The following is a 143,744-nucleotide window of genomic DNA, read 5'->3' on the forward strand; positions in this document are numbered from 1 at the left end:
ACAGAGATTAGGAAGAACTTCTTTAGCCAGAGGGAACTTGCTGCCGCATACAGCAGTGTAAGCTAGATCACTGGGAGTACTTAAACAAGAAATAGACAAATATCTCATCAAGGGATATGGGGAAAAGGCTGGAAATGGGAACTAGTGCAGAGTAGCTTAGTGTAGATTTATGGAACAGACTCGATGGGCCTAGTGGCCTGCTTCTATTCCTTGGTCTTGTGATCTTGTGATTAGAGATTAACATGTTGTGTTCTTGTGAGATAGAATCAGGTGGTGTGGAAAGAGGTCCTTCAACCTAACTTGCCCATGCCAACCGGAATGTCCCACATGCACTATACTTCAGTTGAGAGGGAACAGGAGGAAGGTACCTGCAGCACTGCCACCACCTCCCCCCCGCCCCCCCCGTCCAGCACCACCACCCCACCTTCTCCCGTAAAGGTGGCCAGATGTTCAGTTTTAGGACAGTCATTGATTTGTCCTCCATTTGGAGGTGTCGGCCCTCCATGAATTAAATGGCAGAAAGGGCACTTACCGGTTTAATGTGGGTCTGTAGGCTGTGCCACTGGCGAGTGCCATCTTACACAGGCACACTGAGGGGGAAGGGTGACGGCAGGGCACAAAGGTTCATGGCACACAGGTTTACCCACACTCCGCACTAAGAGGCGGAGGAACTCGGTGGGGCAGAGGAACACAGCGGGGTGGCGGAACACAGTGGGGTGGCGGAACACAGCGGGGTGGCGGAATACAGTGGGGCAGAGGAACACAGCAGGAGGAACTCGGTGGGGTGGCAGAACTCGGCGGGGTGGTGGAACATGGCGGGGTGGGGGAACACGGCGGGGGTGGGGGAACGTGGCGGGGTGGGGGAACATGGCAGGGTGGAGGAATTCGGCGGGGAACTCAGCGGGGTGGCGGAACACAGTGGGGTGGCGGAACACAGTGGACTGGAGGAACACAGCAGGAGGAACTCAGCGGGGTGGCAGAACTCAGCGGGGTGGAGGAACACAGTGGGGCGGTGGAACACAGAGGGGTGGAGGAACACGGTGGGGTGGAGGACCATGGCGGGGTGGAGGAACACAGCAGGGCGGGGGAACATGACCGGGCGGAGAAACACGGTGGGCGGAGGAACACAGTGGGAGGAATTCAGGTTGGTGGAGGAACTCAGTGGGGTGGAGAAAGTAGAATGATTGACATTTCCTGCCGGAGCCCTTCTCCAAGACTGAGAGTGTGGAGAAGAGATAGTGGAATGAGGACAGGGGGTAGGGGTTGTTCTGGACTCTTGGGTGATTAGTGAACTGGAGGAGGTGAAGGGTGACAGACAGCGGGAGTTGTTTGGAGGTGCCAGACAAGAGAGAGAGAGAGAGAGAGAGAGAGAGAGAGAGTTATAGGCAATAGAAACAAAGATTCAGGGGGAGGAATTGGGATGGAGGTAGTAGATGATCAATAGAGACAAGAGTTTGTGAATGAGCATGAACAGAAGTTGGAAGGAAGGGTGCAACGCACATGTATACCCTCCAGCAGCACATGTATGAACCTCCTCCAGCAGTGCACATGTACACCCTCCAGGAGCACACATATGAACTTCCTCCAGGAGCACACGTACGAACCTCCACCGGGAACACATGTGTACACCCTCCAGGAGCACACGTATGAACCTCCTCCAGCAGCACGCATGTACGCCCTCCAGCAGCACACGTATGAACTTCCTCCTCCAGCAGCACACATGTGTACTTCCTCCTCCAGCATACGTGCACACCTTCCATCAGCACACGGGTACACCCTCCAGCAGTGCACATGTGAACTTCCTCAGCAGCAGATGTGTGTACACCCTTCAGCAGCACGTGAACTTCTTTCAAGAGCATGCACGATCATCCCCCAGAAGCACACACGCGATCATCCTCCAGCAGCACTAGCGTGATCATCCCCCAGCAGCACACACATGATCGTCCCCCAGCAGACTTCAGATTTATTGTCAGAGTACATACGTACATGACATCACATCCAACCTTGAGATTCATTTTCCTGTGGGTGAGGCAGAATAACCACTTGTTGGCAAAGTGTCCTCTATTTTTTAGCTGTTAGTGTGCACCAAAATCCAACATTGTGCACATTTTCTTCCTGACAAAGGTATGTGCGCACTGAATGCGTGTGAACTTGAAATTGTTTTAAGATAATTTTGGCACAGCCCATTTCTCATGGCTAATAAAACCAGTAATGTCATGTTTTAATATAACACAAGCCTGAATGCATTCTACCAAATTACATATTTAGTTTAGATTTTATTCTATAATTTGAACTGCTTTATTCAGTTTGTTCTTCCATTAATTAAAACATCAATGGGTAAATCTTATTTTTAAGGGTTGCAATGTCTAAATAAATTAGTTACAGTAATACCATCAGTTCACAGATTATTATTGTTAAAGTTGCGGGAAATGGTTAAATCAAAACTCATTCAATTGCAAAGCTAGTGGACAAACTATCCAGATGCTTAATGTGAAAATCTTCACACATAGCCTGGTTTATGTAGGTTTACGAAATATTTGTTCAAGTGAATCAGTGCGGACTCGAAGGGCCGATATGGCCTGTTTCCGCGCTGTAAACTGTAAACTGTTATATGGCATAAAATTGCACAGAATAAACGGCATATTTAAGTCACTCAGTTATTTTTTTTCTCTCTCCGGTACTTACCTATTCTTTTTAAACTCTATCAAGACTAATAGAACGCCCGTCCAACTGATAGCTTTTGATTCTCATTAGCATATCCAAATGGCATTCACCCAAATGGTTTCTCAGTTGATTCCTTAAGCTAACACCTCACTCACTGCCCGCACTAGGCACGGGAAAGGTTCCCCCCAACGTCCATCAACTTTGACAACGGCTCTGTATACGCTAATCTTTGTGAGGTTTTTCAGTTGGTTGTTTTTCCAGACTCTTTTGTGTAGTCTTCCAAAGGCGCTATTTGCCTTGGCGAGTCTGTTGTCTATTTCATTGTCGATCCTTGCATCTGATGAAATGGTGCAGCCGAGATAGGTAAACTGGTTGACCGTTTTGAGTTTTGTGTGCCCGATGGAGATGTGGGGGGGCTGGTAGTCATGGTGGGGAGCTGGCTGATGGAGGACCTCAGTTTTCTTCAGGCTGACTTCCAGGCCAAACATTTTAGCAGTTTCCGCAAAACAGGACGTCAAGCGCTGAAAAGCTGGCTCTGAATGGGCAACCCACACTCCTGTTCGGCTCCGAATCATGGGTCCTTTACCGGCATCACCTACGGCTCCTAGAATGCTTCCACCAGCGTTGTCTCCGCTCCATCCTCAACATTCATTGGAGCGACTTCATCTCCAACATCGAAGTACTCGAGCTGGCAGAGGTCGACAGCATCGAATCCATGCTGTTGAAGATCCAACTGTGCTGGGTAGGTTACGTCTCCAGAATGGAGGACCATCGCCTTCCCAAGATCGTGTTATATGGCAAGCTCTCCACTGGCCACCGAGACAGAGGTGCACCAAAGAAGAGATACAAGGACTGCCTAAAGAAAGCTCTTGGTGCCTGCCACATTGACCACCGCCAGTGGGCTGATCTCGCCTCAAACCGTGCATCTTGGCGCCTCACAGTTCGGCGGGCAGCAACCTCCTTTGAAGAAGACCGCAGAGCCCACCTCACTGTCAAAAGAGAAAGGAGGAAAAACCCAACACCCAACCCCAACCCACCAATTTTCCCTTGCAACCGCTGCAACCGTGTCTGCCTGTCCCGCATCGAACTTGTCAGCCACAAACGAGCCTGCAGCTGATGTGGACATTGCCCCTCCATAAATCTTCGTCCGCGAAGCCAAGCCAAAGAAAGAGAAGAAAGATCAACTTTGCAAGATCCCAAAACTCTTCTTGTTGAAGTGCAGAGTTTGGATTTAATTTTGTTCTTGCACAAAAAAATTTGAAACCATTAAACTGTTCAACCACTGCAGTATTTTCATCTCGAAAATCTTGATATTTTAGACACAAGGCGTTGACTTTGTTTGTCGCCAAATATCAAGTCACAATCTGTAATTGCAGAGAAATTAAAGGCTGACCAATTCTTGTGCCTTGTCTGCAGGAAACGTTTCTTCGCATCGAGCACTAAGGCGATTTATAAAAGTTGGCAGCAAACTTGTTTCTACTGTGACATTTTCGGCTGACAAGACGTTAACGCTGCCCCTCCACGAAACACTGTCCCCCAGATACTGCTCGCTTATCTCATTAATTTTGCCTCGTGCAAAATGAAGTGAATCTGTTGGTGTCGGGCTGGCCTTTTGCAGAGTCTTGCATCATTTTAAACTGTAAAGCTGCTGTCCATGCAATGTTTATCACTTTCTTGTGACAGGGTGCAGCCACAGCGTCATTTCACTTATGTGAAAGTATGTGATGAGAGCCTCATCATTTAAAAAAAATTATTGCCTTCAATGCAAAGTGTCTAGAAAACCACCTGAATTCACTGTGTGGGTCTGATAGCAAGAGCTTCACTTTCAGAGGAAATTTCTTTAAATTTGTATCTTTTAACTGTAGATCGAGAAAACACTGTGCAGATCATTCTCATCAAAGTTCCAATGTCTCTCATCAACTTTGCTTTTTTCCATGTATCACAAATGCCCGGATCTTCATGGGCAGTCTTGGAGCAACACCATTAACTCTGCCCAACGTTACTGACGCAACATCAGATAAAAACATCTCCATTTTAGGGGATCAAGTTTTTTTATCTTCATAAAACTGCTTCATTTCTGAAGTAATAGCAGTAAACACTCATTCTGCCAAAAGATCTTTTACACACAAGACAATCTTTAGATCTTAACTTGAAGTACAGAATTAGACATTTGTTCACAGAGATGTCTGTGGTTTCATCAAATGTTAATGTATGAAAATCTGCTGATTCTTCTTCTTCCAACATGTCTTTCTGAACAATATAGTTGATCATCTCCAGAAATTCGAATACGTAGCGGACACCCGACTGCAAAGTATGGAGGGAACAGCCCTCGTCCAACAAGTTGAAGCCGAAGACTGGTTTATTGCACTGGCACCTCTGCTTATAGTCTCTCCCCGCCACCGACAACAGGAGTGGGGAGTACAGGGGACATAGAGACAGGGAGATTGTGGAGTAGGGGGAGCACACGAACCAGGAGAGTGGGGAGTACGGGGAACACATAGACAGGGAGAGTGGGGAGTAGGGGGAACACACGGTCGGGGAGAGTGGGGAGTGCAGGGAACACATGGACGGGGAGAGTGGGGAGTAGGGGGAACACATGGATGAGGAGAGTGGGGAGTGCGGGGAACACATGGACAGGGAGAGTGGGGAGTGCGGGGAACACATGGACGAGGAGATTGTGGAGTAGGGGGAACACACGGACCAGGAGAGTGGGGAGTACGGGGAACACATAGACAGGGAGAGTGGGGAGTAGGGGGAACACACGGTCGGGGAGAGTGGGGAGTGCAGGGAACACATGGACGGGGAGAGTGGGGAGTAGGGGGAACACATGGATGAGGAGAGTGGGGAGTGCGGGGAACACATGGACAGGGAGAGTGGGGAGTGCGGGGAACACATGGACGAGGAGAATGGGGAGTAGGGGGAGCACACGAACCAGGAGAGTGGGGAGTACGGGGAACACATAGACAGGGAGAGTGGGGAGTAGGGGGAACACACGGTCGGGGAGAGTGGGGAGTGCAGGGAACACATGGACGGGGAGAGTGGGGAGTAGGGGGAACACATGGATGAGGAGAGTGGGGAGTGCGGGGAACACATGGACAGGGAGAGTGGGGAGTGCGGGGAACACATGGACGAGGAGATTGTGGAGTAGGGGGAACACACGGACCAGGAGAGTGGGGAGTACGGGGAACACATAGACAGGGAGAGTGGGGAGTAGGGGGAACACACGGTCGGGGAGAGTGGGGAGTGCAGGGAACACATGGACGGGGAGAGTGGGGAGTAGGGGGAACACATGGATGAGGAGAGTGGGGAGTGCGGGGAACACATGGACAGGGAGAGTGGGGAGTGCGGGGAACACATGGACGAGGAGAATGGGGAGTAGGGGGAGCAAGCGGATATGGAGAGTGGGAGAACACACACTTGGAGAGAGTGGGGAGAGGGGAGTCACGTGATGGAGTAGTGGCCGGACGGTGAACTCCAGCCCTCTCCAGAAAAGTCGGAAAAAACAAAGGAAAACACAAAGGCACAAAAATAAAAATTAAAGAAAAGTGAGTATAAAGGTGGAAAGAAGATGGCGACGAAAAAAGAAAAATCGAAATCAACGGTAAGAAGAGAGGAAGAGAAGACAACGGAAGAAGAAGGAGAAGGCCTTACCTGTTCGAAGAGGCCCGCGGTGGAGAGAGAAACCCGCTCCCTCAGGTCGGTAGAAAGTGGACTACAAAAATGGCTCGCTGAGCTGAGTAAAAGTGCGCAACCGCGCATGCAAAAAAACACACCGACGGGAGGGGTGACCAGCTGGGGAGTCGATCTCCACAGCCGGCAACGTCAGCTGCAGAACACCTGCAGCAAGAGGAGAACATAGAAGACAACGAAAACAAGAAAGAAGAGAAGAAAAGGGCAACAAAGAAACAACAGATGGCCAACCCAGAGGAAGAAGAAGAGGAAGAGTACAGTGAAATAGAAGAAGAAGGAAAAGGCAAGACAAAGGATATACTTTCTCTTATTAAAGAATACATGGAGTCATTTAAAGAATGGCAAGCGCAAGAATTTAATGATTTAAGAAGAAGAATAAACAATACAGAAGAGAAAATGAATAAAATAGATATGACTTTAACAGAAATGGGAAAGAGAATGGACAAGATAGAAGAGCGGGAAGCAGCAGTAGAAATGGAGGTAGAGGACTTAAAAAAGAAATTAGAGAAACCTAATAAAAAAGTTATAGAGACACAAGAACTGTTAGCTCAGAAAATAGATATAATGGAAAATTATAACAGAAGAAATAACATAAAGATAGTGGGCCTTAAAGAAGATGAAGAAGGCAAGAATATGAGAGAGTTTATGAAAGATTGGATCCCCAGGATCCTAGGATGTCCAGAACTACAGCAAGAAATGGAAATAGAAAGGGCACATAGAGCATTGGCCTTTAAACCACAACCACAACAAAAGCCAAGATCTATTTTAGTAAAATTCCTAAGATATACTACAAGAGAAAAGGTACTGGAGAAGACAATGGAAAAAGTAAGAGAGGGCAACAAGCCACTGGAGTACAAAGGGCAAAAAATCTTCATTTATCCAGATATAAGTTTTGAACTCCTGAAGAAGAGAAAGGAGTTCAATACAGCAAAGGCGATTTTATGGAAGAAAGGGTATAAATTTATACTAAAGCATCCAGCGGTATTGAAAATATTTATTCCAGGACAACAAAACAGACTATTCTCGGATCCAGAGGAAGCACGAAAATTTGCAGAACAATTACAAAATAGACTGAGGGATGAAGACGTGTAACGAGAGTACAAAAGACTGAGAATTAAAAAGACACATAAGTTTTGAACTCCTGAAGAAGAGAAAGGAGTTCAATACATCGAAAACGATCTTATGGAAAAAAAAACTATTCTCGGATCCAGAGGAAGTAAGGAAATTTGCAGAACAACTACAAAACAACCAGAGAGATGAAGATATGTAATAAGAGTAAAAATGACCACGATTTATATGTATGTGGGTAAAGAGGTATATGTGTGTATATGTATAATGTGCATACATGAATGTATCCGTATTTAGAGGAAAATATAGATAGTATAGACAAGAATTAATAAAGGAAGGAATCGGAATAGAGGGAATAAGGAGGGAACTAAAAGAGTGACCTTTGTTACATATGAAAAGTGAAATCTTTTTTGGGGGGGCTGGGTGGGGAGGCGTTGCGGTCTCTGCAAAATCAGCTGACGGTTGCGAGTGAATTCGCAAATCCAAATGGAGAGGGGAGATGTGGTTGTCCGACAAGGGATAAAGGACAACTCAGGAGGGGAAGGGGAGATTGGGGCTAAAGAAGTTTTAAATAGGAGAATAAGGAAAATGTTTGATGTTTTAGGAATGTTGTCTTATAAAGGGTTTAAAACAAGAAAACAGAAATGGATAAGGAGGAAAGGTAATGATGGAGAAACGGAAAGGGAAGATAAACAAAGTATAAAATGGCTACGTTGAACTATATGACTTTAAATATTAATGGAATACATAACCAAATTAAAAGGAAGAAACTGCTAAATTTACTGAAAAAAGAAAAAATTGATATAGCATTTGTGCAAGAAACACACTTAACTGAATTGGAGCACAAGAAATTAAAGAGAGATTGGGTAGGACACGTAACAGCAGCATCGTATAATTCAAAAGCAAGAGGAGTAGCTATATTAATTAGTAAAAATGTGCCATTTAAAATAGAAGAGGAAATAATAGATCCAGCAGGGAGATATGTAATGATAAAATGTCAGATATATTCGGAGTTTTGGAATCTACTCAATGTATATTCACCTAACGAAGAAGATCAAAAGTTTATGCAAGATATCTTTTTGAAGGTAGCAGATACTCAAGGGAACATATTAATAGGAGGGGATTTCAACCTGAATTTGGATTCAAATATGGACAAAACTGGGAAAAAAATGAACAGAAAGAACAAAGTAACCAAATTTATATTTAAATCAATGGAAGAAATGCAACTTTTGGATATATGGAGGAAACAACACCCAAAAGAAAAGGAATATTCATACTACTTGGCTAGACATAAAACATACTCAAGAATAGACCTATTTTTGTTATCAGCTAGTATGCAAGACAGAGTAAGAAAAACAGAATATAAAGCTAGAATACTATCGGACCATTCACCCTTAATATTGACAGTAAAGTTAGAGGACATCCCTCCAAGAATGTATAGATGGAGATTAAACCCCATGTTACTTAAAAGGCAGGATTTTAGAGAATTTATTGAAAAACAAATAAAAATGTATTTTGAAATAAATACGGAATCAGTGGAAGATAAGTTTATACTATGGGATGCAATGAAAGCATTCATTAGAGGGCAAATAATAAGTTATGTAACCAAGATGAAGAAGGACTATAATCAGGAAACAGAGCAGTTGGAAAGGGAAATAGTAAATATAGAAAAAAAATTAGCAATGAAGAAAGATACAACTAAAAGAAGAGAATTGGCGGATAAAAAAATAAAATATGAAACACTACAAACATATAAGGTGGAGAAGAACATAATGAAGACAAAACAGAAATATTATGAACTAGGTGAAAAAACGCACAAAATCCTAGCATGGCAGCTTAAGACAGAACAAGCTAAGAAAATGGTATTGGCATCAATGAAAAAAGACAAACAAATTACATATAATCCAAAAGAAATTAAGGAAAACTTTAGAGAATTCTATGAACAATTATACTGAACTGAAAACGAAGGGAAAGAAGGGAAAATAGATGAATTTCTGACTAAAATTGAACTACCAAAACTACAAATAGAGGAACAAAATAAATTAACAGAGCCATTTGGAATAGTAGAAATACAAGAGATAATAAAAAAATTACCAAATAATAAGACACCAGGAGAGGATGGATTCCCAATAGAATTCTACAAAACATTTAAAGACTTATTAATTCCGCCCCTCCTGGAAGTAATCAACCAGATTGATAAAACACAAAGCTTACCAGATTCATGTAAAACAGCAATAATTACAGTAATACTAAAGCAAGGGAAAGATCCACTCTCACCAGCGTCATATAGACCAATATCTTTACTTAACACAGATTATAAGATAATAGCTAAACTATTAGCAAACAGATTAGCAGAGTATGTACCGAAAATGGTAAATTTAGACCAAACTGGATTTATCAAAAAAAGACGCACAACAGACAATATTTGTAAATTTATTAACTTAATTCATGCAGTAGAAGGGAATAAAGCACCTACAGTAGCAGTTGCTTTAGACGCAGAGAAGGCCTTTGACAGAGTAGAATGGAATTATTTGTTCAAAGTATTGCAAAAATTCAGTTTACCGGAGAAGTATATTAATTGGATTAAAGCATTATATAAGGGACCGTTAGCGAAAGTGACAGTAAATGGACATGTATCAAAGCAATTTAACTTAAGCAGGTCAACACGGCAGGGATGCCCTCTATCACCTTTATTGTTTGCGTTAGCTATAGAACCACTAGCAGAATTGATAAGAACAGATAATAATATAAAAGGAATAAAAATAAAAGACAAGGAATATAAAATCAGTTTATTTGCGGATGATGTCATAGTGTACTTAACAGAACCAGAACTATCAATAAAAGAATTATATAAGAAATTGAAGGAATATGGAGAAGTGTCGGGTTACAAGATAAACGTAAATAAAAGTGAAGCAATGCCTATGAATAATGCGGATTTCTCAAAATTTAAGAAGGAATCACCATTTGGATGGCAAATGCAAGCAATAAGATACCTAGGTGTACAAATAAACAAAAATCTCGGCCAACTATATAAACTCAATTATTATCCACTAATGAAAAAATTACAGGATGATTTAGAGCATTGGAAAGATTTACCACTAACACTAATAGGAAGGATAAACTGTATTAAAATGAACATTTTTCCAAGGATATTATACTTATTTCAGGCATTGCCAATACAACTGACAGAGAAATTCTTCAAGGAGTTAAAGAAAATAATAAGGAAATTTTTATGGAGAGGGGGGAAACTGAGGATAGCACTAGATAAATTAACAGAATGGTATAAACAAGGAGGCTTACAACTGCCAAACTTTAAAAATTATTATAGAGCCGCACAATTAAGATACCTATCAGATTTTTATCAAACAAGGGAAAAGCCAGATTGGACGAGATTAGAATTAGATAAAATAGGGGAATGATACCTGAACACATATTATATAAATGGGATGAAAAATTGGTACAACATAGAAGTTCTCCAGTATTACATCATCTCCTCAATATTTGGAAGAAGATTCATGTAGAAAGAAATAAAACAAATTATCAATTACCAAAACTAATATTGATGCAAAACAAGTTACTCCCTTTTACAATAGATAACCTTTCCTTTAGAGAATGGGAAAAAAAAGTGATTAAAAGAATAGAAAATTGTTTTTCAGGAAATAGATTCTTATCCTTTGAACAAATGAAAGATAAGTACAATATAACTCAAGATACAGCGCTGGCATATTACCAATTGAGATCCTACTTGAAGGATAAATTAGGAAGCAGTTTGAGTTTGCCAGAGGGAAGTAACCTTGAAAATGTGATTACAGATACAATGATAATCAAAAGATTTATATCAAATATGTATATTAAACTGCAAGAAAAGGAGAATGAGGAAACAAATGGTAAAACTAAACAAAAATGGGAACAAGATTTAAATATAAAGATAAAAAAGGAAACATGCAAGAAGTTATGATCCGGAACGATGAGAAATACAATAAATATGAGGTTACGTATGATACAATATAACTGGATACACAGGCTATACATTACACCTCAAAAGTTAAATAAATGGGATCCAACAGTATCTGATAGATGTTTTCGATGTAAAAAAGAAATGGGAACAACAATTCATGCAATCTGGACATGTGAGAAAGTAAAAAAATTTTGGGAAGATCTAAATCAGATATTAAATAAAATAACAGAAAACAATATACCAAAGAATCCAGAGATCTTCCTCCTAAGTAACATAAAAAACAAAGAATTTGGAATTGATTTGGAGGATGCACAAAAAAGATTTGTTAAGATACCTCTAGCCGTAGCAAAAAAATGTATTATGTCAACCTGGAAATTGGAAGATAATTTGAAAATACAACAATGGTATATAGAAATGAATAAATGTATTCCATTAGAAAAAATAACATATAGTTTAAGAAATAATATTGAAATATTCGAACAAATATGGGAGCCTTACATTAAATACAATAGCGAAAACCTACCGGGGACAATCATTACCTAAGTTAATGGAAGGAAAAGGAAATGAAAAGAATGGACTCAGTAGAATTTCTGGTGTATTTTTATTGAATGACAACATTGTCTGACTGGTTTAATGTATCCTAGATTGTATACCTTAAATGGACGGGGGGGGGAGGTAGGGAGGGTGGGTTGGGAGGAGGGAGGGGGGGGAGAAAATGGCACTGTATATGTGTGAAAAGGAAAAAGTGTGTACCATGGTTAATGTGATTTATGGTGTGAAAAATAAAAAATTTAAAAAAAAGAGAGAGAGTGGGGAAAGCAGAGTCATCTGGGAAGTATTTACATTTAAGAATCGTCACCTTTATTTATCGTTCATGCCCTGCTCGCACGGTAAAAAGAGATAGTCTTTCTCCAGGACCACGGAGCACATTTACATGCATATAAGTTAAAATAAAAGCTAAGCACATTAAAATATTATGACATATGTCCTTGGTACCCTGTCCACATATGCTCTGGGAGTTCAGGAGTCTGATGGCTTGAGGGAAAAAATACTTGCCCAAACTGGACATAAGGGCCCAAGTGCTGCAGTACCTCCTACCAGATGGCAGAAGGGAGAACAATTTATGTGAGGGGTGTGTGGACTCTTTAACAATGTTTATTGCGTTTCACCTGCTTTGAGTGTTGTTGACATCCTTTATAGTAGGAGGAGAGCCCCCAGTGATCTTTTCCACTGACTGCAGGGTCTTGCGGTCTGAAGAGGTACAGTGTTTCCTTGAGAGGCCAAATGGCCCACTTTCATACTGTATGACAGTTTGATGTCACCCTGGGCCATCCTCAATCGAACCAGTTTCTCCAGGACCTCTCAAACAACATTATTTCCCCATCTGTGCTGTGAATTGGAGTGAAACTATGTGACTGAGGACCATGTTGGCAACAAGCCTTATTCTGAGGCTTTCTGACAGGGCTCGGCTTGAAACCCTGGGCTTGTCACTTCTGGTCTGGCTACACCTGAGGCCTTGGCACCTGGTTTTGACAACATGGCCCAAGGCTTGGGTTTGACCTCAATTGCCTGGCGGTTAATACTAGGCCACAAAGCCTGAGCCTGGAGTTGAGATTTAAGCTACAGAACAGACCCTGGAGTTTAGGGTGAGGCCACAAAGCCTGGGCCTGTTCAAGTGAAGACAAGAAATCCTAGGCTTTCGACTCTGATTCATCAACCAGCTTGAATTGAAGTCAGTGGATAATCATGACACGCAGACTCGTCTCAATAGAATTTATTGCACAGAGAGAATTCACAGAGAATTGCGAGCAGAAAATAAAGGAAATAACAGGCTGCTTATCATTAATTCAACTAGATGAGTTTTACTTCCAGCTTCAAAGATTCAAAGCATTACTGACCCCATCCATGCAAACACAGAGTCCCTTGCCTCTCCTCCTCATATTCCTCTTCCCCATCACTCAGAGCAGCCTCCTTCCATTCCCATGTTAGAGGAATGAAAGCATCTGAAGGCCCCTCCTACATGATATAGGAGGGGCTGAATAACTTCCAGGGATAGGAAGAAGGACAGCGAATCTCCACAGTCCAACGAGATATATTGGGAACTATGGCCTTCACACAGAAAAGGACTGAATGACTCTGGACTTGCGACATCCCTCCCACTACTCCCACCCGCTGCACCCACCCCTGGCTGCCAGCCCCATCACTACACTTTCCCAGGAACCTGGCCTCGCAGAGACTCGTATGTATCAATGTGGTGTTCATTCAGACCCTGTGGGGGAGGGAGAAAGAGAGGGGAGGTTAGAGATACATTGAAAGATGGGGGGGCGGGGGGGGGGCTAAACAGAGTGGGAGAGGGGTTAGAGATCTGAGCAGAGAGACAGGTTTGTGATAAATGAGGGGAATTAGAGAAAAATTGAGGAGAGAGAGGTTCATGATAAATCGGAGAGGAGAGAGAGGATTAGAGATAAACAGAGGGAGGGGGGTCAGAGATAAACAGAGAGGGGAGGGAGAGAGAGAGAGAGAGAAAAACAGAGGGGGGGTTAGAGATAAATTGAAAGGACAGTGAGAGAGATAGAGAGGGGTGGTGGAGAGAGAATGAAAGGGAGAAGGGGATTTAATCAGAGAGGGGCTAGAGATAAACTGAGGAGAGAGGGGGGTTTGTGATGAACTAGAGTGATGGTTAGAGATAAATCAAGAGGGGGTTTAGATAAATAGGGAGGGAGTTAAAGATAAACAAAGGGAGGGAGAGAGAGAGAGAGATGTATATGAGATATGAGATAAAAGTGTATGAGATAAAGGGGTTTGTAATAGATTCAAAGAGAAACAGGGAAAGGGAGTCGGAGATGGAGAAGAAAGTGTGACAAATTGGACGAGAGAGATAAAGAGTGGAAAAGCTCTGAGAGAAAGAAATGGGGAGAGAAAGAAAAAATAGGAACAGAATGACTGAGGAAGTTGAAGGGAGAGAGAGTTTGGGGGTGGGGGGAGAAGGTATGTCATACCGTGTAAATTCCTTCTTCTTTCTATGAGGAAAAGAAAGATTAGAAATAAGTTATTGAACAAGCAAATGTGTCCCATCACACTCGGGGCGTGGGTCAGACAAAAGTCTGCAGATGCTGGGAGGTACTCAGAGGTCGCACAGTGACATCAGTCTGTATATCGTTACCTCCTATGACACTGTGAGACCTGCTGGGTCACTCCAGCACTTCAGCATGAAGCTCCCTGGATACCATCCCATCACCCACTCCCAGGCCGCGATCACTGGACCCCAGCTCTCTGCCTCGGACCCTGTATGTTGTGCACCCTCTGCTGCCTCCCCATCTTCTGGGATTATGTCCATGCCCATGTGTTCCTGGAAAAGGAGCATGTGCTGGGGACTTTTTTTTTCTTCGCCTTCAGGAGGGCACGTGACTCCCTGTGGTGAATATCAACATTGCCAACTTGTGGGAGCTGCCTGGTTTCTTTCTGGAGTTATTACATGTCCGGGGTATGGCCGTCTCCTATTGGTGGGTATCGAGGGGTGAGGAGTGGTCCTAGCATATCCGGAATTACTATTGGATCCAGGGTCTGAATCCTTTCTTGGGAACTGCTCTGACACAACATGAGCTGCCTTGTGGAGATGCCCACTGTTCGGTCTCATGAGGCACCAAGGCATTCATTGTATTGAATGTTCCATCTGGACGCACCCTGGTGGTCCGTTTTACTCCCCTGGAGCTGAAGGAGGTCTCTTTACAAGGGAGTCCTCCTCTGCTACATTGGAGCCCTGGTGTGCAAAATATTGTACCGAACTGGACCATGCAACAGATTTTTTTAAAGTCGGTTTACTGACACCCCAACACCTGCCATTTCTGCGGCCAGGAGGAAACGGTGTCCCATGTATATATGGAGCGGGAGAGTTCGCAGCCTCTATTTGAATACCCTCAAGCTCTGGTTACATTTCAGTCCCCACATTCCTAATGGGGTGGGGGTGGGGGATGTGGGTCACTTGTAGGACCTCCTGGTCTGTTTTCTCCTGGGCCCGACCAAGTTGGCCATTCATGGGTTCCAGGCAGTGGGCAGTCGAGGGTTCAGCCCGGGCTGCCTCCCCATCTTCTGGGGTTATGTCCATGTGTTCCTGGAAAAGGAGCATGCGGTGTCCACGGGTACAACGGGGGATTTCCAGGACTGGTAGGCACCACAGGGTCTCGAGTGTGTTCTGGACGGTGATGACTGTGTTATAATTTGAGCATGAAATGCTGTAATATTGTATTAATGTGATTGATTATAAACCACTTTTGAAAAAGGGAAATTAATAGAGCAAGGGTAATTGTACCCAGCTATCAGCTCTCCACCTCAGGACCCTGCAGAGATACCTGTACACTGAGAACCCTTCACGATGGCATACGCTGGTGGCAATTTTCTTCACCAGGGGCACTGCTTTCAGGAGAACACACGACTCACAGCAGTGAATATCAACAATGCCGCTCTGTGGGTGCTGCCCAGTCTCTTTTGGGAGTGGCACAGTTGATGTAGTGGTTGCCACATTCCCTTTATAGCATCAGCAAATGGGACCATGGTTCCACACTGTCTGCAAGGAGTTTGTACGTCCTCCCCATGTCTGCAACGGTTTTTCCTGGGTGCTCCGGTTTCCTCCCACCATTGGAAACGTACCTGGTGGGGTGGGAGGGGGGGGGGGGTGTTGGTTAATCGGGCAGCACGGACTCATGGGCCAAAATGGCCTGTTACTGTGCTGCATGTCTAAATTAAAAAAAATTATTGAGTTGCTGTGTTTGGGGCATGGTTGCCTCCGGTCGGAGTGCTCCTTCGCCAGCAGAGAGGAGTGTTCTGGCTGTGGGAGAGGCCAGTCCTTATCCCGTCGCTGTGGGTATCAAGGTGTGGGGAGATTTCAGCTGCGCTGGCCCCATCGTTCATTACTCACTGGACCCAGGACCCGAAATCTTTCCCACAAGCTGCCTGTGGAAATGCCCACTTGTGCCATTTTGCAATGCGTCGGCATATTGTCCACTTCCTTGCCCTCACTTTCCATCCACACGCACCGCGGTAGTCTGTTTCCCATCTGGAAATGAGGGAGGTCCCCAGTGGAGGTTTCTTTACAATGGAGTCCTCCACTTTTACTTTGGAGACCCGGGGTGGAAAACATTACACAGAACAGCCTCGAGTGATTGATTCTTAAGTCGGATTATAGACTCCCTGACTGCTTGTCATTTCTGTGTCCGGGAGGAGATAGCGTACCAGGGATATACTGAGTGTGACAGGTTGCAGCCTCTATTTGAAGGAGCTGCTCCACAGGTTCTGGCTATATTTCAGTTCCATGCTCCTGATCTTCAGTCACCCAATAGGGGGGGGGGGGGGGTTTGTGAGGGAGATTTCCTGGTTGGTTTGTTTCTGGGCTGATAGATAGTTAGATTGTGGACAGTTGAGGGTTCAGCCCAGGCTGATGGTCTGCCCCCTTCTGGGGTTACATCCATGTCTGTGTGTCTCAGGAGAAGCTTTAGACATACAGCAAGATCACAGGCCATTTCAGCCCACGAGTCCATGCCGCCCAATTTACACCCCATTAACTCACAGCACCCGGTACGCTTTGAATGGTGGGAGGAAACCAGAGCCCCCAGGGAAAACCCACACAGACACGAGGAGAACGTACAAACTCCTTACAGAGAGTGCAGATTCAAAGCACAGTCCCGATGCCGGCGTTGGGCAAAACGCTACGTCAACCATGCCACTATTGGATGCCACAGGGGTTCTTGTGTGATCTGAGAAGTGATGACTGTTATAATTAGAACCTGTAAATAGTTTGCATCTTGGAGTTCAATACCTGTGTATTAATGTGACCTTGCATAAGTACTGAAAATATCACCCTTTTTAAAGTGAAAATATGGGCATAGGTCAGAGGGAACCTCTCTCTAAATGTCCCATCGCACACTTCCAGGGCATGGGTCAGATCCAGGGAAAACCTCCCACTACATTGTCCCATCACACACTCCCAGGGCTCGGGTCAGACCCAGGGGGAACCTCCCTCTACATCATCCCATCGCACACTCCCAGGGCACAGGGCAAACCCAGGGGAAACCTCCCACTAAATGTCTCATCACACACTCCCAGGACATGGGTCAGACCCAGGGGAACTTCCCTCTACACCGTCCCATCATACAGTTCTGATTTGATTCAACACTTACCTTATTTTTTCCATGAGCTGTTGGTTTTTCATCCTTCAGTTCCTCGTAAATGTCTGCATTTTCTTTCTGCATTTGCTAATTAGGACACACAGACCGATTAAATTATGCACATGGAACAGTCCGTACCCCATCACAGGGGATTAACCCTCTCCCCACCCACACACAGGTCAGTTCGTTCTCCATTGCAGGGGATTAACCCTCTCCCCACCATCATGGGACCATCCATTCCCCATCACAGGGAATTAACCCTCTCCCCAACCACACATGGGTCAGTCTGTTCTCCATTCCAAGGGATTAACCCTCCCCCCACCCTCATGGGACCGTCCATTCCCCATCACAAGGGATTAACCCTCTCCCCAACCACACACGGGTAAGTCTGTTCTCCACTGCAGGGGGATTAACCCTCTCCCCACCCAACCATGGGTCAGTCCCCCATCACAGGGGATTAACCCTCTCCCCACCCTCATCAGACCGTCCATTCCCCGTAGCAGGAGATTAACCCTCTCCCCATCCACACACAGGACAGTTTTTCCCAATGCAGGGGATTAACCCTCTCCCCACCCTAATCGGACCGTCCATTCCCCATCACAGGGGATTAACCCACTCCCCACCCTCATGGGACCATCCATTTCCCATCGCAGGGGATTAACCCTCTCCCCACCCAAACACGGGTCAGTCCATTCCCCATCACAGGGGATTAACCCTCTCCCCACCCTCATGGGACTGTTTATTCCCCATCGCAGGGGATTAACCCACTCCCCACCCACACACGGGTCGGTCCCTTCCCCATCATAGGGGATTAACCCTCTCCCCACCCTCATCGGACCATCCATTCCACATAGCAGGAGATTAACCCTCTCCCCACCCACACACAGGACAGTCTGTCCCCATCACAGGGGATTAACCCTCTCCCCACCCACACTCAGGACAGTCCGTTCCCCATCGCAGGGAATTAACCCTCTCCCAACCCACACACGGGTCAGTCCATTCCCCATTGCAGGGGATTAACCCTCTCCCCACCCACACACGGGTCAGTCCGTTCCCCATCACAGGAGATTAATCCTCTCCCCACCCTCATGGGATCGTCCATTCCCCAGGGGAGGGTATTAACCCTCTCCCCACCCACACAAGGGGCAGTCTGACCCCAGGGGAGAGGATTAACTCTCCCAATCCAAATGTGACAGCCCGTTCTGCACTGGAGGGGGTTAATCCTCTCCCTATAGTGGGAGAGTAGTGTCAGTCTTGAAATGGAGGGGGTTCTGTCTCGCAAGTCCTCCCTGGCTCTCCTGCCTTACCTCATAATTAGAGACATTCGCTGATGGTTTACTCTTCTTCCGCTCTAAGATCTGTGTTGATTCATGAGGAAGGTCGAAGTGAGTCTTTGACATGTACAGAAATTGAATACCCAACTCTTAAAAGCAAGCAAAATGGCAGGAGGGGCCATACTGCGCCTCCAATCGGGCCCCATGCGGCTGATCTGAAACCTCAGCTCCCCTCCCCAGCCACTTCTCTTGGATGCCCTTAATAGTCCCAAACTCAGTGACTTATCCTATCAATCTTTTGACAGAGATTGTAAAACCATGAAAATCTGTAGGCACTGTGGCTAAAGTAAAAACACAATGCTGGAGAAACTCAACTGGTCAAATAATGTCCTTTATATAGCAAAGGTTTTGATAAAGGACTCAAGACGATATAAAGGACACCGTTTGACCTGCTGAGTTTCTCCAGTTTTATGTTTTTTTCCCTCAATAGAGGAGTCCCACAGTTTCTGCAGGCAAGAATCCCAAAGATACCCCTCAGGAGGAAGAGATTTCTCTCATCTTTGCCTTGAACAGCCAACCACCCCCCACCCAACTCTGAGACTAACCCCCTGGTTCTATTTACCCCTCACCCTCAACTTATTGTTTTGAAGAGAACGTTCCATTCTTTTAAAGTGCGTTAGTGAGTTAAAGAAAGGATGTGAGTTAAGAGCAAATGACTCAAGGACCCCTCTCTCCCTGCACGCTGTGTCACTGACTGCATCCCCACTGATATCATTTCACCCTCCCTTGTACTGTCCGTCAGTGACTGCTCTCCCCCAGCACCCCGTGTCATTGCCTGTACTCTTCCTGATATTAACTCCTCACCTTCAGACGACAGTACAGAGCTGTTAACACCGTTCCGTAGACAAAGAGAATGGCATCCAGCACATAACAAATCTCGGGTTCCTGCAGTCCAGCTGCCCAGAGAGAGGAAGAGGTGAATATGGTTCTGGCTCAAAGAAGACAGGAATCGACGAGATATTCCCAGTGTCTCTGGTCCTATCACCCACCCTCCCCATGTTACGCTCTCTTTCTCTCTCTACTCTCTCTCTCTCATTTTCCTTGTCCCCTCTTTCTCTTCTGTCTCCCGTCTTCCCTTGTCTCTTCTCTCTCCTCTCTCCATCCCTTGCTCTGCCTCCCTCTGTCGTTAACACCACTCTCCAGCCAGACAGTATTAACGTCGGCCTCCAGTTTCTGCTAGCCGACTCTCCATTCTCCCTCCCTTCCCTCCCTCTCACTTTGTCCAGCTCTCCGCAGCCTTTCCTCTTCATTCACAAAGCCATCCCTCTTCCCCTCACTTGCCAGTGTGCCCTCCCTCATCCATCTATTCCCTCCTGCCTTTGGGACCTGTGCTCCTCCTCCCCCTCCACCATTTTGTTCAGACACCTGCCAACATTTTTTCATACCTTAACGAAGGGTTCAAGCCCAAAATGTTGATTACATATCATTGCTACATAGAGGACACTGTTTGACCTGCTGAGTTTCTCCAGTAATGTATTTTTACTTTGTGATGGAATTGTGTTATTATTATTCTTTAGTATCATATATATTTCAGAAAAGGCTTTGTGGGTGGACAGTGACAGAGACACTCTTAGAGACACACACAATTACACACAATTTTCAGGGACTCTGCCTCTGGAAAAACAGAGCAATAAAAAAAAGCTGGAACAGTAGTGTTTGCGTGTACACAAAGAGGACTACTGCTTCAATGATCAGTGTACACAAACCTGGCTCTTTGTGGCTTCAGCAGACAATTTGGAACTTTTGGAAGAGGTGAGACTTGAAACAGAAGCAGAAGTGATGATCAAAGCAAGTGATTAAGGACATTTGAAAAGCTGCATTTTAATATTACACCAAGACACATCTGAGGTCAAAATGCAATGAGGTTCTGTGAGGAAAGAACTACTTGTGTTCTCCTTGTCAAGGGAGGAACACAAAATTGTCATGGCTTTGGAAAGGATGGCTACTTTGTGGCTTCTCTTGGTCAAGAGAGAGAGAGAGAGAGAGAGAGAGAGAGCAGTGTTGCAGTGGGATTTTAAATAGCCACTGGTGACTGACTTAATTGTGGGTAAAAGAAAGCAATATCATTCTTATGAATCGTAACCATTGAGATGGTTACTTCTTCAGACTCGTACATGGGAAATCATCGTGGGAAACACAGATACTGAAACCTCAATGCAAGGGGTGGGAATCATTTATATGAAGAAACAATTCTCTGAAAAGAACTCTACCAGAATTCTGGGAGTTTTGAGAAGTCTCGGGCCTCACACCTACTCCACAATTACTTTTGTGCAACAATTTAAAGTCGGAATTTCAACACAAAACGGACTGAACTTTAAAAGTTGATTCTTTTTACACTCATACCCAAACTGTAATGGTTTTGGGACCTGCCCCCTCTCCCCCCACAAACACACTTGTGCACAGTGAGGGTAAGTAAAGAAAGAAAAGAAGAAACGTTTAGAGTTAAGTAAGAAGTGTTATATTTTGAAGATACCATTGTCTTGGTGAATTTCTAATGCTGCTGGACCAAGAGGTAACAACTTCAACCATGGTGTCTACACACTTTCATGATTTTTCTCTCTCATGCCTCTCCCTCTTTTGTCTTTCTCCTCATGTCTCTTTCTTTCCCCCATCCTCCGTGTCTGTCTCTCTCTCTCTACACCTCCCCTTTTCTTTCTGTCTGTTTCTCTCTCCCTCCCTGACTCTCTCATTCTGTCATGCTCTTCTTTCTCCTGCCTTTCTCACTCTGTCTCTCCCTCCCTACTCTATCCTCCCTCTGTCTCTTTCACTTTCTCCTGTCTTTCCCCCCTCCCCGTCTCTCTCCAGAATGTCTCTCAAGCTTCCTCCTCTGTCTCGTTCCTTTGTCCTCCCTCACTTTATTCCTCCTCCCTGTGCCCCCTCTCATGTCTCTCTCACTCCTTTCTGTCCTCGATCTCTCTCCCTCCCCTCTCTCTCCTCATTCTCCTTTCTCTATCTCTCGCTCCTCTTCCTCCCCAGTCTCTCGCTCTTCCATCTCACTCTGTATCGCTTGCTGTCTCTTTCTCCTCTCTTTTCTGCCTTATGCCTCTCTCTCGTCTTTTGCACTTACTCCTCTCGTTCCTCTCTCCTCTTTCTCACTCTTGTTCCTCTCTCCCTCTGGTCTCCCCTTAACCATTTCAGTTAGGCTGGAGAGAAGCTCCTGGGACAAGGAAAGTAGTTCTGGGGATGGCACGATGTGTACTGGCAGACAGAGCTGTGGGCCTTGCCCCCTGAGGAGTGAAACCAGTCTGGCCGGGAAATGGGAAGTTGAGCAGAAAGGTAGAGAAAGAAAGGCTGGAATGTAGTCATGCTGTGCCAAGTGTGTAACCTCAGTGCAGGAGGTGGTGAACAAGGTGATGGAGCTGAGAGAACATAGATGCATGACAACAGCTGTGACTGAAGAGGTCAGGTCTGGATGCTTCCCATTCCCTGTGAGAGGGATACGGTGAGGGGCTGGGAAAAGGAAGACAGGGAACGACTGGCTCATGGAACAATCATGTGTATCCAGGAACAGGCCAATCAGCCCCTCTAGTCGTCTCTGCTGTTTCACGATATCCTACATGATCCAACCATAACCTCAATCCCATCCCACCCATCACCAGTGACCTTTCACCCTCTCCTAACAAAAACCTTGACTTAAAAATATTCAAATTCTCTGCATCCACTGGCCTTTGAGGAAGAGAATTCCAAAAACTCACCACCAAGAGAAACAAGTCCATCTTCATTGGATGTCCCCTTGATGGTAACTTCTCAATTTCACCCCTTCCCTCCTTCTCCTCGATGAAATGCCCTCTCAGGTCTCTTGGCCTCTAATGGGTTTCAACAGTCCTCTCTCCCTTTTCTACAGTGGAACAGACAATCCACCCCCCCCACCCCCCTGCCCCCACCAGTGCTGGGAACAGTTCTGTCCAATACTTCCTTCAAAAAGCTGCCCATTCCGGTTGTAGGGTCAGAGATGTCAGACACATCACCAAATGAGGCCAATGGGATTCCTGTTGACCCAGGGAGGGTCATTCATCCTGCTGAGTCAACGGCAGTCACAGAGCAATCACTAATTTCCCTGTAACATTCTCAACTTCCTGCTAGCCTCCGTAGATTCCATCCCCTCTCACTAAGTGAAGTTAACAATGTCCATTTAACCCACTGAAAGATGGGAGGAAAATGGACAACCTGGGAAAAATTTACTGGGAGAGGATTCAAACTCCACCAGGACATCTGTGTACCAAGAACATTTAATATTCCTGCTTGTTTTGGTCACAGACTGTCAGAGGCCTAACCTTGATGGAAAATAAACCATTGTATTCAAAGTGATAAGCTGAAAATTACGTTATTCGATAGAAGCCTAGGCATGCTAGCTTGCTCGCTTATCTTTCTTACTGTGCTGGGAATAGGTGCTTAGGTAAGCAGTTTTTGGGTAATATAAGCCATGGTCCCGCTGCTGAAGTTTGAGACTCTCCGAGAGGTGGCAACATCTCTCAGCAAGAAGAAGAACTTCTAGAGTCCAGTTAACATCCCGGTCGAGGGAGGTGGAGAAGCTGCTACCGGCGCCCCGACAACCTACTACAAGTGTGTGGTCGTTGCCTCGCTTCGGCAGTTGGGACCAGTCCAGGCATTGATAAGAATAATTGGGAAGGGCTAGCATATTGTAGTGTGAATTCAGCTTTAGATTTAGTAATAAAGACTTGTATAAACTGAACTGCTCTCGGTGTGTGTGTCTATTTTCTTTCGGTAGTTCAAACACTGTGACCAATTTAAAACGAACAAAGTGAGAGGTACAAGTTTACCCAGGACATACCTAGAAGGCTAAAACTTGATGCTAATTTACTTTTTGAACTTCCTAATGAGCTCCGGTCAGAGCCATCATTATGACCCAATTCCAATGACTCACGTGGTTTCGCCTGCACGCGCTACAAGCACGTACTGTTATTTTTGTTGCTGCTGGTGTTTATATGGTCGCTGTTTTTGACATAAATCTGGTGTTTTAGCAACAATATTGTGGTCATTAATATCTGTGAACCGAGATCAATAACTTTTTTGAGAATGTAAAATCAACATAATTTTGATGTAGTTCTTAAACACTTATTTCAAATTCTATTGTTTTCTTACTGAATTTTCACTTTAACCACATGAAACGATGTAAATGTAAATACATTTAGGCTGTGTGTATGATGTTGGAATTTAAAGGTGTAATTTTAATTTTGCTAGCTGTTTATCTCACTCCTATTGTCTTTACATTCAGTGATACACGGGAATTATGATTTATGAGTAGCATTTTAGTACAAAAAAAATTACTGAAGATAAAAGAACATAAGAAATAGGAACAGGAGTCGCCCATCCTGCCCATCGAGCCTGCTCCGCCATTCAATAAGATCATGGCCTATCTGATCATTGACTCAACTCCACCGACCTGCCTTTCCCCCATATCCCTTAATTCTTTTTTTTATGTAAAAATCTAACTGAACCTTAAATATTTAACGAAGTAGCTTCAATCTCCTCTCTGTATGGTCTGGTATGAGAGGAAGCCCATGGTTGGGGGTGGGGGGGCGGGGAAACGTGCTGCTGACACCACGAGTTAAAGCGCTGGGTGACATCAACCCTAGTGATGCCACTGGTTTCCGGTGTCAGGCTGGGGTCTGGCTGAAGAATCCTGGAGCCATGAAGTCATGATTCTACTCACTGACACTGTGCAGCTATCAAAGTAAAAACAAAGGGCCGGAACAAAGGGCACCACAGACCTCCACACAGACACAAATGGAAGGGAGAATTTATGGACAGATTTCTGACCACCACACAAAGTTTGGAAAAGGACGTTGGGAAATTTTAATTTCTGTATTAACTGGGGTGTAAACTGTGATCATAATTCCCAGTTACCTCCAGAAGGTATACAGCAAGCAGGGCAATTCTTGTGGGGTGATGCTGGGCAGGTTGGAGGAAGATCTGTAGGGGAGCATTTTGGTAGTAGTGATCAGAATTCAGGAGATTCAACACAGTTATGGGAAAATACAAAGATAAAAGTAGTAGAGTTCCTGGCTTTACCAGACTGACATGACGCAGCACAAGTGGGCGGCCAGTTTGGCGTATCGGTTACCACATTGCTTTTACAGTGCCAGCGACTGGGACAGGGGGTTGAATTCCGCACTGTCTGTGAGGAGTTTTTATGTTCTCCCGTATCAGTGTGGGGGTTTTCTCCAGTGGGCTCTGGTTTCCTCTCACTGTTCAAAACATACTGGGATGTCAGTTAAATGGGTTTAAATTGGGCAGCACAGACTCATGGTCCGAAATGGCCTGTCACCATGCTGTGTGTGTACATATTTTTAAAAATTGGTTTAAAAGTGGATGGGAGGAGGATCGGTGAAGGGAGGTGGGTCGTGGATAATGGAAAGTGTTTAAGGAGGAGGTTCAAGGGAGTCAAGATAAACACATATCCATAAAAAAACCCATGTCCCGATCCTCCTGAGTGACAGATTAGAAGGTAAAGAAGGTTGGGATTCATTTCTACAGGAATATTATACACTGTAAGAGCAGAGATGCAATGTTGAGGTGCTATAGGCCACTGGCGAGACCTCACTTGAGAACTGTGTACAATTTTGGGCTCCTCATTTGAGAAAAGACATGGTGGCGTTGGACAGAATTTACTAGAATAAAAACAGGATTGAAAGGTTTAGCACATGAGGAACATTTGTCAGCTCTGGGACTGTACTCATTGGAGCACAGAAGGATGGGTGTGGGGGGGGGGGGGGGTGGTTTGAACGCTAAAAGGCCTGGATAGAGTAGATGTGGCAATGTTTTCTCCCCATGGTCGTGGATTCCAGGACAAGAGGGCACAACCTCAGGATAAAAGGGTGTCAATTTAAACTGGAAAAGTGGAAAAAATTCTTTAGCTAGAGGGCCATGAGTCTATGGAAACAACCTATTGTTCTGGATTTTTAGTGGAGAGCATAAACTGTTTATGGTTGGGACTCCATGGTGTATTTAAGCCAAAGATTGACATATACTTGATTAGGCAGGGCATCAAGACTTCTGGGGTGAAAGCCGGAGAGAGGGGGTGAATGGGGAGGGAGGGGGAAAGAGATGGATCAGGACATGGGAAAATGCCAGAGCAGATGATTAGCCCACTTCTGCTCCTCTATCTTTTGATCTTGTGAAGGGAAGGATGTTCAACTTCAACAACACAAGGACTGAGGTACAGTGAGAAATTTTGTTTTGCAGCCACCCCAGTTGGCTCAGGTTTGAATCTGCCCCTGTCTGTAAGTAGTTTGTGTTGTTGCAAACTTGTTTTTTTAGGGAGCATTACTTTGGCGGTTGGCTCAGGGTGCAAAAACACTCTCAGATTTCATAACAACATTTTTCAAGACAGCCTGACACCATGGAGTCCCAACCATAAACAGTTTATGTTCTCCACTAAAAATCCAGAACAATGGATTGTTTACCCAAGGAAAGACATCTGGTGAGAGAGAAGTCATGATTCTGAGTCATTTTTTGAGACTGAAACAGAAATCAGTATCCTCAGCAAGTCATCTAAAGACACTGAAGTGAAGCCTTCGTGGGAAATGGAACTTCTGCTGCTTGTCTTTGCCAGGAAAAAGTGAACCATTGTAATGGCCATTTTGCTCGATCTACATCTGGGTGAAAACACCAGGAGAATTGTTTCATTGGACCATGAGCATTTTGATGGTCATTTCATCTGTCTCTTGCCTTGTGGAAGTCACACATATAATTTCCCCTACACAAGGAAGAGGGGAGTTTTGACAACCATTCGTATGAAAGAACATTTCTCTGGAAGCCACTTGACAAGAATTCATGAGATTTTTGGCAATCCGATCACTCAGTCTCTCACCTCCTTCGTATTTACTTCTGAACATCAACTTAAAAATTCGAGTTTCAAAATGGGAGTTCTAAGACTGAACTTTGGGAATCGACTTTTCAGAATTGTGCCTCACCTCTAATGGTTTGAGTAATCCACACCCATATACATATATAGGCAGATTTGTGCATAATGGGGTTAAGTTTAGATTTAAGTAAGATGTTATATTATTAGTAAATTAAAATATTGTTTTAAAAATAAGATTGCCATGGTGAATTTCTATTCCTGCTGGGCTGACGTCACAGTATGCTCTCCTCACATCTGTATGGACTTCCTCCCACCCTCCAAATCGCTAGGGAGTTAGTCAGTTAATTGGGTGGCACAGGTTTTATGGGGTAGAAGGGTCTTCTACTGTGGTGCATTGTTAAAATTCAACCAGCGCTCAGACCAGTGGGTTTGAAGAGCATAGACTAGCTGGCACAGACAGCTGGCACAGACAGGAAGGGTCAAACTAACTGGCACAGACAGGAAGGGTCAAACAGCTACCTTGATTTAAAAAAATTCTGATTTTTTTTCCCCCTCTCCACCTTTGTTTCACCCCTCAATCCACCTCTCCTTTCAATCTCTCTTCCTCTCTGACCTCCTGGTCTGTCTGCCTCCCTCTCCCCTCCCCCACCTTTCTGGGTGAGAAAAACTGCAAGGTTTATTTTTTGCCTCTCATGTGAAAGCACTCTCATTGTTTGCAACAATTCAGAGTGTGGAAACAGCAGAACCACAAATTGTGTCTGGCTGTTCCTGTCTCTTCCCCCCACCCCCCAACGATGCCTCGACAAGAGGGCCGATCAGGCAAGGACTGGTAGGGCGAGGGAGTTGTCATCCAGTGCGTTTTGCGCCACCTACCCTCACTTTGGGATTGGCAGATAGAAACATAGAAACATAGAAGATAGGAGCAGGAGTAGGTCATTCGACCCTTCGAGTCTGCTCCGCCATTCAACGAAATCATGGCTGATCTTAAAGTTCAGTACCCCGTCCCCACCTTCTCTCTGTAACCTTTAATACCCTTATACTGAAGAAATATATCTAATTCCCTCTTAAATATATTTAATGAACCTGCCTCTACTGCCCTCTGTGGCAATGAATTCCACAGATTCACCACCTTCTGGGTAAAGAAATTCCTCCTCATCTCGGTCCTAAATGGTTTGCCTATTATCCTCAAACCATGGCCCCGGGTTCTGGATTTTCCCATCATGGAAACATCCCATCTGCATCCATTCTGTCCAGTCCTGCCAGAATTTTATATGTCTCTATGAGATCCCCTCTCAACCTTCTAAACTCCAGCGAGTACAATCCCAATTTGCGCAATCTTTCCTCATAAGTCAATAGACAATAGGAGCTGGAGTAGGCCCTTCGGCCCATCGAGCCAGCACCGCCATTTTGCAGATCATGGCTGATCACTACCATCAGTACCCCTTTCCTGCCATTCCAGTATCAGCCTGGTGAATCGCCTCTGCACTCCCTCCATTGCAAGAACATCCTTCCTTAGATCAGGTGACCAAAACTGAACACAATATTCCAGGTGTGGTCTCACCAAGGCCCTGTACAGCTGCAGTAAGGTATCCTTGTTCCTATACTCAAACCCTCTTGATATGAAGGCCAACATACCATTTGCCCTTTTAACCTCCTGCTGTACCTGCATGCTCGCCTTCAGAGACTGGTGTACAAGTACCCCTAGGTCTCTCTGCACTTCCCCATCTCTTAATCTATTGCCATTCAAATAGTAATCTGCCCTCCGGTTCACATCCACATTGTATTGCATTTGCCATGTATCTGCCCAGTCCCTCAATTTATCCAAATCACACTAGAGCTTCCTGACCCCCTCTTCCATGCACACAACCCCTCCTAGCTTAGTGTCATCTGCAAATTTGGAGATATTACATCCAATCCCCTCATCCAGATCATTAATGTAAATTGTGAACAGCTAGGGTCCCAGTACAGATCCCTGTGGCACCCCACTGGTCACCGCCTGCCACTCAGAAAATGAGCCATTTATCCCAACTCTCTGTCTTCTACCTGCCAGCCAGTTCTCAATCCACATCAATACTTTGTCCCCAATCCCATGAGCCTTGATTTTGGAAGCCAATCGTTTATGTGGGACCTTATCGAAGGCCTTTTGGAAGGTACACCACATCCACTGGCTCTCCCCCATCTATTTTACCTGTCACCATCTCAAAGAATTCCAATAGATTTGTCAAGCACGATTTACCTTTTGTAAATCCATGTTGACTCTGTCCGATCCCTTCTCTGCTAGTCATATGCTCCGCTATTACATCCTTAATAATGGATTCCATCATTTTGCCCACTACTGATGTAAGGCTCACTGGCCTATAATTCCCCGCTTTTTCTCTACCCCCCTTTTTAAATAGTGGGGTAACTTTAGCTACCCTCCAATCCATGGGTACTGATCCTGAGTCTATTGAGTTCTGGTAAATAATTCTTAAAGCATAATTCTTAAAGATAATATGGCCAAGAGTTCTGGAACATCACAGTGTAACTTATATCAGTCATACCGATATAGAACAGGGTGTTTTGGTCACTGTGATCTAGAGCAGACCTCAATTGGTGCTCCATTCAAGAAAAGTTTGCCACAGAACACGGCTATGTTGATCTAGAACCATAACTTAGGGTAATTGCAATCTGCGACAATAGCAAATAATATGACTATTATTTAGACCAACATGGCAAGACAGTCACTAAACAGCAGCAGATCACAGGGTGCAGTGCCTAAGTTAGAACAGTTCATCACAAGATTACCAAACCAGAACATTATTTTACAGGGTTTCAGTAACTGATCTAGAACCTTTGGTCTCAGGAATGGTGCCTTTCTGATCTAATTCAGTGACTAAAGAGAACAGGTTGAGAGTGATCTATAACAGGGATTGCAGGGAACTAGGCAGATGGATCTAGATCTAGAACATGGACCAGCCTGGCTTCAGACCATTCGGGGGGGGGGGGGGAAGTGTTCTACAACCAGGGCCTTGGCAGCCAGCTGATCAATAATGGGGTAAGATGATCTGGAACAGGGTTACCTTGATCAAGATTATGGCACAGGACCACATTGATCTCAGCGAACAGAGTCAGACTGATCTAGAACAGAGGCCACAGCGAATAGGTTCACCTTGATGTAGGACAGGGGGCTGCAGGGAACAGGGCCATGCTGTCTCATTCAGGGGATTTCAGGGAACAGGGTTAGACTTGAGAACATGGGCTCACAGGGAATGGGCTCAGGCTGATCTAGAATGGAGGCTGCAGGGAATTGGTTCACCCTGATGTAGGCCAGGGCTCTGCAGGGAACAGGGTCAGACTCTAGAACATGGGCTCACAGGGAATGGGCTCAGACTGATCTAGAACAGAATGCAGCAGGGAACAGGTTGACATTACTCTAGAATAGCAAGTCAAAGAAGAATGATCTAAAAACAATGCTTCAGAAAGGAGAGGGTGGCTCTTCTCCAGAATAACAAGGCAAAGAATGCAGATTGCTCCAATCTAGAACAGCAAGTCATAGGGTAATTGATCTTAATCATGGAGAGCAGGGTTGATCTCAACTGCGACATTAGCTCAGGATCCAGATCACTCCATTAGGGCACCACATGCTTCTCCTCTTCCAGCAACACTGGGCACTCCACCCCCCCTCCACCACTGATTCAACATCCAGCCGATCGAGGTGATGCTTTGTCCTAGGTGGGGTTGAGCTTCGAGAGCTTCTCACATTCACCCAGGCAGGTGGAGAGTGTTCCTCAACCCTCGACATGCAACTGTAGATGAGGAAAAAGCTGGGGTCAGGTGGGGGGGCAGGGGGGGGGGGGAAGACACTCCCGATAGGATGGCCCTGTGGATGCAGTTTGGTGACTGGTCCTCTCCAGTGCCTGGTCAGTGGTGACCCCAGAATGTGGATGGTGGGGACTGGGTGATTTCAGGAAGGGGTGGAGTTAGACTCATCTTGGTGGAGAGTCAGTGCCTCCACTTGTGTGGTCTGAATGTCGCCCACCTCTGATCAGCTTGTGCCTGCATGTTGCCTAGGGATCACTAGTCTAAGTGAATGGGCGTGGACATGGCCAACAGGATACAATGTGGAAAAATAGAAAACCAGGCTATAGATTGAGAGAGATGATACATGGGTCCCTGGGCATTGGAATGAGATGGTTGGTGTTGGGAGGGTCTGGGACATCCCGGGATGGGATGGTTGATGTTGGGAGGGTCCTAACTCCTTGGATACCAGTCACTGCAGAAAAAGCAGAGTCCAGAGGAAGAGTCTGTTGGCCTTTGTTGAGAGAGGGGTTGAGTCCAAGAGTCGAGACGTCTCATTCTGATGATCGAGGTTCCCAGGGAGATCACATATTGGGGACAGGTCTGATATCCCCACCTGAGGGAGTACCTACCTGTGGGAGAGGGAGTGCAGCAAAGGTTCACCGGATCGATTCCCAGGATGGCAGGAAGTGAAGCAGACTGGGACTGTCCTCTCTGGGGTTTAGGACAAGAGGTGAACCCACTAATGCCTAAACTCCTGTCGGGGTGGATGTGGGGGTAGGAAGTCCTGAACCAGGGACCCAGTGTGGGTTGGGTGGATCAGGTCAGAGGTGTGGAGAAATCTCTTCTCCCAGAGGGTGTGGGGGCCCCGTCATTCTCAAATACTCCGGGGCTTCGGAGAAGGGGCCAGTGGTGTTCCTGAACACCACCAAAAGTAAAACTAGAAACGGCAAGAGACTCAGAACTCCAAGATGCAGAGGACCCACAGGATAGTAATCAGAATCGTTAATATAGTGTAGTCAGTCTCAGTAAAAGATCCTGACCGAAAACATCCACTGGCCATTTCTACCTGCGGATGCTGCTTGACCCACTGAGTTCTTTCAGTAGCTCATTGTTTGCTCAAGGTTCCAGTATCTGCAGTTTTGTGTGGACAGAATTGAATACAAAAGCTGTGAGATTGTGCTTCAGTTTGGTAGGTGTAGCATCCATAACAGGGAAGAATGCATGCATTACAAAATACTTCAGACATTAACTGGACTGAGATCTTGGTCGACACAGACAAGTTGGGCTGAAGGGCCTGTTTCCACATTGTATGACCTGATGACAGAGTGAGCTATCAGGCGAGGAAAGGTGAGTGCGAACAGAAGAGCGAGTGGGTTTTGATTAAAATGCTTGGCTGTTGAAGAGGACATCTGCTGCAAGAATCGTGAACCATTAAAAAAATAGATGACGCTCTCTGTCGGGAGTCTCCCTCGTGGTCACGAGGGAACAGAGGGCTTGCAGCAGGAGCAGTATTGGTGATGAGTGAGGAGACGAGTCTGAGGTTGGAGCTGGAGTAGCCACTGTTTATTGAACAGGGAGAGGCCACATTTTAACAGCCTGATACGATAGGCACATGGGTGTAAGAAAAATAGTGTTATAGGTGTGAGGTAGGGAGAGATGAAATTGTTGTGTGGGATTACATAGGGTCAGCATATCGTGGGCTGTAGGGTCTGTACTATGCTGTAATATTCCACATGGGGGATTGAGAGGAGTGATGTTTTCCTCAGTGAGGGGGGAAGGTTTGGAACTCTGACCGAGGGATTGAGACCCTGGCCAACATCCTGGCCAAGGAGTTAAGGGCCCACAGGCCGGGATCATGGGCCAGAGGGGCAGCGAGGTGAGCTGCCCTGCTGCGAAATGGCCCCTCTCCCAACCCCTGCACGATAGCCTAGGTGCAAACTTTCATTCACCACAGCAGCTCGCCTGTCCCTGGTTTGTCTCAGGCAGCAGAGAGGTGAAGTCCATCTTCTGCACACGACACTATTATCACCCCTGGTCTATTTCACAACAGGAAGAGAGACTGGAACCAAAATTAAACTGCGCCATTTTAGTCAGGGGGTCCCGACCACCATTTCGCGTGATTGAGAAGCAATGCTGAAGAAGATTGAGCCACTGCTACCTCCATGGCCAGCTCTGTAAATACAAAGCCCCCCTTCTCTCTCCCAAATGACCAGTTGTTCAAGCTGGCATCCCAAAGTCCAAATGAAGGCCTCATTGACTCTCCAAAAATTACAGCATCCTGTAAATCCAGCCCCAGCCCTTTAAATTTCACAATCCTTTGGTGTGGCCCACCCTGCCTGCCTTATGCCCACACAACCCAGCACCCTCTCCCTCGCCATCACTAAGCCAGCCTCCTGATGGACACAAATTAACCTATCTGGGTGCAAGGACTGGAGGGAATAATAGGGATAAGGAGGGGTGCAGGTAACCAGAGGTGGTTACATAGCTGGAGAGGGGTGTAGGGGTCCAGTGGGTAGGCTGGAGTGGTAGGGCAGAGATAGGAGTAGGGGACCAGAGGAAGTTACAAAGATAGGGAGAGATGCTGGGGACCAGAGGGAGTTACAAAGATAAGGAGAGGTGTAGGGAACTGGAGGTTAAAGAAATAACAGACCAGAGAGGGGAGGGGGTGTGGTACAGAGATAGGGAGAGGTGAGGAGACCAGAGGGCGGTTGCAGAGAAGGCAGGGATGCAGCAAACTGGTGTGCAAACAAAGATAGGGTGGGGTATAGGGTCTGGAAGGGGATTGGGAGAGGTGTAGGAGTTGGAGGGGGTTACAGAGAGATGGAGGGGTGTAGGGTCCAGAGGGGTTAACAGAGAATGGGAGGAGTTACAGACCAGATGGGGTTACAGATATACACAGAGACAGGGAAGAGTGTAAGGGTTAGAAGGAACTTCAGAGAGATGTGTGTAGGTCTGGAGGGGTTAGAGATTTGGAAGAAAAGGGGCCAGGTGATATTGCAGAAATAGGGAGGATGCCGGGGACTGGGGAGGGGGTGAATAATCAAGGGAGGGAGAACTTCAGGGACTGGTGGAGGCCACTGATAGGGTGGGTGTAGTGGCTGGAAGATTTATAAAGATAGGGAGGGGTTCGGAAGGGAATCAGTGGAGGTCTGGGATTCAGAGGAGGTTGGAGAGATAGGGAGGAGTGTCCGGATCAGAGGGGCTCACGGAGATAAGGAGTGGTGTGGAGTCCAGGAGTGAGAGATTTGGAGGTGATGACAGACTATGAAGGTGAGACTGATGGAGGAAGGGGTTGTAGGATGAGAGTGGGGAACATATCCTGGCTCTGGGGTGCCAGATATCGATATCATAAACCATGAAGATGGGGCAGGGGGACATCCCATAAGAAGCTAGAAAAAGGGAAAGGCCTGACTTACCAGCTGAAGAGGAGTGAAATAGGAAGACGAGGGCAAAAATAGCCTTCATGGTGGAGGGAGAGGCTGCGCTCACAGACGGCACGTCCGATAGGGCTGCTGAGCACTGCACAGACTGGAGTGCCGCAGATCTGTGGTCAAATGCTCACTGACTTCCAAGGGACAGGAAGTGGAGTAATTTGGGGGGGGAAGGGCGAGGGGGGGGAGGGCGTAGGGAGGAGGGGAAAGGAAAGAGGGGGTGGGGAAAGGAAGAGGGGGTGGGTGAGTGTGAGATGGGGAGACTGGGAGGAGCGGGGAGGGGGAAATTGGGCTGTTTTTGAGATATCTGGAAATATAAAATGTGGGAATTATCCAATGGGGAATGAAATGTGGTGGGGGGGGGGGTGGTGGAGAACAAGAGTGAAGGGTGGGCTCCAAGGATGGGATGGGGGAAGCAAATGTAGGATTTTATTCTAGTGGCAGAAAACCCTTCCCATTGCCCATCACCGAACCACCCTGTGATGTACCCTCCTGCACCCAGAGGACTGGGTGCCTGTAGTCAAAAAGAACCACACCCACCTTGCACCCCCCCCACCCCCCAATGCAGGTCTGGATGGATGCGCGATTCCCACAGAGTTGGACAGACACAGTGTGGGCTGGAGCTCGAACAATTCCATTTATTCACGGGATGTAATATAGTTCAGGCAGGGCCCAGGGCGGGTGATAAGAGGGAAGCTGGCTGGGACATGGCACGACGGTCCACAGTAAACGCAGGTGTTGGGACTGCTTACTTTCCAGGGAGATTGCTAGCGATCCACCTCCCCAAACACCACATCCTGAGTGCCTGTAAAATGAAAGGAAGAGGAGGAAGTTGTGTTATCGCTGTCTCTTTGCCCCAAAATCCCACAGCCAAAGAGATAAAGGGTCAGCTGCTGAGCCTAAAACAGCTGGCACGAGGAATGTGTTACCTCCTGTTGGCACAGCTCGGTTACCACAGCAGCACTCACTAACTCTGGGCATGGTTAGATCCTTGAGTGAAGCTTCCTCCATGCACTCCTTGGGCACGGCTCAGACCCAGGCAGAAGCTTCTTCCACACCGTCCTGTCACACACTTCCGGGGTACAGTTCAGTCCCAGTGAAGCTCTCTCTACGTCGTCCCATCACACACTCCCAGGGTCAGAGACAGAGTGAAGCTACAGTCTGCATTACTGGGAAGGAAGTTGAAAAATACAGGATCGCACCTGTTGCAAAAATCTGAGACCCAAGGGAAGTTTTGTGTTTGCGCTGTGCGTGTACCTGCGCTGGACTTTTTAACATTGGCTGCTTGGTGAGCTTGATCCTGTTATTCCAACTATACTAATCAAGTAATGAGCTGGCAGTTTTTCAGGGTGGACCTACTCCACTCCAGAACCACCATCTTTTGGCCTAATTTGCTCGTTAACATCTTAAAGTTGGCGGCAACTCTCCTGCCTGCTTGTTAACCTCAGCAATTGGTTAAAGAAGGTAAATCATCGGGTGTCTCGAAGGCATGAGAGCCTCTACCTGACCTTCAGAAGTTCAGGAGGAGTTGGAGGATGACCAGTGGGCCAGCTTGAAAAGCTGTTGGAGGACTTCTCGTTAACGTTCAACTGTCTCGAACTCTATTTCACAAGATAAAGGAACAGAAGCAGGCCATTAGGCCCATTGGGTCTGTTCCACAACTCTACACTGAGCTGAACTATGCTCACACCTAGTTCCAATTTCCAGCCTTTTCCCCATATCCCCTTACTAATTAGATAATTTATCAATTTCCTGTTTAAATTCTCCCAATGATCTGCATGCAGCAGTGTTCCACAGATCCACAACCCTCTGACGAAAGAAGTTCTTCCTCATCTCTATTTTAAATGCAGAACTTCTAATTTTAAGACTGCGACCCCTACATCTACATCTACTCTGTCAAAACCTTTCAAAATTCGAAATGTCTCTATGAGATCCCCCCCCCCCCCACCCCCCTCATTCTTCTATATTCCAATGAATACAACCCAAGAGCTGCCAAACTCTCTTCGTACATCAGTCCTTGCATTCCAGGAATCATCCTAGTAAATCTCCTCTGCACCCTCTCCAACAACATCACATCCTTTCTAAGATAGGGGCCCCCAAAACTGCACACTTTACTCCAAATGAGGTCTCACCAGTGCCACATAGAATCTTATCAACACCTCTTTACTCTTATACACTATTCCTCTTGAAATGAATGCCAACATAGCGTTCGCTTTCTTCACTTCTAATTCCACCTGGTCATTAGCTTTTAGGTTTCTCTGCACGGGGACACCCAGGTCTATTTGCACTTCCGAGGTTTGAATTTTCTCCCCATTCAAATAGTATTCTGCCTGTTTATTTCCACCGCCAAAATGTAGAACTGAACAATTCTCAACACTGTATCTCATCTGCAATAATTTTGCCCAGTCTCCCAATCTGTCTGTATCCTTCTGCAACTTTTTGCTTTCTTCAACACTTCCTGGTCCGCCACCTATCCTGGTGTCATCTGCAAATTTGGCCACAAAACCATTCATACCACAATCCAAATCATTAATGTAAATTGTAAACAGCAGTGGCCCCTGCAGAACGCCGCTTGCTTCAGGCAGCCATCCTGAATGGGATCCCTTAATTTCAACCCTTTGCTTCCTGCCTATCAGTCAATTTCCTATCCAGTCTAATATCATCCCTGTAATTCCATGGGCCCTCATCCTAACATGCGGCACCTTTATCAAAAGCCTTTTGAAAATCCAAATATACAACACCCTCGGCCTCCCCTTTGTCTATCCTATCTGAGATTTCTTCAAAAAACTCTAATAGGTTGGTCAGACAGGATCTACCCTTTAAAAAAACCATGCTGACTTGGACCTCATGCATCTCCAGGTATTTCATCACCTCATCCTTGAGGATCGACTCTAATCTCTTCCCAAATCGGCCTGTAGTTACATTTTTTCTGTCTCCTACTTAAACAATGGAACCACATTTACAACCTTCCAATCCCCTGGAATCATGCCAGAGTCCACTGATTACTGGATTATCACCAATGGGTCCACAATCTCATCCGGTCAGGGAGATTTATCAATCCTTAATCCATTCAGTTTGCCTAGCACAATTTCTCCGTAATCTTAACTGTATCCAACTCTACTCCCTGAAGCCTCTGTCTGACAGGGATATCACTAATGTCTTCCTCAGTAAAGACTGATGTAAAATATTGATAACCCATTATAATTTCCCCAGCATCGCTTTCTATTGGTCCCATGTCAACATGTGTCTCTCTTTTATTCTTTATATCTTTAAAAAAAACTCACTTTTCTTTCCTAATGACTTTCTTTGCCTCTTTCTGTAAATTTCTAAAGGAATTCCAGTTCTCTGATTTCCCACTAATTCTAGGTTCCTTGTCTGCCCTCCCCTTTGCTTTTATCTTGGCTTTCACCTCTTTTGTTAGCCACATTGGTACCATCTTTCCTTTGACAAATTTCTTTTTCCTTGGAATATATCTAAAATATCTTCCAATCCTGCTCTTTTTCTCCGACTAGTTTGCTTTTCCAGTTCCTTTCTCATACCACCAATTTCCTTTATTCCATTGAAAAATTGAGACAACCAATAACATTTTTTCATTTTCAAATTTGAAATTAAATCCAACCATGTTATGATCACCGCTTCATGGAGGTTCTACAACCTTTAACTCCCTAATGACCTCAGCTTCATTTCAGAACTTGAAGACCTTGGGATATTGGGATCAGAAGAGGATTGAGGTAGCAGTTTTCAGTCAACAAGGATGGAACTCTTATCTTCAACTTTTGTTCAGTTTCAACTGTGCCCAACCAATCTTCTGAAAGATCTGGGCCCTCGTGCAGAAGCTTCAACAGCCCCCTTGGCCTGGAATCCTTTTGGACGATGAAAACGTAGTGAAACTCTGCACCCTCCCCCTCCCAAATCTCGTGCAGAAGCTTCAACAGCCCCCTTGGCCTGGAATCCTTTTGGACGATGAAAACGTAGTGAAACTCTGCACCCTCCCCCTCCCAAATCTCCGACTAGCAAAACTGGAGCCTGTATGAAGGTATTGGTGAGGTTTGTTGGCCCCCCAGCCATTGCAATACTGCAAACGTGGACAGGAAAGCTTTAATTTACCTGGAGACTGCCAAACCGGAATCCCTATCCATCAGTGAGAGGATTGAAGTGGGCAAGATGTTTCTGCAGGTGGACTCTCTCAAGTCTGCCGAGCAGCGGGTAATCCTTTCCAATGTCCTGCCTGCTATTGCCGATGATGATCTTCTACCCCACTTGCATCTTCTGGGGATAGTTCAGTCTGAGATCTCCCCAATCCTATTTGGCTTTAGGGAACCTGAATTGAAATGGATTTGCTCCTTTCAACGTCAGGTATCTAATCCTGCTGACGAAGGAGGGTGAGACTGAGGGGCAGTCCCAGGTCCAGTACAAGGGGAGGGTGTACGAATTTACTGGTCCGTGGGACGACCGTGGGGTCATGTCTGTAAGGGGCTGGGGCACGTTTGGAAGAACTGGGTCCAACCTCCAGGAAGCGAACTCCACCTCTGATGCCAAGGAAAAGAAGAAAGACCGAGATGACTTTCAGACGATCCAGAGCCAATATCTGTCCCAGAGCTCTGAGTGGGAGAGGCTATCTGCCTGAAGACCCACAGAAAACCAAGCAGAAGGTGGTAGAATGAGAGATGGAGGATGGCCCTGGGGAACCAGGACTACCTGAGGGGAAGGTTTTTGCTATGGATGATCCCTCAGCCTTGCTCAAGGCCTTGTGCCTTAGTGTAGATGAGCCCATTGTTGGAGAGGTTGAGTGCCATCCTGAAGATGAAACAGTATATGTCAGGGGTTAAGGGAGAAGGCACTGACCTAAGATCAGTCTACCCAGGAGTTCTTCATCCCAACCCCAGTCGATCATGGTCCCATGGGAATGGAGTCTGTGGATGTTGCTGGTGGGAGTGAACCATCCTCTACCCCCACCGAGCCAGGGACCTGAGAGATCCCTGGATCAGGAGATGGAGCCGTCTTTGTGCCCAATGTCTGCAGCAGTAGACATCTCTGCTATGCTGCCCCCTCTCCCCCCCCCCCCACCATGGGACCAAACTCTCAGAATGAGCCTGGGGAAGACCCCTCCACTGCTGATCTGAGGGATGGGATGATGAGGGGAAACCAGGAGGTGAACTTGAGACTCCCGCTTCTCAATGCCCAGCAGGTGAGCTGGTCATCAGTAGCAGGTCTCCTGAGGAGGCTGGGGATTCAGCCCATAGAGTTGGAGATGAGCTGGCCTCCATCGACAATGAGATGATGGATACCCTCGTCCACCCTGATGTGTTTCTAGGTGTCTGCGGAGAGGAAATCCAGGGTTTGCTAAATAACTTGAATTGAAGAAGAAAGACTGCAGCACTGATTGTAGATTACACAAAAATGCTGGAGAAACCCAAGTCCAAAACATTGGTTGTTTCTTTACCTTTGCTACACAAAGAATGCTGCGTGACATGCTGGGTTTCTCCAGCATTTTTATTTTCCTTTGGCGCTGTCAACGAATTGGCCTGTTACAGTGGTATATGTCTAATTTTTTAAAAAGGCAAGTTGGCTTCAGGATTAGGAAGGGGTGGGGGATGGGTAGAGAGAGTATGTGACAGCAAGTAATATACTCTTTCTATGTCAGTAACAATAGGAAATTTAAATGTGAACTGCAGTGGCAGGGGGAAGTATGCAGTGTGCTTCCTGCAGGAAGCTCACACCATCCTAGCAGATGAATCGACTTGGCACCTGGAGTGGTGAGGTGGTGTTTACGTGAAACACCTCAGCACCACTTCCACACCTTGTTGGCCCCAAATTTCTAGCCAGAGCTGCTCGAGGTCCAGAACCTGTTGCCAGGGTGCTTGCTGTGCGCCATTAACACATCCCCAAGCCTGGTCGGTTTTGCTGAATTCATTAGATTTTAGTGAATGTGTTGACCTTGGGTGGGGGCTGGGGACTTTAATTATCCCCTGAAGGGGAGGATTGTTCAGGATCCCAGCGAGACCAGGCATCAGTGAATAAGTTGAGGGGCATCGTTCACTTAGTAGATCTGTGTATCAGACCCAGAGTTAAGCTCCCTCTACACCGTCCCGTCACATACTCCCAGGGCATGTGTCAGACCCAGAGTGAAGCTCCCTCTACATCAACCATCACATAGCCCACATTATGGTCAAACCCAGGGTGAAGCTCGCTCTACACCGTCCCATCTCACATCCCTGGGGCACGGGTCAGACCCAGTGAAGCTCCCGCTACACTAGTCCGCCACACAGTTACAGGGCACGGTTTAGACACACCAAAAGAGTCTCCGTTTTCAGTGGTTAATGGAAAGAGGAAGTCGTTCAGTCTGTAAACACAGATCAAACTTGTCACTAAGTTTGGAGATAGAGCAGTAGAAAATGGATGCCAAGTTGCTTATGGAACTGGGAAGGATATGGCAGGGATGAAATGAAGACTGCATGTCTTACCAAATTGGCAACTGGGTCAAGAAGTGGAGTTTCCTTGGAAAGATATTCTTAAAGTAAAAGGTTGAGGAATGACAGGTGCTTCATTTGGGTAAATCAAACCAGGACAAAACTTGTTCTGTTAACAGCAATGTCGTAAAGAGAGAAGTGGGGTGGGGGACAGAGAGTGCAAGTACACAGTTCACTAAAGATGGCAGCACTAATGGAAGAGTAGTGAAGAGAGCATTTGGGACACTTGCCTTCATTGGCTGGACCACTGAATGTCAGATTTGCGATGCCAAGTGAAGTTCTACAAGACATTGGTGAGACCACATTTGGAATAATGCTTGCCTAGCTTTAGGAAGGCTATTATAAAGTTTGGAAAGGGTACACAAAAGGTTTATAAAATTGTTGCTAGGATTTAAGTTACCGCGAGACACTGCAAAAACTAGGTCTGTTTTCCTTACATTAGATGGTCTGATGGGAACTTGTTTATTGAGGCCGATAAAATCATGAAGGCGCATAGATAAGATGAATAATTACAGTCTGCTTCCCAGAGTGGGAGAATGAAAGGGCATAACTACAAGGTGGGGAGGGGGTGGGATTTCGAAGGTTAATTGGATTATGGTTCTTCACTTATGGATCGAGCTACCAGACTGTAATGGAGACAGGGATGTTAGCTTTCATCAAGAAACACTTGGATAACTCCATGGATGGGAGAGCATTGGAGGGGTCTAGGCCAAATGTGGGCAAGTGGAACTAAAGAAGGCACATCACCTTCCATGGACAAGCTGGGCCTGTGAGCCTGTTTCCATCCACTGGGACTCTATAGGCCTTTTTACACATGTGAATGACCCGTCTTTAAAGGCAACTTGGGTCGTTGACTCTGAACCAAAAAATGCTGGATCAGTGCAACCTCTTAGGCAAGCTGGCATCCCAGGCAGTACTTGAAACTTACAGCGCTAGCATCCTGTGTGAACCCTTTTAGACAGAAGCTGTTGCGAAACACATCAGCTCTGATACTACCTACCCTGGTAGTATCAGACATGGGATGAAAATGACCACCCCCATCCCACCTTCATTGTGTATATACAAGGAGATGAGGTAGTTAAATGTCTTTTAACGGCTATGTAAAAGGGGATAGCCAGAAACAGCTGGAGCCAAGGTTCCTGTTTCTTCTATCTTTAGAAATAGTTTAATTTCACACAGCAAAGGTCACTGACTGCAAATCAAAACTGTTCCATAATCAGGTTTCAGCCTAACTCAACACTATCTGATCACACCCTCCCAGGGCACGGGTCAGACCCAGAGTCAAGCAACTTGTCTACCATCCTGTCACACACTCTCGAGGCATGGATTAGATAAAGTGAAGCTCCCTCTACACCATTCCATCACACACTCCCGGGGCATGGGTCAGACCCAGAATGAAGCTCCCTCTACACTGTTCCATCACACACTTCTGGGGCACGGATCAGACCCAGGGGGAAACTCCCTCTAGACTGTCGTGTTACACACTCCCTGGGCACAGGTCAGAGCCAGGGGAAAGCTCCCTCTACACTGTCCTGCCACATTGTCCCAGGGCATGGGTCAGATACACAGTGAAGCTTCCATTGCACCGTCCACTCACACACATTCCTGGGGCAGGGATCATATACACAGTGAAGCATCCCCAACACCACGCACAGCCGCGATACACACCAATAATTGCCACCACATCCGCCAACATGTGTCCTTCTGCCATCCTGTCGAGTCCAGCCTGAAAAGGAGAAAGGAAAGAGTCATTTCCACAGAGGAGAAATGAGACACCTATAGAAATTGGAGGGAGAGAGGGAGGGGTGTGTGAATGGCAGGAGTCTTATCTAGCTGTGGGGTAGGTCTCGCTGTGCTTCAGAAAGGGCTACAGGCCCAGAAAGACAAAGTAAGAGCACAGCATGGTGGCTGACGATCACAGCCCTGTCCTCATGAACCCCAGTCACATGAAGCTGAGAGGCTGAGTGTTGTTCTGCTGTTCTGATGATCGTCAGTATGGAGTCAGGGTGAAGCCACTGCCTAGCCAGAACCCGCATAGAGTGGGCGAGTTCACGCCAAGCAGTGCAGGCATAGGGAGAGACCAACGCATAGCTACCTACCAGATGGGCAAAGCCAGGAGCTTTGATCTTGCAGCGATAGGGCCGGCTGCTGCCATCTGAGACCAGGTACACACCAAACTCCCCCTGAGAGAAGCAGAGAGCAAGTCAATGCAAGTTAGAGATAATGTAGGTTCAAGGAACGGGAGGGGGGTCCATGCAAGGGTGGAGGCAGAACAGTGGTGCCTCAGGGGACGGCTGGACAGTGGGGGAGGGGAACGGCGGGGCAAACAGTCACATTGACCGGAAGCAGTGAGGATACCCCTCATCTCCTCTCACCCCACACTCACCTTTGGGGCTTCGATTGCAGTGTAAGTGGCAGCAGGCGGCACCTGGTAACCCTCAGTGTACAACTTGAAGTGGTGAATTAGAGCTTCCATTGACGTCTGTGGGGGTGGGGGCAGATAGATGGTGAGTGAAGGGAGGGTGGCTCCACATGCCTTCCCACTGTGGTGAGCTTCAGCTTTGGATTTTACCTTGCTCTATTCCTCCCCCACCACTCCACAACACCGAGCTCCCTCGCCGCCCCCCCCACAGCCTGGCGCTCCCTCGCCGCCCCTCCCACAGCCTGGCGCTCCCTCGCTGCCCCTCCCACAGCCTGGCGCTCCCTCGCCGCCCCTCCCACAGCCTGGCGCTCCCTCGCCGCCCCTCCCACAGCCTGGCGCTCCCTTGCCGCCCCTCCCACAGCCTGGCGCTCCCTCGCCTCCCCTCCCACGGCCTGACGCTCCCTCGCCGCCCCTCCCACGGCCTGGCGCTCCCTCGCCGCCCCTCCCACAGTCTGACGCTCCCTCGCCGCCCCTCCTATAGCCTGGCGCTCCCTCGCCGCCCCTCCCACAGCCTGGCGCTCCCTCGCCGCCCCTCCTACAGCCTGGCGCTCCCTCGCCGCCCCTCCCACAGCCTGGCGCTCTCTCGTCACCCCTCCCACAGTCTGGAGCTCCCTCACTCTCCCCACAGCGTGCAGTTCCTCACTGTTCCTCTTGCATACCTTCATCTCACTTCGTTTGGGAGGCGAGACCTTGGCATCGTCCACTTTGATTTCACCTTCAGGCATCTTATTCAAACATTGTAGGATTATGCGTAGACTCTGCCTCATCTCCTCAATGCGACACAGGTACCTGCACAGTCACAATGAGCTGAGTCTCAGCACGTCAAGCCCCCTTCCTCCACTCCCCCGCCTCCAAGGTCTACTGAATAAGACAGAGTGAAGCTCCTTCCACACTGTCACGTCACACACATCCAGGGCACAGGTCAGACCAGGGGGAAGGTCCCTCTACCCTGTCTTATCATATGCTCCTGGGGCATGTGTCAGACCTAGGGGGAAAGTCCCTCTACAACATTCCATCGCACAGTCCTGGGGCACGAGTCAGACCCAAAGGGAAACTCCCTCTTCAACATTCCGTCACCCACTCCCAGGGCACAGTTCAGACCCAGGTGGAACCTCCCTCTACACCATCCCATCACACACTCCTGGGGCATGAATCTGACATGGAAAAACTCCCACGTCTGACCCACTCTCGTCCTCCTCCTTCAGCCCTCACCTATCATAGCAGTCACCGTTGCTCCCAATAGGAATGTCGAACTCCACCTGGTCATATACGTCATAGGGCTGAGTCTTCCGGAGATCCCACCGTATCCCTGAGCCACGGAGCATCACCCCACTGTGGTGGATAGAGAGTAGATGATTTGTGTGGGGTCTCCACTTAGCCCTGCAATCCCAGACTGAAGCCCACTCTCCTGCTCCCTACCTGAAGCCATAGTTGAGGGCGTCCTCCGCGCTTATCACCCCAATGCCCACCGTCCTCTTCTTCCATATCCTGTTGGCAGTGAACATCTGCAACAGAAAGGACCTGCAAGTTGTGGGCCACTCACCCCTGCTCCCAGACTACCCTTCCTCCAGAGTCTTGCCACCTATCTCTGTCTCAACAAACCCTCGCCCTGCCTCCTTCTCACCAAAACTGCCTCTATTGCCAAGCACCCAAATTCTCCCCATCCACACTCCTCTACCCCGACACCCACTCTTGCTTAAGCCTCCGTCTCCTCTTGCAACCCTTCCTCACCCAATCACCCTCCTCCCTGACACACTGCCTCTCCCGTCCCCAACTCCTCTCCCAACTACCCTCCTTCCCCAACATCGACTCCCTCTCTTCCTCCCTGTCTCTTTCACCTGATCTCACTCTCCAAAACCCACTTACCCTCTTCCCACATATTACTAGCCCCACCTGACTCCCTCATCCCCTCTGTTCCCAGCTCCTAAACTCTGCACTCGTGTTCCCCTCCCCTTTAGTTCTCACCTCCTCCACCTCGTCGATGCGGATGGAGAAGTTCTTAATGAATTCATAGATGTCGTCCATAAGGCCCAAGGGCAGGTCCTGGAGGGGAGGAAGAGGAATCAGATACAGGCTTGCTCTGTCCAGCCAATGACCCCACACCTACTCCCAGCAGGGCCTCTCACACTCACCACCTACCGAAGGCAGAGGCTGATTCAGTCACCCTGAACCCACCATTCAGCCTGGCTCACCTGATGGTGATTCCCCCCCACCCCTCTGCTCATCTGATGAAGACCCCACCTGCCTAAACCCGCTCACCTGAAGACCCCACCTCCCCACCCCCCTGCACCTCGTCCACCTGATGATGAACAGCCCCCACCCCCGACTTGATGAACACCCCCACCTCCCCACACCCCACTGATGAACACCCCCACCCTGCCCCATTCCACTCGCCTGATGAACACCCCCCGGTCTGATGTAGGCTGCGTGCATGCGAGCTCCCGATGCACGTTCATAGAACTCAAACATCTGGACAGAGAGAGGAAAGAATGGGTAATTGATAATCAACCAACAATAGCAGTTCATTCACTGGACTGATGTTTTACTAAATACCAAACTGTCTCATTAATTTGCGGGATCTCACTCTGAATGCGGAGAATGTGTCCTTTGAATCCTTACTTTGTTACCGAATATACACGTGTAATAGTAGCATTTTGTGGACCAATTTTTTGGGTAAAATTTAGGGGGGTGGGGTAGAGTATTAGATGCCTACTACATTTGACTGCAGTAAATACCTGCATGGTTCAAGGTATAGGGAGCTCGGACGGGCAGGCGGATGGGACCAGGTGGTAAATCCATGTTTGGGACGTCAGGAATTCAGATGGGCGGGGAGGTGGCCAGGACCAAGTGGGAAGCCTGGGTTCGGTGAATTGTGAGATCGGATGGGGATCGGGGTGTTGGGAGCTTGGATGGGCAGGTGTCCAGGTCAAAAATGGGGGGGGGGTTTCAATTTTTACACACGCTATATAAAAAGTACAAATTTTTGGGGCCAAAAATAGGGGGCTGACTTTTACATGGTATTAACAATAACACAATACTAGTTTTTAGATGCATGGTGGAGTAGGAAGTTAAATCAAACTGCTGAGACAATAACCAATTAACCAGCTGGTAATTATACACAGAATTAACTTGAGTCTCTACAGTTACTTAATTAAAAATTATTACTTTTTTATGGAACTGGTCAGTCAGTCAATTGTTTAGGTCAGTAAATAGGCAATAGTATTGTCAAGACTAAACTTTAAGATGGTAACTGATCAACAGTTAACTTATGAAATTGTGAGAAAATAGTTTGCCATTTAATCATGCGATGGGTGAATTAAACACAAATACCGGTAACAGCCAATTTCACAAAGAAGTTCTGAAGAACGCCTCAGGGTCCAGACGAGATCCCCTCCACTCTCAACCCAGAAACGACTCAGCCCCCCACTCCCAGCTCTGGCCCTTGGTATGAAACTTCCCCCACCCCGGCTCTGGCCCTGGGGGAGGGTGACCCTTTCACTCCGGTACTGGGGGAGGGGAAAACCACCCTTCAACTCTGGTTCTTGGACGACTTCCTCACTTAGGTCACAGGGGAGTTCCCTCGCCCCGTCCAGTCCAGGGGTGACCCCCGCCCAGTGCAACCCAGGGGCGACACCCCCCCCACCGGTCCAGTCCAGGGGTGACATCCCCCCTCCACCGGTCCAGTCCAGTCCAGGGACGACACCATCCCCCACCGGTCCAGTCCAGAGGCGACACCCCCCTCACTGGTCCAGTCCAGTGACCACACCCACCCTCACTGATCCAGTCCAGTGGCAACACCCCCTCACTGGTCCAGTCCGGTGGCAACACCCCCTCATTGGTCTAGTCCAGGGGCGACACCCCCCTCACCGGTCCAGTCCAGGGGTGATACTCCCCCTCCTTTGCCCACTCTGGTCTGGGCCTGACCCTGCCCCCCTCCAGTTACAGGGCCATGAGATGACTGATGAGCTCCGTGAGGGACGTGAGATGGGACAGGAGGCATGTGACAGGACTCTGAATTAATAGCTGGTCAAACTTTTAATTGATGAGGTTATCACATAGATAACTCAATGAAGTGTATCAGCTATTTAACTGGGTAAACCATGGGTTTTCACTTCCAATAGAATTAAACAGAGATTGGGTTAATCACAGGGAGATACTGCATGGATCCAGACTCTCTGGTGAACTAAATCTTTGCTGCCCATTCATATAGTCCACACAATGCCTTCATCTCCCCCTGGTTCTACCCTCCTCCCAGTAAGGGAGGCCCAATCGCCCCCCACACTCACCTTCTCCCTCTCCTCAAACATCCAGAAGAAGGGTGTCATGGCACCGATGTCCAGGGCGTGGGTGGTCACCGCCATGATGTGGTTCAGAAGCCGAGTCAGCTCGCTGAAGAGAACTGGTGGATGGAGGACAGTGAAATGGACCAGCTGATCATTCCAGCAGTGGGATTGGGGCATTGGGTACAGGATAAATATCCCTGTGTCTTGCTGATGGGGTGAGAACCATGATACCCCTGCAGTACCCGGGGCAGGGGCTGCCTTATCACTGCTCCCCCTCCGAGCATGGACTGTAGGGGGAATGGGTGCTGTCCTAGGAGGCCAATCCCTGGACAGTGACCCAACTGGTGTGCTCTTCACTGCTTTCCCCCACCTGAGCTGTAACCGTTCCTCATTCACCACCTCCCTCCCCAATGACATCATGGAACTGAGAAGTCAAAGTCCCCACTGAGCAGGGACTGTACACACTCCCTTCCCCACACCCCACCCCCCCCCAACCAAGATTGGGACCATTCGCCATTCCCCACCGAGCTGGGATTGTCCCCCCTTCACCCCAAACATGAACTGTCCCCTCTCCCTCACCGAGCATGGACTGCCCCCTCTCCCCCACCGAGCATGGACTGCCCCCTCTCCCCCACCGAGCATGGACTGCCCCCTCTCCCCCACTGAGCATGGACTGCCCCCTCTCCCACACCGAGCATGGACTGTCCCCTCTCCCCCACCGAGCTGGGACCATTCCCCCCTCTCACTGAGCATGGACTGTCCCCTCTACCCCACCGAGCATGGACTGTCCCCTCTCCCCCACCGAGCATGGACTGTCCCCTCTCCCCCACCGAGCATGGACTGTCCCCTCTCCCCCACCGAGCATGGACTGTCCCCTCTCCCCCACCGAGCATGGACTGTCCCCTCTCCCCCACCGAGCATGGACTGTCCCCTCTCCCCCACCGAGCATGGACTGTCCCCTCTCCCCCACCGAGCATGGACTGTCCCCTCTCCCCAACCGAGCATGGACTGTCCCCTCTCCCCCACCGAGCATGGACTGTCCCCTCTCCCCCACCGAGCATGGACTGTCCCCTCTCCCCCACCAAGCATGGACTGTCCCCTCTCCCCTACCGAGCATGGACTGTCCCCTCTCCCCCACCGAGCATGGACTGTCCCCTCTCCCCCACCGAGCATGGACTGTCCCCTCTCCCCCACCGAGCATGGACTGTCCCCTCTCCCCCACCGAGCATGGACTGCCCCCTCTCCCCCACTGAGCATGGACTGTCCCCTCTCCCCCACTGAGCATGGACTGTCCCCTCTCCCCCACTGAGCATGGACTGTCTCTCTCCCCCACTGAGCATGGACTGTCCCCTCTCCCCCACCAAGCTGTGACCATTCCCCCCCTCCCCCACCAAGCTGTGACCATTCCCCCCCTCCCCCACCGAGCTGGAATTGTCCCCCATTCTCAACCGAGCTGGAATTGTCCCCCTTTCTCCACCCCGAGCTGGGACTGCCCCCTCTCCCAGGGGCAAGCTTGGGTGAGGGGGTTTGAGCCAACATTCCACCTCCAGCAGTCAAATGCCTCGTTACAGAACAACTGGCCCACCAGGCTATCTTTACCCCTCTACCCCCAGAGCACAGTGGGACAGAGGGTTGGCATGCCTCCACTCTCTATCCAGCAGAGCTCGCCTTGGGGTTATGTATGTCCTGCCTGGAGAGTTGGGTGCCAGCTGGATCCCCGCCCCATCACACCTGGCGCGGGTTAATGACACAATGTGGATGGGAATGCGGCAGAACCAGCCGGCTGTTGCTGCCCCTACAGAGGACTCACCTCGGATCCACTGGGCACGGATCGGGGGCCTGATGTTCAGGAGTTTCTCCACGGCCAAGGAGTAACACTGCTCATTACACATCATGGAGACGTAATCCAGGCGGTCAAAGTATGGCAGCGCCTGCCAGGGGAGAGGCCAGTGTCAGTGCAAAGCGCAATCCAGACGCCAACATCAGAAGGCTCGCACACCCACACCCTCAAGGTATTCCGCACAACTTTACAGGGAGCTAGCTCTGGGGAGACCACAGGCAGCTAGCTCTGGGGAGACCAGAGGCAGACTGGGAGATTGCTCCGTTGAGCACCTCTTCTCTGTCTGCTGCCACAGCGAGGACTACCCAGTGGTCAACCATTTCTATTTCACACACCAGCCCTGCACGAACTCATCTGTCCATGGCCTCATTCACTGCCTAACCAGGCCACCCGCAAATTGGAGGAAGAACGCCTAATATTCCACTTTGGCAGTCTTCAACCAGCATCAACTTCAACAATTACTATTAACCCTCTCCTCTGGTCTCTCTCTTTCCTTCAGTTCCCCATACCCTTCCCTCTATCATAGCTACCGTTTGCCCCTCTCCCCATCACTTCTCTGCTTCTCCTACCTGTATCCACCAATTAATTACCTAGCCTGAGCTCCCCCTTTCCTCTCTCCTCCCACATTGCCGTTTACTTTTGATGAAGTTGGATGAGGCAAGAAGTAGAGGTCATGGGTTAAGGGTGAAAGGTGAAATGCTTGAAGGGTACATCAGGGAGAACTTCTTCACACCGAATGTGTGGTGAGTGTAGAACTAGATGGCAGCTCTATTTCGATATTTGAGAAAAAGTTGGACAGGTACATGGATGGGAGGGGTATGGAGAGCTATGGTCTGAGTGCAGGTCAATGGACTAGGCAGTTACAGATGGGTGGGGTAAATAGCCTGTTCCCAGCTCCTATAGGTTTAATTGTTCTCCACATGGCACACAGCACATGCAGCTTCGAGCGTGCCAGCACTCTGTGCATACGCGAGCCAACCCCCCCCAGGCCGCGTGTGGGCGGCGCTACCTGCAGGTAGGTCTTGTACTCGATGAGCTTCTCAGTGCCACGGTGGAGCAGGCCAATGTGGGGGTCACACTTCTTCACCGACTCACCACTCAGCTCCATCACCAGTCGCAGGACGCCGTGGGCTGCTGGATGCTGCGGCCCAAAGTTAATCACGTAGTTGGAGACGTTGCGATCCCTTGGTGGGTCCTTGTCTGCTCCGCGGGGGAAGGGGAGGCAAAGAGAGGGCAGGTGAGAGACAGCAGCAGGCCACTCGGCCCCTCCCTTCTGCTCCACCAGTCAGTGGCTCCATTGCTGATGTTCCTTCAGCCCCTCTCTCCTTCACTAACCCATTCCCTCAACAGCAAAAAGCCCAGTGATCTCTGCCCTGAATCAAGTTCAAGGACACACGTGCCATGAGGAAGTTTGTCTATCGAGCAGTTCAGAAAGACACCCCACATGTAATAGAGTAAAACACAGTAGTGGAGAGTTACCGGGAGGAGTAAGAAAAGAACAATTTTACTGGAAGGGGCACATTCAGGAGTATGATAATAGCAGGAAAGAAACGGTCCTCAAATCTGGTGATCCATGATCTCCATCCTGAGCGGTGGGGGGGGGGGGGGGGAAGGAGAAGAGAGTGGGTCTTGGGTGGAATGAGTCTCTTACTTGGTGCCTGCTTTTCCAAGGCAATGGGAAGTATAGACAGAGTTGACGGAGGGGAGCAGGGTTTGTGCAATGGAGAGCTTTTTTCAGACTTGCGTGACACAATTCACATCCTATGCAGTGACATACCCAGACAGGATACTTCAGTGGAATAGGACAGGTCACTGGAGACATTTACACTGAGGGACTTAAAGCTGTTTCCTCAGTAACTAAAATGCTACCCCGTTTCTGTCTTGACCCTTCACTCTGAGACTGGTTCCCCCTCCCTACATACGCCCAGTCATGAGTTTGGACATTCCAGTGAGATCACCTCTCATTCTAAACCCCAGAGTGGTTTAGAACAGTCTGAGTCTGTTTCACCTATTCTCATGGGACACCTCCACCATCCTGGAAATCGATTCGGTGAACCTTATTAATCACAGAGAACCTATGGCATAGGGAATACTTAAGGTGGTATGTGAGTGGAAAGAAAAAGGTTGAGAACCACTGTTCTAGGTAGACACCTGAATATTCAGATTTCAGAATTATTATCAAAAGTACATACGTGACATCACATTCAACCACGAGATTCTTTTTTCTGCTGGCGAGGAAGAATGACCACTTATTGGTAATAAGCAATGCAGCCGGTCAGCACACGTTCCACCACACATCTGTAAAATATTGCCAGGGTTTCTGGTGTCATACCAAACCTCCGCAAACTCCTGAGAAAGTAGAGGTGCTGACGTGCTTTCTTCGTGATGCCTTTAGCGTGTTGGGTCCAGGAAAGGTCCTCCGAGATAGTGACTCTGAAGAATTTAAATGTGCTCACCCGCTCCACTTCTGATCCCCCAATGATCACTGGATTGTACACCTCTGGATTTCCCTTCCTGAAGTCAACAATCAGCTTCTGACAATGAGTGTGAGGTTGTTGTTTTCAATCTTCCTCCTGTACGCTGACTCATCCCCTTTTTTAAAAAAAATACAACCACTACCAGCACATTTGCAGATGGTGTTATTGTGGTACTGAGCTACACAGTCATAGGTGTAAAGTGAGTGGAGCTGGGGGCTAAGAATGCAGCCCTGTGGTGCTCTGGTACTTATGGAGATTGTGGTCCAACACGGTAGGGTGTTGAGTCCCAGGTCTTGGAGTTTACTGATCTGTTTTGAGGGGATGATGGTGTTAAATGCTGAACTGTAGTCAATAAAGAGCATCCTGATTAATGCATCTTTACTGTCCAGGTGTTCCAGCCCTTTGAGTAGTCAGTGAAAAGACATCCGCTGTAGACCTGCAGCTACGATAGGTGAACTGGAATACATCCATGCCACCGCTCAGACAGGAGCTGATATGCTTCAACAACAGCCTTTCAAAGCACTTCATCACTGTTGATGTAAGCGCTACTGGTCGAGTCATTATGGCAGGTTACTGCACTCTTCTTGGGCACCACAGGTGGGTACCACACCCTGCTGGGGTGAAATATTGAAGCAATCTGTTTAAGTATTGGATTAGATATATCCTTAATGATCTTGGAAAAACTAAATGGAAGAGAGGTACCCAATAAAGAGGCCACTGCTGTATAGATCTCAGTTCTAAATCTATACATAATGGACGTTCCAATTTGTCAGAATAAAAAATCCAAAAAGTTAGATAATGAATATTAACAGCCCAGTAATAAAATCTAAAATTAGGTAGGGGCATACCTCTGTCTTTTTTTTTTCCATTTTTATAAATGAAATTGACTAATTCTAGAGTTTTTGTTCTTCCACATAAAGGAAGAAACTCAAATCAATATTATAAAAACAGACTTTGAGATGAAAAACTGGAATCACTTGAAATAGATATAAAAACTTAGGTAATATTATCTTTTTAAATGCACTAATACGACCTATTAAAGATAACGATGAAGGAGACCATCTAGAAAAAGACTATCTCACATATTCGAATGGAGGAGCAAAATTGAGTTCATATAAATCTTTAAATCGTTCAGTGATTTTAACTCCTAAGTATGTGAAATTATCTCTGGCAATCTTTAATGGAACTTGAGAATAGATCGGGACCTGCATATTAATTGGAAAAAAGTTCACTTTTTACAAAGGTTTAATTTATATCCAGAGAAAGAGCTGAATTGAGAAAACACAGCTGGGATAGATCTTTCAGGATCTGAAATGTAAACTAATAGGCCATCTACATATAAAGAAACCTCATGAGTTACTCAGTTTCTGACAAACCCTTGAACTTCGTGCGTGCCTCTAAGGGCTATTTCCACAAGAAGGATTTGTTGTTATTACCAACCATCACAGCTAAGTGGGTTTATAAATCAATTTAATCCATGATATAAAGCCCACAGCAAAATTAAATCTTCATGGTATGGGTGAATTAATTCTTTCTTATTGATTTTAATATACAATAAACAGTGGACAGAGAGAATGAGGATACATAATTACAATTATGTATGGATGGGTCACGTCTCCAGAATGGAGGACCATCGCCTTCCCAAGATCGTGTTATATGGCGAGCTCTCCACTGGCCACCGTGACAGAGGTGCACCAAAGAAAAGGTACAAGGACTGCCTAAAGAAATCTCTTGGTGCCTGCCACATTGACCACCGCCAGTGGGCTGATAACGCCTCAAACCGTGCATCTTGGCGCCTCACAGTTTAGCGGGCAGCAACCTCCTTTGAAGAAGACCGCAGAGCCCACCTCACTGACAAAAGGCAAAGGAGGAAAAACCCAACACCCAACCCCAACCAACCAATTTTCCCTTGCAACCGCTGCAATCGTGTCTGCCTGTCCCGCATCGGACTTGTCAGCCACAAACGAGCCTGCAGCTGACGTGGACTTTTTACCCCCTCCATAAATCTTCGTCCGCGAAGCCAAGCCAAAGAAAAAAAGAATTACAATATACAACAATCAGTACATAATAATAGTATCTTCATCTCCCCAAACTCAAAGAGAAAAAAGCAAGAAAAAAAATCACATTCTAGTAAACCCATTGTACTGATCTATTGAAGAAGAGAAATAAACCCCACAAAAAACAACTGGAAAGCCTTGGATCAATGTTCAGCCAATATAAGAACCTTGGTCCTCATCCAAAAGAGAAACTTAATGGTATCAGGGACAATAAATCAAAGAAAATGTTAGAAATCATACGAAAATATTGCATGAATGGACACCAAGTGTCCTCAAATTTAACAGAGGAATCAAATGTGGCCCCTCTTAATTTTCTCTTAGTTTTGAGAAAACCATTGAGCTATAGACGGCGGAGTGGGGTCCTTCCATTCAAAACAAATTGCTGTCCTACACATCAGGGTGGTTAAAGTGATCCAATGAGCAGAAGCCGGACAACGACCGACATCCTGCTCCTAAAACTTCAAGAAGAGTAGTTGAGGGATTTGGTTGTAAATCAATTGCAAGGATTGCTGAAAGAGTGAGTACCAACGACATCTTTCCAATACCTTTCTAGAACCGGATCGGACCAAAACATATGGTTCAATTACACCTATCACAGATTGAATTAAAATTAGGAAAAATACAGGCAGGCTTGATGTTCGACATGTGCGCCCCACGTACGACCTTAAATAGAAAAAGTGGGTGCCGAGCACACATTGATGAAGTATTAACTAGTCTGAGAATCTTTTCCCACATCTCTGTAGATAAAGACTTTTGGAGCTCCTGCTCCCACACCCCTTTTAAATTTATCCATCGAGACTGGTCGCAATTTTAATAGCATTATATATGATTGCTATCAAACTCTTCAAAGAGGGATTTAAACGAAAAAAAAAGCATCAACCGTATCCGACTGAAACAGCAGGGAAAAATTAGGTAATACAGCACTCAGAAAAAATGTCTAATTTGAAAATATCTTAACAAATGTGAATTCGGCAGACCATATCTGTTTGATAGTTGTTCAAAGGACAACTCTCCTCCCCTCACCCTCACTCTCTTGTTGATGCCATGGACACTGCCTGGGCCATGAGGCCCCTCCAGCTTTTCCCATGAGGCTGGACCCGTGATCCCCCTCCCTGCCTGCCCACTGGCCGCTCATCTTAATCCACAGCCCGTCAGCTGCTCTGCTGGGTTCCACCATTCTGATGACCCGACAACCTCTGACCCCGGTCAGCAAACCCCCACCTCCAACTGCCAGTGGAAGCACAGAGGATCCTCAACACAAACCATGGCGTGAGGAAGACTCTTCAGCCCACCGTATTCGTGCTGCATGAAAACTACATTCTGCCCTGTATGGTCTTCCATCTCATCTTGTTTCAAGAGTGCATCTGACTCAACATTTTTTCCACTCGCATACCAACTTAAATATTCCCTTAGTAACCACAGAGCACCTGTGGCATCCTATGCCATAGCATAGATGCTCTGTGGTTAGTAAGGGATAATTTAAGGTGGTATGAGTTGAAAAAAAATTGAGAACTACTGATCTAAATACATCTGACACAGAGAAAGATCCTGCCTCCACCAGCTCTTCCAGAAGCCAACAGTGGAGCATCTTCCAACGTAGTCCTCTTATTCATGCTGTCAACACTGTCAACCCACTACAAGAAAAAAAATTTAATGGTGCACATTGGGAGCGAATGATGTGTCACCGAGTGCCATGCACTACTGGGTGCAGTGATCATTGGATGTCGTGAACTTTGGGAAGTTGGTATGCTAACAGTTTGGCCCAACTAGTCAATGCAATATGGTCTTTTGGGCTAATGCCATTTTCCTGCACTTGATCCATATCCCTCCAAGGCACAAATGAATGAGAAATTAATACTTTAAGTGTTACTTGTTTGTATGTATCATGTCTTGGTCAGGCAGTTCTTGTTTTTGTCACTGAGCGTTGTTATAGAGTGAAATGATGCATTTATATTTTAACTTCAATATTTGATTAGCAATTTTGAAAGCATGATTTATTTTTTTTAAAATACATGCCAAATAAATTTTAATACAGATTTACTTCTGACTGATTTTTTTTTGGGGGGAGGGATGCTTTGAAAGGATTTAATTCTGAAAAGCTTTATTTGGGGAGGGGTGGTTCAAATGTGTAGAAGGTTGAGAGGGGATTTGATGGAGGTATTTACGATTATGAGAGGGATAGATAGAGTTGATGTGGATTGGTTTTTCCCTTGAGGGTAGGAAAGATTGAAACGAGGTCATGAGTTAAGGAGCAAAAATTTAGAAGTAACATGAGGGGGAACTTTTTTTACTCAGAGAATGAGCTTCCAGGAGAAGTAGTGATGGCAGGGTCCATTTTGTTCTTTAATGAAAAATTGGATAGGTATCTATCTCGGCTGCACCATTTCATCAGATGCAAGGATCGACAACGAGATAGACAACAGACTCGCCAAGGCAAATAGCGCCTTTGGAAGACTACACAAAAGAGTCTGGAAGAACAACCAACTGAAAAACCTCACAAAGATAAGCGTATACTGAGCCGTTGTCATACCCACACTCCTGTTAGGCTCCGAATCATGGGTCCTCTACCGGCACCACCTACGGCTCCTAGAACGCTTCCACCAGCGTTGTCTCCGCTCCATCCTCAACATCCATTGGAGCGCTTTCATCCCTAACGTCGAAGTACTCGAGATGGCAGAGGTCGACAGCATCGAGTCCACGCTGCTGAAGATCCAGCTGCGCTGGGTGGGTCACGTCTCCAGAATGGAGGACCATCGCCTTCCCAAGATCGTGTTATATGGCGAGCTCTCCACTGGCCACCGTGACAGAGGTGCACCAAAGAAAAGGTACAAGGACTGCCTAAAGAAATCTCTTGGTGCCTGCCACATTGACCACCGCCAGTGGGCTGATAACGCCTCAAACCGTGCATCTTGGCGCCTCACAGTTTGGCGGGCAGCAACCTCCTTTGAAGAAGACCGCAGAGCCCACCTCACTGACAAAAGGCAAAGGAGGAAAAACCCAACACCCAACCCCAACCAACCAATTTTCCCCTGCAACCGCTGCAACCGTGTCTGTCTGTCCCGCATCGGACTTGTCAGCCACAAACGAGCCTGCAGCTGACGTGGACTTTTTACCCCCTCCATAAATCTTCGTCCGCGAAGTCAAGCCAAAGAGAAAGAGAGAGAAGGATAGGTATATGGATGGGAGAGGAATGGAGGGTTATGGGCAGAGTTCAGGTAGGTGGGACTAGAGGAGAGTACTTGGTTCAGTGTGGACTAGAAGGGCCAAAATGGCCTGTTTCCATGCTGTATATGTTATATGGTTATAAATGTTGTTCTCTCTTTCTGGGATGTGACAGGTCATCCCTACTTTGCTGTGTGTCATTGATGTACGCTGGCGATTTCATTATAAATAGCCAAAGTGAGGAAATGGTGAAATTTGGCAAAATAAGAACGTTTTTAAAAGCTTGGATGATTGACAATTCGTCTTGTTTACACAGAACATTTACCCTCTTGTATAGAAATGAACAGGAGTGTGAAGTGCCAGTTGATGAAGTAAACAAAGACAATGTAGTCAAACAATAATCATGGCTTTTATTAGCAGAAACTCATGGTACAATAATGAAAGACAATAGATGTATATACAGTTATATCCAAGGGGAGTGTCCTTAATAGTAGAGAGAATGCACAGCCAATGTTAGTACAGCAAGGCTCACCAGAGGGGAGACAGGCAGCTTGGCAGACATTCACCACAGAGTGTTTCAGCAATCTAATTACTCATGGCACCGGATTTTGTGTGTGTGATTTCAATGTTGGTTCCTGACTGAGTCAAAACCAACTCAGCAAGACAGGCATCTCCAGCAGACAAGGGTAGACTAATGAATTTTAAACCTTGAATTCCATTTACAAGTTTGAATTGTTTATTTGCTAAACCAGTCACGTGTGCGTTTATATTTATTTGCGATGCATTATTGAATGATGTTTTATTTGGGTGTGTGCATGTGCTTTAACTGCATTACTCTACAGGCATGTGCATTTCCCTGGCGCTGGCACAGGCAGAGTGGTTCCACCTGTGTGGGGGATTATGGGTAATGAAGACTGCCATTGATCCTGCATTGAGCCACCTTTCTGAGTGGCCCTGCTGTTTACTTATTTCATTGAAAGCCACGTTATTGCAATTTAAAATACTTTTAATATTGTGACTTAGTTCCCTTTGGCATCGTTGAAGTAACATTTCTATTGTTGTTTGATGGATCCCCTTAACTTCTGGGCCTCTAGGGTTTAGCCTACTCAGCCTAATGGTTAATCCTCCATTGCCTTGGTGTAGCAGTGATCAAATGTGCTTGGATCTCTGGTACAGCAGGTAACATTCTGGTGGTAGATGGGCAGGGTTTTCTTGACCGGCCTGGTTAAAGTCGTTGACTAAGATTTGTAGTGCATTGGGCTGGGCTGTCTCTTGTTTACTGACCAATCAGGGCCATTGTGATGATGTAATGGGGGTATTATACTGACTGCTTGCTATTGGCTATGGCTATACCCTACTGGTATAACAGATGCTTTCCCACTGGCCAGTTTAGTGGTGGTTTTAATCTGTTAATAAAAGCCCTGTATTAGTATCACACTTGTCTGGTCCATGGCTATGGCATATCAATTTTATTAACAGACTCTCAATCATGGGATACTTCCCTGAAACCTGGAAGACTTGAGATAGATCAAGATGCCACCCGATCTGGAGAAATTTTTCATCACTGGCTCCAGTGTTTTGAAGCCTATATGTGAGTGAACAATGTTGTGCAAGATGCAGCAAAAATGGACCACCTTGTGGCTCTCCTTGGAGAGGTACCCTATTCCATGGTTAGGGAGACAGCTGTCTACCAGAATGCACTGAATCTGCTCAGAACCTACTGTGATCTGCCACAAAACACCTTGTTCAAAAGACATCAGCTTCACACTCGAAAACAACAGCTAGAGAGCGAAGATGCTTTTCCGCTCGCGCTAAAAGGGCTATCCAGAGCCTGTGCTTGCGCTGCTGTCACAGCCAAAGCCCACCGAGAATCTTTGATGCTGGACACATGCATAAGCGGATTGGAGTCGGGGTACATCAGGTAATGTTTACTGGAGACACCGGGCCTGACCTTTAATGCTGCTCTACAACAAGCAAAGATCCTTAACTCTGCACTATTAAATGCTAAAGGCATCGAGAAAGAAGTGCTAAAGCGGCACACCCAAGACCCGCCTGCAGCGACGATCCACTGCCGAGCACCACTAAGTCGCAGCATAAAAGACATTACAGAAGATGCTACTTCTGTGGTTTGGAGTTGCACGTTCGCTCTCAGTGCCCGCTCAGCAAACCAATTGTGCCAACGACGGAAAGCGAGGGCATTGGGCCAGAGCCTGGCAGGTGCAAGAGTCCTCACCTAGACCACAACGTGAGTTGAAGAGTAAGCAACAGCGCTCAAGTGTTACTAATAAGCAGGGACGCCACCACAACACTGCTACGTTGACCTGGAGAGCCAACGATTCATCTAGCTCTTCTCCCTTCTCCTTCTGCTGAAGTCGTAAGTGGAACTGCCAGCGACGAGGCAAACTCCGACAGATCTCCGCCGTCCATGACGATTAATCAAGATGGACCACACGACCCGAAGCATTCCACGATGAAGGTGGAGGTAAACAGGGAGCCTATTGACTGTTTATTCGATTCAGGCAGTACTGACAGCTATAGACACCCTATGACCACGAGCGCCCTGAACCTTACCTTGTATCTGTCAAAGCACAGAATTTCCATGGCTTGTTCTGGATTAAAACGAGACATTACAAGTTGTTGTAAAATAACCCTGACGGTCCAGGGAAATGGATACAAAGATTTCAAATTGCACGTGCTCCCCAGCCTGTGCGCTCCGATGCTTTTAGGATTAGATTTCCAACGCCAAATTAAAAATATCATATTGACATTTAATGGCCCATTACCATCGATCACAGTACCCCAAGAGGCTGTTTGCAGGTTATCAACTCTAAAGATTAAACCTCCATGCCTTTTTACCAATCTAACCCCAGATTGTAAGCCCATAGTTACAAAGAGTAGGCATTATAGCAAAGAGGACAGGCTCTTTATTAAGGAACAAGGTTAGACGTTTGCTGAAAGAAAGAAAATCAAACCCAGTCCAAGTCCTTGGCGCACACAAGTTGTGGTCGTCAAAAAATGGCGCAAAACCTGGATGGTAGTGGACTACAACCAAACTATAAATATGTTTTTTTTGAAACTTTATTTAAAATTTTATAACATGAATAACATATAGGATTACATTAAAAAAAATTAAGAATAAAATAATAAAAATTACAATACAGTATCCGTAATCTAAATAAACTATACCCTCCCCAATAATTATTACACATTAATAACCCAACTCAAATTAGTCCAACCCTCCCTTTCCCCCCCCAAAATAAAGAGTGAAGAATTAATAAAGTTAATAATATGTGAGAAAAAAAACCCACTTACTAAAAAAAACAACAAAAACATAACCGATTAAAATACTAACAAAAAGAAAAGTCATTAATACTAAAATATCAGACTTAAAAAAACATATTTAAATCAAACTTAAATGCATATATTTCACAAACGGGGTCAATTAATATAAAAAATTAGTAAAGTTAGTAACATTATCTATCAAAAATTCTTAAACAATAATCAATTCTTAAAAAAAAATTGTAGCATAAAAAAAATGAAAAAAAAACTCTCTATAGAGATAAACATTCACCAAATATCAACTAACTTCACATCTATCATCAAATTAGTCACATAAACCAACTATAAATAGGTTTACGCAACTAGATGTTTATTCCCTGCCTCGTATCTCAGACATGGTAAACCAGATTGCACAATACAAAATATATTCCACAATCAATCTGAAACAAGCTCATCATCAGAAAAATTATTATCAGGAAGCGGTAAAACTGCTTTTCACCATTCACAGAGATGAAAGGCAGTTTACCATTTTTGAGGCAGATGGCAAACTCTTTCCAGTTTAAAAGAGTCCCTTTTGGAGTTACCAAAAGTAGACGGTCATAACTTGCAAGCCACCTACCCTTATCTGGACAATGTCACTATATGTGAAAAGGACTCAAGTTATCACGATCGGAACTTACAAAACTTTCTCCAGGAGACCAAGCATCTGCACTTAACCCTTAGCAAGTGTGTATACCGCACTAAATGCCTGGCTATACTAGGCTATGTTTCTTCTTTGGCTTGGCTTCGCGGACGAAGATTTATGGAGGGGGTAAAAAGTCCACGTCAGCTGCAGGCTCATTTGTGGCTGACAAGTCCAATGCGGGACAGGCAGACACGGTTGCAGCGGCTGCAGGGGAAAATTGGTTGGTTGGGGTTGGGTGTTGGGTTTTTCCTCCTTTGCCTTTTGTCAGTGAGGTGGGCTCTGCGGTCTTCTTCAAAGGAGGTTGCTGCCCGCCAAACTGTGAGGCGCCAAGATGCACGGTTTGAGGCGTTATCAGCCCACTGGCGGTGGTCAATGTGGCAGGCACCAAGAGATTTCTTTAGGCAGTCCTTGTACCTTTTCTTTGGTGCACCTCTGTCACGGTGGCCAGTGGAGAGCTCGCCATATAACACGATCTTGGGAAGGCGATGGTCCTCCATTCTGGAGACGTGACCCACCCAGCGCAGCTGGATCTTCAGCAGCGTGGACTCGATGCTGTCGACCTCTGCCATCTCGAGTACTTCGACGTTAGGGATGTAAGCGCTCCAATGGATGTTGAGGATGGAGCGGAGACAACGCTGCTGGAAGCGTTCTAGGTGCCGTAGGTGGTGCCGGTAGAGGACCCATGATTCGGAGCCGAACAGGAGTGTGGGTATGACAACGGCTCTGTATACGCTTATCTTTGTGAAGTTTTTCAGTTGGTTGTTTTTCCAGACTCTTTTGTGTAGTCTTCCAAAGGCGCTATTTGCCTTGGCGAGTCTGTTGTCTATCTCATTGTCGATCCTTGCATCTGATGAAATGGTGCAGCCGAGATAGGTAAACTGGTTGACCGTTTTGAGTTTTGTGTGCCCGATGGAGATGTGGGTGGGCTGGTAGTCATGGTGGGGAGCTGGCTGATGGAGGACCTCAGTTTTCTTCAGGCTGACTTCCAGGCCAAACATTTTGGCAGTTTCCGCAAAGCAGGACGTCAAGCGCTGAAGAGCTGGCTCTGAATGGGCAACTAAAGCGGCATCGTCTGCAAAGAGTAGTTCACGGACAAGTTTTTCTTGTGTCTTGGTGTGAGCTTGCAGGCGCCTCAGATTGAAGAGACTGCCATCCGTGCGGTACCGGATGTAAACAGCGTCTTCATTGTTGGGGTCTTTCATGGCTTGGTTCAGCATCATGCTGAAGAAGATTGAAAAGATCGTGTTATATGGCGAGCTCTCCACTGGCCACCGTGACAGAGGTGCACCAAAGAAAAGGTACAAGGACTGCCTAAAGAAATCTCTTGGTGCCTGCCACACTGACCACCGCCAGTGGGCTGATAACGCCTCAAACCGTGCATCTTGGCACCTCACAGTTTGGCGGGCAGCAACCTCCTTTGAAGAAGACCGCAGAGCCCACCTCACTGACAAAAGGCAAAGGAGGAAAAACCCAACACCCAACCCCAACCAACCAATTTTCCCCTGCAACCACTGCAATCGTGTCTGCCTGTCCCACATCGGACTTGTCAGCCACAAACGAGCCTGCAGCTGACGTGGACTTTTTACCCCCTCCATAAATCTTCGTCCGCGAAGCCAAGCCAAAGAGAGAAGACATGTTCAACACTAAGTTGAGGAGCAAGATCAAAAATGATAAGATCATGCACTGGCGAATTGAGCTTTCTACTGATGATTATGATGTACTCTATCGCCCGGGAAAATTCAATGACCTTCTGGACGTGCTTTCTCACATGACCTGTGCAAGACTGCAGCTAGACTGTTTGAAATACCTTCACGATGAATTATGTCACCCAGAGGTCACTATATTTTATCATTATGTGGAGTCCCTCAATTTGCCGTACTTACTAGAAGACATCAAGGAACTAACTAACGAGTGTCCTGTCTGCGGAGTGTAAATCACCCTATTATAAACCTTCCGCTTCCACATTGATTAAGGCGCCAAGACCATTTAAACACCTCAGTGTGGATTTTAAATGACCACTACCCTCAAATAATAAGAATTCCCATTTCCTTAACATTATTGATGAATTTTTCTCATTTCCCCTTCGCTGATGTTTCTGCTAGTTCTGTTATTAAATGTCGTGATATGATTTTTGGTTATCCTAACCATTCATAGTGACAGAGGGTCAGCTTTTGTGAGTTCTGAATACCTTCTTGATAGGGGTATAGCTACCAGTCAAACTACAAGCTATAACCTACAGGGTAATGGTCAAGTGGAGCGCAGTAATGGTACAATCTGGAAAGCTATCATTCTAGCGCTAAAATCACAATGCCAGAAGCATTAAACTCTTTCGTACATGGCTTTGTCCAGCTACCAATGAGACCCCTCTCCAACATCTTTTTGTTTTCCCTAGAAAATCGAAACCTGGATCAACTTTGCCGACTTGGCTACCTAGGCCCGGAGAGGTTTCATTAAGAAAACATGTTAAACCCAGCAAAACTGACCAGCTCGTAGAGCACGTTCAACTGCTTCATGCTAATGTGCAGTATGCTCATGTTATTTTTCCTGATGGAAGAAAGGACATCATTTTCCTGCTAAGCCCTTCCACTGACCTGACTCCTCCTCTACCGTCCCTGTCATGAGAAACACTTGAGGAACAACACTCCCTTCATGGGAATGTTTCCTCGCACTCTCCACTCCCTTCCACACCTGGCGACATGAAGCTCAAAGCCTCCACAGTCCTAGTCCTAGCCATGATTACAGTAAGTAGTCACTCTATTATCTCAGGCTCGCAGCTTGTTTTTTTTTTGCTATGTATTCTCATTAATTCTGTTTGTAACCCTTGATGATCTGTAATTTTTTTTTGTTGATTTACCATTATTGTATTTTATTAAAATTGGTCAATTTTTTTGGAAGGTGGGTGAATGTGATGATGTAATGGGGGGCATATTATTCTGACTGCTTGCTATTGGCTATGCCTGTAGAGATACTCCACCCTACTGGTATAATAGATGGAGATGCTTTCCCACTGGCCAGTTTAGTCTGTTGATAAAAGCCCTGTATTAGTATAACACTTGTCTGGTCCATGTCTATGGCATAGCACCCATTTGTAATTGGCGTCGGGAAGGATATAAACTCTGGTGAGAATCACTGATGAGAACTCTCAATGGTCTGAATTTAATCAAGATTTGCTCTAAGGCAGTGGAGCAGGACATCTAAATACGAAGTGGACAAAGGGGTATCTATCAGATACAGGCAGCAGAGTTTTACTTTAATTTGGGCATCGCGGTTAGCATAGACACGTGATCCTGAAGGGCCTGTTCCTGCACTGTACTGCTTTATTTGTGTCCCCTGTGTCCAGCCTCTCCTATTAATTTGAGCCCTTGAGTCCTGCAAACGTGCTTATGAAACCTTTCTGTAACCGAGCTTAAGGCCAACTTTTCTACTTACAACAGTGTGGTGTAAGCGACATCCTGTACAGTTGTAACATGACCAACGAAGACAAATGTATCAAATGGCTTCTTCACCCTCTAACCAACCACCCTCCGCCCCCCCCCCCCCACCACAAGTCTACTGGTTCTATAACGGATTCCAGGGCAGTACCTGTATGTTCATTATGCAAGCTCTGCCCTGTTTAGCCTCTGACTTGTCCAAATTAAATCTTATCATTCCTTTGCCCATCCTCCCAACTCATATCCATCAGCTTAAAAAACTTCAAAAGGGAAGTGAGAGAGTTAAAACAGGAAGCAGTAGACCGTTTTGTTTAAGATCTGCTGCATGAGACATTCAAAAGCTATTTGCAGTACACTTTTTAGAAAAGATCAAGCAAAGTCATCATGATTTCATGAAAGGGAAGTGATGCTCTTACTTACTGGAGTTCTCAGAAGAACTTGGACGACGGACAAAGGGAAATGTTGACACGTTCAAAGAAGCAACAGCATGGAAACAGGGCCCACCATATCCACGCTGAACCACTCCGCACTAATCTCAACACACACAGTCCTGGAGAAACTCAGCAGGACATCCAGCATCCATAGGAAGTTAAGGGCAATCAAAGTTTCGGGACTGAGCCTTTTGTCAGGAATCTGGAAAAATAGGTAGATGCCAGGATAAAAAAAAAGGGGGGTGGAGTGGGGCAAGGCCAAAAGGAGAGAAAGCACAGGCTACAGGTTAGAGGTAATACATGGGTGGATAGAGGTGTGAGGGTAGAAGGAAGCTGAGATGATTGGAGGAGAGGGCTAAGATGGGTAGCTCTCTGAAAGAAGGAAGGATGGGGGCTGATGGAAAAGGAGGTAGGTGGAGCCTTACCAGTGCAGCAGAACCTCCCTGCTCAAAGTCAAACCCTCTTGCACTGAAGGACATTCCAAATTGCCCTCATGATGACCTGTTGCACCGACAAACCAATCTTTTGTGATTCAAGCACGAGCACGCCCAAGTTCCTCTGCACAACAGCAGGCTGCAATGTTTCACTATTTAAATAAGCTGGTCTACTTGTTATTTTTTTGAATAAATTAACATCAATAAAGTGGTTGGCCAAAATGGTGGCTCTGCTTGTTGCAGCAGGCAGAGCAAAGGTGAAAGACCCCATTGTTTTCTCAACCCAGTCCCCCATCCCATCTATATTCACCTATCACCTGCCAGCCCCCGCCAATATTATATTTGGGTTCTGGCAGCTCCTTGCTAGTCCTGAGGAAGGATTATGGCCAGAGAGGTTGACTGTCTCTTACCTTAACAGATGCTGGCTGACCTGCCGCAGCCCTCCAGCACTTTGTGTGCAGCTCCATTGTGTTGACCACAACAGATTGCAATAAGGTAGTGAAAACAGTTTGAAAAGGAAAACATTGAACTGACTAGAACACAAGTTGAAATTGTCGTGAATTGTGGCAGCACTTCAGAAATGACCTCCCTGGTCTTGTGTCCTGTGCCCTCTTAATCAAAAGCCTGGGTCCCAGGTGCCTCCTTCGCCATCTGACCTCATGCTGCCACCTTCAGGAAATTCGGACACATACTCAAGTCTGTCAGCTTCTCAACGCTCCCGAGAGACCTACCATTTATTTGTTCACATTTATTTAGCCTCCAAAACATGTGTAGGCTCACACTTGCCAGAATTCAATTCCATGTGCTATTAATCTGTCCATCCTACCAACTGCTCATATTTTTTTTTTAAAAACGTGGCCCCCAGATCAAGTTTATTGTCACCAATAGAGAAGTGCAATGATTGTTTTGCGAGCAGTCCAATGCACAATACAAGTTAACACAGCACAGAAGTACAGATCAGGAAGAACAGACCAAAAGGAACATAATTTTATTTAGTTTCATTTAGGAAGCTGATACAGCATAAAAGTGATCTTTTTAAAAACATGGTGGTGTGTGACCTAATATGTGGTCATTTTCTTCTCCATGGGATGGGTCTTTTAATATGTTGGCTGCAGCAGTTACAGATGGAGTTGATGGAGGGGAAGGGGGTGTGTGCGATGATTTGAGCCATATTCACAACCCTCTGCAGCCTGGGCAGACCAGTCCCTGTCCCATACAATGATTTGCTTGTAGATGTCAAGGTGTATAGTTGACATGCCAAGCTTTCTGAGGAAGTAAAGGTGCTAGTGGTCACTGGAGTTTAACCCCCCCAACACCACCCCCCCCCACCAAGTGATTTAAAGCTGACTACATACAGCCTCTACCTCAGCACTAGTGGGGTGGACTGGGGAATGAACACCACTCTTCTTCCAGAGATCGATGATCCCTGGTCTTTGAGGAGAGGTTGTTGCCCTCTCTTCTATATTCTGATTGGTCCTTGACTGAGATCTGCCCTTCGACAGCTACGAATTTATAGCTGGAGTTACAGCGATTTGGCCATGCAGTCACAGGAATTCAGAGGGTACAGCAGTTGACAGAGTGCAGTGCCACATCCCTGGTTTTGGAAGCAATTGTGGAGGAGGTTCTGTCACCCATCCTCAGGTTTCCCCCAGCAGAAGTCAAGCATCCAGTTTCAGAGGGGTTTCTAAGGCCAAGATCATGGAGTTTGGGGCTGAGATCATTCAGTACCATTGTGTTTCAACCATGCTATCCATAGAATCAAGTTTGGTCCCACCTAATTACTAAATCACACAACTTGCACTTATGTTCATGAGTGCATATGACAAACAGCAATGTCCCACTATTGATCCCGTGATACAGACTGGTTACACCCAGTCAGGAAAAATTCCCCACCACCTCCCCCCTATCTTCTATTACCAAGCCTGCCCTGGATCCCATGGGCTGTAACCTTCTGACCAGCCTCCCCCATCAGATCTTGTCAAAGTCCATGTAACTAAACCATGAGGTAACTTAGAAAGGTGATGAAGGGAGGTGGATGGATGAGGTACACATGGACTTCAGCAAAGCTTTTGATGAGGTGACGTACTCTGGGCTTGCCAAGGTGAAGGCATATGGGTTCAGGAGTGGCACACTGTAGGGATTAGTGTTGGGATTTACATGATTTGGGAGTCCTCATGCAAGATCCCTTAAGGTTGATTTGCAGGTAGAATTGGTGGTAAGGGAGGCAATTCAATTCAAGAGGGTTAGAATATAAAAGCAGGAACGTGTGGCTCAAGGATTGGCTTGAGAGAAGTAGGTTCCAATTCATGAGAAATTTGCAACAATATTCAGAAAGGAAAGAACTCTTCAAAAGGGACAGGCTCCATCTTCACTGTGATGGGACCTGGATCTGGGGAAATCGCATAACTAGGACTGTGGTAAGGGCTTTAAACTAAATAGTAGAGGGTGGGTTCAACAGATTGGAGAGAGATGAATAAAGTAAGAGTGTGGATAAAGTAAAAGCTAAAAAAAAGAGAACAGTAAGAATAGAGGGGTAAAAGCCAAGTGCAAAAGAGGCAAAGATTACTAGATTTTAAAAGTACAATGAGTATAAGGGACACTTGATCTGAATGCCCATAGTATTCAAAACAAGGTCAGTGAACTTGTAGCACAAATTAGTACAAAGGGATAAGATTTTGTGATTATTACAGATGGTTACAGGGTGAAGAGGATTTGGAATTAAATATCCAAGGATATCAGGTAATAAGGAATGACAGGCAGGAAGGAAAGGGGGTGGAGTAGCGCTCTTATTTAAGGATGAGATCAGGGCAATAGTGAGACATGATGCAACATCTAAGGAGCAAAATGTTGAATGCATTTGGGTAGAAATTAGGAATCATAAATGGAAAAAGTCATTGGTGTGAGTTGTCTGCAGGACACCCAATAATATTAAAGAGGCACAGGGAATACACTGAAAAATATCAGAAGTATGAAAGGATGGAAGAGCAGTTATTGAGGGGGACTTTAACATGCACATAGACAGGGTGAAACAAGTTGGTTGAGGAGGACTTCATAGAATGCAAACATGATGGCTTTCTTGAACAGCATGTTACTGGACCTACAAGGGAACATGCTATCTTGGATCTGGTCCTGTGCAATGAGACAGGTAAAATTAGCGATCTTGTAGGATTCTCTTGGAAAGAGTGATTATAGTATGTTTGAGTTTCTCAACTGTTCGGTCTAAATCGGTGTTCTGCCTAAACGAGGGGATGAGGGAGGAGTTGGCCAGGTTAGACTGGGAGCACAGACTATATGGAGGGACTGTTGAGGAACAATAGAAGACTTACAAAGATTTTTTTTTCACACTGTTCAACAAAGTACATTTCCATGGGTGTGTCCAAACACAAGACTGATTTGGGTAAAAGTAGGAAAATTGTTAGAACAAATTACTCTTATTTCATTCATATCCACAAAATCCTGATTTATTTTTGTTAGGGAATGCTGAGGGAAACATTCACAACTCAACAAAAGTTGGTGAAAATAGTATTGGCACTGGCAAGAGAATGTATTGCGGTCACCTGGAAGTCAGATTCTTATCTGGGCATACACAGATTGCACGTGGAAATAAAGAAATCCATCCCTTTGGAAAAAAATTACATATAATTTGAGAAATAAATTATAACATATTTACAAATATATACACAAGATAGATATTGTGGGTTAGTTTTAACCTTTTGTAATCGTGATTCCCTACGACCTCACCAGATAGAACAGATAAATACTTGATAGTTAAGTCCTCTGTGTTCCCCGGCCTGCCTTAGTAGTCTTATTTTTCTCTTCTCTTTTAAATGTGTTATTATATAATATCAACATGTATAAGTAATGAATGTTTTCATTTCAGGATTGGGGAGGGGTTTAGTTTTTTTTTAAGGGGAGGGGGTTTAAATTTATTTTTTTGTAGTTAGCATTAATCTGTATCAAAATGATGGATGTATATGGACTCTATGTGAGCTTGCAGGCGCCTCAGATTGAAGAGACTGCCATCCGTGCGGTACCGGATGTAAACAGCGTCTTCATTGTTGGGGTCTTTCATGGCTTGGTTCAGCATCATGCTGAAGAAGATTGAAAAGAGGGTTGGTGCCAGAACACAGCCTTGCTTCACGCCATTGTTAATGGAGAAGGGTTCAGAGAGCTCATTGCTGTATCTGACCCGACCTTGTTGGTTTTCGTGCAGTTGGATAATCATGTTGAGGAACTTTGGGGGACATCCGATGCGCTCTAGTATTTGCCAAAGCCCTTTCCTGCTCACGGTGTCGAAGGCTTTGGTGAGGTCAACAAAGGTGATGTAGAGTCCTTTGTTTTGTTCTCTGCACTTTTCTTGGAGCTGTCTGAGGGCAAAGACCATGTCAGTGGTTCCTCTGTTTGCGCGAAAGCCGCACTGTGATTCTGGGAGAATATTCTCAGCGACACTAGGTATTATTCTATTTAGTAGAATCCTAGCGAAGATTTTGCCTGCAATGGAGAGCAACGTGATTCCCCTGTAGTTTGAGCAGTCTGATTTCTCGCCTTTGTTTTTGTACAGGGTGATGATGGTGGCATCACGAAGATCCTGAGGCAGTTTACCTTGGTCCCAACAAAGCTTGAAAAACTCATGCAGTTTGGCATGCAGAGTTTTGCCGCCAGCCTTCCAGACTTCTGGGGGGATTCCATCCATACCTGCTGCTTTGCCACTTTTCAGTTGTTCGATTGCCTTATATGTCTCATCCAGGGTGGGAACCTCATCCAGCTCTAGCCTTAGGGGCTGTTGAGGGAGCTGGAGCAGGGCGGAATCTTGGACTGAGCGGTTGGTACTGAAAAGAGATTGGAAGTGTTCTGACCATCGGTTGAGGATGGAGATCTTGTCGCTGAGGAGGACTTTGCCGTCTGAGCTGCGCCAAGACACAAGAGAAACTTGTCCGTGAACTACTCTTTGCAGATGATGCCGCTTTAGTTGCCCATTCAGAGCCAGCTCTTCAGCGCTTGACGTCCTGCTTTGCGGAAACTGCCAAAATGTTTGGCCTGGAAGTCAGCCTGAAGAAAACTGAGGTCCTCCATCAGCCAGCTCCCCACCATGACTACCAGCCCCCCCACATCTCCATCGGGCACACAAAACTCAAAACGGTCAACCAGTTTACCTATCTCGGCTGCACCATTTCATCAGATGCAAGGATCGACAATGGGATAGACAACAGACTCGCCAAGGCAAATAGCGCCTTTGGAAGACTACACAAAAGAGTCTGGAAAAACAACCAACTGAAAAACCTCACAAAGATGAGCGTATACAGAGCCGTTGTCATACCCACACTCCTGTTCGGCTCCGAATCATGGGTCCTCTACCGGCACCACCTACGGCTCCTAGAACGCTTCCACCAGCGTTGTCTCCGCTCCATCCTCAACATCCATTGGAGCGCTCACACCCCTAACGTCGAGGTACTCGAGATGGCAGAGGTCGACAGCATCGAGTCCACGCTGCTGAAGATCCAGCTGCGCTGGATGGGTCACGTCTCCAGAATGGAGGACCATCGCCTTCCCAAGATCGTATTATATGGCGAGCTCTCCACTGGCCACCGTGACAGAGGTGCACCAAAGAAAAGGTACAAGGACTGCCTAAAGAAATCTCTTAGTGCCTGCCACATTGACCACCGCCAGTGGGCTGATAACGCCTCAAACCGTGCATCTTGGCGCCTCACAGTTTGGCGGGCAGCAGCCTCCTTTGAAGAAGACCGCAGAGCCCACCTCACTGACAAAAGGCAAAGGAGGAAAAACCCAACACCCAACCCACCAATTTTCCCTTGCAACCGCTGCAATCGTGTCTGCCTGTCCCGCATCGGACTGGTCAGCCACAAACGAGCCTGCAGCTGACGTGGACTTTTTACCCCCTCCATAAATCTTCGTCCGCGAAGCCAAGCCAAAGAAGAGATATGGACTCTATATACATCCTACAAGTATGAACCTTCAAAATAAAGTATTTAAAAAAAAAGTTCATTCCAGTTCAAACCTTTAGGAGCTTGATTGGAGTTGTGTTTAGGGAAGAGGTGAAAGGTTATATACAAGCAGAACCTAGCTCTCCAAACTTTTTGTAAGCTTTTCTTTTCTTCCTTTTTTAAAACCGTTTGTTTACCACAGTTCCTGGACCATACCATAACTTCCCTTTCTCACTGGAACAAACATATGCAGAACTCCACACAAACATCCCCTGAATATTCACATTTCTTCCATACTTTTACCTGAGAATATCTGTTCCCAATTTAAGATGCATGATAGCCCATAACTCCCCTTACTCCAAATAAAAGCTTTTCCAACTTTTCTGTTCCTATCTCTTGCTCCAATGCTTTGTAAAGGAGATGGAATTATGATCACCATCTCCAAAATGGTCTCCCACTGAGACCTATAACCATATAACCACTTACAGCACAGAACAGGCCAGTTCGGCCCTACTGGTCCATGCCATAGCAAATACCCACCCTCCTAGTCCCACTGACCAGCACCCGGTCCATACCCCTCTAGTCCCCTCCTATCCATGTAACGATCCAGTCTTTCCTTAAATGTAACCAATGATCCCGCCTCGACCACATCTGCCGGAAGCTCATTCCACATCCCCACCACCCTCTGCGTAAAGAAATTTCCCCTCTTGTTCCCCTTATAATTTTCTCCCTTCAATCTTAAACCATGTCCTCTAGTTTGAATCTCCCCCTTTCTTAATTGAAAAAGCCTATCCACATTTACTCTGTCTGTCCCTTTTAAAATCTTAAACACCTCTATCAAGTCCCCTCTCAATCTTCTACGCTCCAGAGAAAAAAGCCCTAGTCTGCACAATCTTTCCCTGTAACTCAGACCCTGAAATCCTGTCAACATTCTCGTGAACCTTCTCTGCACTCTCTCTATGTTGTTTATATCTTTCCTATAATTTGGTGACCAAAACTGTACACAGTACTCCAAATTTGGCCTCACCAATGCCTTGTACAATTTCATCATAACCTCCCTACTCTTGAATTCAATACTCTGATTTATGAAGGCCAACATTCCAAATGCCTTCTTCACCACACCATCTACCTGAGTATCAGCCTTGAGCGTACTATTTACCATAACTCCTAAATCCCTTTATTGCTCTGCACTCCTCAATTGTCTACCATTCAATGTATATGACCTATTTAAATTTGCCTTTCCAAAATGCAGCACCTCACATTTATCTGTATTAAATTCCATCAGCCATTTCTCAGCCCACACCTCCAGCCTTCCTAAATCACCTTTTAATCTACGGTAATCTACCTCACTGTCCACAACACCACCAATCTTTGTGTCATCCTCAAACTTGCTTATCCAATTCTCTACCCCTACATCCAGATCGTTAATATATATAACAAATAATAGTGGACCCAGGACCGAACCCTGAGGAACTCCACTAGTCACCGGCCTCCAATTGGACAAACAATTTTCTACCACTACTCTCTGACACCTTCCATCCAACCACTGCTGAATCCATTTCACTACCTCCTTATTTATACCTAATGCCTCCACCTTTTTTCCTAACCTCCTGTGGGGAACTTTGTCAAAAGCTTTACTAAAGTCCAAATAGACAACATCTACAGCTTTCCCTTCATCAACCTTTTTTGTAACCCCCTCGAAGAACTCAATCAGGTTTGTCAAGCATGATCTACCCCTGACAAAACCATGCTGATTACTCCCTATCAATCCTTGTACCTCCCAAAATTTGTAAATAGCATCCCTCAGAACACTTTCCATCAACTTGCCCACCACAGACGTCAGACTTACAGGCCTATAATTCCCAGGTTTGCATTTGGACCCTTTCTTAAACAGAGGAACCACATGCGCCACCCTCCAATCCTTTGGTACCACCCCCGTGGCCAGTGACATCCTAAATATCTCTGTTAATGGCCCCACTTACTGTCCACTTGCCTCCCTGAGTGTCCTAGGGAATATTTTGTCCGGTCCGGGAGATTTATCCACCTTTATCTTTTTTAACACAGCCATCACTACCTCCTCGGTTATCCTTATATGCTTCATGTCCTCCCCACTAATTTTCTTTACTTCAACTGGTTCAACATTTTTTTCCCTAGTGAATACCGAGGCAAAGACCTGACCAGGTTCATTTTCCAAAACCAAATCAAGTAGTCTCTCTTGTAGGCTTATCTACATATCGTATTAAGAAACCTTCCTGAACGTACCTTAGACTCCACCCTATCTAAACCCCTTGCTCTAGGGAGATACCAATCAATATCTGGACATTAAAATCTCCCATCACAACAACTCTGTTATTTTATTGCATCTTTCCCGGATCGGTTTCCCTATCTGTTCCTCAATATCCCTGTTCCTATTGGGTGGCCTAAATAAAAAAAATGCTCAGTAAAATTGTTGATCCCTTCCTGTTCCTAACCTCCACCCCAAAGAGACTTTGCAGACAATCCCTCCATGATGTCCACCTTTCCTGTAGCCGTGACACTATCCGTGATCAACACCCCCCCACCCCCCCACCTCTTTGGCCTCCCTCCCTGCCCTTACTGAAATATCTAAAACCCGGCACTTGAAGTAACCATTCCTGTCTCTGAGCCATCCAAGTCTCCATAATGGCTACCACATCATAGCTTCAAGTACTAATGCACGCTCTAAGATCACCCGTCTTGTACACAATACTCCTTGTTTTATAATAGACACATCTCAAACTATCCATGAGTGCATCCCTTCTCAATCATCTGCCTAACCCCCCCACCACCACACACACACGGTCTCCAAGCTTTCTATATTTGTGAGGTAACAGCCTCTTCCCCAGTCTCTTCAGTTCGGTTCCCACCCCTCCGCCCAACAACTCTAATTTAAACAGTAGCCTTAGCAAACCTCCCCACCAGGATATTGGTCCACCTGGGATTCAAGGGCAACCCATCTTTTTTGTACAGGTCCCAAAAAAGATCCCAATGGTCCAGAAATCTGAATCCCTGGCTCCTCCTCCAATCCCTCAGCCACGCATTTATCCTCCAACTCATTCTATTCCTATACTCACTGTCGCTTCTCTTCTCTTTTTCTACCTATGTCATTGGTACCAATATGTGCTATGATCTCTGGCTGTTCTTCCTCCCTCTGCAGGATATCTTGGACAAGATCTGAAACATCCCAGCACCCGGGAGGCAAATGATCATCGGAGTTTCTTTCCTGCATCCATAGAATCACCTGTCTGACCCCCTAACTATAGAATCCCCTATCACTGCTGCCTTCCTCTTCCTTTCTCTATCCTTCTGAGCCACAGGGCCGGACTCTGTGCAAGAGGCACGGCCACTATTGCTTCCCCCAGGTAAGCTGTCTCCCCCCCCCCCCCCCCCCCAACAGTACTCAAACAGGAGAATTTGTTGTCAAGGGTTCAGCCACAGGGACAACCTCTTGTACCTGACTCGTTCCCTTCTCCTTCCTGACTGTGATCCACTTGGCCCCAGTGTGACCACCTGCCACCTAATGTCTTCCCTCTTTAAACAATGTGGCTTTCCCTCTACCACCATCAACTTTGCACTCACCCACACTACCTCCATTACCCACACATCTGCCCTGGCCACCTCTACTCCCATGTGCAACAGGAACAGGATTTCTCTTGTCCTCACCTACCACCCCACCAGCTTCCACATCCAACATATCCTCCTCCACCAGTTCCGCTACCTACTACACGATCCCACCACTAGACACATATTCCCCTTTCCTCCTCTCTCCATCTTCCACAGGGATCAATCCCTCAGTGACTCCCTTGTCCACTCCTGTCTCCCTACTTGGGACCTACCTCTATGACTGAAGGAGATGCTCCACTTGCGGGCCACACCTCCTCCCTCACCACCATTTCACTTGAGAATTTGCAGGGGTCATCTACTGTATCCGGTGCTCCCGCTATGGCCTCCTCTCCTCTACATTGGAGAGACTGGGAGATCACTTTGTTGAACATCTCAGCCCTGTACCCCGCAATAGTGTGGATCAGCCCCATTCCTTGCTGACATACCTGCCCATGGTCTCATGCACTGCTAGACTGAAACCACCCGTAAATTGAAGGAACAACATATCTTCTGAGTGGGCACCCTCCAACTGGATAGTATTAATATCGACTTCCCTGGCTCTCCTTAAACTCCACCCCCCCTTCCCCGTCATCTCTCCTTTCACACAGACATGATCAATTTTATTGTAGTCCCTCATCACATCCACTTAACGCCTTTTGTTGGTCTGGATTCCTCCCCCATTGTTTGAATTCTGAGACTTTCTGATATATCCCGATTCTGCCTTTTCTGATTTTTCCTTGAAGACGGGGCTCAGGCCCGAAACGTCGGCGATATATCTTTGTCTCCTATCAGATGCTGAAAAGACCAGCTGAGTTGCTCCAGCATTACGGTATATTTACTACAATCACAGCGTATACAGCCTAGGTGTTTTTATGGAGGACCTCCACTTCGAGGCTGGCTCTATCCGCGGAGAAAGATCTGCACTTGCCTTTCTAATGGAGCAGCCCTAAAAGGCTGTTCCAGCGTTGCCTTTATGCGAAGCAGCACCTTGGTGTGTCCTCCAGAGCTACTATAGGTGGACGACTTTAGCTGTGGTGCCACCCATTAACACAACGGCATAAATACGTGGGGAGCAGCGGCCGTCTTTGTTACCCATAATCCCCACGCAGCCAGAACCGCTCTGGGAAATGCAGAGAAGTTCAGCTGCGTGTGGGATCACGGTTAATGAAGTCGGCCATTGTCGGGCACAGGGCACAGCCTCAGGGGAGGGGGGTGTGAATCTGTGGAATTCGTTGCCACAGGCAGCTGTTGAGGCCAAATCACAGGGTATATTTGAGACAGAGGTAGATAGATTCATAAGAGACCAGGAACACAGAAGAGAACTAGCTCACCCCCGCCTGCAGTGCTCTCTCCCTTGGGGACGGGGTGACTGGTGGCATCCCCAAGATTTAGGCTGGTTGATTGGGCGGGGGGGAGCCGATTTATCCACAAGCGTGAGGGAAGGCTCTCCTCCCTCCTACCACACTTCAGCCGTAAGTGAAATGCTGCTGGTTGGGGGGGGTGATGAATCATGACGATTTAGGTTGGGGGGGTGGGGGGAGGGGAAGCAGGTTCATAGTTTTCATAGTTTAACCATCACCAGCCAGGGCAGGAGAGTGGAGTGCCTGCGGCCCCTAGAGATGCGTGCCAGCTCAGACGGCTACTCCATAAACCTGGTACCCCAGGAGAAAGGGTCCTAACAGGTAGAATGGTCATGCTAGACATGGAGGAAGTGAAACAATTACAGAGGGATGCCTCTGCAACTGAACAACAATGACGGAAACAAGAGGACTACACCCTGGACCATACCACTGGCCTTTGGCTCACCCCCTTGGTCAAATTTGTGTACCTGATGTGTGCTTACGGTTGTTTTTGACATATTTCGACTCTCTTACCCATGCAGGAAAGGAAGGAATGATAAGGATGACAAAAGAAACATGATGGCATCATAAAATCCAGCAAGAGGCATCATGACAAGCTTCCGAATGTAAAATTTGTCGGAAGACCAATCCGGGCAGGTCTTTGCCGGGACTGTGCCTTTGCCATCACGACTGTTTGAATACATACAGATAGATTTTATTGAAATGCCGCAGGACCATTGCTATAAATATTGCTTAGTAGTATTAGATTTGTTTTGTAGCTGGATCAAGGCTTTACCTATTACTGATTATACACCTGAAATTACTGTAACCTTGTCAATAAAGGAAGTAATTCCGAGGTTTGGACTATCAACTTTGATCAGTTCAAACAACAGTCACACCTCACAGCTGCAATAAACAAAAAACTTTGTCAGTTTCATTGTGTACATCATCCACAAGCCTCTGGTATGGTAGCGAGAGAGCAAAAGGTACCCCTCAAAATAAACTGATCAAGTTGATGGGAGAAATGGGCCAGTCTTGGATTGAAAGTTGTGAATGATTATATTAACTTCAGATAGTCTTTAAACAAAGGGATCATTAGAGAGAAGGACTGACTGCAGCATAAAGTCAGCCCAAAACTGGCATCCAACCGTGTATCCCCAAGAGCAGGCCAACTCCCCTTGCACACCGGGGCGGGGGTCGAGGGGAAGAACCAGCACAGGAAGCTCAAGGGAGGCTCATTAGACAAATGTCTGCAGGAATTACCCAGGGCAAAATCACTGAACAGCTTTGTTAGGTCCTGGATCATCGTGACGTCATTAGCCAGCCCAAGCTAGCCGTTTGCAGCAGCAGTATATTTATGATGCGTGGCGGAGTGCTCCGATCCATCACCGACACTAAGTTGAAGAAGGATTGAAGTCGGCGCCTTGGAGCCGCTCACGGAGCATTTATGATGGCAAGTTCTGCAACGCAAGGATAGAGAAGCTCTGCCTTTACAGTCCCATTTTTCCACTTGATAAAAGGGCCTACTGAGATGAGGAGGAACTGCTTTTCCCAGAGGGTGGAGAATCTGTGGAATTCACTGCCCATTAAATCAGTGAAAGCTATCTCAGTAAATATATTTAAGATAAAGTTGCATAGATTTTTTTTTACATAGTTGGGAAATTAAGGGACATGGGGAAGAGGCAAGTGGGTGGAGATGAGCCTATCATCAGATCAGCCATGATCTCATTGAATGGCATAGCGGGCTCGACGGGCCAGATGGCCGACTCCTGCTCCCATTTCTTATGATATTGAGGCATTATAAGGCATTGGTCAGACTGTACTTGAGGAGTATTGTGAGCAGTTTTGGGCTCCTTATTAAAAGGATGTGTTGGCATTGGAGAGTGTCCAGAAGAGGTTCTTGAGAACGATCCATGGAATGAAAGGATTACCACGAGGATCATTTGATGGCTCTGTGACTGTACGAGGTTGAGAAGAACGAGGGGAGATCTCATTGAAACCTATCAAATAGTGAAAGGCCTGGATAGAGTGAACCTGAAGAGGATAGTGGGGGTGGGGAGAGTCTGGGACCAAAGGGCACAGCCTCAGAATAAGTCCCTTCAGAACAGAGATGAAGAGATGAGGAGGAATTTCTTTACGGTGGGGGGGGGGGGGGTGGGAAAGTCACAGGATATATTTGAGACAGAGGTAGATAAGTTCTTGATTAGGAAGCAAATCAAGGTTATGGGGAGAAAGCAAGAGAATGGGGTTGAAAAGAGATAGCAAGTCACCCATGGAATGGCAGGCCAGGCTCAATAGGCTGAAGAGCCTAATTCCCTTCCCGTGGCTCTTGGGTCTTGGCTGAGAATCTTGGTGGATTGATCAATGCTTGTTGGCCACGTGGAAATTGGTGGAGTCTTAGCTTGATCGAGGTAAACAAGGAAGCCTGCAAATGCTGGGGTCTGATGCAGTTCAGAAAAGCAATGAATGTGCAGCGAGACCTTTGGGCTACAGTTCCCAGAAGGAGGTGGCAGAGATGGAGAGGGCAGCAGATATTGGACATATTTGTGTCCGTAGACTGAAGTACTGGGGTATTATGTGGCAGTTGTACAAACGTCGGTGAGAGAATGAACTTCTTTCTGACTTGAAGAAAACCTGCAGGCGCTGGGGTTGAGTGCAGCACATAGAAGTGCTGGAGAAACTCAGCAGGTCACATTGCCATCCATGAGAAATAAAACACGGTCAACATTTCAGGTAGGATCCCTTCATCGTGAATCTGGAAAAAAACCTGGTGGGGAAGGGGGAGGAGCACAGGCCAACAGGTTAGAGGAGGCTGCAGGTGGGAGACAGGGGAGAGGGCAGAGGGCAAAGAAGGTTGCACTCAGATAGGATGGGGGGTGGGGAGCTGGAGGAAAGATAGGAAAGCATTGCCTGGTTCCCCTTACAGACAGAGGAAGAGAGTCCCCCTCAGAGTCAATGAGCATCTGTGGAATCACCTCCAGCATTCCCAAGGCCTCTGCAGAGGCACAAGACTCCAGTTCAGTTCAAACCATCGGCTACCTGATCCCAGATCCAAAACTCCGATACAACAAGGAAGCTTTCGATGCCAAGGACTCTTTAGGAGACCCTTCAACAATGTCTCGAATCCTGTTTTCAATTCTCAGGAGCCAGTCTCCGGCAGCCTACAGTGGTTCTTTTGACCTCAAGTCACCAGCAGCCTTTGTGGGTTCCTCTCCTGCAAGTTGCTGACAGCTCGCCGCTTGTCTGCGCGCCCTTCAGCCGCAGTGTTCCCCACTTGTCAGAGTCGTCTCCTCTGCTTCTCCTGCTCGAAGGAGATTGTCCTTCCCCATTACTGGTGCCCTGTGCCAGTCTGCTGCTCCCCTATAGTCTGCAATCTCTCATGGCAACTGCTGAACACAGGTGCTGTCATCTTGGGCCCAGACACAGCAGTTGCGCAGGATGCAGGCTCCTTTAACAGGCCACTTCAAGCCTGTATGTCAGCAGTTGGACTGGGCGTTAGAACCCTTCAGGGGAGCGCTCTATCTCCACTCCCTGGTCTCCACCAGCTGCAGTCACAGCAGCTCGACCATTAAATACAGATTGAGAGCCTGGTTTTTTCGAGCCAAAACAAAAACTGGCTCTCAATATCACCAAGACTACGAAGGTTATTGTTGATTTTAGGAAGGAGAGGCCGAGGGTCCAATCACCTGTATGTTGGTGGGATAGAGGCGGACAGGGTCAGAACCTGAAAGCTCCTGGGACCCCATATTTCAGAAGACCTTGCCAGCTCAATGAGGCAACCTTGAAATTATGAGTATCAGAGGTTCAAATCTGGCACTCAGGTCGCCGATGGTTTGGACTGGACTCTGTGTGACTGTGAGAGCGCTGGAGGCAAATCAATGGATGCTCAGTGACATGGGGCAGATGTTTCTCTTTTTCTGACTGTAAGAGACACTTCAGGAGAATGTGGTGAATCTGCATGTCTTATTATACAAACTTGTTATACAAAGATAAATTGAATCTTGAAAAAAAAAAGGAAATTCAGCATATCACCGATATGCATTTCATGAACCTCTGTGGAAAGTATAATGGGTGCATCATAGCCTGGTTTGGACATTCAAGTGCCCAGGAATGCAAAGGCTACATCAGCGAAGTCCATCACTGCAGAAACCCATGTGAGGCATTGCCTCGAAAGTAGCTGACATCATAAAGAACCCTCCCCCTCAATCACCTGGTCACAACCTCTTCTCACTACCATCTTCAGGCAGAAGGTGTCCCTAGGTGGTCTCCCCTCCAAGTACTGACCAGACCTGAACCTGCTTAGCTTCCGAGATCAGATAATCTCAGGCATATTCAGGCTATTAGGCTTTTGTCCAATAGCTATCAGACTCTTGAACCATCCCTTGGGACAATGATCCTAGATTGTCCGCACTACTGCAAGCTACTTTTCTTTGCACTAGGATTACCGTAAAAGATTTATATCAATCTTAAATATTTATTGTCTCTATTTAATTCAATTAGTTTATTATATTTTTCTTTACAAGTACAAATTTTGATGCAAATGTACATTGTGTAATGTGCAATTACACATTACCATCAACGAATCCTTCCTCGTGGCACAACTTGATCGGAATAGCCTGCTTCTCAAACCTAGGACCTTTTGAAAGCCACCTCTTCAGTCCTGCTCATCTGGTTTGTTCATACAGGTTCCCCACGATTACTATACCCTCTTATCACCACCAAATCCAGAATTATACGATACCTAATGTTTCAGACCCACAGCCAATGGTTCCTACATTCACTGCTCATGGTTCCACCAAAACAGCAACCTTAGAAGATCATAAGAGGGCTAGGAACAGGAGAAGGGAGCGAGGGGCTGGGGATGGCAGGGTGGGAAAGTAACCTGAGGACACAACAGAATTCTGTTGACACCATGGTTAAGTGAAAAAAAAACCACATAAATGTTGGAGAACCTCAACAGGTCAAACAGTGCCTTTATGTATTTGTACTTTTTCCCCATTCCATCTGATGGTTGATCTATCCTAGGCCTCCCCTCCTCTTCTGTGACAGCTCTCCACAACTCAATTCCTTGATATCTCTCTAAAAATATTGTGAACTGCCCTCGACAACCCTTTTTGGAGAATTCCAGAGATTCTATGCATTTGTGTTTTATAATGCTGTCATCCCTCCCACTTTGTAATTATGACCCCTCAATCAAGAGTTTGACTGTTAAAAGTTTTAAAATATTTAAGTACTGCTGAGGAACATGTTTGCCCCCAGTACCAAGACCTTACATCTTGCACTCTATCCTTTCATACAGCACCACCAAATTCCTTCTGGAAATCCAAATTCACTGCATCCACACTTCTTAGAAACCTAGAAAATACATGCACAAGGCCATTCAGCCCCTCTAGCCTACTCCACCGTTCAACAAAATCATGTGACACCAATCCTCTATTCCTGCTTTCTCTCCATGGTTATCCCTTGAACCCTTTCACTATGTGTGTCACCAGGAAGAGAAAACCAGGTAAAGCATCACACAAGATTCTGGGTGTCACCCTTGACGAAACCAAACAGACCAAACACCTTGGCTTCAAAATCCAGAACAACATGAGTTGGAATGATCAGATGTATCAATAGCAACAGGAGTCCTACATTTTGAGATGCCACTTCCATCATAGTTCTACTTTGGTCAAGGAGAAGTTGTTCCTCACCCTCATCAGACCGTATTTGGAATATGCAGTGGCTGTATGGGACCCTGACACAAAAAACACTACTACCATCGAACTAGTCCAGAGACAGGAATTCTGATTTGTCACAACTACATATGGAAGAGAAGCGAGTGTTACAAAGCTCTTGAATTCATTAAAGTGGAGCTCTCTCCAAGACAGATGAGAAGCACACAAAATGCTAAACTGCCAGCTCAATATAGACCTCCAATTCTACACCAAACCCAAGCCTGCTAGGAGCAGACGAGGGCACGCAACCCAATTTGTAGTGCCATCTTCCAGCAATTCATTCTTCCCCCACACAATTAAAGCATGGAATAATCTTCACCCTACCATACTCACACAACCAGACCCAATTACATTTAAGTCAAGCTCTTCAAACATCTCCTCCTTAAGCAGACTCTCCCCCAATTCCATATGGAATATTTTGGAGGATCAAGAACCACAAGGCCACATCCAATCCCCTTTTGAAATACATCCAACAAACTAGCCTTAACAAATGTGTCAGAGAGTTTTGTGAAGCTCACACAGTAATCCCTTTTCTGGACTTCAACATCAGGAACATTGTTCCCACATTTAACCTGTCTACCTCTGTCTCTATGAGATTTCAAACCCCCAGAGTTATTCCAATTACCTAATCTATTCAATCTTTACTCATTTGTCAGTCCTGCCATCCCAGAAACAGTCTGGTGAACCTTCACTGCACACACTCAATAGCAAAATTAGATTAGGGGACCAATCAAGATATGGACTCACCATTAAAGATCCTGTACAACTGCTAATAACACCAACTGCCCACAGACTCAACCCAGCCAAGCATACATGATCCAGTACCCTTCCCAAGGGTGACAGGCCAGGCAGAGTGATCCAACCTCACATTCTTTCCTCCCAGAGCCAACAACCCTACCGTTCCATGGAGGGGGCTTCCACTTGGCTGTGATTTCTGTGGGGTACATGACTGCCCCAGAGTACTGTTCCATCCAGGCTGGGTCCGGCTGCCACTGCTTGGCTCCCCTGAGTGCCAGAGAGTGAGAGATAAGATCCAGCAGATCACACCCAGTTGGGAACCCTCAGTGCAGACCTCACAATCCCTGCCACCCTCTCCAGCAGTTGCATGCCTCCCTAACTTTTTAAACTTTCCAACACTGACACTCCTCCCTATTTATGTGACCCTCCAGACCTCTACACCCCCGAACTCTGTAACCCTGCCCAGCACTGACATTCCTCCCTATCCATGTGACCCTCTCCAGACCCCTACACCCTTCCCTATCCATGTGACCCCCTCCAGCACCTCTCCCCATCTCTGTAACCCTCTCCAAAAGTCACACCCCTCCCCATCCCTGTAACCCCCTCCAGGCCTCTACACTCCACCCATCCCTGTAACCCCCTTCCAGACCTCGACCGTCCCCCATTCCCTGTAACCCCCTCCAGACCTCTACACCCCTCTCATCCCTGTAACCCCCTCCAGATCTCTACACTCCTCCCCATCCCTGTAACCCCCTCCAGGCCTCTAAAACTCCACCCATCCCTGTAACCCCCCTCCAGACCTCTACACCCCTCCTCATCCCTGTAACCCCCTCCAGACCTCTACACTCCTCCCTATCCCTGTAACCCCCTCCAGACCTCTACACTCCTCCCTATCCCTGTAACCCCCTCCAGACCTCTACACTCCTCCAGATCTCTACACTCCTCCCCATCCCTGTTACCCCACCCCACTCCAGACCTCTACAACCCCCAACTCTGTAACCCTGCCCAGCAATGACATTCCTCCCTATCCGTGTGACCTTCTCCAGACCCCTACTCCCCTCCCTATCCATGTGACCCCCCTCCATCACCAGCACTCCTTCCTAACACTGACCTCCGACAACCCGCTCCATCCTTGTGACCCCTGCCAATTCCATCCTTGATACTTCACTCTTTATTCTGACCCCAAACGTCCTCAGTCCATTGACTAAACATCCTGAACTGGAACAGACCTGTTGGGAACCACGGGCGGGAGGAAAGCCCGCGGGACCCGATGTCCGCGAAGCAAGAACCGCGCCGCCACTACCGCCATCGCTCCTCGACCTTCACTGGTTGGCGGAAGTCGCTGTGACGTCACGTCCTCATATGGCGCTTTCTGCGGGGCAAAAGAATGAGCCAGTGTCGGCCGCCATCTTGCTAAGGGGCACAGGCCACTCGCCATCATCCTAGGTGCACCCATGTAGATTGCCTAGTCGCCATCTTGTTAAGGGGCAATCCATAGGCTTCGGAGACCTGAGTGATCACCACCATCTTTGTGTGGGGAAGACAAAACCTGATGAAGTTTCGCCTCGAAATTCGTTGCTTCCAAGAATGCTGCCTCGCTCGCTGAGTTCATCGCGCAGACCGTGTTTGGATTGTGCTCACCAAAATAACATTAAATTGGCGTAAACAGTGCGAGGGTCAGCGGTTTACGCAACATCAGTGGGGAGAAATGGACAGTTAAGTTTCAGTGTCAGGTCTCAAAATCATCATCCTCAGAATTTATAGTTAGGTACATATCTCGAAATTCATTGTTTGCAGACATTTATAAAACTACCTTATATAATTTAAAAAGTCAAAGTAAGGCAGTGTCTGTGGTTCAATGTACATTAAGGAACCTGATGGCAGCAGGGAAGAAACTGTCCTTATATCGCTGTGTGAGGGCATGGCCTGGGTGGTGGCAGTCTTCGAGATAGAGACTGCTTTTTAAAGACACTGCCTCTTGTGAATGTCCTCGATGAAGTGAAGTCTGGTGCTCGTGATATCACAGGCCAAGTTAACAACCCTTTTGGAGTTTTTTTCTTGTCCTGAGCTTTGAAGTCTCCATATAAGACAGTGATGTAACTCCCTGGTAGACCTGGAAAATTTGCGAGTCTTTGGTGACATACCAAATAACAAGGACTGGGGAGGATCCAAGCGATTCTATCGAGGAAACACTTGTCTGTGTTCGAGTAAATTAAAAAAATCTTTTGATTTCTGACTCTTAAAACTGTTCGTGTTATATTGAAGCAAGTCTCGCTTCGGAATCTCATGAACTATTACATTTTTTTTAACACACCAGGTCACGCATTGTCGGGGGCAGCCCAACTTGCTTCGTTTCTCATGCATTTTTGTAGTCCTGCTCGGTAAAGAAAATCCCTCGGCTGCTCATAAATGGTTAACTTTCTAACTTCAACTATAATTCCCAAAAGGTAATGATTAGAAAACTCCGATTTGGACGCGTTCAGGTGCATTTTTATTGGGATTAATCATTTATTCTTCCGCCGTTGTCATTGGCTGATGTGACTGGCCACAGTCATAGGCTACACCTCCATCGCCCAATTAGAAGCCGAGCTGGCTTCAACGTCAGTTCCCCTCTCCGCACCCAGCCCCCGTGGTCCCAGTGCCCGCTGGGAGTCATAGTCCCATTCCTGCAGGCACCACAAATACTGACGCGGGCGGCTCCGCTCCTCAAAACTGCAATTCCCGACAAGCTTTGCGGTTTCACCCACTTACAGCCGAGGAAGATGGCGGCATTGAACAAGCGGAGGCGGCGACGGCAGCAGCCACGGCGCTGAAAGCGAAGTGGACGTATCTCGCACTAACCAGGGAGGCGCTTTGCTAAAAGGAAAAAATAGATAGAAGGAGCCGAAGGACTTTCGGTGAAGCTCCACCTCTCCCAAAGACTCCGCTCCATTTGTTAGAGCAGCCAAAATGGCTGGCCATTGAGTTGAAGCCCCTTCCCCACAGCCTGGGTTTGGTTGTTGACCTCTCCTCGCTCCCCAACACTTCCCCAAGACCCCACTTTGGGTTGGTTGCCTGGCCTCGCCTCGAGTTGCATAAAAAAGACCGGGTAACTGTGTTGGTTGTCCCATCCACCCCAAACCTCCATTCCTTTCTCCTCAATTGTAGAACGAGGTTTGATTGTTGGTACGTGGGCTGTTTTTGCCTCTTTCCATCAGTTGCTTTGCCTTCTCAGCTCAGAACTCTAGTGCATGGTGACCTTGCTTGCAGAAGACCTCACTTTGGACTGGTTGTCTGCTTTAACCCTAAAGCCACTGCCATTAGAATGAGCTTTTGTAACTGATCAACTATCCTGTTTATTGGATTTTCTCAGTTGAAATAAAGCTCAAATCATTCTAAGGGAAACCTTCGCTTTAATAACTCAGAAAGTTGAGCAGACCCCAATTTTAATTCTGAGGACAATCTAACTTCTTCCTACCCCCACCCCCACTTCCATAATTTGAAGCTAATTTTGTGTGGCTGAAATCTCAACCCCACTCCATCTTCAAATTTCATCCTGTTGCCTGGATAGCCCCTCTGAAATCTCTGTGTGGGCTATTCGGGGAGTTGGGTCATTCATCTTGCCTGAAAAGGCAGAGTGGGTGGGACGATAGTGTGATGAGACGCCGGAGAATCTGACTCTCCCTGTCTCACAACCCCTCCTGAAACATCAAGACCACCTCTTTAAGGGGTGGGGGGGGGGGAGAGAGGGGGCAGAGACAATTTCTGTGCACGGGCAGATAGGATTGTTTCACTCTGGAGCCCACTGCTCCACCAATTTCCGCCCCTCCCTCCCTCACCATGGCAGCCGATGGGAGACGGAGTGGCCAACAGTGGCCAGAGGAACAGTTGAGCCAGCAGCATGGGCTGCACTCACTGCATCGTATGTTTCAGATTGTGGGAGCCCAGCTCACCCACAGGGATGTCAGGGTGCTCTCCTTCCTATTCGTGGACGTCATTGCTGACTACGAGCGGGGCTTGATCCGCAGTGGACGCGACTTCTTCCTGGCACTGGAGCGACAGGGCCGCTGCGATGAGACCAACTTCCAGCACGTGCTGCAGCTCCTGCGCATCATCACTCGTCACGATTTGCTGCCCTACGTCACACTCAAGAGGCGCAAGACTGGTGAGTAGGCATGGCTGATGAGGGAGTACCTCACTGTGGGGGTGAGGCTGATGAGGGAGCCCCACACAGTGCTAAGGGAGCGACCCTATGGGGTGGTGGTGAGGGTGCACCTCATTGTGTGAGTTGGGGTGGTGAGGGTGCGCCTCACTGTGGGAGATGGGGCCGTGAGGGTGCGCCCCACCGTGGGAGATGGGGCCGTGAAGGTACACCTCACCATGGGAGATGGGGGTCGTGAGGGTGTACCTCACCATGGGAGATGGGGTGGTGAGGGAGCATCTTGCTGTGGATTCCAAAAGGGTACGGGAGGCAGGGTCCCAGGGAGTTTCTGAAGGGGACGGGAGACAGGGTCCCGGGGAGTTTCTGAAGGGAATGAGAGACCGGGTCCTGGGGAGTTTCCGATGGGAACGGGAGACAGGGTCTTGAGTTTTTAAAGGGAGCAGGAGACGGTCCCAGAGAGTTTCTAAAGTCAGTGGTAGTTAGGGACTGGGGAGTTGAGAAAGGCATTGGCAGACATGAAATGTCTACAAATCTAGAATGTTTTTACCTTGTGATTGAATTTATCAACAGTTAAAGTCCTATCTCTGCATTTGTTGTGGTTTTTGGATTGTGCAGCTTTGCTCGCAATGAACATCTCCCACGTGGAAGGTCTGGGGAGATTCCTGTCTTTGGTACAGTTGGATCTGGAGTGGAAGCTCATGCTGGGTTTCGGCACTTGAGCCAGTGGTTTCCGTGGCAGTGAATGGAGGAGGTCACCGTTCCCAGCCAGTGACAAGGCAGTTGAACGAGTGCTGGAGGGCAAAGCAAAGCCAAAACTCCAGCCAGACCAGGGGAGGATCAGTACAGATGGGTGGGTGATGGCTGGCACAGACGATAGGCTGAATGGTCTGTTGCCAGGCCGCATCTCTCTGTCTCAGTGAGAGGCGAGATTTCTTTAGATGGTGTTAAAACTTTGGGAAGAGGATGAGGCAATGTGAGTCAAGGGTCCTAAATGTTCCCCAGTAATAGGTGAGGAGGGAGCAACAGGGAGAGGAATGGAGGAAATCTACAAGAAAGAAAGGTCAGGAATGGCTCATCTGCATGCCCCTTCCCTTCTCAGTGTCGCCAGATCCCGTGGACAAATACCTGGAGCAGAATTCTGTTACCTACGTCATGCCGCGGAGCTTGGCTGCTGAAGGAGGAGCAGAGCCAAACAAACCAGGTGGGGAGATAAATGGTATTTCCAAACCCCCCCACACACACTCCCTGGGCAAATCAGACCTGGGGGAAGCACCCTCTACACCATCCCATCATGCGCACTCCTGGTGCAAGGGGAAGCTCTCTCCACAAGCACTCACCCAGTGCGTTTGCAATTATGACATTGTGGCTATTAGGCAGTTGTAGGACTGACAGTGCAATGTTCTCAGGTTGCATTAGTTTAGATGCGACGAAGGGAGAAGGAAGGAAAGGAAAGCGATGGCATTGCTAGTCAAGGAAAATGTACAGCAGTGCTCAGGCAGGACAGACTAGAAAGCTTGGCTACACGGATGGAGCTGAGCAATACTCAGGATGACCACATTAATGATAATGTCATCAGTGAGAATTGGAGGCACAAACCTGCAGAGAGATGGACGGCTGCAGGACATAAAGTTGTGATAGTAGGTGAACTTGTCCAAGTGTTGACTGGGACACACATACTACAAAAGGGCTGAATTTGTCAAATGTGTTGAGGAACGTTTTCTGAATTGACTATGTAGAAGACCCAATTGGGTCTTCTACATACTGAATGTCCTATTGGGAAACAGGACGGGTGGCGGAAGTGTGTGTAGGGGAACACTTCACGCCCAGTGATCATAATGCTTTTAGTTTCAAGAAAATTATGGATGATACTGGGTCTGGTCTTCGGGTTGAGATTCTTAATTGGAGCAAGGCCAATGTCAAGGGATTGAAAAGGGATCTGCTAAGTGTCGATTGGAGTAGTTTGTTTCCTGGCAAGGGCATGCTTGGTATGTGGGAGCATCAAGTTTGTATGTTTCTGTCAGAATTAAAGGCCAAATTACCAGGCATAGGGAACCTTGGTTTTTTTTGATGGATAGTGAGAGAGGCATATGGCAGATACAGACAACAAGGAGTAATAGAGGTACCTGAGGAATGTAAAAAAGGCAAGAAAAGAATGAGAGGAAATTAGGAGGGTTAAAAGAAGATGGGGTTGCTTTGATAGACAATGTGAAGGATATCTACAGATATAACAAGCAAAAGGATAGCAAGGGTCAAAATTGGTCGCCTTGAAGATTAGCGTGATCGACTGTATATGGAGTCAAATGAGCTCGGGGAGATCTTAATTTTTATTTTGAAAATGCATTTACTCAGGAGACAGATGCAAAGTCAATAAAAGTGGGGCAAACAAGCAAGGGGGGGGGTCCATGGAACTGTACAGATTAACAAGGGACAGCTTGCTGAATGAGGTCGATAAGAGTGGATAAATCCCCAGGGCCTGACAAGCTTTTTCCTCAGGCCTTGGGGGAAGCTAGTGCAAAAATTGCAAGGTCCCTGCTGGAGATATTTAACATGTTCTTAGCCAAGGGTGAGATGCCGAGGGAATTGGAGAATAGCTCACGTTGTTCCATTGTTTAAATAAGGTTCGGAATAATCAAGAAAATTATAGGTTGAAAGGCCAGCTTCAGTCATGATTAAGTTATTAGGTGTTCAAAGAGATTGGGTATGTAAGCATTTGGGTAGGCAGTGACAAATTAAATCAGTCAACCTGGCTTTCTATGTGGGTGATCGTATTTTGGACGAGGTTACCAGGAAAGTTGATGAAGGAAAGGCTGTGGGGGGTTGTCTACATGGACTTCAGTAAGGCCACCAATTCAAAGCAGTCTTGCAAGCACTCCTCCTTGACCACACTTTGACTGTCTGCACCACTGGTGCTATCGTCCTCAGTCACTGCTGTATACCAGGAGTAGAAGTGCAGCCAGGTGATCAGGTTTGCCTAGGTGCAGTCATGGGATGGCTCGGTGGGCACTCTTCATGGTAGTGTAGCTACCCTGGTTTCCCAGGCAATGTTGTTGATAGTTTATGAAGGACTTCCTCAGGCCTTCCTGGTGATATTCCTACAATGATTGGGAGGGTCAGGGGGTACTGTTCTCATGGCTGCTGATCGCAGATCCCCTGATGTTAGCCTGGGGCAGAATGTACACAGGGATGATGACGGTGAACTCCCTCAGCAGATAGAATGGCTGACGCTTAATTGTCAGATGTTCCAGGTTGGAGGAGCAGGACTGGGTCACCACCGTCATATTTGTGCACCACAATAATATGATGACGCCGCCGCCTCTTCTGTTTGGCCTGATGCTTGTATCCAGTCTGAATGGTGAAGGTTGAAGTCCTCGGACTGCAGCGCTGTGTCCAGAATGTCCTCATTCAGCTGTATCTGAGTGAAGCAGCATCACACAGCAATCTCTGATTCCCTCTGCTGCTGACATCTGGCTCTGAGTTAATTCAGTTTATTGGCCAAAATTGCACGTTAGCCAGGAAGATGGTAGGGAGTGGAGGCCTCAGGGGCTGACATTTTAGTTGGACCTGTAGCCCCCCAACCCCCCCACCCCTCCACATCTGCGTGGAGGCATCGGCCATTTGGATAGTCTGTGGCTCATCCGAGTTTGCCATTCCTGACAATCGCTAGATCTACCTAGGTCCTTAATACAGAGTTACATACTGGTAAGTGGTTTCTATGGCTGTGGGTTCAACTTGCAATAGTTCTGAATGGCAATATTTGCTGATTCCTGTCAGGGCTGCACATGGAGAGTCGCCGCTGTCAGGTGCTGTCTTTTTTTTCTTCGTCTTCGTCACGTTCAGAACTATCAACTCATGGTTGTCTACTCTGACCACTGCCTCCTTCGTGCCTCCTGTCATATACAGGAAGACCAGAAGGCAGGCAGGGGAACATGGATGTGAAGTTGCTGAGCCCAGAGAAGGTAGAGGATCTAAAAAAGTATACTGGTTGGAGAACCGTGTTACCCTTCTTTGACTGCCCAGCGACCAAGGAGAACATCAAACGGTTCTTTATCCTCAGGTGTTTAGAGAGCAAGGCAGAGGGAACTGAGCCAACTCCAGTCTGACCTGCAGCAACTCCGACAGTTGAAAGGATTGGATATGAGAGAGGAACCAAGATTATCTTCAATTCAGAGTCTGCAGGATAAGACGTGCTCAACCTCCTTCCAAAGGGTTCACAGCAGGAACTCAGAAAGAGAAAAAACACAAATGCTGGAGAGACTCAAACGGTGCCTTTATGTAGCAAAGTTGAAGATACATCACCAACGTTTCGGGCTTGAGCCCTTCATCAAGGTCTGGGGGAACATGAGAGATGACTGGACTCAGAAAGAGGGTGGCTCAGTCACCTCATCTGTGGGAATGGTGGCCTGACCTGCTGGAAGTACACAATGCTATGCTCCTGGCAGGTAGCAAGTCGGATATGCACTTTGGTAGAAGAAATAAACGGGCAGACTATTTTTTAAATGGGAAGACAATTGAAAATTCCCAGATGCAAAGGCACCTGAGAAGATTGCAGGTTGATTGGTGGTGAAGAAGGCAAATGCAATGCTGACATTCATTTTGAGGGGAGTTGAATACAAGAGCAAGGATGTGTTGATGAGGCTTGAAAAGGCAAAGGTGAGACCTCACTTGGAGTGTTGTGGGCAGTTTTGGGCTCCTCATTTAAGAAAGGATGTGCGAATGTTCAGGTTCAGAGGAGACGCACTAGGATGATTTTGGGAACGAAAGGGTTAACACACAAGGAACATTTGATGGCTCTTGGTGTGTGCTCATTAGTATTTAGGAGAATGCGGGGAAGTATCTCTTTTAAAGGCATGAACAGAGTTGATGTAGAGAGGTTACTTCATATGGTGGGAGATTTTCGGACAAGAGGGCATGACTTTGACTGAAGAGCGTCCATTTGAACAGAGATGTAGACAAATTTATTTCGCCAGAGGGTGATGAATCTGGAATTTGTTGTCACGGATAGTTGTGGAGGCCAAGTTGTTGGGTGTATTTAAGGCAGAGATTGATAGATGCTTAATTAGCCAGGGTATCGAAGGCTATGGAGAGAAGGCCAGGCAGTGGGGCTGAGTGGGGAAATGGATTGGCTCATGATTGAATGGCTGGGCAGATGATGGGCTGAATAGCCTATTTTTGCTCCTGTGTCATGGATTCCATAAGGAAGGGTATCATTCCCCCCCTCATCTTCAAACAGAAGGGGAGAAGGAGGATGTCAGGAATTAGAGACCCACATCATTGATGAATATTGACTAGCAAATTCTGTCCAAAGCAAGCCAATCGAGTCAATTCTGCCATGGGGTAGATGCTCCACCCAGACCAAACTTGCAAAGGTCCAGTCAGGAAAGTCTCTTGACAGCCTTATGTTGCTCGCAGTTACCATTGCTAGGAGAAGGCTTTCGCCCAGATATCACACACATACATGATGGACATCCTTCCCAAAGTTGGCTTTGAGGGGGTATCGGAAGTTGGATTAAACTGCTTTACACGGATGTTGTAGAACTGTCCAAATCACTGAGTGGGGAACATGCCTTCCTCCTCGAGTCTGGGGTCAGGCAGAGTTGCCCACTCTCTCCAATCTTAATTGTGTGTTGCATCAAGCCCTTTGCCGAATTCATCAGAAAGGACGAGGGCATAAGAGGGGTGTTGATGTCAGGCAGTGGAGGCACTCTGGTCAAGGCTTTCCAGTACATTGACCATGGTGCCATTTTCTGTGGGACACATGATCAGTCCGCAGACTGATCAGCATCTGTGGCCAGTTTGAGTCTGCATTGAGCACCAGGGTAAACTGGAAGAAGAGTGAGCCAATGATCTTTGGTAACTGGACCAACCGGTCCACCATCCCTTTCAGTCAGATATGACCACCTGATGGTGTTGGGGATCTGGTTTGGAGAGTCTGAGGCGTGCAACAAGAATTGGTTGGAGAGGATCGCAAAGGCCCAGTAGAAATTGGGTTTGTGGGCACGACGCTCCCTTTCAATAACAGGGAAGACCCTGGTCATCAGCTGCAAAGTGCTCTCGATTCTGCTGTATGTGGTGCAAAGGAAGCCCATCCCTGCACCTGGCAGTCACCAGAGCAGTTTCCCAGTTTATATGGGGTTCCAAGATGGAAAGGATCAGAAGGGTTGCTGTGTACAGTGGGGCAAGGGCATACCCAACGTGGCCCTCACCCTTTGTGTGTGGCTGCATCAGGCTGAGCCTGAATCCAAAGTACGAGGGCAACAAGTGCTGAGGTTCGACTTGTCACAGGTGTTGTGAAAGATGGGCCTGGCCCCATTGCCACACGATGTCCCAGTTAGGTGGACTTTGCTCCACCACCTACCCTCATGGAAAAGTTTTCCCAGACCAACATCTTTGACTTCTAGGTCATAAGGCAGTGGTCAGTATGGAACATTTTGCAGTCACTGAGAGGCAAGGACTTAATGGACACGGTAGGCTGGTTCCTTGAGGAGGCAGTCCACGTCATATAGTGGAATGCCTCATATCCAGTGCTCCCTCAGAAGCACCAAAACTTGGCCTGACTGGTGGTGAGAGGAGCCCTCTTAGTCAGATCCTTCCTGGATAACTGGTATATCATCCACTATGCATGTTGCCCCTGAGACAACTGCAGTGGAGAGGAGACAGTTACCCACCTCTTTGCAGAATGCAGATTAAATAAACTGAATGTAGAAGAATGCAAGGGTCCTTGTCACGGCTCATTCCCAACAGCAGTGTGACAGAGGATACTGATTTCTGGGCTGTTCCTGGGGATGTATACACAGCCAATGTCCAGAATTACTGGAAGGCTATCAGCTCGGTGAAAGATGCCCTTTGGTTGGCCGAAACCCTGTTGGTCTTTCAGCGTGTGGAGATGTCGGTGTGGGACTGCTGCTGACTGGCACATTCCAGGTGAGGGATGCTCTGAGACTTGGTGCAGCTGACTCGAGGGAGCTTGGGGGGCAGGGGAAGGACCAGAATCAAGAGTTCTTCCATTATCAAGCATCGAGGGGCTGAGACCAAGGGGAAGAGGGGTAACGACCAGATGCCACGTGGTGGTAATAGTGTAGGTAGAAATGAATGTAACACTAAGGGAGAAATTTGATATATCTGTAAATTCTTTATTTGTGTATTATCAACTTAGAGCTTTGATAAAAGATAATTATAGTAAAGAGATGAATCTACCTATGTTGACGAAATTTGAGTCTTTGATTTCCTCTGTACTTAAGAAAGGTTATATTTCGGATATGTACCAATTGTTACAAGATGCGATGAATAAACCGGATTGGGAGAAATCTAAACTTTAATGGGAAAGTGATTTAACTTGTATTTTTCCCGAAGATAATTGGGAGGCTATGTGCCATGATAGTGTAACTAAAGTGACAAATGTACAATATGGAATGGTTAATTATAATTTTTTGCATCAGTTATATTTGACTCCAGAGAAATTTTAAAAATATGGGTTTAGTAATTCGGATTCTTGTTTTAGATGTGGATTATGTATTGGAACTTTTTTACATGCTGTCTGGTCTTGTGTTAAAGTACAACCGTATTAGATTGGTTTTGGAAAAATGATTTAACATTAAATTGCCATTGGACCCATTGATTTTTTTTGTTGGGATATATGGTTTCTTTGAAAGGACTAGGGTTGGATAAATTTCAAATTGCATTTGTACGTCTAGTGCTGTCTGTAGCACAAAAATGTGTAGCTAGTACTTAGAAAGATAATGTGGAGATTAATATAACACGCTGGCATAATTAACTGTGAACGTATTATTATGGAAAAAATTACATGTAATTTACATGATAATTATTCATTTTTTGTTAAAATGTGGTCTCCTTATTTGGAGTATATGAATTTGGAAATAGTTTGAAATATTCTTTATATTAACTATTGTTTTTATATTTGGCTCCCCTTAAGGGAACGGCTGAAGGGGTGGGAGGGTGGGTGGGGGATTTTTATATTAAAAAAATTGTTCTTCACTTTTCTTTGTTATGTTTAACTGCAGTTTGATTAAAGTCTTTAAATAAAGTTTTCAAAAAAAAAGAATTGAATGATGGAAATGAATGGATATGGAACTAAGAGTGGGAAGAGACTGAATGATTTTCCTTTTGTAAGTAATTTATTGTGAATAAAGCCCATTTAAAATATAAATGTGGGAATACAAATAAATAATTCCCTGAAAGTAGTGTCAGAGGTAGATTGGAATTGTAAAGAGAGCATTTGGTGTTTTGACCTTTATAAATAAAAGAACTGAGTACAGGAGCTGGGGTGTTTTGTTAAAATTATAGAAGACATTGGTGAGGCCATGTTTGGAGGATTGTGTGCAGTTTTGGTCACCTAACTACAGGAAGGAGAGTAATAAGATTGAAAGTGTTCGGAGGAGATTTGCAAGGATGTTGCAGGGAAAGGTTAAACAGGTTTAGGCTTTATTCATGCAGCATTGGAGAATGAGAGGAGATTTGATAGAGGTATGCAAAATTATGGCGGGTATAGAGAGAGAGAGAGCAAGCTTTTTTCACTGAGGTTGGGTAGAGCAAGAACTAGAGGACATATGCTAAGGGTGAAAGGTGAGATGTTTAAAGGGAACATTACTGGGAACTTCACACTGAGCATCATGAGAGTGTGGAATGAACTGCCAGAGGAGGTGATGAATGCAGGCTCAATTTGGACATTTAAGAAACATTTGGTTAGGTACATGGATGGGAGGAAAATAGAGCTCTATGGTCTGGATACAGACCATTGGTTCTGCACAGATTAGATGGGCTGAAGGGCCTGTTTCTGCACTGCAGTTTTCCATTATTCTAGGACTCTATGGCACAGTTCAGAACCAGAGTGGACCTCCGTTTCCACCGTCCCGTCACACAGGTTAGACCCGGAGTGAAGCTCCCTCCACACCATCCCCCAGATACTTCCTGGGCGCAGGTCAGACCCAGGGGGAAGCTCCCTCAACACCGCCCTGCCACACACTCCTTGGGCACAGGACAGACTAGGGGGAAGCTTCCGTCTACACCATCCTGCCACAAACTCCTTGGGAACAGCTCAGACCAGGGGGAAACTTCTGTCTACATAGTCCGTTCACACACTCCTGAGACACGTGTTAGTTGCAGGTCAAGCTCCCTCTACACTGTCCAGTCACACTCTCCCCGGGCAAGGGTTAGACCTAAAGTGAAGCTTCCTCAACACCATCCCTTCCCACACTCCCAGGGCACAGGTCAGACCCAGGGCAAGCTCCCTTGACATTGTCTCATCACTCACTCCTGGGTCATAGGGCAAACCAGAGGGAAGCTCCCTCTACACCATCCCGTCCTGCATTCTTGTGGCATGGGTCAGACCCAGGGGAAGTTCCCTCAACATCGTCCCATCACACACACTCCTGGGGCACGGGTCAGGCCCAGGGAAAGCTCCCTTGACAGTCTGAGCTTGTGTTCCACAGGCCGGTTGCTGTGCTGTGGTCCCATGGCTCCTCGCTCCCTGCGACAGAGACTATACCGGGGAAGGACTGCAGCTTTCCGGAGGGGGAGGCAGAAGCCCACCGTCCTGGACAGCAAGGAGAAGCAAACCTGTGGTGAGTTCTGTCTCTGCCCTCATTCTGTGGTGCCTGGAGTTAGAGTCACAACTCCTCCCCTGGGCTCACGAACCTTCCCACCGACTCGTGACCCCATCCTAGACCCATTTTTCTTCAATGCAAGTTCTGACTCACCGATCTCTCACCCCTCCATTGCCCAGGATCACTGTCTCCTCTCTCCTCTTCTCCTGTGACGTCCCACATTGCTCACTCTGTCCTCACAAGCCCTATTCACCAGATGTGGGATCAACCCATTTGCTCTCTGCCACCTTCCCTGACCTTGCACACCTTCCAAACAATTGTCCTGTTACACTCTCTTAACCCTGCGACTGTCCCATGGCCCCAGTGCTTTCCCTCCAGAGCCCTCTCCTTGGAATCTACCTGTGCTCTTCCCCACTTTCCTGCTGGGACAGGCTGGCCTCCCCAACTAGGACCACCCGCTTTTCCCTACGATCATGCTCAGCCAATCCTCCCTCATCTTTTGGGAAAGCCCCCTCCTGCGATCACCCTATTCCTGCATATTCTGAACTTGCGGGACCTACCTCCCTTTCTTCTTGTGCACGCCCCTCCCAGATCAATGTGTAGCCCTCCCACCTCCTCTCCCCTTCCCTCCCCTCTCTATCTCTCCTCACCCCTTTCTCCCTCCGCTCCCCCGGCTACCTTTGGGTGACAATGCCACGCTCTCCTCCCAGTTGATGTTGCTCTCTCTTGCCAGACATCCGTCTGCGAGTGCGAGCTGAATACTGTCAGCACCAGACAGCTTTGGAAGGGAATGTGTTCTCCAACAAGCCGGGCCGTCTGGAGAGGCAGTTTGAACGCTTTGCCCAGGCCAACACCATCCTCAAGTCCCGTGACCTGGGCTCCATCATCTGTGACATCAAGTTCTCTGAGCTCACTTACCTGGACGCCTTCTGGAGGGACTACATCAATGGCTCGCTGCTTGAGGCCCTCAAGGGGGTCTTCATCACCGACTCCCTCAAGCAGGCTGTGGGACACGAGGCCATCAAATTGCTGGTCAACGTTGACGAGGACGACTACACAGCTGGCCGGCAGCGGCTGCTGCACAACCTCATGCTGCAACATGGACCCTGAGGGGGACAGCGCTGGGTCAAGAGGAGGGCGGGTCCTTCCCAGAATGGGCATCCCCCCACACCACTCACTGGGAGAGGGGGCAGAAGTCCGAAGTTCTCCCTCATAACCCCCTCCAGAAATTTCACTCCCTCATTCTCCACCACCCTCTCCATGCCAGTCTCTCCATCAATCTTCCCCTCTTTCACTCTCTGTCCAGCCCTCTCTAGTCTATTGCTTTCTGTCCAGCCCTTGTCCTCACTCTGTCCAGCCCTCTTCCCCCATCCATCTCTCTCTCAGTCTGTCTCTTTCTCTTTGACCATCCCTCTCTTTGTGAGTCAGAGCCGCAGCTCCCCAGGGCTTCAGATCCTTCCCACTGACTCGCGACCCCTTCCTGATCCCGACTTCCTCCAGCGCCTGTCCCGATTCACTGATCTCTCCTCCAGGGTTGGAGAGGGGGGACACATTGATACTGGGAGGGGAGTGCACAGGGTGATCCCAGGGTGTGTCAGAGAGTAAGGGAGGTAGGTCTCTCAAGTTGAGAGTGTGCAGGTATAGGGCAATCCCAGGGTGGTGGGGGGGGGGGGGGCCTTTCCACACAAGGTGGAAGGGGATTGGCCTAGCACGATTGGACAGAAAAGGGGAAGTCCCACGAGAAGAAAATGGAGAGGTCAGCCTATCCCAGCAGGGCAGCGGGGAAGGGCACAGGTCAATCCCAGGGAGGGGGCCCTGGGGTGGGGGAGCGCAGGGACCAGGGTCAAGAGAGTAATGGGACAATTGTTTGGAGGGTGTGCGGGGTCGGGGAAGATGGCGGGGAGCATATGGATTGATCCCATGTTGGAGGAATGGGGCTTGAGGACAGAGCGAGCAATGTGGGACATCGCAGGTGAAGTGGGGGGAGAGGAGGCAGTGGTCCTGGATGGTGGAAGGGTGAGAGGTCGATGAGTCAGGACTGGTGTTGGAGGCAGATGGGACCAGGGGTGGGGGATGGTCGAGCCAGTGGGAAAGTCCTGGAGCCCGGGAAAGGAGTTGAGGTTCTGACTCCAGACACAATAGAGCGAAGGCAGAGACAGAACTTACCACAGGTTTGCACTCGGTCTGCTCCCACCCTCTAAGTCCCCCTCCCTCTTGGTTCGTTCTCCCCCTCCACCCTCTCAGTCTGCTCTCCTGCCTTATTGGTCTCTCTCTCTCTCTCTCTCTCTCTCTCTCTCTCTCTCTCTCTCTCTCTCTCTCTTTCCCTTCCCCTTCCCCCCCCCCACCGTCTTGGTCTGTCCTCCTCCCTTTCTCCCCTCCCTCCACCATTGCGTAGATGTGTTCTGCTCCTCATTGCCCTGACTCATGCATCTGAGGTAGTTGAAGTGTTATTCCATTGGAGTTGAGAGCAGGGAGGAAGCAGGGCTCCAGCAGTGTTGGGAGGGTGGAGAGAGCCCTGCTTGCAGATGGCATCCAACACGAAGGGCACAGCTGTGGGAGCCAGGAGTCCTCTGTTCTGCAGTCACTCCCTCGATTATTCACGTGATGTTATGGAAATAATCAGAACTGTGAATTGATCTTTTCTGTGAGAATCTCTTCCCATCCCCATCGTAATCCGTCCAAAGGACAGGAGAAGAGTTGAGGTGTCAGGCACAGAGAAACAAGTCCATACTGTCCCATTGCACACTCCCTGAGCACAGTGAAGTTTTCTTTACGTCGTCCTGTTAAACACTTCTGAGTCTTGAGTCAGATCCATGGGGAAGCTCCCTTCACACCGTCCCATCACACATTCTGGGGCATGGGTCAGACCCGGGGAGAGCTCCCTCAACACTGTCCCATCACACACTTCCGGGGTACGAGTCAGACCCGGGGGAAGCTCCCTCTACGCTATCCCATCACACACTCCCAGGGCACAGGTCAGACCCTCGGGTACTTCCCTCTACATCATTCTGTTTCACATTCCTGGGGCACGGGTCAAACCCGAGGAAAGCCCTACACTGTCCCATCACACACTTCCAGGGCACGGGTCAGACCGGGGGGAAGTTCCCTCTACGCTATCCCATCACACACTCCCAGGGCACAGGTCAGACCCTCGGGTATTTCCCTCTACATCATTCTGTTTCACATTCCTGGGGCACGGGTCAAACCCGAGGAAAGCCCTACACTGTCCCATCACACACTTCCAGGGCACGGGTCAGACCGGGGGGAAGCTCCCTCTACACTGTCCCATCACACACTCCGCAGCACTGGTCAGTCCCAAAGTGAAACTTCCTCTGCACTATCCCATCACACATTCACGTGGCGCAGGTCAGACCCGGGGGAGCTCCATCTGCACCATCCTGTCGCACACTTCCGGGGCACAGGTCAGACCCAGGTTGATTTCCCTCTACATCATCCTATTACACACTCCCGTGGCATAGGTCAGACATAGAATGACGACTCCTCTACACTGTCCTGTCATGTAAGAGTGTTTGTGACCTGGTTGACTTGCTTTTGGATCAGAATGAATGTTCAACCTGAATTTGAGCAGAAACCTTTCCAAAGGCGTGCATTTTCCAAAGATGTGGTCTGGTTGGGACTACCAGTGGTCTGCGACTTCACATCGGTTGAACCTCTCATCAGTTACCCCTGGGGGTGGTAGGGCGGTGCAGCTGTCGATGTTGACGGTGAGTTGAGAATGTGTCAGTTATTGGAATCCTTGGTAACTGAATTTATCTCAGCTTGTATGGATCTGTCTCTGAAACTGAGTGGCCTCCTGTCCCCATGTAATAGGTGGAAGGGGGCTTCAAGGACTTCTGTCCTGTGTACAGGCTGGTGAGGAGCTTTACAGCCACCTGAACATTAACAGACTTGGGGTGGGGGATCTTTCTGTACTCACATAGCAGGTTTGAGGGGCAGCAGTTTTGAGAGGGGCTGAATGGCCACCTCCTGTCATGTAATAGGTTGGGAGAGGGGTTGAGTGGCCTCCTGTCATGAAACATTTGAGGGGCTGAATGGCCTGTTCTTCTTAAGAAGCTGACTGGCTGACCGTTCCTATGCGTGCATGCCCAAGGCTTGATCCCACCTGAATGGTTTCCTGTTCTGCAGCCCAAACACTGCCCCATCTCCTGGGAGAGACTGTGGAGTGACCCCTCTGGATCTGCCTGTACCTTCCAGTAAGGGCATCTCAAGGAACTGCTGGAGAGAAGATCAGGGAATCCAGGATGCGTGTGCCAGAAGTGAAGTTCAGTTGGGCAGAAGGTGGTGGAGCAGCTTCCCTGGACTAAGAATGTCAGCTCCCACCCAGAGTCATCCTGGACCCTGGCACTCGGGAGGCAACTCGCGCTAAGATTCGATAAAGTACTTGCATGGCTCCAGAATGCTCGGCCCCAATCAAGTCTGATAAACTCTCAGAAATATTTATGTGGAGCCAGTTCTGCCAACTTCTCCAGCTCTGTGCCTCTCTCCCCTTTCCCCCTGTCTCCAGCATTCACTCCCCACTTGCATCTTCCCACCTTTCCTGTTCTATCCATGTCCAATTATTACCCTTTACCTGTAGGTCAGTGCTCCCTATGCTCTTTCTTTCCAGCCTTTGAATTCAAGCACATGCCTGCTTTGCTTTTACTCAAAGCTGAAGAAGGGCTCTGATCCAAGATGCCGGTTAGATTTCTTTACCTCCTGTGGACACCACAAGACCTTCTGAGCTCCTCCAGTATTTTGTCTTTACTACAATCGCGGCATCTCCAGACTTTCATTTTTTACCTGACCATGTTTGGAAGGGATGGGATGGAAGAAAGCTGAGCACCTGGTATGTTCCCCATGCCTGACATGTGAACGCTCCCAGGGCAAGGACAAGCCAGGACCCTGGGGCAGATTCCTCTGCTGGCTGTCTTTTCTGCTGTCACTGGGAGGGGTGGGGCGGGAGGAGGGTTGGTGTTGGATTCTGGAAATGGGGCCTGACTAAGTGATATTGGAAATCAGAAATATTATCCAGAAAGAGTAGCAGAGCCCTTGGAAAAATAAGTGGGCAGAAGTAATGCAGGTCTGAAAGAGATGTGTGAACAAGTATTTACAGCGAGAGCTGATTGGATGCGTTTGAGCTTTGAGGAGAGCTGGGTGAAATCAGCATCAAACAAGAGGCAGGGAGGATCATAGATTGCAATTACAGTCACGATCACTCTGGGTACAAGGAAGGCAGGTGGTGCAGGTTCCCCAGTGGGTAACAAGTTAACAGCTTTGGATACCGATGTGGGGGAGGGGGTGGAGGAGGAGGGGGGAAATGACCCATCAGATATCGTGCCAGCAACTAAGTTATCGGGGTCACAACGGGCTCCAAGGCTCACCAGGGAATGATGGTTAGATTGAGCGATGGTTAGAGAGGCGACTCCATGGTCAGGCACAGATTTTTTATGGCTACATATTCCAGGACAGTGTGTGGCCTCCCTGGTGCCAGGGTCCAGGATGTCTCTTGAGTAGGAACTGACATTCTGAGAGGGGAAGGCGAGCAGCTGGATGTCACGGTCCATATTGGGATCAATGACATGGGTAGGAGGGGGTACGTGGTCCTGCAGAATGAGTTCAGGTCTCTGGGATTGGAACCTCAGGATAATCTGTGCCATGTGCTAGTGGGGCTAGGAACAGGAAGATGGTGCAGGAGGGAGGGATTCCTATATTTGGATCATTGGACAGGTGGCACCTGTACAAGAGTAGCTGGATGGAGACAATATCGTCACGGGGAGATTCACTCAAGCTTGTGGAGATGGTGGGCCCACAAGTGGAGGGGATGAGTCACAGCTGCTTATTTTAATGCAAGGAGTATTGTGGGGAGGGCAATGAGCCTGGATTGGTGCTTGGAATCATGATGGGGCCGTTGCAGAGATGATGCAGGATGTTCCTGGGTCTTGCTGTTGGAGATGGGATGGAGAAGGAGGTGGAGGCATAGCATTGCTAATCAGGGAGAATTCACAGCTGCACTCAGAGAGGACCAAATAATGGGAGGGGCAGAGCAGGGGGAGGTCAGAAATAAGAAAGGCCATCGATCTGAGAGGGCTACACTGCAGGATCAGATCTCTGGACAGATTATAAAAAGTTGCAATAGGGTTGTCGCAGTGGGAGATTTTAATTTCCCCTAACATTGACCAGGATGTCCTTGATGCCAGTGGCTTCGATGGGGCAGAATTTGTTGTGCATCCAGAAGAGTTTCTTGAAGCAGTAAAATAGATAGCCCAAGTAGGAAGGAGGCTATACGAGACCTTGTATTGGCAAATGAGCCTGGTCGGGTGATGGTAGTTTCAGCTGGGGTAGCATTCTGGTAATAGTGATCACAATTCCTTAAGTTTCGAGATAAGGATGACCAAGGATAAGCTTGGCCTTGGAGAAAAGCACTGAATTGGGGATTGGCAAATTGTGACAATTAACAGGAGGTGGGAGTTGTGAGGAGGGGGTTTGTGGGGAGTAAACTGGAAGCAGCTGAAATCGGGCAAGCCCACAACTGACATGTGGGAGCAGCTTGAGGACCAACTGATGACAGGACAACATGTTCCAGTGCCAAGCAAGGACAGGGATGACAAGGGGTCAAAAGAGAAAAACACATAATTGGACCAGGGCCTCGAGGAATATCAGGATTGCAGGAAGGAGCTCAGCCAGGCCATTAGGAAGGGCCGAAAGAGACCATGAATTGTTCTTGTGGAGCAGGATGAAAGAGAACCCCATTTCATTTGCAAGTGTTAAACTTCCTTTAAAAGAAGAGGATGCTCAGGGGATGGGACCAGGCAAGGTCAACAGTGAGGGGTGAGAGGAAATGAGTGAGGTACTTTGCATCAATGTTGACTAAGGAAAATGAGATGGATGATGATAAGGAGCATCATGTGGAGAATACTCGTATTGGGGCATTTTGAGGTCAAGGCTCACCAGGGAATGAAAAGCATCAAGTTGGGCAATTCCCCTGAACCTGAGGGATACATCTCCATTTATGGCAAGTGAGATTGCTGGGGCCTTGACAAACGTCTTTGTATCCTCCCTCATGACTGGAAAGGCCACAGAGGACTGGAGAGTAGCCAATATACTTTTGTTCAAGAAGGGGAAATGGATAATCCAGAAAACCATAGAGCAGCAAGCCTCATATCAGTGGTCGGGAAAGGATAGGATTCACACACACCTGCAAAGTCATGGTCAGGTTGGGGACATTCAGCATGACTTGGCGAGGAGGTGACAAAGATGAGGGCAGGGCTTTAATGGGATGTTTGACAAGGCCCTTCATGGGAGGAATCAATGTTGGAAGCTTCTAGATTAACCCACTCAATAATGAGCTTTGGCTTGAAATGTCAGCCACTTTCCTCCCACCGATGCTGCTAGACCCACTGAGACACGTGGGCAGACTCTGATCAGCTCCAAGTTCCAGCCTTTGTCGTGTCCTGTGTTTACCAGGATGGTTTAGGGGCGACAGGTCGTGGGACAACCTTGGGTTGGAATGTAGGGGGCTGAGAGGAGGTTTCATGAAAGGGTGGTCCATCAGAATCTTTTCCCCAGGCTAAAAACACCATATAGAAGAGGATACGAATTTATGGTTTGGGGGGTGTGGTGGGGAGTTTAAGCAAGATAAGATGAGCAAATAAATAATTCCCGGGAACGGGTTGCCAGAGATAGTGGGGGCAGCAGATGCAGCATTTGAGGTTTCTAGATGGACACCTGAACATGAAGGAGATGGAGTGATATCTGTGAGGTGCAAGCAGTGGTTGGCATAGACAGGTGGGGCAAAGGGGCTGTTCTTCTGTTCAGTGTGCCTCCAAGTGGGTATTCCACAAAATTGGAGTGTATCGGGGTGGGGGGGGGGGGTGGGGGGGGGGGGGTGGAGGAGGAGGAGCTAGCCAGTATAGGTCACAGATAATCCAGTCGGAATACTGTTAATGTTTTAAAATCGGAGGGCAGTGACCACTAGCCTCTGCAGGGATCCAGCAATTTAATGTCTATTTCATGGTTTGGGTGAAGAGATGGTGTTGTATATCCAAACTTGGTGATGGTAATAAAGTGAGTGGCAGTGGGGAGCATATGAAGTGAGAGGTTAAATGGGAGAAGTGGCATGGTCTGTATAGAGTGGAATGTCAAATAACGCAAAGTCATTCACCCAGCAAACAATGAAATGGCGGAGTTCGCTATGGAATGTGAAAGTTGGGAGGGCCTCGGGACATACAGGGATGGGAGTGTTGGGTGGAAAGTATTGGGAGGGTCCTGGGATATCCCAGGATGGGATAGATGGCATTGGGAGGGTCCCGGCTTCCTGGTCACCAATCACTGGATGCTACCCTGCAGGGACAGCAGTGTCCAGAGGGAGACAGTCTGCTGGCCTTTATTTGTGAGAGGAGACACCACAAATATTGTGGACAGGTCTGATCTCCCCACTTGAGGGAGGATCTACCTGTAGGAGAGGGAGTGCAGTGAAGGTTCACCAGATCGATTCCTGGGATGACAGGGTGTACCATGAGGAGAGGTGAAGCAGACTGGGACTGTCCTCTCTGGTGTTCAGAACGAGGTGATCCCACTTGCAGCACCCGGGTAGCCCTCCTGGGACCCGGGTGAGATGACGGGGTTGTGTGTCCCTCCATCTTTCAAATAGCAGACTAGCCTACCTTTAAAATTACCAACCCGTCAACTTAAGAGGGATTTCGGCCCTGCAATGACTTGGTGATGCGTCACATCGTCACAGGGGGTTCCCTGTGTCCCTTTCTGTTTAAAGTAACCGAGTAACTGGGTGAGCCATTTCCCCTTTCAAATAGGCAGAGGGTAAGTTTTACTGTTCCCGGACTACCTCCGAGGTAGGTCTGGGATCCAGGTGGATTTTGACCCGGCTTCCCCAGTTCGGCCCTTTCAAATAGCCCTGCACCAGGGTCTTAAACCTAGTAAGTTCCTCGGTTATCCCCATTATAACAAGGCGATTTGAAACGGAGGCGTCCAAACTCACGGTGGGTCAGATGTGGTGATGGGGATTTCCACAGTGGAAATCACAGTCTCAGGGTGAGGCAGAGATGGGGAGAAATTACTTCCTTCCGAGGGGATGAATTCTCTAGTCCTTTCCCTCCATCCCATCCCAGTTCCTTCCGTCCCATCCTCCCCCTCGAATGCTCCCTCTGTCTCCAACATTTTTTCCCTCCCTTCGCCCCAAAAGCTCACCGCCTGCCCCGAACACTCCCTCCCTCTGCCACCAATGAACCTCTCCGGGGGACTCCACCCAGCCCATGGCCTCTCCCACCAAGGGAGGGCGAGCAGCAGACCTCGGGGGAACCCCAGCACCTGCAGCTTCCCTCTGACTCCCGCACCAGTCCCGCTTCTTCAATGGGTCCAAATCCTGGAAATCCATCTCAACAGCACCATGGGCCCCTCAGGAGAGGGATTGGTCACCCCCCACCATTCCCATCAGTGACGCCCAGATCAAAAGGAGCGAAGGAATAAACCCTCTGCAGATCTGTCACAGAAAGGTTTTTGTTTAACGTATTATTTAAAGAATGACATCCTTGGACACAAATAATTGACAAGCAATGGGGAAGCTGAGCTGGTAATGTCCAAAGATCCGGCATCGTGGAATTGAGGAATATGTCAATTCATGGATTCCCGGGATAGCAAGAAAACCTCCATCTCAGCATGAAAATGAGAGTTCCTCCAGCAGCGGCTGGGGGTCCCGTGGGGAGTGTCCCCTCCTCACCCCACCCCCCTCCACCAGCTTGGGATCCTGGGGTAGTTTCCCCTCTCACACCCACGCCGGGTTGGAGGATGAGGAACAAACTCCATCTGCCTGGGTGAGTGCAGTACCAACAATTCTACACAATCCCCGTCCACCACCAAAATCCACCTTCCTTCCATTCCCTACGTTCACCCTTCAACTCTCCACCCCTTCAACTCCCCCCAACTCTCCTCCCCTACTCCCCCTCAGCGCTCCCCCCTCAGCTCTCCCCTCCTCAGCTCTCTCCCCTCAATACTCCCCCTCAACCTGCTCCAACTCCCCCTCCCCCAACTACTCCGTCAGCTCCTCCTCCCCCTAGCTCCCCTTTCAGCTCTCCCCCCCTCGGCTCTCCCACCCCAGCTCCCCCCTCAGCTCTCCCCCCCACCTCTCCCCCCTCAGCTCATTCCCCCTCCAACCCCACCCTCCCTCAAACCCTCCTGCACCAATGTACAGTGACTGCAGGGGCTGGTGGTCTTGGGGAGGGGACAGAAATCACAATGAGTGAGATGATGTGCTCCTCTTCCCTATCTCGAGAGGGATGAGAATGATGAGTTGTGGTCATGATGGCTGGGGGCAGGAGTAAAGGTTGGGTTAGGGTTGCGCTGAGCCAGGCCATGTCCTGCAGCATTGAGATAAGAGCTGTTCACAATCTGCATTGGTGCTGAACTGTACTGGAGATTGTTTCGATCCTCTCTTGATTTCTATTCTCCTGTGAATAAAGATATGGACCCTGTCAACAGAATGTGAGATCCACCCACCCCCTCCCCCCAACCTTCAGCCTCACCACTTCAACAAGAGCCACTTCCAGCCCTGACCAGGAGCCCCTCAAACCCATCTTTGTCTCTGTAACCCCCTCCAATCCCTTTTCCACCTCAAACCCTCTCCTATGTTTACACCCCTACTATCTCTAATTTCTTCCATTCCCTATATCCCTCCCTATCTCTGTAACCCTCTCCAGCCCGTATACCACTCTCTATCTTTGCTATCCTCTCTGGTCTCCTACACACTTCCTATTTCTGTAACCCCAGTCCATCCTCCCCATTTAGGTAACCCCTTTCGTCTCTACCCTCCCCATCTCTGTAACCCCCTCTGAATCCTACACCCCTCCATTTCTGTTACTCCCCAATCCCGGACCCTATATCCCTCATCTCTGTAATGCCCACTCTGGTCTGTACACACCTCCCAATCTTTGTAAACCCTTCTGGCCTCTACATCCCTCCCTATCTCTGTAACCCCATCTGACCTCTACATCCCTCCCAGTTTTGTAACTTCTCCAATTCATAAACCTCTCCCCATCTCTGTAACCAACCATTCCCCCCAATTCTGGTTTCTACACCCCTCCTCATCTCTGATATTCCCACTCTAGTCTATACATCCCTCCCTTTCTATTACCCCCTCTGGTCCCCTACAGCCCTCCCCATCTCCATAATCCCCTCTGGTCTTTACAGCCCTCCCCATCTCCATAATCCCCTCTAGTCAGTACTCCCCTCTCCATCTTGGTAACTCCCTCTGGTCCTCGCATCTCTGTCTCCATTAGCCCGAAGGATCAGGGTTACACCTGACACTCACAGTCATTGGATGTGCCCGCTCTGTGACCTTCGCCCCCTTGTCTCCTTTCTGCAAAGAGAATTGTCCAAAGAAGATCAGGGATTATGTCTCAAGGACCTGACCCACAGTGAACAGATCTCTGTCCAGGTGTGTGAGTCACTTCTGACCCAAAACCCGGAATCCAAAACACCATCCTTGGGAATGCATCTAACTGGAGAAGGAGAGGTCATTCAGCCCCTCATTATCATTCAGCCCCTCGTTCCTGTTCCTCAATTAGCAAGACCACAACTCGCCTTTAACGTAAAACCCACTCCCTGCACTAACCGCACAATATCCCAGAGCACAATAACCTCAGTGACGGCCTCCAGGGAGATGGAATTCCAAACATCAGCGCCTTCTGGGCAGCAAATCTCTCTCTGACTTCCATGAATGGTTGACCCCTCATTCTGTCATTGGGACCCCAGGCCACAGACCACCCACCCCCCCCCCCCCCCTTTCACTGAGATCATCTCTTTCTTCTCAACTCCAGGCAGGACAGTCCCAGTCCGCTTCACCTCTCCTCATGGGACGTAGTACACAGTGGGGACACATGGTTCTGGTTCAAAGTTCAGATTTATTGTCAGAGTACACATATGACATCACATTAGAATCCTGAGATTCTTTTTCCTGCGGGCCGGGCAGAATTTCTACTCATTAGTAGTGCAAAAAACTGTTTAAAATATGTATGCAAAAGTGAGAAATGTAAATAAAGAAAAAATGTAAACAAACCAACTGTGCAAATACAGAAAAATATAAATATTCAGAAATAAATAATGTGCAAAGTAAATGAGTCCCTGATTGAATTTGTTGTTGAGGTGTCTGATGGTGGAGGGGGAGCAGCTGTTCCTGAACCTGGTGATGTGAGTCCTGTGGCACCGATACCTCTTTCCTGATGGTAGCAGTGTATGGGCTGGATGGTGTGGATCCTTGAAGATTGTTGCTACTCTCTGAGGGCAATGTTCCATGTACATTTTCTTGATGGTGGGGAGAGTTATGCCTGTGGTGTACTGGGCTGTGGCTGTGTCCACTACCTTTTGCTGGGCTTTCCGCTCAGAGGTATTGGTGCTCCCATACCAGGCAGTGATGCAGCAGGTCAGTGCATTTTCTGTTGAAGTTTGCAAAGGTTTTTGATGTCATACCAAACCCCAGCAAACTCCTGAGGAAAAAGAGTGTGTTGCATTCAGGAAAGATCCTCTGGGATGTGACTCCCAATAAATTTAAATGGCTCACCCTGCACCTCTGATTTCCCCCATTGATCACTGGATTGTACACCTCTAGGTTTTCCCTCCTAAAGTCCACAATCAGTTCCTTGGTTTTGGTGACATTGACTGTAAGGATGTTGTTAGTGCATCATACAGCCAGTTCTCCATATCCCTGGATCAGTCCACAGTGAGAGGTGTGTGTGGGATCTCCCCTCCCCTGAGGGTTGAATGCGGGAACTCCCCACCCCCAAGGGTGGAGTATGGCAACTCCCCTCCCCTGAGGGGGGAGTGCATGAGGCTGGAGGGGATGCAGGTCAGGGGTTTTCGTCAGGAGAGATGCATGTAGTTGGGGAAGAAGGGGACAATCTTACCTGAAAGCTTGACGCTCCTAAATCTTGTGCAGAATTTATAAATGAAAACCACGTGACGCTGACCACCAACGCCATCAGGGGGAACATTACCAGGCTCAGGACCACAAAAACCGAGGAGGGTGGAGGACGGGCAACATCAACAGCTGATGAGTTCCAGGACAGTGTTAACACTGGCTGTTCACTTCTTGTGGTCAAACCCCAGGATGCAGCAACTGCAACTATCCAGTCTGGAGGGAGTGTGTGACAGGATGGTTTAGAGGGAGCTTCCCGCGGGTCTGATCCGTGCCCCAGGAGTGTGTGATTGCGACCATCCTCAGCCAACTCATTCCTTGCCTTAAATCTTCTCTCTCTGGTTCTGGACACCTTCGATGGGGTAAGGATTCCCTCTACTCACCATCATACCCATGCCCCTAATAATGTTGTGTATCTCAATAACATCCTCCTTGGCTCCAAAGAAAACAAAGGTAGCCCATCCTGTCTCTCCTCAGATTAGAAACGCTCCAAGGCAGAATACATCCTGGTGACCCCCTCTGCTTCCATTTCAGTGCAGTCTCATCCCCTTCCTCTCGTCTGGAGCCCATGAGTGTGTACAGGTATAACTCAACCAGGGCTTTTTGAAGCTAAATACTCTCTGTTGTTAAGTGAGAGGAGTTTAGAGTCAGCAATAAACACACTGGAGACTGCGGATGTTGGAATTTGATGCCAAATACAATCAGCTGGAGGAACTCAGCAGGTCAAGTAGCATCTGTGGGAGAAACAGAATGGTTGACGTTTTGGACTGGAACCCTTTAGAGCTTTATTCCTTGGATGAGGGGTGATCTCATGGAGGTGTATAAAATTAGGAGAGGAACAGATCAGGTGAGAGCAGAGCCATTTGGCCAGAGCAGGTGTATCAGTGACCAGAGGACATGTGTTTAAGGTGAGGTGGGGAGAGATTTAACAGGAATCTGAGGGGTAACTTTTATTTTACACAGAGAGTGGTGGGTGCATGGAGGAGGTGGTTGAGGCAGGGGTGCTATTGTAATGTGTATATGGATAGGATGGGCTTAGAGTGATATGGGACAAACATTGTTGGCAATTTGGGCTGAGGAGCCTGTATCCACGCTAAGAGACTCAAAGACGGGTGATGTTGAGGTTAGTTTAAACTAGACAGGGTAGGACAGGGGCTCCGTGTTGGACTGGTGGACCAGAGATAGGGGAACCATGACACAGAGGCAGAGAATTGGCAGATGCCAGACAAAGGGAAAGGGGGGAGAGGTAAGAAATGTCAAGGGGTCAGATGGGGAAGGATGCCACACAGGGAATGGAGGGGGATGACAGCCAGAGGCTGCCAGTGCTGGGATCTGAGAAGGATGAGAATGGTAAGGAAAAAGATGACCAGATGGAACTGAAGCAGGTGGGAGAGAGTGAGGAGATGGGGTGAAGGGCAAGGCACCGCCCTGGCACCTCATGGGGACATTCCAGGCACCTCCTTGTCACGATTTGTGGTCCGCTCCAGCACCTAAAATATTAGCACTGCACCCCTGGTGAAGGGGATGGAACCAAAGAGGAAAGTGGATGAAAAGAAGTGGGGGCTGGGTGAGAAAGGGGACAATAATGTGGGAGGAAAACAGGAAGAGGATAAGGGGTACAGAAGAAGAGAGAGAGAGAGGACTCGGCCTGAAATGAGGCCATTCAATGTTCATCCCACTGGGCTGTAGACTGTCCAGGGGAAATATGTTGTTGTCCCTCTAGTTGACATTGGCCCTCACTCTGGCAGTGGAGAAGGCCCAGGACAGATAGATTGGGGTGGGAATGGAAAGTGGAGTTGAAATAGCAGCAAACAAGACCTTGGGGTGGACATGTGGACAGAGAGTGGATGCCCTGTGAAACTGTCCCCAAGTCTGTGTTTGATTTCATTGATGGGGAGGAGGCTACACCGGGAAGACCCAGTTCAGTAGATGAGGTTAGAGGAGATACATGTGAATCTCCTCCTCACGTGGAAGGGCTGTTTATGTCTCTGGGTAGTGGTGAGGGAGGCAGTGCAGGAACAAGCATGGCACCTCCTGAAGATGCAGGGGAAAGAACCAGGGGTCATGGGGAGGTGGGTGGGGATGGATGAGCTGACAAGACAGTCACAGAGAGAGCAATCCAGCAGAAGGCAGAAAGGGGTGGGGAGGGGGTAGATGTGTCTGGAAGGATGAGTCTCGGGTTCAGCAGGCGAAAATGATGGAGGATGATGTGCTGGATGAAGAGGCTAGTGGGGTGAAAGATGAGAACAAGAGGAGCCCTGTTCTGTTTGTAGGGAGGGGATGGGAGCAGATCTCCATGAGACAGAGGAAATGCGAGAGATGGTCTGTTGACCGCAGGAAGTCCTGTTGGTTAAAAAAGGAGGACATTTCAGATGTCCTGGAATGGAAGGCCTCATCTTGAGAGCAGATGCGGCAGAGAAACTGGAAGAAGGGGTTGGCATCCTTCTTGAAGACTGGGTGAGAGGAGGTGTAGTCTGGGCGGCCATAGAGTCAGTGGGTTTGCAGTAAATGTCAGTCAATAAGCTTGTCTCCTGCAAAGGAGAAAAAGGGGAGAGAAAGGGCAGAAATGGTACGAATGGGGGGGGAGGTTCACAGCAAAGTTGATGAAATTGATGAGTTTGCCTTGGGTGTAGCAATCAGCCTCAACGCAGTCATCGATGTGACAGAGAAAGAGTCGAGAGTGGTGCTGGGGGTTGTTCAGATCAAAGATTGTCCATGTAAGACAACAAAAAGGGAGGCATCGCTGGAACCAAGTGAGTGTTGCATCATAAATTTGAAATGAATGAGAGGCATCAAAAGAAGGGGTGAGAATGAGTTTTATCGGAGGGAAATTGGTCAGGGCGTGGCACCAGAAAGCAGCGGAGGGCTTCTGTTCTTTGGGGGAAGGGTTGTTGGTGGAGACGAACTGGACATCTATGGTGAAGATGGGATGGGTGGGGATCAGAGAATCTGGAGTTGTCCAAGTGGTGAAGGATGTGGAAAGCATCTTGGATGGAAGAAGGAAGGGACTGGACAAGGAGGAGTGAGGATGGAGTCAAGATGTGTGGTGGAGCCAGAGCAGGCGGAAACAATGGGGCTGTCGTGGAAGTGCTGGTTGTCGATCTTGGGTAAGAGATAGAAGCAGGAAGTGCAGGGCTGGGATGCCCATCATGTTGGAGGCTGAGGAGAGGCGATCTCCTGACTCAGCATGAGTCAGCCTGAGAAGGACCAGCATAGAGATAAAATGGGGAAACCTTGGTCGATGAAGGATATTGATGATTTGATCAAGGAAAAGAAGGAAATCTGTGTCAGGTGCTTGGTATTGGCATCAGCTGAGTCCTTTGGAGGATACAAATGCAAATAAAGAAATTAGGAGTCAAAATGGGGCCATGAAATGACATGGGCAGTAGGATTAAAGTAAATCCTAAAACCTTTTATAAGTACATCAAAAGCAAGAAGGTGGCTAAGAAAAGAGTTAAGTCTTGTCAGGGACCAGAGGGATGATCTTGTGTGGAACCAAAGGTTCATTCATCAGCCAAGAGAAACATGGAGATGGGAGAGTTAGGGGAGGGGAATGGTGTAATCCTGGACCACACTGGGATAAGGAAGGAGGAAAAACTGGAAGCTTTGGAGGTGGATAAAGGTGGATAAATTCCTTAGGCCTTGACAGGGTCTATCTCAGGATGCTGAGGGAAGGAAGGGAGGGAGGATACTGCTGGGGCTTTGGTGAAAGATGTAGTGTCAATAGAGTGCAGAAGAGATTCCTGAGGCCTTCCTTGGAATGGAGGGCTGTGGTAATATGGAGGGATTGAATGGACTGGGTTTATTCTCACTCGAACAAAGGAAGGCTGATTTTATGGAGGTTTATAAAATTCTGAGGGTCACAAATAGGACAACTTGTTAGAGTTTTTCTCCCTGGGTAAGGGAATCTAGACCCCATGGCACAGTGCTATCACAGTGCCAGTGAACCAGGTACGAATCCGTCACTGTCTGCAAGGGAAAACACAATGCTGGAGAAACTCAGCAGGTCAGACAGTGTACTTAATATAGCAAAGATACAGAGCCGAGGTTTCAGGCTTGAGGCCTTCAGCAAAATATGATCAAAATGTGGGCAGGCGCCCAAACGATGGTGGAGTGGGAGTGCAGTCCCATGGGCAGGAGGTTATAGGTGGAAAGGGGAGGGAGGGGCCATCAACAAACAAGGGGAGGGAGGGGCCATCAACAAACAAGGGGAGAGGGGGGATGGTTCTGTGAATGGAGAGAGAAGGGTTTGACAGTACATGAGGCCATGGACAGACATGTCAGCATGGGAGTGAGGCGCAGAATTGAAATTGAAACCAAGGCCACCCGTAAATTGGAGGAGAAACACCTAATGATCTGAGTGGGCCCTCTCCAACTGGATGGTATTAACGTCGACTTCTCCAGTTTCTGCTAGACCACTCCCCGTCCTCCCTCTCTTCCCCATCCCTGGGTTCTTTCTTCCAGTTCTCCACCCCCCTTCCCTCAAGATTCACAGAGACGTCACCCCTCCTGCCAGTTGGACTGAGCTCCTTCCTCTGCCCTTCCCCCCACCATTTTGTTCAGGCACCTGCCTACATTTTGCTCATGACTTGATGAAGGGCTCAAGCCCGAAACATCGGTTATGTATCTTTATCTTTGCAACATAAAGGACACTGTTTGACCTGCTGAGTTTCTCCGACATTGTGTTTTTACTTCAATCACTGTGTCTGCAGACTTTGGTGTTTTACTGCTGCTTGTAAGGAGTTTGTACATTTACTCCATGTTCGCGTGGGTTTCCTCCAGGTGCTCCAGTTTCCTTCCAAGTTCCAAAGGCATAGGTGGTTCGTAGGCTAATTGGCCACATGGGTGTATTTGGGCAGCATGGGCTCATGGGCTGGGAAGGGCCTGTTCCCCTGGAGTGCCTCTAAATTAAATTAATAGAGGGCACAGACTTACAGTAAGAGGGGAGGCATTTAAAGACGATTAAAAGGGTAGATTTTTTAGTCAGAGGGAGTGGGGATCTGGAATGAGGTGCCAGAGAAGGTGCTGGAGACAGACACAATGACAGTGTTGACCTTGGCAAGGTCAAATTTGGAGCATTGTCTGCAGTTTTAGTCACATAACGACAGGAAAGATATCAATAATATTGAAAGAGTGCAGAGAAGATTTACAAGGATGTTGCCGGAACTTAGTTGAGATTCAGGGAAAGGTTAAATAGGTTAGGATGTAGCACACTGCTAAAGTTATAGCTCTGGGTTATAGCTTGAAGAAAGAAGCTCACACCAAGAGAGTGCAGTTGACACTGAGTTTATTCGACTATCTGCTCCGCCTTTTATAGGCTGACTGCTGCATCACCATGGGCGAGGCTTGTGATCTGCCGGCCATGGATTGGTCGCCTTGTGATTTGCTGCTGGCAATTGGCTGGTTTAGTCTCTGATATTGTGGCTTATGGTAACGGACCGGTCATCTCTCGTCATCTGTTCGATCACTGCGTTCAATGGCCATTTCCTTTGTCGGCCTGCAGAATAGGCCTCGGGTAACCTCCACCCCCAGAACTGCTGATAGGACTGATGACATGGTATGGCCCTTTGTAAGGCTGTCGGAGGGGTGACTGATGTGCCCTGCATTGTACAAATACGTGTCCAAAGTCTATAAAGTTTTTGGGTATGAAGGTTCTGGCGTGGGCTTGGGCCCTGGGCTGTGCCTAGGCACTCATGCAGATAAGACAAGGTAGCCGCTGGGAGATCCCCCATATCCTTGGATCTGGCTATGAATTTGTCTGGGATAACTAACGGCATGCTGTAGACCAACTTGGCAGAGGATGCCTCAAGATCCTCTTTCAGGGTAGTATGAATGCCGAGTAGGAACAAGGGAAGTTCATCGGCCCAGTTTGGTCCAGTGAGCCGGGCCATGAGGGCTGTCTTCACATGCCTATGGAATCTCTCCACCAACCTGTTGGCCTGCAGGTGATATGCTGTGGTGTGGTGGAGTTGGGTCCCCAAGGTGTTTGCCAAAGCAGCCCACACATGCTTCCATAGGTGTTTCACCACCTCAGGCCATCTGGTCAACAGATAACGTGCATCCCTGGATATTGGTAGGGGGCCCACAATGTCTATATGCATGTGGCTAAACCATCAGTGTGCCTGCTCGATGGACTTGGGGTGGGGGGGGGGGGGGTGGTGGTGCTTAATGTGTGTTTGAAACTTTTATGCCTGGCACTGCATGCATGTCTTGGCCCTCCAAGTGACCTCTTTCTGGAGACCATGTCACCATTTTTACTGTTAACCCGATGGCAGGATGAGTCAGATTATGGACAGAGTCAAACACCTGTCTTTTCCATGCAGCCAGAATGATGTGATGAGGCCTACCGGTCGAGGTATCTCACAGCAGTGTCTGGGTACCTGGGACGATTTGGACTCCCTCTAGTCAGTCGGAGGCCAGTGGGATGTTGGGGTCTGCTTGCTATGCTTCAGCCAAGGTCACGTAGTCAATGCCTGGGGTGGGGGCATGCACCACTAGTATAGCCGGTCTTGATAGAACATGTTGGACCTGCTGGTGATATGCTGAATATCCATTGAGAATTCAGAGATAAAGGACAGGTGCCACTGTTGCCTGGCTGACCACAGGTCTGAAATCTTGCTGAAAATAGAAATGAGTGGCTTGTGGCCTGTGAAAATTTTGAACTTTCTGCCCTCCAGGAAGTAGCGGAAATGCAGAGTTGCCAGGTGTAATGCTAACAGCTCTCAATCAAAGGTACTGTACTTGAGCTCTGGTGGCCTGTGATGTTTCCTGAAAAAGGCCAGCGGCTCCCACTATCCATCAACCAGTTGCTCAAGTATACCCCTGACCGCTGTGCTGGAGGTGGTGAGGGCGGTCAGGGCACCTGTCCTCGGGTGCACAATGTGAGGGGCATTGGCTAGGACCTCTTTAGCAGCCTGGAAAGCCTCAACCGCCTCTTTTGTCCATTCAATGTTCTTCTTGGGTCCTGTTATAAGGGGAAATACCAGGCTCATGATGTGGGTCTCTGCAGGTATAAAGCAGTGATCGAAATTGACCATACCTGTGAGCTCTTGCAGATGGTCTAGGGAAGGATTGAATGGCGTCCACTTTTGCAGGAAAAGTCCTGGCCCTCTGTTGGTCAATGCGATGCCCCAGGAAATCAATTGTCTCTCGGTCAAACGGGCACTTGGCTGGATTGATGTTCCAGCATATCACAGGCATCTCTCTTTGCTGCCTATAGCATATCCACCCGGGCAGCTACCTTTCTGGGGTCATCGAAACCCACTACTGTGGTGAGCAGCCAGACGACTTCAGGCAGCCGCTCCAGAAAGATCTGCTGAAACAGCGGGAAAGAGGTGTGGCCATCGGCAAGAGTGAGCATGTCGCTCATGAGGGCGGAAGGAGCCCTGTCTCCCACACCGTCCGTATGCAAGTCGGCCATGCGTTCATGCTTCGAGTTAGTAGCTCCTTGATGGCCAGATACTTGCCTTGCTCCGGGGGCTGCTGAAGGAAGTCAATGATCTGGACCACAGTGTCCTAGTTGAGGGTGCTTACTACGTGGTAGTAGCATGTGTCGTCGGCAGTGATCTGGCAAATGGTGAACTGTGCCTCGACTTACTGGAACCTCACCCGTGGTTGCACCATCCAGAAGTCTGGCAGCTTCAATGATACCACATTGATTGCAGGCTGATCTCCCATCGTTGAGTCCAAAGCGCCATTTGGACCAGATGGGGTCACCAATGTAGCACACTGCTGCAGTTGTAGCTCAGAGTTATGGCTCGAAGAAAGAGGTTTACACTGAGAGAGTGCAGTCGATGCTGAGTTTATTTGGCTATCTGCTCTGTCTTTTATAGGCTGACTGCCATATCACCACAGGCGCGATTGGTTGCCTTGTGATCTGCTGGCCCGGATTGGACCCCCTGCAATCCACTGCTGGCAATTTGGCTCATTTAGTCTCTGCTGTTACGGTCTATGGTAATGGGCTGCTCAGCTCACATGTCGTCTGTTCGATTGCCCCATTCAACAGCCATTTCATGTGCTGGACTGTGGAGTAGGCCATGGGCTGCTACAAGGACTTTATTCCTGGATGCTATGGAGAATGAGGGGAGATTGGATAGAGGCATATAAAATGATGAGGGGTATAGATAGAGTGAATGCAAGCAGGCTTTTTCCACTGAGGTTAGGTGAGGCAAGAACTAGAGGGCATGGGTTAAGGGTGAAAGGTGGAAATTTTAAAGGGAACATTCGGGGGAACTTCACACAGAGAGTGGTGAGTGTGGAACGAGCTGCCAGCTGAAGTGGTGAATGCAGGCTTAATAGTGACATTTAAGAATTATTTGGATAGGTTATGGATGGGAGGGGTGTGGAGGGTTATGATCTGGGTGCAGGTCATTGGAACTAATTAGAATAGTTTGGCACAGACTAGATGGGCTGAAAGGCCTGTTTCTGCACTTTAGTGTTCTGTGGTTTAAAAGGAGATTGGACAAGTTCAGATAGGAAAGGAGTAGGGGAAACATGGGCCCAATGCAAGCAAATGTGATTGCTGTTGATAGGTCAGCATGTAGGAGAGGGGCTGAAGGGCCTGTTTCTGAGCTGTTTGATTCCAGTTCTTTTTGAGCTGCAATCTGCTAGTCAGTTGTGTGTGCTGTTTTACTGTTCTAACCTCTGTCTGCCTCTCACTTGCCTGCTGCTGCCCTGCTCCCAGTTTTTTCCCTGCTCTTGCCCACACCTACCATCTGTATGGCGCTCATACACGTGCTTCCTGGAGATGTTGGCAATCTTCCAGCTGATGGGATTCTGGACCGTGCAGGTGTAGTTGATCCTGTTGGACAATTCAACCAACTGCTGGAGATGGGCATCCTGGTCCGAAATCCACTCAAGCTGGGTGTGGTTCCCAGGGGTCCAGTGGAAGCTCTGGTTGTTTCCGGATGCAGCAAAACACCTAAGGGTCAGGTTGCACGATTGTCCGGAGCTAATGTTGGCCACCTCGACCGTGACTTTGGACACTGGTTCTGCAAGGACAGTGAAGAAAGGGATCAATGGGAATCAAGGTGAATGCCATACCTGCCTGTTCCTGTATCTCCCTTCGCGACCCCCTGTTTGACCACCCATTTTCCCATCTCCCATGCTCTGAAACTATTGGGAAAGCCACAATAATCACCAGAGAATGTCCAGCCAGCAGTGCAGCAGGTAATACCACTGCCTCACAGCTCCAGACTCAGGTTCGCCCCTGACCTTGGGTGTGTGTGTGTGGAGATTACAGGTTCTCCCTGGGACTATGTGGGTTCCCCCCGTGCCCTTGCTCCTCCGGTTTCCTTCCACGTCCCAAAGCATACAAATTGGAAGCTTTAAATCTCCCCATGTTGGAAACTCTGTGTGTGTGTGTGTGTGTGTGTGTGTGTGTGTGTGTGTGTGTGTGTGTGTGTGTGTGTGTGTGTGTGTGTGTGTGTGTGTGAATGGGTGGTGGCTGGTCTCAAGAAGGGAGACAGGTTGACATCCAGAATACTTTGGAGGCCTGAGGGGGGATATGTTGAGAGGATTCTCCCTCTGGGGATGGGGGAACAATATCTGGGGGTGGGGGTAGGAGTGAGGGATCAGTTTGGAGAGGTGGTGAAGGCAGGTACAGTGGTTCTGCATGGCAGGAGTGGGAATTAGTAGGGATCTAAAGGTTATGGTGGGGGATTGTGGGAGATTGTATTCGCTCGAGTTCAGAAGAATGAGAGGAGATCTTATAGAAACATAGGATTATGAAGGGTATGGATAGGATAGATGTAGGAAGGTTTTTTGAGCTGGCCGGGGAAACTAAAACGAGAGGACACAGTCTCAAGATTTGTGGGAGTAGATTTAGGACAGAGATGAGGAAAAATAGTTTTTCCCAGAGAGTAGATTCTCTAAGCAGGGAAGTGGTTGAGGCTGCTTCATTAAACATATTTAAAATTTGGTTAGATAAATTTTTACATGATAGAGGAATTAGGGGATATGGGGAGAAGGCAGGTAGGTGGAGTTAGGTCATAAATTAGATCAGCCATGATCTTATTGAATGGCAGAGCAGGCTCGATGGGCCATTTTTGGCCTACTCCTGTTCCTACTTCCTATGTTCCTATTGGGAGGTGCAGGAGCTCCTCTCAATCAGGGCTGACAAGGAGATTGTAAAATATATAACCGACACTGTGAAAGACGGCTGTTATATGAGAGGGTGGCCTGTAGGCTCAGGGACCTAGATTTGACACTAGCTCTTTCAGATTGTGACCAAGCTGGTCTGTGATTTGTCCTCAGTTTGAACAGTCTGAAGCCCACCATCCCACTCCCTCACCAACAGCATGCCACCAGGCCCCTACAATAGGTAGCAGTGATTAGTAAGAGATTACTTAAGTTGGTATGTGAGTGGAAAGAAAATATTTGAAATCCACTTCTTTCGATCAATACTTGCAGTAGATTTTCTCATGCTCTTTTACAAATTGTGTGTGTATATCGTATTAAATTGTGCGCATTTTTTTTACCATGCTCTTCTATACATTGCTTTATTCCCACTATGATTTCACTGCCCTGCTTGTATGTAACACGTCACTCAGAATGTTACCACTGGAGGTTGGAAGCCCCCACCACCTTGCTCCGCGGAGGTAATGTGAAAGGCCACACTGAACCAGTTTTTCTTGGTTCATGTGAACAACCCAACCGGGGTTTAAAAATGGGTCATTCGCATGCCAATGTAACAGGTTTCCAATGTGAAAAGGCCTACTGTACCACTGGGAAGACGGAGAAAGATAAATGATTTAAATGATTGAAGTGGGATTTGAATCAAAAGGAGGTTTTGAGTGTGTGGTGGAAGTACTCGGGCAGACTTCTTGTTCAGATGTCTGCTGCTTGTGAGTAAAGCTCTGCTGTTTCCAACTATGCAGTTCCATCAATTAGCTGGCCATTTGCTGGGGTGGATTTACTTCACCATGAACCACCATCTTTTGTTTAATTTGGTCACTAAAAGTCAAACATTGGTGACTCCATCACCAGTTCATCATTCATTAGCTCATCAGTCGGTGGTGGATGACTTTTTGACTGCGTCTCAAAGGCCTGGGAGCCTCACCCTCACCTTTGAGGAATCCAAGAGGCTTTGGCAGATTGCCAGGGAGCCAGTTCATGAAGCACCTGAGGATTTCTGTTCTTCACTCTACTATCCCGTCTGGATAACAGACTCACATCTCGGGGAATGTGGAATGGTGTCCTCTGAGGAGGATTGAGCGAGTATGGCTTCAGTCAACATGAGACTTGCCCTGTCCTACTGTGGATTGTTGTTTTGTACAATTGTCTGATCTGTTTGTTTTTTGCAAATATGCCAGACCCGTCTTCCAAAAGACCTGGGCCCTACAGGAGATACGCTGGCTTAGCGACTTCAATGACCCCTGAGGCCAGGAAATCGTTTGTATCACTGGAAGACCAGAATGCGGTTATGATTCTGATCCCCAACTATGATGGTTGGAAAATGCACAAAGGCAATGGTGGAGTGCAATGGATGTGAAAATGGAGGGTAAATCCATGACTTGTCTATGAAACAGGAAGGCAGTGGGCTTAGTCACGTGTTGAATCGATTCTTGGACTCACCAGTCATCTTACACTTCAGCGGCTTGGTTGAGACCATGTTTCACAGAGATATGGAGCAGGTAAGGGTGCATCCCCTAGGCGCATGCTTGAAGGGGCTGCTCCTTGGGTTCTGGCGGCATTTCAGCCCCATGGTCCTGATCTATGGGCACCCAGTATGGAGGGTCAGTCAAGGGTTGTCCTTGTCAATCTGGCCTGGGCCTGGCCTAGATAGGCTAAAGCAGCAGGTAGTCGAGGGTGCAGTTCGGGCTGATTGTCTTCCTCTCTCGGAGAACACCTGTGTGCCCATGTATCCCTGGAGAAGGAGCACTCAGAGCTCACAGGAAGCTTGAGGGTCTCTGGGAATGGGTTGTCACCCAAGGGTTTAACGGTATCAATGGAGATAATCAATCTCTAACCTATGTTTTGTGTGAGTAGACCGACTTGTAGATGAATATAGTTCTTGTCAAATTTGAACAGTTAATAATAAAGGGGTGGAATTGATTTACTGTCAAAAAGGCAAAAACGGGGTGGGAGCTCCAGATTATGGGAGGGGCAGTGAAGGAGGGGCAGTTGGTGATGGTGCACCAAGCTGGAAGAGAGTGAGGGAGCACCACACACCACACAGTGGGAGTGGTGGTGAGGGATTTCTACACTGTGGGAGGGGCAGTGAGGGAGCTCCATACTTCGAGAGAAGTTGCAGGAGCTCCACGCTGTGGGAGAGGTGATGATGGAACTCTGTGTTGAGGGAGAGGTGAAGAGGGAGCTCTGCACTGTCAGAGGGGATGTCCACTGTGGGAAATGAAGAAGTGAGGAGTGGCTGGGGTTGCCTCATGCAGTGACCATATGCCTGGAGGGAGACCTGATCTTTCCAATCCTCGGATGTAGTGACCACCACGATATAGGTGCCCACATCTTCCTGCTTCACGCTGTCTATCCAGAGGGTGAAGTTGTCCAATAGCCTGACTTGGCCACTAAACTGGTTGGTAAGAAAGTACTTTCCTCTCTTCTCATCTGCTTCATAGTGAACAATGCTGGTTAACTGTTTCTGGCTCTTAAATTTCCAGCTAATCTCTGCTTCCTGGGGAAGAGGATCCAAGTGTACCGGGATCCAGGCCTGATGGTGCAAGCTGGCATTAACTGGATAATCTGGAGTCTTCATGTTGAAGGCAAAAGTGGCTGGGGAGGGAGATAGCATAGGGCTTCCCATTCCTCTGCCCAACCTCTTTCACTCACCCCACCCTCTCTCTCACACCCCCACCTTCCCTCTCCAACTCACCCTCCCTCTAGCACCCCCTTACACTCTCACACCCACTCTTTCACCCCCATTCTGCCCCTCACCCCTCTCCCTTTATCTCATCCTCACTCTCCCTTTCTAACCTCCACTCTTCCTCTATCACCTGACCCTCTCAGCTCACTTCCACTCCCTCACACACTCCCACCCTCCACCCACCCTACACCTCTCACCAACAACTCTCACCCACTCTTTCTCTCATCATCCACATTCTTTCTCACACCCTCACTCCCTCTTGCCCCTACTCTCCCACTCTTACCCCCATCCTCCATTGCACACCCATTCCCTTTCTCACATCCAATCCCTTTCCCACCTCCACCCTCCCTCTCACCCCCACCCCACCCTCCCTCTCCCACATCCACTCTCCTTTTCTCACCCCCCACTCCTCATCCCTCTCACTCACAACCAACCCTCCCACCCTCCCTCTCTCCCCCCACTCCTCCCTCTCTCACCTCCCTCCTTATCTCTCACCTCCCACCCCCACTCCATCTCTCACTGCCACTTCTTCACCCCTACTTTCCCTCTCTCACCCCTCTCCCTTATCACACCATTCCCTCTCTTACCCCCACTCCTGCTCGTGGCAGTCCTCTATGCACCTGATGCCATTCTAACATCAGCTGTCCAGGATCTTGTTACCTTCTGTTAAAGGTATTAATCTATTTGGAGTCAGGGGAGTTTTTAGGGACAGCCCCATTTTGATACCTAAATATTCGTTAATTTTATTCCAAATGGCAATGACTTGTTTTAAAATAGGGCTGCCTACTTTTCTAGATAATAATTTAGCATCCCATTTATAAATAACGTCCTCTGCCACCTTCTCCCCCACCATGTGCAAGCCAACTTGTGCCCAGGATAGTACATCCCCACCCTTGAAGAGTGAGGCAGTATATCATGACTGGGCTGCCCAATAATATTTCTTAAAGTCTGGCAATTGTAAACTACCCAGATTGTAATTCCAAGTCAATTTTTCCAGAGAGACTCTGGGCACCTTTCATTCTATAGGAATGTTCTTACCCATGAGATCAGATTTTGGAAGAATTTCCATGGTAATGCTACAAGCAATGTCTGAAAGAGGTATTGAAGCCTTGGCAACACATTCATTTTAATACAGTTGACCTCGCTCAACAAGGTTATTGGCAGGGGCATCCACCTATTCAAGTCCTCCTCAATCCTTTCCAGCAAGGGGGTATAATTCAATCTGTATAAATAATTCATGTTGTTATATATTCTTACTCCTAAATATTTGATTCTGTTTTGTGGCCGCTTTGAATAACTGTTTTGCTGACATTGACTGTAGTCCCCCTTGATGAGTGGTAAAATTTTACTCTTGTTCCAATTAACCTGTACCCAGAGATCTCCCCATAGTCCTCCAGTGTAGAGTGCAGCCTAGAAAATGAATTTACCGGGTCTGTAAGATATATCAGTACATCTTCTGCAAATAAATTGATGTCATGTTCTTCCTGGCCTGTTCTAAAACCTTTAATATCTGGGTCCCATCTAACGGCTTTGGAAAATGTCTCCTTGGCCAGTATGAACAGGGCTGGAGATAGCAGACATCCTTGTCTACTTGATTTTGTCAGTAGGAATGCCGGAGAGATTTATCCATTGGTCACAACTTTGCCCTTGGATGCATGGTACAGAACCCTTATCTAATTTGTAAAAGTTGGCCCTAACCCAAACCTTTCCAGCACTTTGAATAGAAAATTCCACTCCAGTCTATCAAATGCCTTTTCTGCATCCAAGGCCACAGCCAGATCCCTCTCGTTTCTGGTTTGTGTCAGATGCATTATATTCAACAGTCTGCCAATATTGTTCATTACCTGTCTCTCTTTTGCACAAAGCCTGCCTGGTCTTTGTTCATGAATTTTGGCAAATAATTAGACAAGTATTTTATAATCTGTATTTAACAGTGAAATAGGTCTAGAGGAGGGCAGCAATAGTGGATCTTTGTCTTTTTTGAATATCATCATAATGATTGCTGATGTAAAAGATTCTGGGAGGGTATGGGTCTCAATTGCCTGGTCCACCACCTCCATATAGAGGGGTATCAGTAAATCTTTAAATTCCTTATAGAACTCAGGTGGAAACCCATCCTCCTCTGGAGATTTGTTAGTCTGCAGGAGTTCAATGCTTTCCCTATCTCTACCTCTGTGAAAGGAAGATCTAGGTTATCATGTTCTTCTGGATCCAAATTTGGAAGCTCTAATTTGGTCAGGAACCTGTTAATTTTATCAGATCCCCCTGTTAGTTCTGATTTGTATAAACCCTCATAAAATTCCCTGAAGGTGTTAATCTCCTTTGGTTTGTATGTTGTCCTGCCCTTCCCAATTGATTATGTCCTCAACTGCTAAGAGAGGATTTTATGGGCTTTCTCCCCCAATTTTTGTTTTGGCCTCATTTTAGCCTTTTCCACGTTATAAGTTTGAAGCGTATTATACTTCATTTTCTTGTTTGCTAGAGCCCTATCGTGGTCCTCTGAGCCTGATTTATGATACTCCTTTTCTAAGTGAGCAATTTCTTGCTCTAATTCATCCACCTCCCTCATATATTCTTTCTTCACTGCCTTAGTGTAACCAGTTATTAGGGCTCTCAAATATGCTTTGAGGGTATCTCATAGAAATAATTTATTTGGAGCAGAGGAAAAGTTGTCCTCGGAAAATATGTCTCTGAATTCTTATAAAACTACAAAACTCCAGCTTCTTTAACAGCAACACATTAAGACGCCACCTGTATGCTGTATCCTGCTTCTCTGGCATTTCTATTGTTAGTGTCAGGGGTTAATGCTCTGAGAGAAGTCTCACTATGTACTCAGCTTCCATGATCCTACTCTCTATATGGGCTGAAGCTAGGAAAAGGTCAATTCTAGAATAGGAGTCATGTTGTTTTGAGTAGCAGGAATAATCCATCTCCCTTGGATGCTTCCGCCTCCACACGTCTATCAAATTCAGCTCCTTCATTCAGTCAATGGTAGACTTTGCTGCTTTGGTTTTAGTTATTTTCTTTGTTGACTTATCTAAGACGGGATCTAGACAAAATTAAAATCTCCCCCAATGCAGAAGTTCTCTTTTCCCTCTGCCAATCTCAGGAAAGAGCTCTGTATGAACTTTTTGTCATCAAAATTGGGGGCATATACATTTACTAAGGTCCAGGATTCTGAATATATCTGTCAGTGCACCATTACAAATCTTCCTGTTTTATCTGTGGTCATGTTCTGCACTCTCACCAGAGCACACTTTCCTATCAAAATTGCCACCCCCACCCTCCTGCAAGTGAACTGAATGAGGAGGATATTATCTGACCCACCCAGCCCTTTTTAATTTTGGGTGCTCCCACTCTGTCAACTGTGTTTCCTGAAGAAAGACCAGATCTAATCCCATTTTTTAAATGTGTGCCAAAACTCGTTTCCTCTTTATTTTCCAGTTCAAACTATTAACGTTAAAACTATCGTATTTCATGTTCTTGATCATTGATCCAATTCACGCTCTCTTCATGTCTCCGCCATCCCTTGTCTGTTCTCGCCCAACCTTATTCCTCCAGCCATGAATTTCAGTCCACCGGGCCTGCAGCAAACCCTGAAATGGTCAAACAAAGACCGGGGCCATATCCCCCAGAAGGGCAAGTAAAAAAAAAAGAAAGGTTCGACAAAAGGAAAGGAAGAAAAAGAAAAAAAAGACAACATAAAATACTACACCAAACTTAAACCCCTTATCCATATACTATACTTTCCTTCCCCTTCCTCCCCCAAACCTTTGGTAACTTTACCCTCAATACTATCACCATCCCCCTCGTTTCCAAAGGTTGTGCATTTTGCACCCATCTACCTCTCACCACTCTCTACCCCACTCCTCCCAGACCACTTCCTTTTCATACCTTCTTCCCATAATTTATTTACAAATCTAACTGTTAATTCTACTATTACTTTATAGTTATTTTCAACAATATATTCTTATAAACAACTAAAATACTGTCATTAACCATTAGGCACTACCCCCATGTATATTATTTCTAGCAGACTGGCAGCTGCTTCACAAATTCCCAGGTCTCTCTGGCCTCCGACAAAAACTTTCTTTCACCTCCTGGCATTATAAGTTTTAGGGTTGCTGGGTACTAATCTCTTTACATCAGCAATCATTATGAGGATGGGGGTAAGAGTGGGAAAGTAGGGACAAATTCGTTCCCTTTCAGTTTTGCCATCTTCTTTATTGGATCAAATTCTTTCCTTTGCTTAAGGAGGGCCACGCTTATATCTGGATAAAGTAGTATCTTTTCTCCCCTCCAGTTCCATCAGCACCCCCTCGCTTTCATCCTGAATGCCGCTGCCCTTAAAATCTTCTCACGATCCAGGTGACGCAGAAGCTTCACCAGGACCAAGCATGGTCTCTGTCTGGAGCCCAGGCACGGGAAGGGAGTCCGATGGGCTCTCTCTATCTCTACCATATCCCCTAGTTGTTCCTTTTTCAGGACCTCTAGGAGCCAATGCTGGAAAAAAGCCATGGGATCTTTCCCCTCCCAAATCTCCAACAGCCCCACAATTTTAATAGTATTCCTCCAACTGTGGTTTTCTAGAATATCTATCCTCTGCCAGAGATGTCCCCTCTCTATTTCACATGCGGCAAATTCGATCTCCAGATTATTGATTCTGTCCTCGATATTGCCAGTTCTGTCGTCCAATTCAGTTATCCTTCCTGATAAACCAGTTAGGGCAATCTCCCATTTGTCCATTTTATTGTATAGCTCCCCAGTCTTTTCTTTTAAATCCTTGGCCAGTGTTCCCTCCATGCTCAGCATGGCCTGCAATATGCCCTGCAGTGAGGAGTCCATGCCCCCTCCCCTTCTTATTGACACCAGGCTGCTACTGTAGTGAGTCCTAGGTCTACCGCCAATGTCTCCCTCCAAGCTGTCGTCTGACTCTTCCTCACTGGGATTCACACTGGAGCCATTCCCTGATGCAGGGTAAAAGTCTCCAGCATCCCCCATATGAGTCTGTCAGGCACGCTTCGCCCACTGCTTTCGGGGGGGGAGGAACATGATGTGCACTGCACTTCGGAGTTCAGTTTCCCCCCCATGGGCTCCTCATCTCTCCACGCTCAGTCGGAGTCCACACCGGTGGGTTTCCCTGGTTCAGGCTCACCTGACGCCAACTTCTTACCCAAGAAGTTGTGCCTTGCACAATCTTGGCAGTTTGGGGCCTCCTTTGTTGGGCCATCTCGGGCATCGGCTTGGAGCTGGAAGCGCCACTTGACTTCCTCAAGGCAGGCTCGTTCTGGCAGTGCCCGTTCCTCCCAGCTTGCTGGCTGTCTTTCCTTGATTGGAGCTTTTCTTCCCCATTAGAGTAAGGTAGGGGCCTTTACTGAGACTTATTGGTTGTTTTCTTAGAATTGCTTAGACTTTTAAACTGTTTTTTCCTCTTTCGTCTGGGAGCTCGGGCGGGGGGGGCGGGGTCAACGTCCTACTGCTGGCTCCTCATCATGTGACCTCCAAGAAGGTTCTACATTTCTCAGAGTGTAACCAAAAGCAGATACAAAGTGAGTGATTAAAGGTTTTAATATTCAGCAACATCGGGCATGTCTCTACATGCTTCTGGCCCAGATCCAAGGCTGGTATGGAAGGAGGAGACGAGGGCTATCAACCTTTAATGGGAATCTATGGGGAGGAGTTACAGGGTCGGAGGTGGACCAGCTTGTACACCAATGTTTCTCAACTTACTAATCACAGAACACGTATGGCATAGAGATTATTTAAAGTGGTATGTGAGTGGAAAGAAAAAGGTTGAGAACCACTGCTGTACAGTCCAGTGAGGTCACACCTGCACTGCCATATTCCACCACACAGAGGAGAACAAGGAGTTGCCCAGAATGAATAATCCGTGAGGGGAGTTAAGCAAAAGGTCTGCAGATGCTGGGGCCAAGTACAAAACACAAATGTGCCAAGGAAACTCAGCAGTTCATGAAGCATCTGTAGGAAGTAATGTGCAACCAACATTTCAGGCCTGCGTCCTTTGTCAAGTTATGAGATAAAAACAGTCAATAGCCTGCATAAAAAGGTGGGCGGAGGAAAGGAGGGGTGAAGGGGCAGGGAGAGGAGTACTGGCTAACAGGTAAAAGGTTACAGGTAGGAGGGTAGAAGGGAAAAATGCTGAGAACTGAAAGGGGAGAGAGTAGCACTCTTTGGAGAAGGAAGGGAAGGGAGTGGGGAGCCGGAGGAAAGGAGACAGGGATGGGAAGAGAGAGACCAGAGAGAGGGTTAACAGGAATTGGAGAGGTCGATGTTAATGTCATCTGGTTGGAGACTGCCCAGAGGGAATATCAGGTGTTGTTCCTCCAATTTGCAGGTAGCCTCAGTTTGGCAATGCATAAGGCCATGGATAGACATGTTTGGTGTGGGAATGGCATGTGGAATTGAAATGATTGGCCACTGGGAGTTCCCCACTGTTGCAGTGAACAGAGTGAAGGTGCTCAATGAAATGATCTCCCAGTCTCTCTGTTGCAGAGGAGGCCACAATGGGAGCACTGGATGCAGTAGATAACCCCTACAGATTGCTTCACTTGGAAGGGCTCTTTGGGGCTCCAAATGGTGGTGATGGAGGAGCCATGGGCATAAGTCTAGGACAAGAGGGCAAAACTTCAGTATTGAAGGTTGTCCAATTTGAACAGAAATGTGGAGAAATTTCTTTAGCCAGAGGGTGGTCAATCTGCAGAATTTGTTTTTTTACCACAGGTGGCTAAGAAGGCTAGGTCATTGGTATATTTAAGATAGAGATTAATAGGTTATCAAAGGTTATGGGCAGAAGGCCAGGGAGTGGAAAATTGGATCTGCATTTGGCAAGGCAGAGGTGATGGACTGTCCATATCTGCTCCTACAGTATATCTTAGTCTTATGGCTGTGGGTGGGTAGGGGCGGTGATGGGGAAAGGATATCCGTGGGCTGTGGGTGGGGAGGGTTGGTGAAAGGGAAGGATGTCCATGCGTTTGGATGGGGATGGTTAGTGATGGGGGTGGGTGTCATGGACTGTGAGTGGTGTGGGTCGATGATAAGGGATATGGGTATCTGTGGGATGGGGAGATTCAGTGGGTTGTTGAACTTGTACTTATTGTAAATGTGAACATTTATTCATCCAATATTATTTTTTAATTTTGGCATATTATGATCATTTATTTTTTACTATTGTAGTTGGTGTACCCAACATACGTGTTTGACATCAGCAAATAAGAATTTCAGTGCATCTATACATTGTATTTATTCAGACGACAATAAACTCTCAGCATCGTCAATGTTCAGTGGGTCTACACATTCAGCAGATGATCCTGCTCTGAGTTGTGTGGTCAAGGGAACTTTTACCTTTAATCCCACTATGTCACTCGAGCGAGCGCTTCAGCAGCATCAGTACGAGAAGCAGGGGGAGTGGTAATTGAACCAGCTGTGATGACGAGGCTGTAAAGGAAAGGATGTTCTTCAATGATCAAACCAAACATGGGATGATAGGAAGAAAAATTGGGAAGAAGTGTATGGAGATTGCGGAGCAGATGGGTTTTGAGATGGGGAAAATTGTAGGGAGAATGGGGTAGAGGATGGGATTCGGGGCAGAGAGTGGGGATGTTCAGAGACGAGGGAGGGGTGGGTTGGGAGTTTGGGAACCAAGAGAAGAGTTAGGGTGGGTGGGCTGTGGGCAGCAATTGGGAGGGTAGGCAGTAAGATTAAAAGGGATAGGTTGGGATAAGGGTCAAGGAAGTGGAGAGCTAAGGTGGGGATGGATAGGAAGGGCTTTGAAGGGTTGGATTAGGGGAGGAAAGATTGGGTAAGGTGCAGAAGGAGGAGAGCGAGGGAGGACTGGGCATACATGTGAAAGGGTTTGGTGGGATATAGGGACTGGGGAAGCATGACAGAGGGAGTTGTTGGCAGGGAGGAGCTGCTGAGCCATTGGGAGGGGCTGAGCAGCCAGACGGGGGAAGGGTTTGCTCTGTGCTGCAAGATTGGGATATGGAGAGGAGAGAGGAGTATGATGAAGGAAGAAGTTATTGAGCAGGATAGAGGGAAGGATGTGGAGTGGGACAGGGAAGAGCCATGAGAAGTCAGAGGGAAGCAGAGTGAGAGTGGTGGATGAAGTACAGAGTGGGACGCAAGGAATGCTGTGAAATGATGCAGGGAGAGTGCAGAGTAGAAGGGAAGGAATGGTCAGAGTGGAACTGAGGGTAGCATATTGAGAGACAGAACAATGCGTCATGGAGACAGAGGGTTGGTGTGCAATAAAGGGAGCAGACAGAGACGGTGCAAGGAATGGGGAGCAGAATGGGGATGAATGGAAAGGTTGAGTGGAATGGAGTTAGCTGTCAAGGGGAGGGATGGAAAGAGTGTTTGGAACAGTTCAAAGATCAAGGTTGAAAGGGGTCATATGTTGGACTGGAGCAGGACACTGATTGGTGTAAAATAAGACAGAGGGAGGGGGTTGATATGGGAAAGATGAAAGGTCAGATGGGAGAGAGAGTGGATATGAGTGGGACTGAGGTGAGATGATGAGTGTGAGAGAGATGAGAAAGGGGTAGGTGTGGAACAGAGAGCAATGCACAAGGCAGAGGGAAGAGTCAGATGGGATTGATTGATGGAATGTGATGCCCGATAAGGTAAGGGATCTGTAGGGTTGGAAAAAATGGTGCAGAGGGATGGAGGTAGTGGTGAAAAACTGGAGCAATCTGGAGAGGTGTGAGAGAGTGAAAAAGGCAGAGGCTGAGCAGCTTGAGTGGGGCAGTGAGAATTAGTGGCTTGTGAGGATGGAGTTGGAGCCTGATGGCAGGAGAGGATAGAAATTAATGGCTGGGGGGAATTCAACCTCACCCACCAAAAACATACAACTGCATATTGCGATAGATGTCTCGGCCCTGATTAAACTTGGCATGGAGGTAATACCAGCCGGAGTCAGCAGCACGGATCAAGCCCAGCACCAGTGTGCCATTGTTGTAGACCTGCACCCGTTGCCTGTAGGTGCCCCGACACTCCTGCTGGTCAGGTAGGTTCCAGGTGCAGATGACTGAGGGCAAGGACCTTGGTGACTTGCGGAAGTTCCACTGCAGGTAAATGGGCTCCTGCTTCAGAATGAAGGTCATAGTGACATTGGAATTCAATCGTCCGCATGAGTAGTCCGAGGTCAGGGTGACGCCATGTGCCAGGCCTGGGAATGAGGGAGTAAGTCAGAGTGACACAGATAGTGACACAAAGCCTCACTTCAAACCCAGACACTGATATAAACCCTCACCCTGATCCTGGACAGTGACAAAATCCTTCACCCTAGATATTGACACGACCTCTCATCCCGACCCTGGACTGCCACACAATCCCTCAACATGGCCTTGGATGGTGACAAAACCCTTTACCCTTAACAATGACATGGCCCCTCACCCTAACCCTGGACACTGACATGGCCCCTCACCCTGACGCTAATTTGTGACATTACCCGTCATTTTGGACTGTGACATAACCCCTCACCATGGTTCTGGTCAGTGATACAACCCCTCACCCTAAGTTTGGACAGTGACATGACTCCTCACCTAGATAGACAAAGATGTAATTCTTCATCCCAACTCTGAACTGTGATTCAACACCTCACCTGGAAAAAAATGGCTGGAAAGAGACCCATGGAGAGCAATGAAACTTAGTGTTCCTCCGCAGGGTTCTACCATCCAGTCCAACTACCAAAGGCTCTGTTCAGGCTTTAAGTAGACTGTTAAAAGAGCCAACGATGGTTTATTTTAAAATCCTGAGGCTGTGGGGTCTGGGTCCAAGATGGCTGCACCTACGTTTGGGAGTAGTTTGAGGGGTTGCAGACTTTGGGGAATCAGAGGAGAAGACCATGTGACCCATGTGACGGTGACCAAAGGGGGGGACCAGTGATGGGCTTTGCAGCTTTAGAACACACAGGGGCTGTTGGTGACTCGAGGCGAGGAACCCACACAGGTTGCGGGCTGCTGGCGACTGCGGTCAAAGGGCCCACAACAGGCGGTAGACTGCTCGAGACCATCTCGAGACTGCCTAAAAGGGTACCAGGTATTGGAACTGAGATGTGAGAGGGTGCTGAAGGCTTCGTGATCATGTTGGAGTTTGGATCTGGAGTTTGGGCTGTGGATGGTTTGGATTGGAATGTGTGTGGCTGTGGGAAGGCTGGAGGCGAATCCATAGACACTCGATGACTCGGTTGGGGGGGGTGGGGGGGGGCACTATCTTCCTCTTCTCCTTCTCTGACTATAAGAGGTACCTAGTAATACTGCTGATAGCGAATCTGTCTGCCTTATGACTAAAGCTAGTTTTGTGTAATATTTACACGTGTTTTCTTACAATAAAGGAATTTTGACCTCTTGCTCTGAGCCCAGAGAGCAGACACTGAAATGAACCATCTTGCCAACCCAGACAGTGATAAGGGCCTCACACTCATCCTGGACCACAACACAACCCTCATCCAATCATGGAGACAGAGAGGGTTGGCCAGAGAAGTGACTTCTCACCCAAACACTGGCAGCACAGTTAGTGCAACGATTAGCGCAATGCTATTATAGTACCGGTGACATGGATTTGAATTTGGCACTGTCTGTAACGAGTTTGTACATTCTCCCTGTGTCAGCATGGTTTCCTCCCACCTTTCAAATCATATTGGGGTTGAAGGTTAATTGGGGTATTTGGGCGGCACGGGCTCATGAGCAGAAAGGGTCTGTCATTGTGCTGAATGTCTAAATATATGAAGAAACATAACCCTTCACCCTAACCCAGAATGTGATATGATCCCTCACAATGTCCCAGTACAGCAATGTAACTCCTCACCCTGACACTAGACAGTGACGACTTCACCCCAACTCCAAACATGACACAATTCCTTATCCCAATCCTGGACAATGCCACAATCTCTCATCAAGATTCAATTTCAATTTATTGTCATGTAATTTAAGTGCCGTATTGCACAAAATTACTTTTGTCTGCTGTGTGGCAGACAGATTCGCCATCGGCAGAAATTGCCTTTTTAAAAAAAATTTTTCACACTATGAACCATATTAACCAAAATACACACAAACATTGAATATACACAGTGTCATTTTCTCCCCTTTCCCCCCTCCCTTCCCTCCCTCCTTTCCACGCCCCTCTCTACCCACTAAACATTCAACATATACAATAAACCCATTAAACAATGTCATCACACAATGAAAGGCAGAAACTGCCTGAAGCACTTCTTACAGTCAGAGAAAGAGAAGCAAGAGAAAGGCTCCCGCCCAGAATCACCAGGGATTTGTGTCTGTCACAGTGTCTGTGCGTTTTCCTCCAGTGCTCTCGTAATCTCCGCAGACACACAGAATCCAGTCCAAACCATCAGCAACCCAAGCTCCAGATTCAAATGTCCGATACCATTAGGAACTCTTCAACATTCTCGGGACTCTCTCGCATCCCGGTTCCGATAGCTGGTACTCCTTCAGCCAGTTTCAAGCCAATCTCCAGCAGTGCACAGCCAGATGCAAGTCCCTCGACTACAGTCTCCAGCAGCCCACAGCCTCCAGTAGCCCACAGCCTCCATGGGTTCCTTGTATCGAGTCACCAGCAGCCCGCCACCTGTGTATTCCTCAGCCACAGAACCCCTCACTGGTGGTCACCGTCCCATGGGTTATCTCCTCTGCTTCTCCTTCTGTTCCCTATGTTCTTTCTGTTCCCTTTCATTTTAAAGTAAACTTCTCGTAAATGCCCACCCACTGTCAGTCGCCCCCCTCCCTCGCTCCCGGCTTCCAGCACCAGAGCGGTTCCAGCGACATGGGAGATTATGTGTAAGGAAGACAGCCATTGCTCCCACACTCTCGCGGTAGTGGCACATCACTGCCCCTATTCATGGCAGTGGCACATTGCAGCCTCCCCCTCCCCTCCACTCCAATCACAACAGTATCGCCCCACCTTACAGCAGCGGCACATTGAGGCAGCACCAAGAGAGCATATAGTGCATTTGCCAGCCAGGGGTTTCCCTGTGATGCACGCACGAAAGCACTGACATCACCAGAGTAACTGGGAGTGCCAGTTCCCCTTTCAAATCAGTGGAGGACGACACCCAGGAAAGTTTTACTGGGTTCCCTGACCACCTCTGAGGTAGGACTGGGACCTGTGTGGATTTTGACCGGGCTCCAGTTCAGCCCTTTCAAATAGCCCTCTTCCTGGGTCTTCAACTTAGTAAATTGCCCAAATAACCTCATTTTACAAGGCAATTTGAAAGGATCTAGGCACAGTCTCCATATAGACTCTCAACTGTAACATAAACCCCACCCCAACCCAGAACTGCGGCACACTAACTTTCATCATGACATGGTGATGTGCCACAACTGCCGACCCAACCCTAGACACAATATGGCCCCTCACTCTGATATGCTAATAATTCTTCACCCTGATCACAGAATGATATACTAAACCCTGGAGAGTGATACAACCCTTCACAATGGACCCGAAATGTGGTGTGACAACTAAACATTTCCCAGACAGTGAGATTTTGAGTCATACTGACATTGAATACAGGGTACCCCACCCCGATCTAGTCAATGACATGATCCTTCATCCTGACCTTGAGCAGTGACATAGCCCTCATCCAACTCGAGATGGTGACATGACCAGTTAAACGCACGGCGACATGATTTCTTATCCTGATCATCAACCCTGACCCCAACAGAAAAAGGCCCCTCTCATTGACCCTGGACAGCTACGCAACCCCTCACCCTAACCAGTGAGTGATAAGACCTCTCTCCTCAGTCTAGTGACTAGATCCCAAACCCAGGTAACAACATGTCTTATCTACCTGAACCCAGATTGACCTCAGACAGAGACACGGCCCCTTACCAAGACCCCTCACTTTGACATCGACACCACCCTGAATAGGAATAGTGACTTGCCTCAATCCTGGTAGTAACGCGACCACTGACCAGACCTCAGAAGTGACAAGAGGTTTCACCCTGACTGTGAATACTGATATTAACTCTTATCCTGATCTGCCACTCTGGCATGACTACCCATCCTTACCCCTCACCATGACAATAGGACATTTTGCCCCTCAGTTTGGTGCTGAACATTTTGGCCCACTGCCGCACTCACTGTCTGCTGTCTGAACCTGTCCCGCCGCACTGCCTAAAACACCAGTGTTGCAGCTCTGCCTGAATCCCTGGCCTTGCAGATACTCCCTTCCCTCAGGAAACCGCTCCCATAACAAACAAGGGCTTTTTGTAGCTTATACCAATATATTAAAATTATTAAAAAGTCAGGGAACAATCAAAAACAAGCATTTTTGGTAAATTATAATGATATATTTATTATATTTATTGTAAGTTCAATTACGATATGTTGGAATATATAATTAATTGAACTTAAAATTATTAAAACATTAAAAACACTTGTTAAAAACACTCCAGTTGTTGTAAAATAGATTCTTTGTTCTGCACATCTGACTCAACTCACTGCAACCACTGTGACTAGAACCACTGTCACCGTTCTCTCTCTGCAGTGTCGTTCACACAGTTTTTGACAAGAGATTGTGATAAAACGATAGAAAATACAACCCACTGTTAACCAAACAAAGCCGTCTATCGTCACAACCCTCAGTACAAGTGATGGGGGCAGATAGGTGTTATTAACAAGAAACTTGCATACACATATATTTCATTAATTTCCTGCAATATATTGTTAATAACAATGACCGTTAGATCTGCTGCTGCCATTGCCACCAGGGGAGCAGTTTCCTGTGGGGAGGGAGTTTCTGAAATGCCTGGGTTAAAGCAATTCAGCAACACTGGGGGTTGCTGGGCCAGCGCCAAACTGTGGGAGCCAAATGTCTGAAGGGTTCCAAGTCTTTTTTTTCGCCAAAACGTCCAATTCCGGACAATAGCCCTCAAAAGTCAAAACTAGAGGGCAAACACTCCGGGCGAGGAAGGCAAGATTTAAAATGTACCCAAGGGATAGATTTTTCAATGAAAGGTGGCAGTTATGTGGAATGAGCTGCAAGATAGAGGAAGATGAAATGATAGAGGCGGGTACAATCTAACACTTAAATGACCACTGAAGGATATTTAACTCGGAACATCAAGAGGAAAAAGCTTAGGGGTTGGTAAAAATACTGCAGGTTCAAATCCGAGAGAGTGGGGAATGGAGATACAACTCCTCTTATTCCCCTTTCTCTTTTTCCCTGATTCCTCCCTGGCTCCTCTACTCCCATTTCCCCTGGCTCCACTACTCCCTTGTCCTCCAATGCCCCTCCCCCGGCTCCTGTACCCTTCTATCCCCCATCCCCAACTCCACTACACCCATGTTCCTCCCCTCAACTCTACTACTCCCGTCTCTCCCCTCCATTTCCGACTCCACTACTCCAGTGTCCTGTTTCCCCACCCGACTCCACTACTCCTTCTGTCCCATTTTCCCACTCCGACCCCACTACTCCCTTGCCTTCCAGGCCCCCTGCCTCCTCTATTCCAACCCTGGCCCCTCTGCTCCCTGTACCCCCGGCTCCACTTTCAGCTGCCCTCTCCTTCTCCATTTGCATCTACTCCTTGCATGGCTCCACCCCATCTACTGGCTGCTCCCCACCTCCACTGGCCAGCTTCCAGGACCCACCTCCATTTATCCAGTTCTTGTCCCCACCCCATTGGCCCTGTCTGCACCCCCACTGGCTGCAGACCCACTTCCACTGGCCCGGTCCCTGGTCTCACCCCCATCGGTCCTGTCCACGGAGCCATCCCCATTAGGCCCATCGCCAGACCCACCTCCATCCAAATGCCCAGTCCCCACACCCACTCCCATTGGCCTGGTCCCCAGACCCACCCTCATTGGCCCCGTCCCTGGACCCACCTCCATTTGTCCCCACACCCACCTGCACTGGCCCCACAGACCCACCCCTACTGGTCCTGTCCCCAGACCCACCCCCATTGGCTCCACCCCCACGGGCCCTGGACCTACCCCAATTTGTGCAGTTCAGGGACCCACCCCCATTGGTCCCGTTCCCACCCCTATTCCCTGGACCCACCTTACCTGCGAACAGCACCACGAGGACACTAAAGGCGAACGAGGCCATCACTCGGCGCCAACTGACTGCCAGGCTGACTCCGCACGCCTCCACTCACCAATAGGAAGCGGCCGCTACCTGATGGTGCCGCCCTCCTGGTTTCCGCCAATCAGAAGCTGGATCCAGACCGCTCGTTCTTTGATGACGGGAGTCCGAGTCAGCGGCCAACGCTCGACGCCTGGAGGGAGTGGGGTCATGGGGTGACCCCAGACTCAGGTCCCCTCTCCATCCCGCCTCAGCCTTGACACCAACCCGACACTGGCACCTGTTCCCTGACTCTGATGCCGCCTCCTTCCCTTTAAAGTGCTGATTCCCAAATTTGACACGAGATCTTGACCCTCTTCACCACACACTGCTCCAAAATCTATAGATCCTGATTGACTCCTAACCCAGGGGACGATAGCTCAAACCCTCAACAATCACAAATTTCACTCCAATCCAACTGAGCTCTGAATGGTAATCCCAGACTTCACCCCAACCAACGCAGACACTAACTATTACCCTGGTCTAACTGTTAATCCCATTCCCTGATCCCTCATCCAACTCCAGACCTGACCAATTGACCAATAATCCCAGATCCTGACTCCCTCTCAGTTCAGCCCCTAATCTCAATTCCTGCTCCCCAAACTGATACCAGTCTCTCCAATGATTCCAGACTTTGACCCATAATCTTGCTAGAATCCCATTCCATTGGTCTCAGGGATGTTGGCAGAGGGCAAACTGTCCAATTTAATGTGAGGTTGAAAATGTGTGGTTGGTGGTCTTCCCTTTGTTTGAGAAGCAGAGTACATCAACTCCCATTGCCAGCATGGTGTCCAGAATGGCAAGGTATCAATGTCCCTCTCGATTGGCTCCGCCTTCTGAGTCAAGACACAAAACTCAAATTCTGAACTGTTGTTTACTGGAGAAACAATGCAGACCATTCAAACCAAAAGTGTGACCTGCACCTTGGACCTGAGCTGGAGTCTATCAGCACCGTCAATCGTGGAGCATAGAGGAGGAAGGTCCTTCACACCAGTGGGGCAATGGGAGCAGTGAGAGGATGGCAGTAGTCTTGGGAGGCTGCTGAGGGGGGTCTCAGCTGAGTGAGAGGTGCACAGGCAGCATTTCTGGTCTATTCACACCCTGAGGAAGAAGCAAATGGAAAGACTAGTTTTAAAATTGATGCTACAAAGCATATGCAAGATGCATGGGCAGTGTGGAGGAGACAACTATGGGGTTCTTTCAAAGAATGAGCGATAAAGCAAACAAGGCCAATAGAAGAATTTAAAAAAATCTTAACTAAAGGCAAATCAGTGTTTAAAATTCATTGCAATACACCCTCTGCAGGTCACACAGCATCTACAGGAAGTAATGGGTAATCAACAATTATGGCCAGGGCCTTTTGTCAGGAACAAGTAATAAGAGGCAGGAACCCAAATATAAAGGTCAGGGGAGGGAGAGGAGGAAGGGGCAGGAGGAGGAGGAGGAGGAGGAGAGACAAGAGTTCATAGATGGATACAGGTAAGAAGATAGAAGAGAAAAAAAGCTGAGAAGTTACAAGGAGGCTAGTTACGCAAGAAAGTTTGCATATGCTGGGGGGTCAAGTGCAATACATAAGTGTGAGGGTCGAGGGTAATTTCCAATAGGAGAAAGTTGGAGGAAAGGAGAGACGTGGCTGAGGGGGTTATCGAAAATTTGTGGTCAATGTTAATGCCATTAGGTTGGAAGAAGTTGGAGAAATCCATTCATTTTTGGGGGATCTTATTTCCCAGGCCTACTCGAGAAAGTGGTGGTGAGCTACCTTCTTAAATCACTGCAGTCCTCCTTATGAAGACGGTCCCATTGTGGTGCTGGTGTGAGGGTCCAAGATTTAGACCTCGACTCAATGAAGGAGAATGATGTGCAAACATCATGCCACCTTACAAGCCAGCTCTGTTATTCATTGGTCAATCTTCTATGTCAGTGTCATTTACTCCCTGGAATTGAGAAGGACAATAGGGATTTTGTAGAAACATGCAAAATGATGAAAGAAAGAGACAAGATAGAAGCAGGAAAGTTGTTTCCACTGGTAGGTGAGACTAAAACTTGGGGACTCAAGATTTGGGGGAGTAGATTTAAGAGGGAGATGACGAGGAACAGCTCTTCCAGACGAGTGAATCTGTGGAATTCTCTGCCAAGGTGACATAGAGTCTCTCCTTAAATAACTTTAAATCAGAGATAGATTTTAGCATCGTAAAGAAATTAAGGCATTTGAGAAAAGGGCAAGAGTCAGGCATCGACCTGTTTTTTGAGATTCTCGACAAAGGGCTCAGGCCCGAAACCCTGACTGGGGATGTTATTTTACCTGCTGAGTTTCCTCAACTTTTATGAATTTCACTTGACCTCAGTGCCTGCAGATTTTCTTGTTTGATTGCAGGTAGGTGGAGCCAAGCACAGAGTCATCATATCTTTTCTAAAGTGTGGTTCCCAGAACAGGACACAAGATAATGGCTGTGTCCTACAAGGAGAGGAGAGTGAGGGTGAACGTTACAAGTCCATCCGTAACCCCTGCCTTGGGTTATTAACCCTTTCCCCAACTTGCCATGTCACTTTCACAAGACCATGAGAAATAGGAGCAGGAAGATACCCTTCAGGCCCTAGTTCCTGCTGCCCCATTCAACAAAATAATTTATCTCAGCCAAATATTCCTGCATGAACCTCAACATCAAAAAATCTAGGGACCTCTGTCCTAAATATTCTTGGAAACCTCAGCCTTCTGGTTGAAGAAATTTAACTACTTTCAGCCAATGTGCGAGGTATTCCACTCGATCTGGGTCAACCTAGTTTGTCACCTTAAGGGTGGCATCATCAGCAGATCCTGAGATTTTACTCTTGCTTCCCTAATATCTAGAGGACAAACATCAGTGAAAGCAGGGGTCCTTTCACCAACCCTTGGGCAATCCTGCTGACTTCCATCGTTTGCGTTTACCACAACCCCTGCTGTCAGCAGAAAAATATGAACCAATCATCAAGCAGCATGGGGAAAAGGGGCATCAATCTCATTGGATGGTTGACCAGGTGCAAATATCTGAATCACCTTCTCCTGTTCATGTGTAGGGCTGAATAGCCTCGTCCTGTCCCCATGGAAAAAGCTTGAGAGGGGCTGAATGGCCCCCACCTGCCACTATCACTTTTGTAGATTTCACCTGACCATCTCACCTTTGGGGAGTTCACCTGTAAACACCTCTCACCTTTGGTGAGTTCACCTGTAACCTCTCTCCACTTTACAGATTTCACCTGGACTCCCTCTCAACTTTGGGGATTTCACCTGTACTCCCTCTCACCTCTCTCATCTTTGTGGATTTCTAACAGCCACGATGGCTCCGGTTGCTGAGAGCTTGGCGGACCGATCGAGGCTGAGGATGGAAAAGGTACAGATCAAGCACTGGCGCATTGTTGCTATTGCAGAGAAACTAACAGCCTTGCCACATACACATGAGACATGCACACACTCACAGGCTCTCTACTCATGCATGGGTGATTACATCCATATTGCCTCACGCACACACCTCCACGCGAGCTCAGGGAGATCACAAGTTCTCCTGCACTCATGTGGAGGCACAAGCATTCTCACTCTCAAACACACTCACCTGCATGTGCACACTTGATTCCTCATTCTCACAAGTGACAGCAGTATAACAAAGCATATATACAGCACGGTAACAGGACCTTACGGCCCATGAGCCCTTGCTGCGCAAATACAGCCAATTAACCTACACCATTACCACCCCCCCACCCCCCGTATGGTGGGAGGAAACCAGAGCACCTAGAGGAAACTCACGCAGACATGGGGAGAATGTACAAACTCCTGATAGTGCCGGATTCAAACTCAGGTGGCCGGCATTGTAATAGCATTGCTGTAATTTCTACATGGTCAAACCAAAATGTATACAATTAATCTTGAATAAAATCTGGAATGTGCACTTTAATCGGACGTGAATTGTTCGATTACAAATTTAAAATTGTGGAGCACAGGGGTAAATAAAAGATAGAAATAACTTTGTCCCAAACATGGAGGGTACTGGACATGGAGATCTGCTCATAGAACAATATGTAAACTCAGACACAAATACATGTACACATACAAGCTCAGACATAAACATATATACATGCACGCATTGGTACACTGTCTTATACATACATATGGATGCACACATATTCACAAGCATGTACAAGCATACATACAGGTTCCTCATCTACGAACATTTGTCCTTGCACAAACAACCTGATTTTTCTCGACATGCTCATAAATTGGTGTGTATGCATGTGTGCACGCACACTCTCATGTGAATGCGCACACCTTACTTGTATCCATGTACAGGTATGCACACACATTCTCACAGATGTAAATGATTGATCACACTCCCTCATATACACATGATACAATGAGGCATAGAGGTTCACTGTCAGATACAGCATGATACAGTGAGATGCAGAGGTATACTGTCAAATACAACATAATGTAATGAGGCACAGAGGTACACTGTCAGATACAGTGTGATACAATGAGATGCAGAGGTATACTGCAAGATACAATTAGATATAGTGAGGTGCAGAGGCATGCTATCAGACAGTGCGATACAGTGGAGTGCAGAGGTACACAATCAGATGCAGGGTGTTGCAGTGGAGTGCAGAGGTACACTGTCAGATGCAGGGTGATGCAGTGGAGTACAGAGGTACTGTCAGATACAGGGTGATGCAGTGGAATGCAGAGGTACACCGTCAGATTCAGGGTGCTACAGTAGAACTAGAGGCATGCTGCCAGACACTGCGAAATACAGTGAGGCACATTGTCAAGATACAGCATTATATAGTGGAGTGTGGAGGTAGAGTGTAATATAGTGGAGTCAGAGGCACAATGTCAGATACAGTATGATACAGGGGAGGGGAGAGCCACACAGTCAGAGATAACATCATACAGTGGAGTGCAGTGGTACACCATCGGATATAGTGCAATACAGTGGAGTGTAGAGGCACACTGTCAGATACAGTGTGACACAGTGGAGTGTAGAGGCACACTGTCAGATACAGCGCAATGCAGAGGCATATTGTCATACAGCATGGTACAGTGAAGAGAGATCTGGCAGTGGTCAATCCCTGCTGTCTCCCTCATTCGAGTGTCAAAAGAATTATTCCTGGAATCACTTGTGGTGTGGATTATGAACAGCTACAGCAGACATCATCTTCATCATATGAGAACTCAAAATGCCCTTGATTCTACTGTCCTGGGAAGAATCCCCAAATCCATCAGCTGATCGGAATTGATCTTCATCTATTGCTTGCTTTCCTGGGACTTGCAATTCCTGATCGTAGTCAACATTCTGTGAGAGAGCCAATTCCAGTGATGACTCCAATGAGGGAGGTTTGGTGTGCGGTTGAACCCTTGTATGCCAAGATACAAGGGTATAACCCCACACCAAAACTCCCTCACTCTGAACACAGTGCTGGCACCTTACCTCTTCCTAACTTCCTGTGGGAATGCAGTGACTTCAGAATGAATGGGAATGAACTCTCCAAAACTAGGATTACTTCATCTTTGTGTTGAACTCCAATGTGCAGAAATTGCTCACATTTGGTCATGTCCAGAGGTTGAGCTCCAATATTGACACCTCATTCACTGAAGCAGAAGAGAGAGGGCCCTACACTCAGCAGGGTGTCCACATTATGTAACAGGTCCATGGTGAGAGCCTTGAGACGGGCCACTTCCCACCACTCAGGAGCAACATCTGGTTGATGGTGACTCTCATTACCACCGTCTAAATGTCTGTACTCAGACCTGGTACCAGATGCTTGGTCTCTTGGGCAGCATTGATTCCTCCACTCCTGTCCACTCCGGAGAGCTGGACCTTGAGGAGCTGGAGAGATCACACCAACTCTGATCCCACAAAGTCCTTTGAGAAGATCAATGAACCAATATCAGTGTCCTGTCCATGGCCAACAACCCCACGCTGAGGTCCCAGTTACACCCGGACAGTCCACTGGTCAAACCAGGCTTGGGTCCAAGGTCCCGGAACACCCCCTCTGCTTCCAGCTCCGTCATTGGTCGAGGTTCCTGGGCAGGCAGAAGGAAAGATTCAAAGATGTGATTAAAGCCTCGGTGAAGAAACACAACTCAAGAACATTAAAAAATGGGAACAGGAGTAGCCTATCCAGCCTATCAAGCCTGTTCCGCCATTCAATGATATCATGGCTAATCTAATGAGAGGCTCATCTCTGCCTATCTGCCTTTTCCCCATATCCCTTAATTCCCCTAGTATGAAAAAATGTTTCCAACCTTAAATATATTTAATGAGGTTGCCTCCACTGCTTCAATGGGCAGCAAATTCTACAGATTCACCACCCTCTCGGAAAAGCAGCTCTTCCTTATCTCCATCCTAAATCAACTACCCTGAATCTTGGGACAATGTCCCCTCGGTCTAATCTCCCCTACCAATAGAAACAATTTACCTATCTCTATCTTATCTATGCCTTTCTTAATCTTGTATGTTTCTAAAAGGTCCCCTCTCATTCTTCTAAATTCCAACGAGTACACACCCAGATGACTCAGTCTCTCCTCATAAGCTTCCCCCTTATCTCTAGAATCAACTTGGTGAACCTCCTCTGCAGTGCCTCCAAAGCCAGTACATCCTTCCTCAAGTAAGGAAGCCAGAACTGCATGCAGCACTCCAGATGAGGCCTCACCATTGCCTTGTATAACCTCCCTGCTCCTAAATTCAATCCCTTTAACAATGAAGGAAAGCATTGTATTTGCATTCTTGATCACCTACTGCACCTCCAAATCAACCTATAGGGATTCAAGCATAAGCCCTCCCCATCCTTCTGCACAGCAGCTTACTGCAATCGCTTGCTTTTAAATAATAATCTGATCTTCCACTTACCCTTCTAAAGTGGATCATCTGATATTGGTCAGCATCGTTCTCTGTCTGACATTCCACTGCCCACTCACTTAACCTGTCTAAATCTC

The 143,744-nt window shown here is 47.6% G+C and overlaps 4 protein-coding genes across 11 annotated transcripts; 1 reads left to right on the forward strand and 3 right to left on the reverse strand.

Annotated features, from left to right (window-relative positions):
- Positions 1-13,139: 13,139 nt before the first annotated feature.
- LOC138764839 (high affinity immunoglobulin epsilon receptor subunit gamma-like) lies at positions 13,140-34,054 on the reverse strand. Its single transcript, XM_069941172.1, has 6 exons — positions 33,900-34,054; positions 19,680-19,771; positions 18,849-18,899; positions 17,554-17,628; positions 14,380-14,400; positions 13,140-13,649 (listed from the first exon to the last, which is right to left on the reverse strand). The coding sequence occupies exons 1-6, from the start codon at positions 33,946-33,948 to the stop codon at positions 13,584-13,586; spliced, it is 354 nt and encodes a 117-aa protein (XP_069797273.1). The 5' UTR covers positions 33,949-34,054; the 3' UTR covers positions 13,140-13,583.
- A 478-nt stretch (positions 34,055-34,532) lies between these two features.
- ndufs2 (NADH:ubiquinone oxidoreductase core subunit S2) lies at positions 34,533-83,586 on the reverse strand. The gene is made up of 14 exons (XM_069941173.1): positions 83,473-83,586; positions 82,404-82,510; positions 49,939-50,129; positions 48,900-49,020; positions 47,093-47,205; positions 45,201-45,275; positions 44,772-44,849; positions 44,226-44,311; positions 44,019-44,138; positions 43,466-43,595; positions 42,771-42,866; positions 42,484-42,567; positions 42,053-42,110; positions 34,533-34,719 (listed from the first exon to the last, which is right to left on the reverse strand). The coding sequence occupies exons 1-14, from the start codon at positions 83,550-83,552 to the stop codon at positions 34,682-34,684; spliced, it is 1,377 nt and encodes a 458-aa protein (XP_069797274.1). The 5' UTR covers positions 83,553-83,586; the 3' UTR covers positions 34,533-34,681.
- Positions 83,587-84,872: 1,286 nt separating this feature from the next.
- On the forward strand, positions 84,873-98,581 carry dedd (death effector domain containing). Of its 2 annotated transcripts, XM_069941175.1 has the most exons (5): positions 84,874-85,140; positions 86,156-86,387; positions 87,484-87,585; positions 95,831-95,962; positions 96,678-98,581. In XM_069941175.1, the coding sequence occupies exons 2-5, from the start codon at positions 86,295-86,297 to the stop codon at positions 97,158-97,160; spliced, it is 810 nt and encodes a 269-aa protein (XP_069797276.1). In that variant the 5' UTR covers positions 84,874-85,140; positions 86,156-86,294; the 3' UTR covers positions 97,161-98,581. The 2 variants fall into 2 exon arrangements, with proteins under 2 accessions (XP_069797275.1, XP_069797276.1); XM_069941174.1 differs by having other exon boundaries at positions 84,873-86,387; positions 96,678-97,150.
- A 7,578-nt stretch (positions 98,582-106,159) lies between these two features.
- LOC138764842 (uncharacterized) lies at positions 106,160-127,291 on the reverse strand. 7 transcript variants are annotated; one of them, XM_069941181.1, is made up of 5 exons: positions 126,842-127,291; positions 122,725-125,282; positions 117,578-117,856; positions 107,265-107,312; positions 106,160-106,404 (listed from the first exon to the last, which is right to left on the reverse strand). In XM_069941181.1, coding segments are annotated over exons 2-5 (360 nt in total). In that variant the 5' UTR covers positions 122,756-125,282; positions 126,842-127,291; the 3' UTR covers positions 106,160-106,402. The 7 variants fall into 7 exon arrangements, with proteins under 7 accessions (XP_069797282.1, XP_069797283.1, XP_069797281.1 ...); XM_069941182.1 differs by lacking the exons at positions 106,160-106,404; positions 107,265-107,312 and adding an exon at positions 107,837-109,600; XM_069941180.1 differs by lacking the exons at positions 106,160-106,404; positions 107,265-107,312 and adding an exon at positions 114,048-116,934.
- Between the last annotated feature and the right edge of the window lie 16,453 nt (positions 127,292-143,744).

The sequence above is a fragment of the Narcine bancroftii genome, chromosome 5, assembly GCF_036971445.1.
Source record: "Narcine bancroftii isolate sNarBan1 chromosome 5, sNarBan1.hap1, whole genome shotgun sequence".
Lineage (NCBI taxonomy): Eukaryota > Metazoa > Chordata > Chondrichthyes > Torpediniformes > Narcinidae > Narcine > Narcine bancroftii.

What these genes read in the sequence shown, in the direction of transcription:
- LOC138764839 (XM_069941172.1), bottom strand. Translation starts at nt 33,948, where the DNA reads ATGAAGGCTATTTTTGCCCTCGTCTTCCTATTTCACTCCTCTTCAGCT. An exon ending in CTCTGTACTGTCGTCTGAAG is followed by an intron (nt 18,900 to 19,679) that starts GTGAGGAGTTAA and finishes GAATCAACACAG; the next exon opens with ATCTTAGAGCGGAAGAAGAG. An exon ending in AAGAAGAAGGAATTTACACG is followed by an intron (nt 13,650 to 14,379) that starts GTATGACATACC and finishes CCTCCCCCACAG; the next exon opens with GGTCTGAATGAACACCACAT.
- ndufs2 (XM_069941173.1), bottom strand. Translation starts at nt 83,552, where the DNA reads ATGGCGGTAGTGGCGGCGCGGTTCTTGCTTCGCGGACATCGGGTCCCG. An exon ending in GCATCGACGAGGTGGAGGAG is followed by an intron (nt 44,312 to 44,771) that starts GTGAGAACTAAA and finishes TTTCTGTTGCAG; the next exon opens with ATGTTCACTGCCAACAGGAT. An exon ending in CTCCTGGCTTTGCCCATCTG is followed by an intron (nt 42,111 to 42,483) that starts GTAGGTAGCTAT and finishes TCTCCTTTTCAG; the next exon opens with GCTGGACTCGACAGGATGGC.
- dedd (XM_069941174.1), top strand. Translation starts at nt 86,063, where the DNA reads ATGGCAGCCGATGGGAGACGGAGTGGCCAACAGTGGCCAGAGGAACAG. An exon ending in ACTCAAGAGGCGCAAGACTG is followed by an intron (nt 86,388 to 87,483) that starts GTGAGTAGGCAT and finishes TTCCCTTCTCAG; the next exon opens with TGTCGCCAGATCCCGTGGAC. An exon ending in AGCAGAGCCAAACAAACCAG is followed by an intron (nt 87,586 to 95,830) that starts GTGGGGAGATAA and finishes TGTGTTCCACAG; the next exon opens with GCCGGTTGCTGTGCTGTGGT.
- LOC138764842 (XM_069941179.1), bottom strand. Translation starts at nt 114,967, where the DNA reads ATGCATATAGACATTGTGGGCCCCCTACCAATATCCAGGGATGCACGT.